This window comes from Zalophus californianus, chromosome 8 (assembly GCF_009762305.2).
Source record: "Zalophus californianus isolate mZalCal1 chromosome 8, mZalCal1.pri.v2, whole genome shotgun sequence".
Taxonomy (NCBI): Eukaryota; Metazoa; Chordata; class Mammalia; order Carnivora; family Otariidae; genus Zalophus; species Zalophus californianus.
Window position 1 is genome coordinate 201,620 of NC_045602.1, and position 144,179 is coordinate 345,798.

A 144,179-nucleotide genomic window follows, 5' to 3' on the forward strand; every position below is an offset into this window, starting at 1 on the left:
CTTGATTGGATCACTTGTTCTTTGGGTGTTGAGTTTAAGAAGTTCTTTATAGATTTTGGATACTAGCCCTTTATCTGATATGTCATTTGCAAATATCTTCTCCCATACTGTCAGTTGTCTTTTGGTTTTGTGGACTGTTTCTTTTGCTGTGCAAAAGCTTCTTATCTTGATGAAGTCCCAATAGTTCATTTTTGCCCTTGCTTCCCTTGCCTTTGGCGATGTTTCTAGGAAGAAGTTGCTGTGGCTGAGGTCAAAGAGTTTGCTGCCTGTGTTCTCCTTTAGGATTTTGATGGACTCCTGTCTCACATTTAGGTCTTTCAACCATTTGGAGTCTATGTTTGTGTGTGGTGTAAGGAAATGGTCCAGTTTCATTCTTCTGCATGTGGCTGTCCAATTTTCCCAACACCATTTGTTGACGAGACTGTCTTTTTTCCATTGGACATTCTTTCCTGCTTTGTCGAAGATTAATTGACCATAGAGTTGAGGGTTCATTTCTAGACTATCGATTCTGTTCCATTGATCTATGTGTCTGTTTTTGTGCCAGTATCATACTGTCTTGATGATGACAGCTTTGTAATAGAGCTGGAAGTCCGGATTTGTGATGCCGCCAGCTTTGCTTTTCTTTTTCAACATTCCGCTGGCTATTCGGGGTCTTTTCTGGTTCCATACAAATTTTAGGATTAGTTGTTCCATTTCTTTGGAAAAAAGTGGATGGTATTTTGATGGGGATTGCATTGAATGTGTAGATTGCTCTAGATAGCATTGACATCTTCACAATATTTGTTCTTCCAATCCATGATCATGGGACGTTTTTCCATTTCTTTGTGTCTTCTTCAATATCTTTCGTGAGTATTTTATAGTTTTCTGAGTACAGATTCTTTGCCTCTTTGGTTAGATTTATTCCTAGGTATCTTATGGTTTTGGGTGCAGTTGTAAATGGGATCAACTCCTTAATTTCTCTTTCTTCTGTCTTGTTGGTGTATAGGAATGCCACTGATTTCTGTGCTTTGATTTTATATCCTGCTACTTTACTGAATTCCTGTATGAGTTCTAGCAGTTTTGGTGTGGAGTCTTTTGGGTTTTCCACATAAAGTATCATATCATCTGCAAACAGTGAGAGTTTGACTTCTTTGCCAATTTGGATGCCTTTGATTTCTTTTTGTTGTCTGATTGCTGTGGCTAGGACTTCTAGTACTATGTTGAATAGCAGTGGTGATAGTGGACATCCCTGCCATGTTCCTGACCTTAGGGGGGAAGCTCTCAGTTTTTCCCCATTGAGAATGATATTTGCTGTGGGTTTTTCATAGATGGCTTTTATGATATTGAGGTATGTACCTTCTATCCCTATACTCTGAAGAGTTTTGATCAAGAAAGGATGCTATACTTTGTCAAATGCTTTTTCTGCATCTATTGAGAGGATCATATGGTTCTTGTTCTTTCTTTTATTAATGTATTGTATCACGTTGATTGATTTGCGGATGTTGAATCAAATTTGCAGCCCAGGGATAAATCCCACTTCGTTGTGGTGAATAATCCTTTTAATGTACTGTTGGTTCCTATTGGCTAGTATTTTGGTGAGAATTTTTGCATCCACGTTCATCAGGGATATTGGTCTCTAATTCTCCTTTTTGATGGAGTCTTTGTCTGGTTTGGGGATCAAGGTAATGGTGGCCTCATAAAATGAGTTTGGAAGTTTTCCTTCCATTTTTATTTTTTGGAACAGTTTCAGAAGAATAGGTATTAATTCTTCTTGAAATGTTTGGTAGAATTCCCCTGGGAAGCCATCTGACCCTGGGCTTTTGTTTGTTGGGAGATTTTTGATTACTGGTTCAATTTCCTTAATGGTTATAGGTCTGTTCAGGTTTTCTGTTTCTTCCTGGTTCAGTTTTGGTAATTGATACATCTCTAGGAATGCATCCATTTCTTCCAGATTATCTAATTTGCTGGCATATAGTTGCTCATGCTCAGATTTTTTTTCAGAATTGTTGAAAAGGCAGTCCTTTGGTCCAGGGAGCCCAGTGGGTTCTTAATATAATACAAGGAAAAGAATCCACACTGAAGATAAACAAAAAACCACAAGAATTTTGCTCCATCCATTCTCACTATATACAGAAATGACTGCAAATGGATCATAGACCTAAATGTAAAATCCCAAACTATAATGCTACAAGGAAACATTGGTTAAACTCTTTGAGGCTGAGGGTTTGGCAAAGACTTCTCAGATTCACAAAGGAAAAAAATGATGAAGAGGACTCCATAAAATTAAAACACTGCTCTCTAAAATACATTGTGAAGAGAATGAAAACATAAGCCACAGACCGAGAGAAAATGCTTATAAATCAGATATCTGGTTATTCCCAAAATATATAAAGAAATTCCATGACTCAATAGTAAAAAACAAACCAAAATTAAAATGAGGAAAAAATTGAATTGGAGAATTTACTAAGTATGATATATGAAGGGCAGATGAGCACATGTTGTACAACATGATTGGTCACTAGGGAAATAAAAATGGAATGGAAGCAATGACCCAGAACAGCAAACCTATCAGAGTGACTGAAATTGTGACCGGTGATGCCTGGTCAGCTGTGCTGGGAGCAGAGCCTGCACAGCCACCTCCAATCCTGGGTCCTAACTCAAAGAAGTAAAGGACATGCCCACGCAAAGCACTTGTACAAAAATGTCTATAGCACTTTTGTTTTGTTCTATTATAGCCAAAACCCAGGAAAGAATGTTTATGACAAAAGGGTAAAGACTGCGGTGCAGCCACACAGCGGAGTACCACTCAGCACCCACAATGAAGTAGAGTGAACTGCCGGTGGCTATATCTGAAAAGAAGTCACACTGACTACAGCGAGACAGAGCCAGAAGAGTTCATACTAATGATTCTCTTTATTACAAAAAACGCAAAAGTACTCCATCATGATTGAAAGCTGATGAGTGACTACCTGGGGAGGAGGGGTCAGAAAGGAGAGAAGGAGAGATGACAAAATCCACGGGAAGATGTGGAGGGATCTCACACCCTCCACAGGGTGCGCCGCTCTGGCCTCACCCCAGCTTCACTCCGCCACTCACCTGCTCCACACCCCAGCTTGGGGGTTTCTCTGACAGTCCACACCTGCTTGAAGTGCCCTTCCCCAAACACAGTGCGGGCTCTCTGAAGACCTTCCTTTGATTCTCCACAGTCCTTGCCAGAAGTTGATACACTGTAGTTGCACTTTTATATTTGTTAATCATGTGTATGTTTTATATTTGTTTATTTTAGATATATTTTTATTTATTTACATTATAAACATTTTACATTTTAAGCATATTCTTAACATTTTAATGTTTATTTTATTTACTGTGTGTCTTTCCTGAGAAGAATGAAGCTTCATGAAGAAGTTTCTTTATCCACTTTGTTTCCCCAGGGACACATGGTAGATACTAACTGAATATGTGCCAAGTGATGGAAAAATGAGTAAGTGAATAAGGACAAATGTGGTATGTCAGTAAACTCTAAGACATGCAGCAATGGAGAATATTCCAGGGTTTCTGATGCCATCAGTGAGCTGCCTGACCTCTCTGGACTTTCTATCCCCACTTTTTGTCATTTGAGAAAAAGAAATTCTGATACATTTAATCCAATATTTCCATGTCTCCTGTTATTTGCTGTTACTTGCAATAGCGAAATTATTTAAGCACAAATTTTCACCATTTCAGAAGGTGTTTCTTTGCAAAAGTGTCTGGGTGGTGAGCATGATGAGTGTCACAGGGCAAGTCATGCAGGGTCAGAAACAGCACCGAGGCAAAGGAAATCTGCCAAAGAAGGGCGGAGCCTAGAGAAAATACTAGAAGAGGAGGCAGGCGATAGGTTGTGAAGACAAATAGTGCCTTTCCCTCAAAGACCTGATGTAGGAGGTGGCTCCTCCCCCATGACCAAGCCGCGGTCTCTCTGCTCTGGTTTCACCCTACACTCGCCCGCTCTCCTGCTCTCACCGCATCTCGATGTCGCCTTTGCGGGGATGAACTACAGCGCTCACGGCTCCAACTTGGCTTGTCTCTTCTTAACTTCACTCAGGCGTTTCCATCTTCCTGATCTGCGTCTCTGCAGGTGTAACCAACCCCCCAAGGGCAAACCCTGGAGCAGTTTCCCAGACGCTGGGCCCTTGTTCCTGAGACCGGGTTGTTCCCTTTCAAACCAAGAAGCGCCCCCACCCCCCGCACCGCCTGCAGACTAGGCCTTGTGCTGGGGAGAGTGCCCGCAGGGACGGTGACCACAACGCGGAGCAGTCCCGCCGCGCCTGCGCCCTGGGCCTGCGAGGCAGCGCTGCTGGGATACAGGTGCGCGCTCCGCCCAAGAGCGGGTACCCGGGCAGGGGCCAGACAGAACTGATGACCCATGCTCGGTTGTGGAGGAGGAAACAGCAGGCCGTGCTCCGTCGTCCTCCTCCGTGCTGTGGTGGTCAGGTCTTGCGAGGTGAGGGAGTCGGAGACTGGGGATGGGGCCTCAAGACTGTCTGCTCGGAGGAGCTGGGACCTCGAAGCCTGCGGGATTTCCAGAGGAAATCCACCTGAGCTGTCAGGGCGCCAGAGGGGCCCCCGGCCTGGGGTCCGACAGACCAGGACGGGAATCAGTGTGCAAACTTGCAAGCCCAACCTCGCAGATCCGGCCTCTGTGTCCGCGAATGAGAACAGACTGCCTTCCCCGCAGCTCACAGCTCCCAGTGCTGGGACCGTGCCAAGGGTGGGGCAGGTGGAGGCACAGTGGTCCCAACCTGGTCCCCATCCCCATTCCTATCCCCGCCCCCGCCCCGCCCCCGCCCCGCCCCGGCCCCGCCCCGCCCGGCCCCGGCCCGGCCCACCGACCCCGCCCCCCCGGCCCCGGCCCCGCCCCGGCCCCGCCCCGCCCGCCCCGCCCCCGGCCCCGGCCCCGCCCCCATCCCTGCCATCCCCTTGCGTGGGAACAGGAGGCCTGGCTAGTCAAACAGATTTCTGTCTTTTAGAGAATTCCTGTTGTTAATAAATATTGACGACCAGTTGATTTATATCACACAGAGGACCCAGATCTGACCCATGAACAGTTTTCATTTTTTTCATACTTTTTCTTCCAAATAAAATGGAATCGTATCGACATACCGTTTGTATTCAGTTTTAAGTTCAGTGTTACAATATTTTTCCCAATTATCGATTATTCTTCCTCATTCTCATAGGTGAACGTGACTGTGTGGCAGTCACGTCTGAGGACCGCACGTGCCGGGTCTTGCTGGTCCTCGCCTGGGCACGCAGGGCACTCCGGGCTCCCCAGCTCTGGAACGGGACACCCGGAGGGACGGCGCTCATGCTCCCGGCCTGCCTCCCTCAGTGTCCTCGGGCCCCTGCGCCTCACCTGCGGCCAGGGACCCTGCTTCCAAGCGCACCCTCAAACCCGCCTGTTCCTCATCCTGCTGAGGGCTTTGGAGCCTGTGTTTCCTGCTCTCTCTACTGCACCATCCCCACTAGTATGGAAGCGTGCCTTCTCCTTCCCTCTGTCCCTCTTTGTCTGGGCTTCCTGTGCTGTAAGCTCCCCGAAGGCTGGTGTGACATCTATTGCCATGTCTGTGACCACACAGCACAGAGCAATGATCCTTAAAACCTTATCCCTAGCCCCAAATTCTTCCCACTTCTTTACAGGCCCCTACCCTGACATCCCAGATTTAAAGAGACCAATGGGGCCCTGGCTCTGCCCCTGTCCCTCACCAGGCCTGCCCACCTGAAGCGTCCCGGCAGCTGCCAAGGCCAAACCCAGGGGGACATCCTGCCTCCTGCCTCCCTCCTGCCCACAGCCTGAGTGCTGCTGAAACCGGCTCTCTCCTCTCCTCCCAGCCACACGTCATCACGCCTTGCTTAAAACGCTGCCAGGCTTCCCACTGTCCTGAGAAGGCAGGAGGGTGGGACTGACCCTGGGGCCAGCGGCCTTTCTGTAACACTCTCCCCTGCCCTGTGTGGGCCCTCCCATGGTGACACAGGAATCTGCTTCCCAACCTCACCCTTGTCAGCGAACTCGATGCCCACTGGTGCTTCTGCTCAGGAGGCCCTCCCTGCAGACCTCCCCAGTACCGCCCTCTCTTCCTTCTCCTCTTCTCACTGGAGTATCCTCACCTCAGAGGGACCTCCGAACCCCCTGAGCAGCACTCTTACCCCATCCAGGAACTCAGTTTTATTTTCTTTATAGCATTTCTCACTATCTAAAACTATTGTGGCTGTTGTTGTTTTATCTCTTAGGAAGTATGCTTCCCTCCATTAGGGTGACTCCATTCACCCAAGTATCCCCAGCACGCCAGATAATACCAAGAAAAGAGGTGCTCAGAGAAGTTTTTCCACTAACAAAGTGAGTCCTTCTTGATTTTTTTTTCCCATTTGACTTGTTGATGAGGGAAACTGCCAAAGAGCAAAGAAAAACCACCCACCCTGTTAACCCTGGGAGTCTTCCCCCACTTGCAGCTGTACTCAACCAAGGTTTTCCGGCCTGCTGAGGCTGCACAAACAGGAGCGAAGAGGAGCTCCTTCCAATGGAGGTGGCCCTGGCTGGTGTGAGCCTGTTTGAGCTGGAAGCCTCATTCCCACAGGGCTACACCGTCAAGTAGAGGGAGGGACCTGGAGGAAAGAAGTGTGGGAGGGACTCAGGCTTGCACACTTGTATTCCAGGGAGGTCTTGTGATCAGACCCAGAGGAAACAGCCCCGTGTGCATCTGTATGAGCTGGGCCATCTTCTGTACGCATGTGGCAACACACTTCGGAGCAGAATAAAATTGTTTCTTCCCTTTTCAATATATCTTACTCAAACTGTCAGTGCAAGTGAATGGTTGAAAAAGTTGGTTAGCCAGTGCATCTGGGATTCTTAAGTAACTGCTGATACTCTTTGAGCTAATATTCATGAGCTCTTTACTTAACTGAATACACATGAGTGCCAGACACTTGGCCTCTTTGCTCAGGCACTCCTCATAATCCTGCAAAGCAGGTATTTTCAAGAGACCCAGAGTGAAATTTTAAACTGTTGTAGTGAGTCATTTGCCAGGGAAGATGTGCGGTGGGCCAACACCCCAAGGTCCACTGTCTGCCCACAGACCATGTCAAAGGAAGTGAGGGATCTGGCCTAAGGCCAATATTCACAGTTCGAAGTTTTGGAAAAGGTAGCCATCTAATAAATTCCATGACAGATTTCAAATTTGCCTCAGTTTTAGGCGGAGTGATCTGACTTTTGGGTGGAAAATACGTCACTGTCCCAAGTTCCTGGATCAGCCGTTCTCACAGCAGGGAGGGGGATGGGCCACAGCCGGCTGCCCATTTGATCTGGCCTGTGGTCTCTGTTACCCGACTTGTTGCAGTTGGTTGCTTTGTTGGAGATGTTTTCAGGAAATCCTGTGGCCTCATTTTAACTTTCCTAGCAGCAGGAAGGTAAACTACATTTAAACAAAATTAAGACAGTCCTGCAAAAAGAATTGGCCCGGTGATACTGGGAAACATGTGGGAAGTAGTTGCTAACATTCATTACAATCTTTGTAAATGTTTGCAGCTCTGACAGACAGCGTGCAATTCGGTTTCAACAGTCCTAACCAACTGAGTGGGAACTTAGATTATTTTGGTAATCAAATAAGTAGCAAGTTGAGAATGCTGAAATTTAAGAGAGAGTAATGGGAAATGGGTGTTTTATACCACAGACGGCAAGTGAAAATTCAAAGTGTTTAGTGCCTCTAGGTTGTGTTTTTTTTTTTAAGTGTTTTTAATTCTAACTGAAACCTTCGGTAAAGTTTCCAAATTGTAGGTAATATTGAAGAAAAGCTCGTGAGCATTTTGGCTGAGAAAATGTTTCTACAAAAGTTGACTTTTAGTGAAGTCTAAAATGTAAAACATCTTCATGGTTGGAGGATTTGGTTTAATTCTTTTCAATATAGACTACAGATCAGAAGAGTGCTTTAGATTCTAGGTCTTTGTAAATGCATGGAAACCTTGGCACACTCTAATTTTCCTCTGTCTTCTCTCTGTTGTCTGCTCAGTTGAGAAATAGAAGCTCCTTCAATAACAGACCGCTGTGCTGGGCACTGTAAACAGACGGAGGGACAGCTCCTGGTCTCTCCACTAAAACACTTTGCAATAAGCAGTGTGGGTGATGTAATTAAAGTAGGTAGATGACAAATTAAAATATCCACAGTAATGATTAAGTGCCAAGATGTAAACTTAACATGAAATATGCAAGTTACACATGAGGGCTCTTTAAAAGATTCCTAAAAACAACAAAATTAAACTTGAACAAATGGAGAGATGTCCTTTGTCCTTGCTTTGGGCAACTGAGAATCATAAGGATACCAATTTTCCTTATGTCAATATATGAATTTAACACAATTCCACTAAAAATATATTAAGTCTCTTTTCTGGAGATAGTCAAGGTGATTGTCAAGTTCACATGTGGAAATAAACAGAAAGAACAGCCAGGGAAACCTGCAAAGAAAGCAGTGAGAAGAGCTGTTAGCACACTCGCATTTCAAACGTGCCCTCGCGTCTTGCCATCCAGTTAGTGTGCTGTGGGAGATGAGCACACAGACGGGTCTTTCCTGCACTTTAGACTGAGCATGTGTTTCTGAACTTCAGTACAGTGATTCTCTTTTTGCTGTGTCTAAGTTACTGTTCAATCTATTCTTTGTCTTCTTGGGTTATTTTCTTTTCAATTCCAAGTTTTCCATTTAGTTTTCTCCTATTATGTCAACTTTCTGCTGAAATTCTGCACCTTATCCTTTTTTTTTTTTTTTTTTTTTTGTGGTTTCAAGTTTTTATTTAAGTTCCAGTTAGTCAACATACGCTGTGGAATTAGTTTCAGGGACAGAATCTAGTGGTTGGTCACGTACATACCCCTGGTGCTCATCATAACAAGTGACCTCTTTCATCCCCATCACCCATCTCCCCTGTCCCCCACTACTCCCTCCAGCAACCCTCAGTTTACTTTCTTTAGTAAAGAGTCTATTTTATGGTTTTCCTCTCCCTTTCACCCCCTGTGTTCATCCGTGTTGTTTCCTAAATTCCACATATGAGTGAGATCATATGGTATTTGTTTTTCTCTGACTGACTTATTTTGCTTAGAATAATACCCTCTAGTTTCATCCACATCATTGCAAATGAAAAGATTTCATTCTTTTTTTATTACTAATATTCCATTGTATGTATATACCGTAATTTCTTTACCTTTACATCCTTGAATGTATACATCATAGATTGTTTATGATAATTCATTGGCAAATGAATACTGTATCATCTTTATAAGTTTAAAAATTTAAATTTTGTACGCTTACAAGTATGTAAGACAATAGCACATAGTGCCTGGGGGCACATACATACACAACAAAAACATAAAGCAATGTGTAGAACTAGTAATCCACAAGCTCAGGATGACGCTGACCTTTGAGGAAGAAGAGGACACTTGGTTTTATTTCTTGCTGGGTGACAATAATGCGGGTCTTTAGTCTGTTTTTCCATATCTTCAGAATTGCATCATAAAAAAGGTTAACGTGTGTATAATGTAAGGCTATCAAGAGAGCATAGTGGGACGGAAGCTGGAGAGGGTGGGCACTATTCTTAGGAGGATTGTTTTGGCTGCTGTGTTAAAGCAAGGAATCCCTACTGGGGACTGGTAGGAAAGTCTAGGGCTGAGCTGACAGTGGCCTAACTTATGGTGGGGATACAGGTGAGTTTGGTAGAAAGCAAGATAAAAAGAAGAGTCAAGAATGGCTCCTAAGTAACACTGTGGCTGAAGGGAATGGATGAAGGGAATATTCCCATTGACTAAGAAGGAATGTTGAGGGAGGGTCAGGCCTAGTAAAGGGGAAAGCAAGCGTTCAGTTTTGGACGAGTTAGGTTTGAGATGCTATTACCTGTCCAAACAAAGCCGTTAGAGATGAGTTTGGAGTTCAAGGAAGAAATTAGAGGGACTAAGATAACACAGGTAAGCTCCTGAATTTCCCTTCTCCCACAGGTGCACTAAACACATAACTACTTACAGAGGAATCCCTCTGAGAGAAATCCAGAAACTAATCCTCCACATTGGGTAACTAGGAAATATCCACATCAAAACAGGTAGGAAAGGCTGAGACACACTGTCACCATAAACCCTACTCCCTGGCACAACACCATACTATCAAGGGGAACCCCCAACTGCCAGTTTCTCCCTGAGGAGCAAAGGTTTTAGACCAAACATCGAATGCCCCGACTTTAAGGCTGCCATCCAAGGGATGAGTTGCCAAATCACTGAGCTCTAAAAGCCAGTGTGGCTTATGTTCATAAGGCTCACAGCACTGTAGCAAACCAAGAAGCAGTTCTGAATGGGAGCATGAACACTCACGGCATCTATTCCTTCCAGAGCTCGGCTCGGAGGGAGCATGCACAACACCCATCTCGCATGTTCTCCCATGCTCACCTTTCCCGGAAAAGACTTGACTGTATACTTTACAAGCTTCATCTAATTAGCACACACATAGGTGCTGGTTGTGATCCTCACTGGGGCCCTGAGGAGCCAGTGGACACTTACCCTGCTTGCTCCTTCTGGTTTATTCCAATAATAAAACCGAGCATTTCTTTGGAATACTGTTCATGCTTCAGGAACCCCAGCTTTCAAAGCTGCCATTCAAAGGATGGACCTCCAAGCCACCTACCTCAGATAGCCAGCAGGGCTTGCATTCAGGAGTCCCACAGGACTGCAGCAAACAAAGAAGCCGTTTTTAAATGGGCATAGACGCACCCTCCACCCCACACTAAACATCCAGGCTCAGTGCAGAGGGAGCAGGTAAAAATGCTCTAATCTCCCACTTTCTCCACAGAAAGAGATTAACTACATGCTTTCTCAATGCTGCCTAAGGGTCCAGCTTGCAATCAGCCTGCATCTAGGTGCTGACCGGGATCTTCCCTTCAGGAACACTAGTGGCTGTTGGCACATCTCCAACCACTGGAAGTCACTAACAACAAAGTAGGTAGTTTGGACAACCACAGAGTTTTGAGAGATGACCTGGAGCTCAGGTAACAAGGTTCAACTCCTACATGAGACCATCAAGACTGGGAGAGGGGGCTGTTTTATGTAATGTGCAGAAAACAACAGAGACAGGGAAGATGAAGAAGAGTCAGGGGAATATATTACAAAGAAAAGAACAAGATAAATCTCAGAAACTGAACGCAATAAAATGGAGATCTGTGATGTACCCAATAGAAAGTTCAAAATAACAGTTGTAAAGATGCCCACTGAAGGCAGGAGAGCAATGATGAACAAAGTGGAAATTTAAATAAAGAGATAGAAAATATAAGCAGACATAAGACAGAAATCACAGAATAGAAAAATGATGTGATGTGGGGTCCAGAAGTGAAGGGTCAAGAAAGAATTCTTGAGACATTTTCAGTGCAAAAAGGTGTTTTTATTATAGCACAGGGACAGGACCCATGGGCAGGAAGAACCACACTGAGATTGTGAGGAACAATTGATCACACACTTTTAAATTGGTGGGGTAGAGACAAAGGAACTTTTCAAAAGGATTTTCATATGTTAAAGAGGACTTAAAAGATCCTGGAGTTGTGGCTCTTGTCCAGCTAAGGCTGCTTTTTGCCTCTAGCAAAGCATTAACATTGAGACAGTTGTGAATTCTTTGAGGATTATCATACTCTGCTTGTCTCAACTATTTTTCAGTGGGCTGCAAGTTGTAAGGAAATTTAATTTTATCTATGTTTCATTTACCTTTGTTCTCCTCATCAAAGAATACGACAATTGAACTGAGAAATTCGATAGAGCGGTTCAATAGCTGACTACATGGAGCAGAATGAAGAATCAGCAAATTAGAGGGCAGGGCAATAGAAGTCATCCAGTCAGAAAAGTAGAGAGAAAAAGAATGAAAAAGAGTGAAGACAGATTAGGGACTTTTATGTGGGCCAACTGATGCATTAGAGTGGTCCCAGAGGAGAGAGAGGGAAAGCGGCAGAATACTTATTTAAACAAATAATGACTGAAAACATCCCTCACCTGAGGAAAGAAACAGACATCCAGAGAATACCAAAGAAGATGCATCTAAAGAGTCCTGCACTGAGAGACTTTATGTTAAATTTATAAGTCAAGCAGAGAAAATCAATTATACGGTTTCACTTATCTGTGGAACATAAGGAACAGCAGGGAGGACATTAGGAGAAGGAAGGGAAGAATGAAGGGGGGAAATTGGAGGGGGAGACGAACCGTGAGAGACTACGGACTCCGAGAAACAAACAGGGTTTTGGGGGGGTGGGTTAGCCCGGTGATGGGTATCAAGGAGGGCACGAACTGCGTGGAGCCCTGGGTGTTCTACGAAAACAGTGGATCGTGGATCACCACATCAAAAACTAATGATGTACTGTATGCTGACTAACATAACATAATAAAATTTTTAAAAAATGCCAGAAATTAAAGACAAGGACAGAATCTTAAAAGTAGCAAGAGAAAAGCAACTTGTTATGTAGAAGGGAAACCCCATAAGACTATCAGCAGACTTTCCAGCAGAGGTGTTGTAGGCCAGAAGGTCATTCTTGGGGTGATATATTCAAGGTGCTGACAGGAAAAACAAAAAACAAAACCCCCAAAACATAAAACACCTGCCAACCAAGAATACTCGACCTGTCAAAGCTGTCCTTCAGAACTGAAGGAGAGAGAACGAGCTTCCCCGACAAACAAAAGTGGAAGGGATTCATCACCACTAAAACAGCCTAACAGGAAATATTAAAGGGAGCTCTCAAGCTGAACTGAAAGGGCACTAATTAGTACGAGGGAAACAAGAAAGAATACAACTCTCTGGTAAAGGTAATTATATACTTAAATTCAGAATATTCTGATACTGTAATGGTGGTGGAAAAATCACATAACTCTAGTATAAATATTAAAAGAAAAGTATTAATAACTATACAATAGTTTAATGGGTATGCAATGTAAAAAGATGTAAATTGTGACATCAAAGACAAAACGGGGGGGTGTAAAAAAGCTTTTATATGCATTCAAAGTTGTTACCAGCTTAAAATTGACAGTTGTGACTCTAAGATGTTTTGTGTAAGCCTCATGGTAACCACAAACGAAAACCTACAGAAAATGCACAAAGACAAAGAGAAGAGAATCAAAGCATACTACCCATGATGGGGAACCATCCTAAAGGGGAGGCAAGAGAAGCGAAACGGAAGAATTACAAAACAGCCAGAAAACTGTGAACAAAGTGTTAGTAGTAGGTCCATAACATTTTAAAGTTTCTTCAATGTAAATGGACTAAATTCACCAATTGAAAGACATAAGGTGACTGAGTGGGCTTTAAAAGACCCAGGTGAGCTTCACTTCAGACGTAAGGACGCATGCAGACCAAGAGTGGAGGACTGGAAACCTAAAAAGCACGGGGTCACTATACTTATGTCACGCAGAATAGTCTTTAGGCTAAAAACTATAATGAGACAAAGAAGGTCAATACATAATGACAAAGGGGTGAAATGTTCAAGCAGATATAACAACTGTAAATATTTACGCACCCAACACCGGAGCACCTTACATATATAAAGCAGACATCGATGGACCTGAAGGGAGAAATAGACAGCAATTCAGTCATAGTGGGGGGAGGTGAGGCAGGGGATGGGGAACGTCAGTCCCCCACTTACAACAATGAAAGGATCATCCAGATGGAAAATCAGTGAGGAAACCCCGGACTTGGGTTACATGTCAGACCGGGTGAACCCACAAACACATGCAGAACATTCCATCTCATGGCAGCAGGATGCACGTTCTGCTCAAGTGCACATGCAACATTCTCCAGGACAGACCAGGCCACAAACCAAGTCTTAATAAATTTTAAAAGGCTGAAATCCTATCAAGAATCTTTTCTGAACACAATGGTACAACAGTATAAATCAATTACAAGAAAAAAAATTGGAAAATTCATCAATATGTGGAGATTAAACAACATGCACACATATGACCAGCCCACAGCTATCATCATATTCAACAGTGAAAATTTAAAAGCTTTTCCTCTGGATCAGGTACAAACAAGGATGCCCACTCTTGCCACTTGTACTCAACAGAGTAGTGGAAGTCTTATAAGGTCAATTAGGCAAGAAAAAAAAAGAAAAGGGGGTGAAGGGGAGTAAGAGATAGATGCTTCCAGTTAGGGAATGAATAAAGGGCAGCCACATCCGGAAGGGACAAGCACAGTTATCTCTGTTTGCATATGAAAACCTAAGTGTTCATTAACAGATGAATGGATAAAGAGACTGTGAAATATATACATAGAGAAGGAAATCCTGGAATTTGAGAAAATACAAATGAACTATTATCCTAAGTGAAATAAGTCAGTAAAAGACAAAACTGTATGATCTCACTTCTATGGGAATCTAAAAAAGCCAAACTCAGAAACAGAGAGTAGAGGGTGGTTACCAGGGGCTGGGTGTTGGGGGAAATTAAGAGATACTGGTCGAAGGCTACAAACTTCCAGGTATAAGAGGAACAAGTTCCAGGGTCTAATGTACAGCACGGTGACTACGTTTGATAATATTATGTTACATAATTGAGATTTGCTAAGAGAGTAGAACATTAGTGTTCTCACCAAAGAAAAAAAAGGGAAATATGTAAAAGGATGGATGTGTTCATTAACTCGGTGGGAACCCTTTCACAGTATATATGTGATCAAACCATCATTGTAATCCTTAAATATTTTACAATTGTATTTGTCAAGTATATATTAGTAAAGCCAAGAAGAAACAAGTTAGGCAGCCAATCACAGTGGTGGGTTTTAACCTTCAGGCCAACCACAGGGCCTCTTACTTTACACAAAGAAAGTGAGAAAAACAAAATCAAGACATTAACTTATCATTTAAAAAGCATTTATTTAGAGACAACTAGGCCATGTCAACATAAGTTGATTCTCCTACTTGAAATGAATAAACATAACCTCATGCAGAAGAAAAGTTCATGTCATCTTTGTTTAATGCAGAGAGGCTGAACTTTGCAACAGCATGTTTCTGCTACCAATATACACATATGTAATTTTTGAAGGAATAAAGATCATTTTTAAGGATTCATATTGTAGCTTGTCCCTACAACTAGAAGGGTTACATAATACCTTCCTTAAGCTGATTCCTTCTTCTCTAGTCACTTTGCAAGTAGAAGTACCTGAGTTGGTATTCATGCCCCTACCCTTAAGATTCTCAAATTAGAACAAGCAATTACCATATGCAGAGCCAATCACAGGTTTAGTGATGCTTGAAAATGAACACAAAAGGACTGTGACCATAGGAATTGGAGCATATTAACTTTAAATAGTATATGTGATAAAATTAGTACAAAGTATTTAAAGATATGTAAGTTAACCGTTTATAGAGAGAAAAAATCTTTTACATATTAGATAATAGTTTATAGAATAAAGAGCAGTATTTTAAAACTTATATTACACATTGCATAACTGGAGAGTAAATCCTGTCAGTTGAGAAATAAATGTTTTAAAATTCTCAAAGAAGAAAACTATATAACCTTTAATTCAAGGTAACATAGTTGGCTGGAAAAATGCCAGTTTGACCTCGAAGTCTCCCTTCCCACCAATCGAAATGTGAATCTGTTTGTGATATAACTGTGATTCTGTCTCCAGCGTGAAAATTCAAATCCCCTGGCTGCTGACCTTCAAAAGAATATAATGCAGTCACTTCTATGGGCAGGTTCAACTTGCCTAAAACAAACAAACAAAAGTATTTAAATTATTCACATTTTTAATGGGAAAACCTGGGAAGGTAAGATATAAATTAACTTTAGTACTTAATATTCTAATGTCTTAGAGATGTGGTCTGTGTGATTTTCATCATATTATTAGACTTATGTTCTTCTTCTTCAAAAAGAGAAAATGTTTGGTAATAATGTTTCCTAAATCCATACAAGTCAAACTGCATATTATTATATATTTAACTATGTATTTAGCAAATATTTGTGGTTATAATTGTTTGAATTTTGAATAACCTAGAACACTACAAGCTAACCCTGAACAATACAGGTGTGAACTGCACTTATACATGGATTTTTTTTTTGATAAACAGTATGATACTATAAATGTATTTCCTCCTTCTTTTCTTTTTTTTAAATTAATTAATTTATTTGACAGAGAGAGCATGAGAGAGCACAAGCAGGGGGAGCAGCAGAGGCAGAGGTAGAAGCTCGATGTAGGACTCGATCCCGGGACCTGAGCCAAAGGCAGATGCTTAACCGACTGAGCCACCGAGGTGCCCCTCTCCTTATTTTCTTAATAACATTTTCTTTTATCTAGCTTCATTTATTATAAGAATACAGCACATAATACATGTAACATCAAAATATGTGTTAACCTACTGTTTATGCTTTTGGTAAGGCTTTTGGTCTATGATAGGCTATTGGTAGTTACGTTTTGGGGGAATCAAAAGTTATACGTGGATTTTCAACTGCATGGGGTTTGGGGCCCCTAAACCCCCGTCCCACGTTGTTCAAAGGTCAACTGTATTTACATTTTTCCCCTTTTATTATAATGGTCATTATGGCTTTCATGAATTGTAGCTGTTAGAGAAAAACACATTTATGGTCACGATTGTATCATAAAAGATTTAATTGAAAAACCATGCTCCAGCATAGAGCTAGAGGGTATTATGCTAAGGGAAATAAGTCAGTCAGAGAAAGACAGATACCATATGATCTCACTCATAAGTGGAATTTAAGAAACAAAACAAATGTGCAAAGGAAGAAAAAAGAGAGACATACACACAAACCAAGAAACAGACCCAGACTCTGTTACCAGAGGGGACACAGTAGGAGGATGGGGGTTAAAGAGTACACTTATCATGATGAAAAATAAAATAAAATGTTAAACAAAACAGAACAAAAACCATGCTCTGTAGCCTTTGATTTTTAGGGTTCCAGCTCAGAAGAATTTTGCCGATTCATCAGCAGACATTTTTTCCATAGGCTTCATGGCTGTTTTCATTTCTGTGCTTACTTTATACTTTCTCTCAAAACAGAGATAAAACTCAAATTAGCACAAGAAGTACGTCTGCATATGCTTAATAAGAGTTTCAACACAATGTGTAGAATTTTCTGTATTGTATTAGGAAAAAAATATCTTGAGAATTGAGGAGTTAATATGAGTAAAAAATAGTAAATATTATAAACTCTATAACATCATAAGAAATATAAAAAATCAGATACTTTCTGTGTATTCAGCTACATGGAATTTTATCTTTGTTTCACATATTATGTGCACATATTAGGCAATTAGATGCTTGTTAAATACATCTTAGTGCAGGTACACTGAAAACATAAATAACCAAATTCTAAAAACCAGTTACTTATTTGAACCTATAATACTATAATAGTAAAAGATAAACCAAATTTGGCTTGTCAGTAAGAAATAAAAAGTCAAGACTTTAATTACACTACGTTGACCGGAACATGGAATTTGTAGTTCACACAAGATGGTGCTGCAGTTCTTTCTGTAAAAGCATGTGCCACGTGGTTCTTTGAGTTCTCCTCAAGAAATAACCCTAATAGCAACTAACAGAATTACATTCGAGGGATTCCTGGTATCATTACTTTTTTCTATCATACAGACATGTTCTGCCTGTTTTTATATCTTATACTACATTTACTTGTAGTCTATCAATTTCAAGGAAGAAGGTTAAAAGTATAACACAGAAGTGTAGAATTTTGATAACATCTGGATATCGTCAAAACCAGCTGAGTGACAGCCAACACATTAATGAGCACTCATCACCGTGTATGTGACAAGCAGCGGGCGTCCCGCACTGCGGCGGGACACACAGCAAGTCCTCCTGACAGGCCCCTTTCTTGTTAAATCAGAGGAATATAAGGTGATGTTAGATTCTGAGCATCATTTTCTCATCAATAATTATATTTATCACCTCCATACATAAAGCTCAACCTCTCTCAACCAAACTTAATTAATGAAAACCCTCAAGGAGCTCCTCCTCTCTCGTGTCTCCAGACACCTTGCATAATACAAAGAAGCAAGCAGAAGAGTCCCAGCGAATATCAGGGAATGTTCTGGAAGTCACAGCCACCTTGGCGGCCATACGCGTGTGCATCTGTAGCACCAGGTACAAAGGAAAATGCACGAGAGGGTGCTCGCAGTGATGACAGGTGCCAGCCCCTGCCGTGTGGTCAGCCTGTTCCTCGTCCCCAGCAAGCAGCTGCCGCCACCCCCGCATCACAGAACATCAAGCTCAGGTGGAAGTGTGAGGCACTTTGTCCAAGGAGCTGAGATCCGAACCTCAGAGTCACCACTGACCTCATGCCCCAAGGCCCTCTGCAGCCACACACGTATTAAATTGTGTTCAACAGACTGAACTTAGACTTATCAGGGCATTTCACTTTTGTCAGGCACATTTTCAAGGAGAATTAGCATATTCTTCTGCATCACTGAGTTATCCAGACTCTACAAATAATAAGAATGTTGGATGATGATCCTGGGTAACCACTGATAACTGAACTGGTTCTTGCTGGTTTTAGGAAAATATTTTGTGAAGAACAATTAGAGGAAGAAAGATATTATGAACTGAATGAAGGACAGAGAGGATCACAGACTTGGTTCAGTTCCTGCCCTTACCATTTAGGTGTCGTCCAGTTTCCTCTGAAATGTAGTTTCCAAATGAACTAAGGGTAAAGTGGTGGTGGGAAAGGGGGTGTAAGGACAGAGCAGGTGGTTTTGAGATGCAGAGAGAAGGCAGTGCTGTGGGGTTTGAGGAGGCTGGTATTCAACATCCCTCTTTCCCTCCACCCAAATTTTGAGCAGAGATGAGGCAAATGGGGAGGGGAATCATGGCTGGGAGAGCGAGGGGAGAATATGGGCCAGACAGGCAGACAGGGATGTGCCACAGAAGAGTCAGGAGTTTAAGCAGTTTCAGGGAAAATTCATCCCCAAGAGCACGAGGTGGCGAGCCAAGCCTGCATGAAGACTGGCACTCCCTGGAGGTAGCAGTCCACAGGCCACTCAATGCCATGCCCTACCTAGTTTTTTCTTCAAGTTCTTAAAGTTCTTCTTCACTGTAAATATTAGAGATACCTTGCATAAAGAAAAGTTTAATGCCCACAAAATAGCTTATTAAAAAAAAAAAAAAAAGGTGGGCCTTTTTCTTCCGGGAGGGAGGTTTGTCCTTCCAGAAGGAGAGCGCCCCCTGGGGACCCCAGAAACAGGCCCCACTGCCAACTAAAATATCTGGCATTCACAGAAGCCTTGCCTTCAAGTTTTATATTCCTGTGTTTAAGAAATATGGAGGCTCTTTGAAGCAATTAGCCATTTTCATCATCATATTCAACTTTAATTCAAATACAGGTTATTTTCTCTCCCAAATCAGGACTACACTTAACAGGAAGCAGCTGTCCCGAGGCTCCTAATTAGCAAGGCGGGGTCTATAGGGTGTCACGATTTTACTCCCAGTTGCCTTCTCCATGGAGTCTGCATAATGTAACCCATATGTAACCAACATATCCGGCCCTAGATGTGATTCAGGAAAGGAATCCAGTCTTTGGAAGGTCGTTGCAAGGCAAGCAGAAGAGAACAAACACATCTTTGGTTTTGTGTACATTTAATGTAGTGGTGAGTTGCATGGCTGACTTAATCTGGTACCCACATCCTCCTAGGTCAGGGGTGGGGTCTGTCACTTTGAGGACCATGTCCTTTGGAAGAGGGAGAGAATCATCGGTGAGTGAGGCAGATAAGGCCACTAGGTGATGTCACCAGAAAAGCAGTTCTCAAAAGGGAATGTCTGGAGCATTTGTGGTCCTTGCAACTGGGGAGGGAGTATTATTGGCATGGAGTGACTCTGTCCAGGGCATCCACGCAGCACAGGATGGCCCCCACCGTGGATGTGCCCACACTGTCACTGAAAATTACAGGGTGGATAGGCGGCGGGTGGTGAAGACTGACACAGGAGGGCACAGGCTGTTACAGAAAGGTACAGTAAACCAGGTTGTGCAGTTGCAAGGCTGTCTTGCTGAGAGGACCAAGTACCATGTAGTTGAGCTTCCAAAGGGTGCAGAACAAAAGTATATGCAATTTGGAGAATTTCTGCTTTGCCCAACAGCCCACGCAAAAGTGCAGCTGGTCAGTGGGTATGGGACAGGCTGAGAGCAAGCCCACAGGGGACTGGATGTCCTGGTAGGATGGGTTTTAACTTGAGGCTCGGGCCTGTGCCCTGTGCCTTTTCTCTGCAGCAATGCTCGGCCAGGATGTGAGAAAGTCCCTGGTAAGAATTTAATTGATTTCACAGCTGCTTTAAAAAAAAACACAATCATGTTAAGTAAGTTTTATTTTAAAAATAGACTTTAAATCTTTCTTTCTACTTGTTTCTTCAAACTCCCTTATATTTGGAGAAAGGACTAAAATAAATTAATATTATCCTAGTACCTACTGTGTGTACAACTTAACTTATCCTACCCTCAAATATATATATAAAAAAAAAGCAAACCTGACCAACTGACCAACCACGGGCAGGTAACTCTCCGTGGATCACACGGCTAGTGGTCAAAGTATTGAGTTCAAGTCAGATCCTGTTTCCAGAGCCCACACAGGTTGTGTTTCTTATAATTTCACACTGCCCTTAGTGCCTTTTAGGGGTATTACTAACATTTCCTAGGCAGCCAGCCTGCAGGTACATGCTCTAGAGAACGCTGAGAAAAGGAGCTGCAGTTCCCAAGTCACCACAGCCTCTGTTGTCCCCTGTCCCTCAGCGTCCCTGCTGTTGGCCCCTCTCCCTCAGCAACTCAGCTTGTCTGTTGACCTCAAATTTAAGAATCCATTTAATTGCAGGATACCTAAGTGTAGGTCTAATTCTAACAGAGTCTTTAAAAGACCACTATATAAAATTCTCCATGCTACTTGGGTATAGACATTTATATGTTAACCACTTTTGCTTCTGAAGGATGTGTTGCCAAAGGTCAAATTATGACAGTCTCAGTATCTCTACCATGGCTGTAAATCACATTCACAAAAGCAAAATACATTTTTAAAAGCCTCTAGTTTTCTCACTGTGCCTGGGACCACAGCACAGTTAAACCCAGGCCATCAGACTGCCTCTGAACGTAGGACTCTCTCCACCTGGGCTCCTGTGAGAACAGATGGCCAGAATTGGGCTCCACAAAATGGGAACCAGGCGGAAAGCAAAAGGAAAGTCAGAAACCCTAAACCATCAGGAAAAGGTTGACTTCTGTTTAAGGAACTCTGCTTAAGAGATATTTTTGAAATATCTTTATAAATTTTAAAAAGAAACGGGTACTTAGTGACCGTGACACTCTGTTTACATGAAACAAGTAATGCCCCCGGAGTTTCCTTACCAAGGATGGTTCTGTGATCCCAGTGACAAAAGATGATGTGAAAAAATAAACAGGCTATTTTACAACTGGTTAACCTTTGCCCTCATTTTGTGTCCCATTCACATTTCTAAATAATTGCTTAATTCTTTAAGGAACATTTTCTAAAGAATATTGAAGTAAGACAGGTTGAGGGACTATTTCATCATGGCAAATCCTAGTAAGTTTTATGAAGTAGTTCCCAATAATGGCAAAATATCTGAACATGAAAAATAAAAAAAATTCCTTAAAAATATAAAAATATTCACGGGGCTAAAACCCAGAAAAAATGTGATGATGATGAAGTTGTAATTCACAACGAACAAACCTTGTCATTCTATCATGACAAGATTTTAAAAAAGCCTGTGGTTTGGTCCTCGGATAAGCCCCCGGGAGTCAGCGGCACTTAGTCCCAAGCTGGGGTGCTCCCTGGCAGGTAACTGAGCATGTGCCTCTTACAGTTCCCCATTGCCCTCCTTATCTCAGATTAAAAGCAAGTAAGAGAGCAAAAGCATAGCATTTTTTAAATGAAGCACTTCTCAAAAGCATGTGCATATCCTATAAATCAAAGGAGTGCTGAGCACCTTCCCAGAGAGTTTTACAAACTGCCATATTAATTAGAAAGTTTGTGATTATAAGATGGATATGAATCATTTTTAACATATAGATATTTCATTTACCAACTCTCTCCTGATAGCTGGAAAGTTCAGGGTAGAGCTTATATTTGCTTCTGTTATCTGCAAAACAGAAAAAAAAGGGGGGGCATTTACAACACTTTATTAGCATATCGTATATAAAATAGCCAAAAATGCCAAATCTTGCTCTTGCAAAGCAGGTATTTTAAATCTCTAAGATTGATAGAAATACCATTATTTTGTCACACTTTAAATCAAGAGGAATGCCTGAATAAACCCAGAAAGTACACCGAACATAAGGCAGAGGGTAAATATCTGGTATCTATAGGATTTAAGCGCTGAAACTACAACTCATGACCTTGGAATTACACATTCATGGATAACACACATACATCTTTTTTTTCCAGAAGCAATCATAAGATACCTGAATTTTAAAAAAGTTTGTAGCCCCCAAGCCAGTGATTTTCAAACATCGCTCTTTGCTTAGCCCCTAAAGTAATTTTTAAACAGCATGTATTCACTTGTATATTTTTTAATTAATATCTAAAATTATTCAATATAAGCCTAAAAGTTGTAAAGGGAACACTTCGTAGCATATTTCAGTTTCAGTTATTTAAATTAAATAATTATATCTCTTTCTGGGATAACAGAACCTAAATATCACAGTATAAATATGAGTCATTATTATCTCTTTCTACGATAACAGAACCTAAATATCACAGTATAAATATGAGTCAGTATTATAACTATACTCTCCATCATGAGTTAAAGAAAAGCTTTTTTTCTAAAGTCAGAAATTATGTAATGTTCATTTTAACCTTCAAATCATATTTCCATTCCATTTGTCTCAAAGATTTTATACTAATGTGTTAATATTATATTTTTATGTAACAGTTTCTACAACAAAAATTTGTACATAAATTTATTTTTAAATGTTATTGGAAGTAAGCACAAGGCCCTATTAAATAATTTCTTGGGACGCCAGAGTGGCTCAGTCATTAAGCGTCTGCCTTCGGCTCAGGTCATGGTCCCAGGGTCCTGGGATCGCACCCCGCGTCGGGCTCCCTGCTCAGCAGAAGGTCTGCTTCTCCCTCTCTCTCTGCCTGCCTGTCTGCCGACTTGTGCTCTCTCTCTCTTTCTGTCAAATAAATAAATAAAATCTTTTAAAAAAATAAATAAATGTATAAATAAATAAATAATTTCTTATAGACTGAGTTATTATAGTAATCATTACTGATACACAACTGACCAAAATCTTAAATATATTATTAACATGTTAACTTATTAAAGATGAAAGCCAATTTTTATTTGAAATGCATCTCCATAGAAGGGTAAGACTTTCAGCTCATATACACAGGATGACTATTTCTTATTTCTACAATGACATAGGTTCAATGTATTTTAATATTCTTTTTTAAAGATATAGATGCTAGAAAAGCTGGTTCTTATAAAAACTAGAGAGGGCCAAAAGGATATATTTTACAGCAATGTAACAGAATTATTTTATATTCCTTCTGAGATGGAGGTAAAAAAAAATCACACTTATCTATAATTAAAACGACAATAATAAAATATTACTTTTATAACTTTTTGTTTTGGTGATAGATAGCTATGTGATTTTTAAAATAAGTAAAATATAATGATAATATTAACTACTATTGTTATTTTAAATCATATGACAATTCCATTATGCCTCTTTAGTTTTGTTGAAAGCAAAGAAACAGAAATCACTGGATCTACAAAAGTATCTGCTACTTATCAGAATCATTCACTAACTATATCAACATCTGTATTTCAAATTGGATCATTGTTCTTATATTTTGGAGACAATGTAGCATAGTATGATTCGGGATGATCTGGGGTTTTTCTTACTCAAGTGTGGGGGGAAAAAAAAAAAAAAAACATTAGGAAGGCTAGAAGACAGAGGGTAGCCCGCATGTCATGTTCGGATTGGAAGTAGCTTTCACAAAGGATGTCGCTGGGGGCTGGAGCTCTGGAGACTGGATATCCTGCACTCTGTGTCCACACACCCTGGGGCGTGTCTGAGTACCCCCTAAGGACAGAGGCACACCAACAAGAACGCTGTTGGCCTAAGAAATTTATGACACAAGAATATAGAAATAAACATTGGCAGCATGGGGAAGGGGGTATAAATATTCCAAAAGAATCTATTTTTAAAAACTGACTAGAAATAACAGATTTTGGATACTGATCAGATATAGGACAAAATACATGCAAATTAAGACTTTCTCAGCATAAAAATAAGCACTCTGCAGTAGAAATGGGAAAGTACAGGGCGCCTGGGTGGCTCAGTAAGTTAAACGTCTGCCTTCGGCTTGGCTCAGGCCATGATCTCAGGGTCCTGGGATCAAGTCCCACATCCTGCATCGGGCTCCCTGCTCAGCGGGGAATCTGCTTCCTCCTCTCCCTCTATCCCTCCCTGCTGCTGGCGCTCTCTCTGATGCTCTCTCTCTCAAATAAATAAATAAAAGAAAAAAAAGTTAAAATAAATGGGAAAGTACATTCCATTCACTGCAGCAAACCCAAATTATAAAGTACTTAGGAATAAATTTTAAAAAAAGGCACAGAAACTATGAAATCTTAGGAATGACAGAAAAATATCTTAACAAATGGAAAGCATAAAATGGAAAAATTATCATACAAATGCCAAATTAATTAATTTATACATGTAATATTATAATTAATATCCCAAATCATAGAATCAATACAAGTATATGATACTTTTTTTTAAAAGATTTTATTTATTTGACAGAGAGAGACACAGCGAGAGAGGGAACACAAGCAGGGGGAGCGGGAGTGGGAGAAGCAGGCTTCCCGCCGAGCAGGGAGCCCGTTGTGGGACTCGATCCCAGGACCCTGGGACCATGACCTGAGCCGAAGGCAAACGCTTAACGACTGAGCCACCCAGGCGCCCCTATGATACTCTTTTTTAGAGTTGCATATTGCATACAGTAGTCCCCCTTATCCGCAGTTTTGCTTTTCAGCCTCAGCTACCTGTGGTTATCCACAGCCCAAAAGTAGCTGACCCTCCTTCTGATTTATTGTCAGAAGGTCAATAATAGCCAAGGCCACAACAATGCCTGCATCCCTCACCCCCTTCATCTGGCCACGGAGGCATTTCATCACATCATTACAAGAAGTACAGTAAGATATTTTAAGAGGCAGGGGGGCCATGTTCATATGACTTTTATTACAGTATGTTGTTGTAATTGTTCTATTTTATTATTATTTATTGTTGTTAATCTCTTTTTGTGCCTAATTTATAAATTAAACTTTACCATAGGTCTGCATGTATAGGAAAAAAACATAGTTTATATAATGTTCCGTACTATCCATGGTTTCAGGTATCCACTGGGATCTTGGAACATCTCCCACCATGGATAAGGGGGGAACTACTGTGTATAAAAAACAAGACCAACAGACAAATGAGACATGTAGGAAAAAAAAAACTAATCCAAATGATAGACTAAGTGCTTCTACAAATGGAAAAGGCAACAAATACTCCAACAGAAAAAAATGGACCAATGAAATGAAGAGACTTTTCAGAAAAGATTAAATCTAAAACACCAGCAATTATATGAAGAAATCTTTAGGTCACTAACAGGGGCAAACACAATCTAATTAAGAAGGAGATAAAACCAACCCTCAGACATGCAAATACATCAAAACACTCTAACACTGATAGTAGCTGAGGAATATGCGTGGTGGGGAGTGTGCCAGTGGGAGCATTGTCGTGGGGAAAGGCTGAGGAGTCTCTGCAGTAGTAAAAACTTAAAATGTGATCTACCAAATCTGCTAACGTTTAAAAATATATCCTTTAACCTATCACATCCATTCCTGGTAGTTCTCTCCAAAAATAAATAAAAGTACCAGTATGTAGACACACCATTTGAGAAAGATGTAAATTATGGAGCTGGCTGGCATGGAAAAAAACTGAAATAAAGAAGTTAGTACCTATTAATAGGAGAGTGGCTGAACAAAATATGTTCATTTGTACCATGGAATATTAAAAAGCCATTCAAAAGAAGTAACTAGAGCTGTACCAGTTGATTCAGGGATTTCTATAAGGTGTTCAGCGAAACAAATAAGCAAAACTCACAAACAAGATAGAGTAAAACAGGGGGCGCCTGGGTGGCTCAGTTGGTTAAGTGACTGCCTTCGGCTCAGGTCATGATCCTGGAGTCCCGGGATCGAGTTCCACATCGGGCTCCCTGCTCAGCAGGGAGTCTGCTTCTCCCTCTGACCCTCTTCCCTCTCATGCTCTCTCTATCTCATTCTCTCTCTCAGATAAATAAAATCTTTAAAAAAAAAAAAGATAGAGTAAAACATGTACAATATGACAGCATTTTTGTAAGGCAACAAAATAACACATTTGTACATGTGCCTGTGTACAGGAATATACAAGAAAAATATATACGGAGAAAAATATAGACGTCTATACTGCATGTTGTCAGCATGTCAGGTTTCCTGGGATGAGAACAGGTGTAGGTGCCACATGGGTTAAGAGGAGAAATCTGAAAAGAGGAGCAACTCATAAAAGAAAATGCATTAAAAATTTACATGAACCATATATATGCATTTATATAAAATTGTATGTAAGGAAGATACGTAAAGAAATGAAAATTTAAGATGCAGTTTTCTAATGACAAACTTAGGAATAGGTGAGATTTAAATGAAAGGTTAAAAGTAGATACCCATTTTAAACTTTCCTTTTATTGAAACAAAAACTGGTATTCAAAACTTGGGATGAGAAAGATGGTATTCATGTGAAAAACAAAAACAAACAAATGGTAGGGACCTAACAGCAAATAAAACTCAAAAAGCCAAGGGAAAATGAGAGTGTTCATGAGAAGGTGTGGTGAGGAGAGCTGAGTGTGCAGAAATGTGCAAAGACCGGGGCGCCTGGGTGGCTCAGTCGGTGAAGCATCTGCCTTCGGCTCAGGTCATAATCCCGGGGTCCTGGGATCGAGCCCCACATCAGGCTCCTGGCTCAGCGGGAAGCCTGCTTCTCCCTCTCCCTCTGCCTCTCCCCCTGCTCATGCTCTCTCTCTCTGTGTGTCTCAAATGAATAAATAAAATCTTAAAAAAAAAAAAGGAAAAGAAAAAAAGTGTGCACAGACCAAAAGGTAAACCAATGAGGACACAGTCATTACTGTGCAAAGTGGGGAGGGCACCATGCGTCTCCACAAGAAAGGTTCAGAAGACAGGCGATCATAGTGGGAAACAGCAGCTCCAGGCTGATACAAGCAAGGGGCCTGGGGACCTAAGTTGATGTTGAGACGTGTAGGTTTTAGAACACGTGCTGAAGAGGAAAAAAAATCCCCAAAAAACAAATCTTCTGAGATTTTTCCATTGTTAAGTGAAAGGGGTTCCTTGAAGTTAAGATGAGTAGTTTTTTAATCTACACTGACCAGGGAGTGATATTAAGGGAACTGACATAAGATTTTTATATGTGCATCACACAAGATACCTATTTTCCTAGTGAGGACACTTCAGAAACATTATGTATTTTAAAACTTACACACAGGTCAAATTTTATGTAATCACTCAGATTTAAAATAAAAATAGATTCAGTGCCCACATCTTGTTACTCACTGGAAATGTGAGTGTGTGTAAATTAATCACCTGAACGTGAATCAGAAATAGACCATCCCTTTTGGAAGAAGAGTGCAGCATCCCAGGAGAGTAGGGTACAGGCTGAGTTACAGGGAATGTGAGCAATGAGGAAGAACAGGCCTAGTTCCTGAGCACCTTCCTGGGAGGGGTACTTTTGGGCAAGCCAGAGGCCTAGCCAGGAGCCAGTGTGAGGGCTGTAACCCCTATTTCATGCCCAGGTGAAGGGGGGTGGATGCAGAGCACGAAGGAGGGCCACCCCCTGCCCCGGAAGCACTTTGACACTTGTCCCCCTCCCAGACCTCCTCCCAGTAATGGCAGTTATTTTTCCACATGTGCTATCTTCCCTCCTAGACTGAAAGTTCTTCAAAGACAGGGTATAACTTGGACTCATCTTTGAACTCTCCCCAAAAGCCCCAGCACAGTGCTTGTGAGTAACAGTGGATTATTACAGGAAACATCACCTACTTGAACATATGGCTACATACTCCTACCCTCTGTGCCTGAAAAGCATGATTCCAAGGGTGGCTGTCCTATAAACGTGCAATGGAAAGAGGGGTAGAGGCCAAAACCTGGTGCTTCATAAATCTGGTCTACTTTACAACCACCTTATGAAATCCTGAGCTCCCAAGAACATATGGTAAACTTAATATTCAGAATATAAATCTATAAGTATACAAGAAAAATAGGCTTATTTTGTTCCCATTTCAAATCAGCAGGATAACTGTCTTTGGAAGAAATGACAAATAAATGAAAAAACTAAAGATAAATCTCTTTGTAAATTGGAGAAAGCATCTTCTGAATGAGAACAGAAGCTTTCACAAATTACAGCAATGAGAATTTGTCTTCTGTCTTTAGAAGAGGCTGAGCATTTATTTTTCTCTTCAACAACCATTGGTTCTTCTATTTGACACTAAAGTTTAACAATGTAGCTTGATTTCTTAACAATAATATCTAATAATTGCTTAATTATAATTGTATTTGAATTGCAACAGAATTATTTACTTTGGGAGCCAGAGTTCAGCAAGACTTGTGCAGATGACTGCTGTGGTCTTAACGATGGTTTCGGAGGTAATTCTTTAGCCTGGGAGGAACAAAAAAAAAATGCACATAATTTTAAAATACTTTTTTACCTTGGAGCATATAAGGCTTTTTTCTTCTAATGAATATATGTGGCAGAGTTTATCCTATGCACCTATTAACAAAGCACCCTACATGTGCATGTGCACTGCTGTGGGCCACAATTAATTGAACTGGATGCCACATGCAGAGGTTGAAGGGGGTGCTCTTCTGTAACGGGAAGCTTGCCTCATCCAGGCACCTCAGTCACTTGGTGGCTGGCTCAGCAAACCCCGGGAGGGCAGTGACAACTGAGGCTTTGTGTGTCCGTTTTCACGTTGTATCATGGGGATCAATCAGCTCCAAGAGGATGTCGTGGAGCTCGGAGCACAACATCCTTGACCTTCAAGGCCTCAGTATCAGCAGCCATTGTTAGTATCATTATTTAATGTTACCAAGTCATGTCCTTGGAGAGATGCAATTATGGAAAACGAACTATGTTTCCCCTTGAAATCTGTACAGATGACATATCAAAGTTATACAACATTTTCAAAAGAACTTTATGTAAATGAAATTATGGGGGACGTTTGGTGGTTATTGGGAACCTGATATCAAGGACAGAATATTCTATATAAAGAAAAGTCTTCTGACCGCTGAGAGAAATGTAAAAACCAGGCATTACAGTAGGCTTCCTCTGTTCCCTTGCTGCTTTTCTTGCATTGATTCGTTGACCTTCATTTTCATACTTTTCAGTAAAGGAATCAAGAATTTCATAAAGTTCTTCTGCTTGAGCAGGTCGTGGTATTTCTCCAAATAAAATGTCATAAGCTCGGATGTCTTGACAATAAAATCTAATAAGAAATACCAAATTAAGAGCATTTATAGATGTAGATCTTTTCTAGAGTTAAAAGTAGGACACACACCTGTGTGTAGGCATTTACTCACATCTAGTATTTCATATATACTATTTTTCAAACACTAACTACAAGCCATAACCCATGTTAAACCCCTAAATTCACTCCCCCAAGCTCATCTCTAGAGCCAATCACCATCAATTTTTTTTTGTTTTTTCAGATTTTCTCTAAGTACATATTACTTTATATTGAATCTTTAAATAAAGAAATATACAGTTAGAGTCAAATGCTGTGTTAAAAAAGATTATACAATGTTACTCTGAACTCTGAACAACTATGTGAATCTATGAAGTATTATGTTTCTCATCATACTTTCCTGAAATCAATTAAAATTATGTGGCTTGCACTTACTTCCGATTAGTTTCTTTCCTTTCAATCAAACAGCTGCCTTCTAACGATATGCCAGCAAAGAGTCCTCTGGATTTGCAGTATGTAAAGACAGCAGTGGGGCTTCTCAGGGCAACATTTCCTTCTAAATTCCTGCAAAATAGAAGGTTTGCATCCTGGAACCACGAGAGAATGGGCCCTAAGATCGTTAGTTGAGCAGCACCACACTTCTCACTCAAAAGAATGATCTTGTTCTCACTTCACTTGCTTTTATGTTTTACCTCCTGTTGTCCTGAGCTAGTTGTGCTTAGGGGGTTCCGGAGCAAGGACAGGGCATGGGGAAGGGCACATTATTTAAAACCATTATCAAAGGGTGTGATAATCATACCTTTCCAACTTTGTCTTCCTTTCTTAAAACAGGAATGTACCTTTTAAGATACCAAAGACTGTGGGTTCTTTTTACACTGAGCATTTTCATGGAATTTGGAAACCTTTTTGGATGACTGTATGGTCTGAGTTTTTGGTATTTCTACATTGCTCAAATGACCCAAAAATAGTCATTCATTAACAGAGAGGTAAAATGTACTATACATACTGTAAACATCACTCTAGTGAAACACTTTTATTTCAAATTTTCCATAATTTAGTTTGAAGAAAATCTTTTTTCTTTCTTGATCAATGCTGCCCTTTATCAGTTAATCAAATTGGACTTGGCTCCTTCAGAGCTTAAAGGTAAATTGTATGTTCCATTCCGGTAGATACAATGGCCTACATTTCTAAAGTATTTAGTTTCTTTTTGTGTGCTCTAGTTTCAAATTTTCTCATTTTATTACCCTGGGTGGGCTTTATAAATTTCTTATTTCCAAACAACCTCAAACCCTCTAGGACATATATAAATCATAAATCAGTTTCATTTCAATTCAAGCTTCCTCTTAGTGCAAACCTGTATAATTTTTAAACCATTACTATCCAACAGATGTTCAGAAAGTACTTTGCAGTACTCACCTTCCCAGGGGCCCAATTGCCACAGTAAAGTTCCCTCCAAGTGTCAGGTTACCACCTTTTGCAAAAGCTTCTACTGCTCTGTCATAATTCAAAATTATTACCAAATCTGATACCTGAAAATTTATTTAAAAATAATTATGTGTAAATGTCACTTAAAATATATGCTGATTAAAACTCAAATATATACCATATAATGTAGCAAGAATTTCAATGTAGACAGTGAAAGAATATGAAAGAAGAATCATTTTTATTTTGAGCTGAGGATGTAAGGAACAGATATTTCCACAGGTGAGTCAAGCAAACACCTCTGAGGATTCACTGTGCACCCTGCATATACTGTGGGGCTCTGGGCATACCCCCAATCTTCTCAGCAAGCTTGTAATGTAGGTAGTGACAGGGGTCTGGTGAGGCTAAGTGGCCTGTCCTAGTGATAGTCAGAATAGATACAACACAGGCCAGAAAGATTACAAGTACTCCCTTAGACTAAACACGTCAAGAAAGCCAAGCCAAAGACCATACGACTAGGAGTAAGGGCATAAGATCCAGGGTTCTCAGTGACATTTCCACACTGGAATCCCTGGCAAGGCCGTGTGTTTACCACTAATAAAGTGCACGCTGTCCCTTTCTTTTAGGTGCAGAAATTCAAAATATCAGAAGGAAGCTAGTTAACTATTAGTTAATGCCTCTTACTCAGTTAATTCTCTAAGTAAAAGCAAAAATTAGAATGTGGGAATAATGCTCAAGACATGCCAACATGGAAGAGGTGTTCACCACTGCTGTATACAAGTCCAGTGAGAGCCCAGAAATACGGAGAGCCCTCGGAGGATAGAGGCCTGAGCGTCAGTCCAGCTCCCTCCTAGGGAGCTGTGTGACCTCGTATTCTGACTACTTTTGGATCTCTCATCTTTTCATATGTGAAATCTGCAAAATAGGACCTACCTCACTCATCTATCTCAAGATCAAAGATGTGTGTGTCATGCATACCTAGAAAAGGAGAGGTGTACTGGTTGACGCTAAGAATTTGGGCTAAAAATCCAACTCTTTGGGTGTGAATTCTACTTCTGCCTCTTGCATATTGTGTGATCTTGGGCAAATGATTGAGCAGCTTGAAACCTTAGCTTGCTTCTCTGTTTTAAGGTGGGTATAATAATAGGAACCACATTTGTAAACAGACTCTGTATACATTTGTGCATAGACATACATATAAGGTTGTTTAAAGGATTAACTGAAATCATTTGTAAAACTTGGCATGTTTACCACAACTCAATAAAATATGCAAAGGCCAAGCAGACTGATGTTTAAAAGATTACTTAATTTATATAGTTCTTTAATGTTTTATAAGTGTTTTAAAATCAATGTTTTCATCTGACCCACAGAAGAATACTTACTACCAAAAGAGATTGCACTTGAAAAGACCTAATGGAGATCCAATACTAGTAGACTCTTTAAAAAATGTTTAATTTGAACCATTTTATGAAAAAAATACACTCAAGTTCCATAGGACAAACTAAATATACCAGCTAACTGACCCCTATGAAATATTTTACCCTGACTCATATCAACTGTTAATTCCATTTTATATATGGACAATTTCTGAAGATTGTGGTGTTGAATAATACAGAATTAGCACTTTTATGCAAAATTAAGTGATTTTGCCAATGATTATATGAGCTATATCTTATATACATTTTAGGTAATATATATAAAATTGCTTTGCATAATGCTTGGTATATACACGGGCAGAAAGTATAAATCTCCAGCCATGACCATGTAAATACCTGACTGATATTGTCCCCTTCTGCTTGGTACATCTTAGTATAATTAAATAAGGCAAAATTCTAAGAGTCATTAAAGAAAAAAGTAATCCTTTAATTTTATGTCTCATCTCAATTCAGTTCTCTCGAAATAAAAGTAAAATAATCCTGTGTTCTTTGGTGATATCGCAAATGAGAGAACCAGGTCAAAGCTCCACAGACAGTTTGAGGAGCAGGAGGGCCCCAGCAGCTCTTGGTTTGTTTCTATAGCTAAGAGTTACAGCAAAACAGATTCCCTGAAAGAAAACTGTCAAAAGACAAACACTGTAAAATAGACATTGAAAATTTGATAAGGTTTCTTAAGAAGTTTGTAATGAGATATAACTATAAATAAGATGCCAGTTCTGCATTTAAATTCAATTCTTACACAAAAGAATGAGGAAAGCACAACTACCTGCAGGAAAAGCTGGGGGAGGAATGTTAACCCCTGATAACCCCTGAGTAACAAACCTCAGCAAACAGGTACAGGGTAATGTAGCCAGGAGCCCCCCTCCCCCCAGAGGCCATAATCATTAGGAGCAAAGTTACAAAATGAAACAATGCAAAGCCAGCATTTGAAGTAATTGGAGGATCCGGATGTAACACAACAGGGTGTTGCCACAGGTGAAGATACACTATGTTAAACCAGGTATGCCCAGGATCTGAGCTCTGGCTTATTCAACAGCCCACTGTGGAGATACGCAGCTTTGCAATCAGCAAGCCATACGCGGCCAAGTACAGTCAGCCCGATTTGAAGCCTATCTGTTCTACAGTTGTGCTAAAGATGGAAACAGAGCAAAGCCTGAATGAGCAAAATTCTACTCTAAAATGAAAGAACACCGGTGTACGTTAGATAGTTGTAGGTGGGGATCTGTCCAGAAAATGAAATATATAGAATAAAATCTATTTCGTCAGTGGTGAAATAAGAACAGTAGGTAGTCTCTCAAGTTCTATGTAGTTAAGTTTCAGCTGCTTTTAGAGAGAATGGCAATTGTATGTTTATAGACTTACCTCAATTCCTATTTCAAATCCTCCACCAAGCCCAGCTATCCCAATGGCTGAAGGTGCAGACCATTCTAATAAAACCAAAGAAACAAACGTTACTCTAACATTAAAACCCCTTGACACACAAATATGAGAAGGAAAAATGCTACAGTGAGAATAAATAATGTTTCTTTTAAAAATAACGAGAGTTTGGTATTTCCCCTGTGTTTTTAATATTCTTTAGTAAGCATATATAATTTTTTAAAAAGATTTTATTTATTTGACAGAGAGAGACGCCACGAGAGAGGGAACACAAGCAGGGGGAGCGGGAGAGGGAGAAGCAGGCTTCCCGCAGAGCAGGGAGCCGGATGCAGGGCTTGATCCCAGGACCCCAGGATCATGACGTGAGCTGAAGGCAAATGCTTAATGACTGAGCCACCCAGGCGCCCTGAAGCATATATAATTTTTAAGTTAAAAATGTTTGAAAGGTATTAGATATTGAGGCTCACAGACTCACAAATCCATGTCCCCTAATCTTGGTCTATAAACATGCATAATATATCAAACGATTGAATCCTTACCTACTAAACACATAGCATTTGATCATTTCAACTCTCAACATTTACACAATATTTCACAAAATAATTGAGCTGTATAATTCCAGTTCTTAGTTACAATTTTATCATAGATACAAGAGAGCAAAAGCATTTAAAAAAGTTTACTATAATCATTTCTAAGGGTAACACAATAATAAACTGTTTCTGTTGTAAATTTCTAAGGGCAAAACTAGTCTTTTGTGCCTAGTAGAAGAACAAGAACTAGGCTATCAATTCAAGATTTTTAAGATTTTAACAAGATATATTTCCTTACATTTGAAAACTAAGTACAATAATTCCATTTGAATTAGGAAAAAAATTAATTTGATGGGGAAGGGTGGGTTAGTGTAGATAAAGTACTTTCTGAAAATGCTTGTTAGCTTCCTAACCCTAATTCTGTGTTCTAGATAACAGGATATTGCTTGAATATATTCAGAACTAATCTATCCAGGCTTAGGGGAGTTTTGATTACAGAAATTAGTGTCATATAATCCCAAAGTTGTTTTCCATTTCCTATGTTAGGAACTGTCCCTGTTTGAGGACTGCCCATCTGGCCAGGATCTGGGGAATATGCTGCTTCATTTGGGCAATTACTTCTGCAGCCAGAGCAGCTGGTACTCAGGAAGGCGGGAGAGAGAAATGTAGGGATTTGGCCCAGTAGAAAGGTGCCCCCTGAGGTTCTGAGAGACCGCAGAGATTGTCGGGCCTCTACCTTTGCAGATAGCCTCCCTGTCAACCACCAAGGGGAAGTTTTCACAGACACTGAAGAACCTTTGAATCTGCCTCGGCTTTGTCTGGTTATCCTGTGGGAACTCTGCTCATGAAAATGTGGGTAGTACTTGAGAAGAAGAGAAGTTTGTTGTTTTCATTTCGTAGGCAAGGACTGAACCATGAAGCGCTGGGCCACAGCTTCAGGGAGAGGCTCTAATTTACTGTGGGGACACATCCCAGGACACAGCGGACCTCACCACTGAGGTTCAGTGGCCACGTGCCCCACAAACACCCAGATGTATCTACTGTCATTGTCTTATGCTCTCTTCCAGAATAAAATTAAATTATCTACACTAAAAACATCTATTAAGAGAGAAATATGTTCAATTATATGAGTGAACTGAGAATGTTAAATTGGTATAAAAAGCATTATAGTTAGTTATGACACAACTACTTATGTTTTAAATATACTATAAATGTTGGTTAAATATTGGGAATTAAGGGAAATATATTTTGATTTTATCCCTGAAAAATCAAGTATTAGTCTTCACCCTAGAAAGTAAAACCAAATTGCATTGATCTTGATGTGCTTCCACCTTAGGTACAGGCTTTAAAGAAAAATTTCAGTTTTTATGGTTTCCTATGGGAATAGTAGAAAGATTACAGATGGGTCTGATTTTCTTATCAACTTCCATATAACAAAAGAAAAGTTATTCACGAAGCTGAAAAATAAGATTCATATTTAACATCAGAAATGCAAATATTGTCATGTTCAATAACTGCTCCATGGAAGAATTACAAATCGTACATAAGACAAAGCTAGATCTACCCCTCCAAGTCTTGTCTACTATTTTAAGAGGAGCAGAGAAACGGAAAGGCTCACTGTCCTTGTTGATGGGACATCCAGAGTGCACATTCCAGGATGACAACGTTAGGGGGCATGAGGAAACCTATCATGCTCCCTGCCCAATGTTTCCAAGATGAAAAAAAGCAACTTACTTCCGTCTGGAAGACGTGCCAACACGACCCCACTGCCTCCTCTAGCAGTTACCAGAAATCCAGCTTTTATCACAGATAAAATCGCAAGGCCCTTGGCTTTAGCAATTACATGGGCTGCAAAATTAAAGACAACGGGCAGGTGAACGTTTTTAGTGGACTTGCCTGAATAGATGAGCGTTAAGCAGATCAATACACACAAAACTCTGCTGGGCAGGATCGCAGGGTTCTCAGTTCCAGTCTTAACAGCACGTATGAGCCAAATAAAACTCGCTGACATAGCACACGGACCCAAGGCTGTCTACTCGGCCTCCTTCTTTGTGGTGTATTTCCAATGCTATGCATAACATACAAAGTGCTAAAAAATCCCTGCAACTGCTATAATAAATGAGGTATGTGGATGAGATTTTCTTTTTATTGACATCTACTAGCAGGACAGATAATTTGGAAATTTCAATTAACTGAGAATATAACTCATAAAAAACAAGTTATTGTTTTCAAAGTGATTAAGATCCATACGGAACTAAGTACTAAGGAGAAAGCTGACAAAAGACTGGCGTCCTGCAAACAGCAGAACTTTGACCTTAAAGCCGTATAGTCAGTTCACCTTTTATGAATATGAAAATTAGATTCAAATACAGAAAAAACAAGGGATTTTGCCACTTTAAAATATTAACTTTATAAAATCATCCATTCAAGTATTCAAGTAACACACAACTATTAGTGTACTGAGAATATAATTTATACAATATTGGTTCATTCACATTTTGGGGAAGTTCATTACATAAAATGAGCTACTAATATATGTGCCACCCCCAAACACTGCACCTCCCTTTTCTGTGGATTCATTCACACAACAGTATATCTTTCAAATAACAAGGGAAGCCTGAACATTGGAAGTTACTCTTGGTCCCCAACATCACTTTTAAGACTGTTAGATTTCTTGTCTTTTGTTAAATATTCCATCAAGAAAGTCAAACCAGACACTGTACTCAAACACACAGAAATGGTTTTCTGGAAGTCCCTAGAAAAACACTAAATTTCTGATATAATTATGCACATCACTTCAAAATTTTAGTTAATGATAGACTCTCAGCGATAACTCACCCAAGAGCAGGAAGTTAGCGTGCAGACATATGTGATGTTACTTGTAGTTAAGCGATGCACAGAAAACAAGGTTGGGCTTTTAGATTGCAGTCCACTAGCTGTGCCTTCATTTTGTATTTCAACAGGTTATAAGTATATTGTGATGAGGTTGAAAGCTCTACTGTATATTACATAGGTTTATTTTTACAACCACATTTTGGCAGAACATCTTCCTCTACCCTCACACTCCACTCTCAATGTGTGTACGGTCAGGATTGCCTCTATTTAGATAGAGCAAAAGTCGATGAGCATATTTTAAATGTCAGGTTTGTTTTTACAGATTTTCCACCCAAATTTGGGGACACTAAAATACCAATAATGCTTAAATAATTTGCGAATTAGCTTTTCATTTATAATATAGATGCACTGATTACAGATTCCCTGATGGAATTTTACTGCACAAAATCCATGAGAAATAATTCATACTCAGATGTTTCTATGTCAGGAGATACAATTTATCCATAAATTGGGCTAGTAGGATGTTGTGTATGCAGATGCTGATATGTATATCAAGAAATGTCTTCTATCTCCTGCTTCAGAATATTGCTACTGAAAATTCAGTTTTTCTGGTTGAATTTTCTTCAAGTCCTAAAGTAGTACTTATCAAACTGGTATGTGCATCCAGATCACTGGAGATCTTGTGAAAAATGCAGATTCTGACCACTGAGGCCTCAGTGGAGCCTCACTGCATTTCTAACAAGCCCCCAGGTGATGCCCAACTGCTGGTCGAGTCTGCACTTGGAGTAGCAAGGCTCTATGTAGCACGGTTTTCTTGATGGGAGTAGTGGACCAAAATAATAATAATAATTATAACAACAAATTAAATTTTTTTAACATTTAAAGGTCTGCTAAATAACTTTAAAAATCTGGCTTAAGAAATTAAACTAGTTTTAAAAAAAGAAGTTAAACTAGTTTTTGTAATGCAGGAACAGTTTCCCACGCCCATGATTAATTAAGAGGGAAAGTAGTCTGTAGCAGTGCCCAAGCCAGTTTGCATGTGAATCTGTGCCTCCTGGAAAGGAGGAGTACTCTTTGAACCACCCTATAGAAATAACTGGGAGTGGGAACAAACAGGTAGTGGTTCCCAAAAGCCCACCTCTAGACTCAGGGCTTTTGTGGTCCGCCTTGCATTAGAATTCCAGCCACTCTGCTCCAAGGGTCTGACTCAGCAGGTTTGGGGGGGAAATTAGGCACTGTATTTTAATGATCCAAGGAATATGATGCACAGCTGGGTTAGGAATTATTGATTAACGTCTTCTTCAACCACTATAAAATGTAAAAATCTTATCTCAAAAAAGAAAATCCAAAATTAAATTGGTTCATGAGATTAACTAGTAATTTTGCAAGATAAGCTTGCAAAGACCTCAGAAATGGAGGACAATAACAGGTGAGTTTGGGGAAAGCCAAGGTGGGCACTATGAAGGGTAAGCAGGGAAGGGAGCCTCCACAAAGGTAGAGGGCAAAGGGAGGTATGGGGGCCCCAGGAGACCATCCGGCATATCAGCCAGGAGGATAACGGAGCTCTGAGGGCTTGCTGCTCTCAGGGGGTGCTCTGCCTGAGCTCAAGGAGTACACCAAGTAACTTAGACAACAAAACAAATTTAGAAATGAGAGGTATATATTTTTTTTACCAGGAATGATCTTATCAGGTCCATTTCTGGAAGTTATTTCTGTGAATTCTCTTAGAATTTTAGCAGCCTTTTTTGCTTCCGATTTCAAATTGGAAGGTATAGGATTATTCACTGAAAGATTAAGAAAAGGAGATTTTAATGAAAAAATCTGGTAAATATGAGTTAGAAATTTACTATACTTTCATTTTTTCTCATGCACAATTGAGCATTAATCAATTGTATCCTTCTAGACAAAAGAAATGAACTGGAAATCCTCAAATTACTGTCTCATTTCTATTTTCCTGATAAATTCATTTTTTTAAAGATGTTATTTATTTGAGAGAGAGAGAGAGAGAGGGAACGAGCAGGGGGAGTGGGAGAGGGAGAAGCAGGCTTCCTGCGGAGCAGGGAGCCCGATGCAGGGCTCGATCCCAGGACCCCGGGACTACGACCCAAGGGCAAGGCAGACGCTTAACTGACTGAGCCACCCAGATGCCCCTGTTCTCTGTAATTCTTAACTCACCTCAGTACTAACTAAAAAACTTTAAAATTTAAAGAATTAACAAAAGATGTAACTTACAACTGTCTACAATAAAAAATATAAAATTTACTATATCTGGATATTTTTGTCAAAATATTGAACTATCTGTATAGATTATTCTTATTAGTAAAATTCTAAGAGACTCAGGAACTGAGTGATTACTCCCCTGTGTTTGTATAGCATTCTACCTTTCAGGCTGGCTTTGGTGTTCCCCAAGTCATGCAAGCATGACTTTATCCCCACAAAGGCACAGAAAACCCTCTCAGACCTGAGGTATGTGGGGATGGGTCGTCCCTTTCTCACAAGACAAAGGAATCCGAAGAGCCAAAGAGATCAAGAGGCTTCAACCTCACATCTGTTTCAGGCCCTCAAACGCATTTTTCATTTCAAAGATGATGTTTTCAGCTCCGAAAGTGCCATTTTGGGGGGTTCTTTCCATTTCTGTCCTCAATCGATTTATGTTGTTCTTTAAATACTTGAACATATTTTAAAAGATGCCTTTTTATCCTAGTTTGATAATTGCATCATCTCTGGCCTTTTGGGATCTGTTTTTGACAGATTTTTCTCCTAGTTATAGATTAGATTTTCCTGTTTCTGGCCATTTCTAGGAAAATTTAGTGGATGCTAGATATGGTTAATATTGCCCCACGCGTGGCTAGATTCTGTTGTCTTCTTTCGGGTTGGCGCCCTTTGTAGCAGGGAGTTACCTGCTTGTCAGCTCAGTCTTTCCCGGGCCTACTTCTGTGTTTAGCTCCGGTGCCTATATTTTTGACGTGAGCCCTACAATTATGGTGTGACTCTTTGGGTTCTCTCCCAGTGTCCTCAGGGGTTTAATGAGCTCTCTCCCCTTCGGATGGTGGGAACTACTTCCACCCAACCCCCACTGAACTGAAAACTATTCACTCATGGCTTCCTCATAGTGGTTCTTTGCTCCACCTTGGAAGTTTCACCTGTACACCTAGGGTTTGGCATTCGTCCAATGATTTGTGATCCCTTGCAGATTTCTTGAGCCCTCTCTTTAGGGAGGCTGCTTTGCAGAGTCCAGTTTCACTGGCTTCCCCAAAGCCTGTTGTCTCTTTCATGCAGTGAGAGCAGGAGCTGGGGTTGACTTCCTGGCCCTGCAGCCCCTGGACAGGCCTTCAGGCAGGAAAATGGGCAGTCTTGGGGTTCAGCTCACTTCTCCCTCTTCCCTGGGGTCCTAGACACACTCACCTGGCATCCAACATGTGAGAGCAGATACTCACTATATTTTGCCCAGTTTCTAGGGGTTTACAGTAAGTGGCAGTAAGTTTCTTTGTCATGAACCTCTCAGTGTGCTTTTATTTGTTGAGTAATGTTAAATATCTTTCCATTCCTGTCAAATCTTTCATATTGTTCTATGAGGGGGGTATTTCTCTTTCATATTGTTCTATGAGGGGGGTATTTCTCTGTTTCTTATTAATTTATAAAGTAAGGAAATTAGCCTTTTTCTAAGTCACAGATATTGATTTGCCATTTGTCATTTGTCTTTCGAATTTTCTTACGATTTTTTTTTTTTTTAAGATTTCATCCATTTATTTGACAGAGAGAGAACACAAGTAGGGGGAGCAGCAGAGGGAAGAGAGAAGCAGACTCCCCTCTGAGCAGGGAGCCCGATGCAGGGACTTGATCCCAGGACCCCGAGATCATGACCTGAGCCAAAGGCAGAAACTTAACGCACTGAGCCACCCAGGCGCCCCTTACGATGGTTTTTCTACTTTTGTCTTAATGAAATCAAGTTCATCTTCTCTTTTAAGTTTTACAAGTATCTCTAATCAAACAAAATGATTCACAAGTTCATATAGAAAAATAAACAAGCAAGAAAATATAGGGAAAAAGTAGGTAAAAGAAGAATGAGGGGGACAAGCTCTTCCAGAAGCCACAACATGCTATAAAGCCTCCATACTTGATAGTAGATGTGACTATAGGTAGAAAATCCAATTTTACAAAATAGAAAATTCAGATATTGACTCAAATACACAAAATAATTTAGTATATAATAAAGATAGCACCTTAAGCCATTGTAGAAAAGCTGTATTACACAATAAATAGTGATCTTTGAGGAAAAAATTCATCCACCGCTTCATGTTACACAGGGATAAACTCCAAATTCATCAACAATTTGAAATGCCAAAAATCAAACCATAAAAGAACCAGAAATTATGTGAGAATTGCTTTTCAAATTCATAGTGCAAAAGGCCCAAATATGACAAAAAAGTCTATATTTTTAAATGATCAGAAATTATGGCATAAGCATACTGTAAACAAAGAGGAAAAAGTATACATATGTAAATATTGAAGAAAAAAGCCACCCCTATTAATATCCACCAATACTACTGTCTGCATTTTAGTGTATGCGATTGATCCCTATTGCTAAATATGTAGATTATTTCCATTTTCAGCTTTTATAGATATGACTGTTGGCTGGCAATCATCTTTGGATAGAGTCTTAAGAGTTGGAATTGATAAATCAAAAAAACCCAAAATTTGTTTATTATATTACCAAATTGTCTCCTAAAAATACTACCCAAGTTTAACTGACTGAACCACCCAGGCACCCCAAAATACTACCCACATTTAGAACACTGGGTATTACCATAAAAAATTCCACTGTTACGGGTGACATTGGGAAAAGCAAAGTCCGTACATCAGAAAAACAGGATGACAAATTTTATTTGAATTTATCTGAATACCAGTGAATTTTTCTTTTGTTTGATTACATTTCCTGTTTTGCATATTTTCTGTTCACATTCTTTGTCTGTTTTTCTGGTGCCATACTCCTTATGTCTATGATTTTAATCATGTTGCAAGTCTATGTCTCTGCTTGCTTTTTAAAAAAAAAAATTATAATTTTTCAGCATTTGCTTTTATTTATATGGCAACATTTCTCTGGGCTTTCTACTGTTTCATCTTTCTATTACTGTGACTAAAGGCTTTGATTAAAAAAACAAACAAACAAAAACTAAATGAAAACAGCCACTATTCTATATTCTCTTCCAGAGCTTATATTTTACATTAACTATTTGGCCCATCTCAAACTTATATTGGTATAGGATATGAAGAACCTAGTATTTTTTACATACACAACATGATTTATTGAATAATCCACAGCACTTAATTAAAAATGTCACCTTCATGACAAAAGCAAGAAAAATATATTCATATGTGCATTCACATATTTAAAAATATATGGCAGAGATGACATGGTAGTTTAATAAATTATTCTGGGACAACTGGTCGTTCAAATAAAAACAAAATAAAATTAGATTATAATACCACATCATACACAAAAAATTTCAATAACTGAATGCCTTAATACTAAAGGCAAAATTTAGTACTTTTAGAATAAAAGTAATAGAAAATATCTTTATTATCTGGGCAATGAAGGAATGCCCTAAACAATGCACAACAATTACAGGAAACTACAGATATATTCATCTACATTAAAGTCAAGAAAAAGTTGTATCAACATACATTTGAAAATAAGAATATAAGTGACAGCCTGGAAGATATTTGTCATATGCATAAATGGCAGAGATCTAGGGTTCAGAATACAGAGAGATCTTTAAAAATCAATAAAAATACAAGAGGCACAACAGAAAACTGTGCAAAGTGTTCAATTAGTTAATTCACAGAAGACGAAAACTCTGTGGCTGGTAACCACCTGAAAAGTTGGACGTGCAAAGTAAGGCCAGAGAGTCCCCATTTCTCATCCCTTGGGTTGACGGGCATGTGAAGGCCTGCCAGTGCGAGCGCAGGTTGTGGTATAAAGGGGCGTCTCCTGTCTTTTGGAGGGGCAGAAGTCAGTGGAGGGCCCTAGCAAGGACAGGCAGACACGAGCAGTGCCTACAACCCACCTATCTTACTCCTAGGTGAAATCGCAGGTAAAGGTCCACAGGTGTGCTCACTGAGGCCTTGGTGAGTTGAGTGCTGGCCCCCAAATTCTCGTCCACCTGGCCCCTGAGAATGGGACCTTATGTGGAAAAAGGGTCCTTGCAGATGTAATTAAGGATTAAAGGTGAGATCATCCTTGGCTACCTGGGTGGGTGGACCCCAAATCTGATGATGAATTTCCTTCATTTAGGATTCAATAAGAAGACACAAAGGAGGGAAGACAATGTGGCCACAAGCCAAGGAGCATCTGCCACCCCCAGAAGCTCAGAGAGTCCAGGAGAAGGGTCCCCCACAAGCTTGGGAAGGGAGCGTGGCCCTGCTGACACCTTGAATAAATTTCTGTTCTTACGGGCCAGCCACTTTGTGGCAATGTGTTGACAGCGCTGGAAACCAACACAATGTGCGTAGAATGGTCACTGAGGCAGTGTTCCTAACAGCAAACCAGTAAGAACACATACAAATAAACACATTCAAAGAAGGAAACAAATTTTCCTCAAGAAGAGGATGAATAAATACGGTTTGGTGTAGCATTAAAACTGTATTCTCTAACCTCAAACAAACTCGATACACACACACCAACGTGGGAAAATGGGAATAACATAGAAAGGAAAAATAAGTTGCATAAAGATATATGGAGTATCCTACATTCATGTCAATGTTTTAAGGCATGAACAAAAGCAGGTATGTATATATTTTATAAAACTCATATATAAAATATAAAATTTATCTATAACAAAATACATATAATATTTATGTGTAAAATTTATATATAAAATATAAATCTATATAATCAAAGTGCAATGATATTTGATTTGGGGGTGGGGTGGTCCTGGGGAAGGCTTCTACAGGGGGCTTACTTGAGGTTTGTACTTTTCTTAGGATAGGTAGTGGGCTGTGCATGTAAATTATGTTATCCTCAGTAGTCCCTTGTGTGTCTGAAATATTATATAACAAAGATTGTTCAGCATAACTTGAATATTATGTAATTAAATATTTAATATATTAGTGGCACCTTATGACCCCTGCTGTAAAAATTTATATTATGGATAATGACTCTGTAAGTTGTCTATCATTTCAAATCTGACCTCTCAGGGCCAGCAACATTCGTTGCAAGAAGAGGCGTGGAAAAGTAAAAACTGTGTGCTTACCTTTTACACATTCCTGTGCACACACACAGCCTCCCCCTGTCCCGCACACATACACACAAATAGGCACAAACAAAATTCGAAGGACAGGGATTGGGTGAGAGGCTGCACACTAAATACTTAGTTGTTATGGGATGCATTTGTATAACATAGATACTTCTGGAATTTGAATTTTTAGGAGCTAATATAAAGTTACTCCTCATCTTTTCAGTCATGTAGTTATTCAAAAATGAAACTATCCCATCTTGATGATGGTACTGAGATACTGAAAGCCTGATACTCTCTTCATACTGCTCCTTTTACTGGTAATGGTTTCTTTTAAGCACAGAGATGAACCAGAAACATTTTCAGAAGCATGTAATTTTTATATAGGGAAGGAATCCTAAGACAGCCATTCAAAATTATGTCGATTTACTAGTAACCTTTAAATTTGTCCTGTTATTAATGCTTTGATTATACAGTTTGGATTTAGAAGGTCTCAGAAAAAATACAAACCAGAAAAATTCCAATTTCCATAGTTATAAAGACATTTGGGCTTTTAAAGTACATTTTATGGAGGAAGTTTTTAGCCATGACTCTAGGGGACACACTAATGACATTGTGTTTTGTTATTCCCCATGATCCAGAAAATACATATATGGTAAGGAGCATTTCCAATTTTCCAAATTTCCAGTACAGCATTGGTACAATTGATAGATTTTAGAAGCCATGATCAGTGAGCATATGCTGAGATAGGAGGGGCTTCGATTCCACTTTGGCTGCTAAGGAGAAGAGGAGGTGTGAGTCAGCAAACAGGAGCATAACTGGGAAACTGACTAACACAAATCTGTCTGCTCATAAGGTACATGCACTGATTGTAATTTCCATTATAACTACATGAGGCATTTGAGTTCTTAATTTCTGTTGCTACCTAAGATGAGGCACCATGACTTACCCTTCACAGGATGAATGAATTGCACGCAGAGGGTTTACTTTATAGGTTGTGCGGCTGGGACAGCTAGTTGCCCACCCATACGTGTGCTTCCAGGTTACCGTGCAGCACCGTCCCTGGGGGCAGCTGCCCAGAGAAGCTGACAGGACAGTTGAAAATGACATTTTCTCCACCTGTCGCCATCACAGCCCCAGGAGGGATGGAGAGAATATCCCTGGATCACCACCTGGGGAAAGCCGCCCACTACCCAACACCTACACTGGACTATATAGTATATGAAGGAGAAGTAATTCTTATTGTGTTAAGTGATTGAGATTTTGAGGCTTTTTACTGCAGGTAATATTACCCTAATTATTGCATTTTATTTATTTTTAAAAAAGATTTTATTTATTTATTTGACAGAGAGAGAGCACAAGCCAGGGGAGCAGCAGAGGGAGAGGGAGAAGCAGGCGCCCCACTGAGCAGGGAGCCCGATGCAGGGCTCGATCCCAGGACCCTGAGACCATGACCTGAGCTGAAGGCAGATGCTTCACCGACTGAGTCATGCAGGCACCCCCTAATTATTACATTTTAAAAATTATTTCTGATCTCTAAAGAAGAAAGATGGTGGAGAAGTATCTGCAATTTTCATTTTCTGACTTAAAGACTAGATTTGACTTGTTTTATATATATTCTAATCACTTAATTAGTTTGGAGGGATGGAAACATGGGTAAAAACACTTAAAAATATGATCATATATATGTTAACATTCTTATCTCTTTGATTACATAGTATTCATAATACACTATTTGCAAGTCCTTCTTAAAAAAGCAAAGCAGTGGTTTTGCCTTTCTATTAAATGGTAAAACATTTAAAAAGATGTACCTTCTCTATACCAATGACTCCTATTAGTGTACACCTTAAAAACAATTCAATGTTCTAGGGTCCTTCCTGTGCTCTCCTCTGGGTGCCCTCATTATGCTAACCTAGAGCAGGTGTACAGCCTGGGTCCACACAGGAGGTATAATGGGAACAGCAGGTTGTTAGGGTAGTCTGCTGTGAAAATTATTTGTTCTAGACAGCACCCAAGGCTGAGTGAGCCCTCAGCAAGGGCGGTTTGGAAGAGGTGCACAGTCCTTGGAGAGGGTGGTGGAGGGCCATGTTCCCCCAGGCTGGACCTGCTCAGGGGCTGGTGGGCCACACTCTGGGGTGTAGGCAGTCAGCAGCTGGTGGCATGGGCCTGTGGTTGGAGTCTGGGTGCTGGCAGGAGCTGTGGAGCTCTGGTTTCTGAGTAGAGGGGCCTCTCCTGGGTCTGAGGCTGGGTGGGCTCCACCCGTGTCCATGTGGCGAGACCACATGGCTGACCCCTGCCTGTCCCTCTTGCAATGTTTCTCCCACACCCACTACTGAGGAAGCTCATCACTGTGCCCGCTTGAAAGGAGTAACACTTTAAGGAATGCTGCTGCTGATCTCAGAGCCCACACTGAAGGGGCACCCTGGGAGGTGAGGGGCAGTAAATTGATAAGGGACTCCCCCAGGGGTTGGCCGACTGGCCCTGGGCCAAGTCCAGCTACCACCTATTCACCTATGGCCTGGGAGGTAAGACCAGTTTTTACATTTTTAATGGCTAAACAAACTAAATCAAAAGAATGATAATATTTTGTGTGAAAACACATTTTCAAAGATGTAACCAGTAAGATCACATCATAGACCACCATTAATAGCTGAACATTTGTGATATATTTTAATGATAAGAAACAGGAACTTTGAACCTCAAGTAGCAAAATGTTCTCCCATATAATCACATTTGTCTCATCACAAGACTTGTATTACAAAAAAAAAGAAGTTCTCAATTATTATTATATTTAAGTTTTATCAACTAAAAAAACTGTGGTTGTTGTTTTCTGTTTTGTCTACACATATCCTCAAATTTTGTTTCTTGGCCTGCAAAGCCTAATATATGTACCATCTGGCCCTTTAAGGAAAAACACTGCCAACCTCTGACCTCTTGAAATACAACTCATTCTTCAAGACCGATTTAAAATGCTGCTTCTAAGTGAAACCATTCTGCATCCGCCTTTGAATCAGGGGCCTGCGTTTGAGCGGGATTACAGCGGTGGGTCTACAAGGCGGCCTCCTGCCTCTGCGGCCTCAGGCACTGTCCCTTCCCGGCATGGGCTCGCAGGGACCAGCCGGCGCCCCTGGTCTCAGTGTTCTCACAAGGACCTGGCAGCCAGCCAGCCTGCAGGTGCGGCCCTGATCCACCTGCTGGAAAAAGGGAGGGGCACAGGCCAGACCCCTTCTCCGCCCCCTGCAGGGTTCTCTTGCCCCCCACGCCCTGCTCTCTCTCTCCTCCCCACCTGCAGCCTGGCCCAAAGATGACCAGTTCTTGTGCTGTCTATCCAAAGTCTCCTGACTGCTTTCTCCGTTTCTAGTCTTGAAGCCCTATGGTCATTTCTCCATAGAAATGCTCCACTTACGTAAGAGCTGAGGTAACAGTACCCCATCGCTTACATCCCTCAAAGGTTTTCCATCATATTTAGTCTGCACCGCGGCTGATATCCTGACTCTGTCTGTCACCATATACCTGTCTGCATCTGTACTATCCTATCTGCCAATCAATTATATGACCCTGTCTGTATCGGCAATGTCCATCTGTCCGTCTGCCTATCTATCATCATCTATATCCATCATCTATATCTATCATGTATCATGTATCATGTATCATCTATCTATCATCTATCAATCATCTACCAATCATCTACCAATCATCTATCAATCATCTCTCTTAGTCTTTCCTGTACATCTCCTTCACAACAAGGGAAGCACCAGGGGCAAGTACCTCAACTATTTTATTTTATTTACTGTAATATCTCCAGCTCATGCCATAACGACATAGAGGTAAGTGCCCAATATACATGTGTTAAATGAATAAAGTATTTGTGTGGCTTTTGGGAATTAGAGGTCAAATCCCTGTGAGGACTAGACAGAGTTCATTTAGAAGAAAATGTGCTGAGTAATAAAAATTTCTCTGCCTCTCAGACGTTATAATATTTCCCAGAACTTGCAAGAGAGGAGGACCAGAGGGAAGCAAGGGACAAGTTGATGGTGCAGCACCCTAAAGTAGTCCTTTCCAGGTCCTCTAAAGAAAGGGAGGGTGAAAACAGAGAAGGAAACCCAAGGAGGTCTGATTGCCATGAGACCAGCGCTACAGCCATGTGCATGCCCAGTGCCAACACGGCTCACCCCACAGAGTTCCTGTCAGCCCAGGAGGCACAGGAGGGCCAGCAGTTCTGCCCACAGGAGGAAACTGCGCTGTCCTCTTATCAGCCTGGACTGTCAGAGCCTTGTGAATGCAGCAAGCGGCAGCTTAGCAGCATCTCCAGGATTAGTGGTACCTGAAGACCAAAAGCAAATCTGAGTGGGCAGTGCTAGATCTGGCTTCTGGCACAGATGATGCTAGACCTGGCATCACCCTGAAACATGACTGCCTCCAGAGAGAATGAAGAGAGACAAATTTGATAGAAAACGAGGGCTCATGATACATGTTCACATTTTTGGCACTTGAGTTTGTGATTTGAGGCTCACATCCACCCAACTGTCTCTTCTTCCTACTTCCTTTGTGTTCTCAACTTTTTCTTTTTGCACCACTAAACTACAACACTTACAGGCCAGAAGCAGGACGTTTTCCTGATCTCTGTGCCCTGCAGTGCCTTGCGCATATGTCTAGATGCTCAATTCAACTTCCTGAATTGGATTAGCACACTGTGGCAGAGATGTATTCCTGCTCCTCCTGAATATCTCTGTCTTGTTTCAGAACCAGCACAGTTTGCCTCTTTCATTGATGCTGCCTCTGGAATGGGGCAGGTGACCCAAGTGTGCAAATCAGAACAAATCTTGTACCACAGCCGAGCTTCAAACCAAAGCTGACCCGTCAGCATCTCACCAAGTGCTGGTGTGGCGCTGCCAGAACTCCTCTCTCCCAGGCACTTCCGTTTGGACTTGCTACAAGATTTTGTCACCACAAGGGGAGAGCCTGAGAGCACAGCCACGCAGAAGGGCATTGGACAAGAGCTGCGGAGAGAATCTGGGCCTCTGCTGGCCATGCTGGAACCCAGGACTAGGCAACAGCTGAAGCCACAGCAGCTCCGGACTGCCCAGTGACTTGGACCAGCACACTTTCCCTTTCTGCTAAAGCCAATTTGGATCAGAGTTTCTGACACATGCAACTAAAACTTAGTAAATAGTACATAAATCTTACCCCCAGAAGACTTTCTGCTGTGAAGCCTATCAAGCAAGCAGAATTGAACCAGTCAAATAAGCAAATTCCACAGTTGAGAGCTGCTATTGCAAACATTCTGCTGTGGGGAAAGGTCGCAGCCTTTTTTGTAGACACGAGAAGGGGGCTATTGGACTTGGGAATTCAGATACAGCCTACAGTGCCTGTGCCCCACAAAGTGGGGTCCCTAAGCCCTGTGCACTGGGGGTTCACAAGCCTGCTCAGGGTCAGGATGCCTTCGTGTTCAGCTGAACTATACAAGACTCTAGATAATTTGTTTTAATAGTGCAGATTTTATTAAATTTCTGATAAAATCCTATTGCTTGGTCATAGTCATGTATAGTGAATTTCTCTGTTAGAACCAACAAATAATAACAATTTAGACATAAGCCTCAGTTCCTGTCCTCAGCATCAAATCCTGGCTCTTTTCCTCGGCTGTGCCATAAGAGATATAGAGAGCATGGTCTGGTCAGAATGTTGGCATCATTATATCACCGAAGTTATGAAGATACAGGTCATTACTAAAGAAGCCTTTTAAATTTTAAATCATGGTTGGCATCTGAACATTCAGATAAAAGTCTTGAGTCTCTTGAATGACAAGGCAAAGCAAATTCTCTAAAGATATTTGAGTTTCCTCCTGAGATGAAAGGTTGCCAAACCTCAAGCTAAGAAACTTAGCTTAAATTTTTCTTTAAAAAGTGATAAAAGCATTTGAAAATGTCCATACTAAGACAATTTTATTTCAAAAATACTGGGAAGAAAATTTTTACTTTGGAAACCTCAAAAGCTTGAAAGGAGCTTAAGCTGTGGAAATAATTTACATATTGACCATGGGCAATAAACTAGGGGCTGGGTCGCTGGGGCAAACTTGCCACCTGGGGAGAGAAACTGACCATGGATTAAGCACCCTGCACCCCATTACTCAAGGCCAGGGCTTCCCAAACTTTCCTTCATATCAACAAGCAGTAATATTTTCCTCAGTGGATGCTCAGCTATGAGAGAGGTACCTACAGGAAAAGTTTAGAAGTTTAGAAATGGTTTTCCAAATGTCCATTAATTAGATATTAACCAAATTATTAAGCCTTATAACTTACATGAAATAAAGGTTAATTCACTGAATTGATAAAACCCTAACCAAAATCAAAAGAACTAGAATGCTGCTAAGGAAATATATAGAATAGATAGATTAAATCTTAGTCAAAGTAGAAGAAACTTCATACATCTATGTAATTTTTTTAGGCGGCTTTGACATATTGCCCTTAGCTCAGAAGCTTTATTAGAACATTACTGTCTTGAACACCACTGCCCGACAACTACAGACATTGTTTCTTAAGTGGATTCTTATCTTTCTGTGGCCTTGGTTTAACTACTTCCTTTGACTCAAGGGGACAGAACTTGTCAGTTCCAGAAATCAAAACTGGTCTCTCTGGTCACATCAGCAGCCTTCATAGTCCAAACTTTAAATCAAATTGGCCATTTAAACCCCAAACATTAGTGTATTCTGTGCTTCTTTTCTCCTCCCCCTGACCCCAGGCTGCAGATGTGGGACAGCGAGTAGGGAGTGGTGAGAACTTAGCTTTCAGCATAAGGAGACCCTTGACCTAGACTCACTTTATCTTTTCTCAAACTAAAGAGGGATCCTGGCTCACAGCAGACTACACATGCCACTCTAGTCTGATCATTTGGTATAAAAAATGAACTCTTCCAAAGAAAACAGAAAATTCAGTGTGCTTAGGTTTTAAATTGCATAGGATCATGTGTTACCATGACACACTTGCAAACAAGGCAACAGGTAGAAGGACTTGTGACAGGCAGTCAGTAAAGCAGGACAGCCAGATTTCCCTCTGACCTATGAGGCACCACATCCTACTTTTTAGGTGGAATAAAAGCCTCAAATCACTCTTGATGAGCAAAGACTTGTTACTATTATTTTTTAATCTTACAGAAGATGAAGGTTAGTATTTTCTCATTTTACAGAAACTTTGTTTAAATAGAACATTAGCAAACCAAACAGCCAATTTTCCTTAATTTAAACAAGATGAACAGGATGGAAGTTATAATTTATTTTGATTATTCTAACCTCCAACATAGTAATTTGCAAACACTTCAGCAGTCAGGCACTGCACAGGTATTCCAAGAGCAGGCCCACACAAGGAAGTAAAGGGCTCCTGGGAGACCTGTCATTTCTCTGGAGTGCAGGTATACAGATCTTCTAACTTATTATTAATTAGGCATCTCCCACATCTCAATAAAAACATTCCTGAGAACAAGAATGCAGGAGAGGCATGTTCTGTAAGCAGAAGAAAACCTGAAAATCTTCTCTTCTACGGGTAGAACTTTCTGGACCCATCAGATTCTGACTCCCTGGGAGGCAGGGGGCCCTGTCTGTGTCATTCTTTCCAACTCAGCCCTGGCAGAGTTGGAAACATTTGTTGAAATGAAGTGAAAAGGATACGTTTCTGGCCAGCAGGTACATCTCCTTTCTTTGTGGTCACTCATCAGTTCATTGCACTTTCCTAACTTGTTTCAGTATGAAAGATCCACTGCAGCAAGGAGATCCACAGATGTCCTGTGCTCCCAGGGCCAGAACGGCCACCCCACCCACCTCTTCTTCTCTCAGAGACCTGTTTACTCCAAGTGGTTCCTCAAACAGCGTGGCTGGCCACAGGGAGGGCCAGGTGAGTGTGTGGAGGGCCTGGCACACTTCAGGAGAACCACCCAGCGCGCATCTTCCCGGCCTCCTGCCCCCATGAGTCAAGCGCACAGCACACCCACACCACCCTGACACAGCTCGAGTGTCATTTATTGAAACAAATTGGAACGGAAAAGGCAGTAACTAATAAGTGGCTTTTCAAACATTAGATAATTACAAATAACATAAAATGAATTGCAATAGTTAAAATTAAACGTTAGAGCTTTTCTGTGAACGGAAACGACCGTGGTCGAGTCCAGAGAGCTGGTTAATCTTTGACAGCCTGCGGGATGACGACAGCAAATCTCAAAGACACCCTCATTTCTCGCCCTCCTTCGCCAGCCAGTTACCCTCTCCAGCAAAACTTTTTCAAAGGGGAAGGGGGTGGAGGTGACCCCGATTCTGGGTGAGGCTCAGTGGCGTTGGCACCTATACTCACTTGTGACCCCGGAGCCTGGTCCTCTCCGGCGCCCCTCGAGCTGCGGACACCTACCCAGGAACAGGAAGGGCACTCTCCGCTTGGCCCCGCCTCCCAGGGCAGGGACGGGCCCCAACGAGGCGCACACCTGAGACAGGTAAGGGAGCAGGTAAACACCCCACTTTTGTCCAGTACAAAGTACCTACTTTATACATATTCTCTGGACAAAAACAACACAGCACTCGGGGTGGCAACTAGGGAAGGTCTGCTCTCGACCTTGTCAGTCCCAGGGTGGCTTCTAAAGCATCTCGTCTTAGAATTGGGACAACCTAGGCCGACGGCCCCTGTCCCAGACGGACGGTTGTGGGCGGCAGGGCGAGGCGGGGGTCTCGGGGTCCAGGGAGGTCCCCCTTGGTCCCGTGCGGACTCTGCTCACCCCCGATCGCGGGCCTCGCGTTTGAGCCGCGCGGCCCAGGTCTGGGGGCACGTGCATCTGACCCCCAGGAGGGAGAGGCCTAACCCTCGGTGCAGGACCGGCCCCTCAGGTGTCGGTCATAGTCCCCCGCACCCCCACCACGCGCTCCGGGAGCCCTCCCCCGCCCTCAGGTGACCTGAGTCCAGCCCCCCCCACCGGGAGCCTCCCTTTCCAGGTGACTCACGGCCCCGCCCCCACTCCGCCCCTCTCCTCGAAGCCCCTCCCCCTCCCGAGGCCCCTCCTCCGCCTCCTGACCCTTTGTCCCACCCCCACACCACCCCCTCCCCCGTGGCGCCCCTTCCGTCCTCTGGAGGACTGTGGCCCCCCTCCGCCTCAGTACTGCGCAGGCGCAAGGACCGGCGCTCGCCGCGGGGCTGGGCTAAGGCCGTACTGCGCAGGCGCGCGGGGCGGGACCCTTGAGGTGCGCATGTGTCGCGCAGGAAGCGTTGCGTCGCGCAGGAAACGTGCCGACGCGCTCAGTGGGCGCGTAGGTGTGCGCGCGGGAAGATGGCTGAGCAGGTGCCGAAGTCTGTGCTCTTCGTGTGTCTGGGTGAGACAGCGCTGATCTAGCCCCACTCTGGCTTTCCCGAACGGTCGGGGTGGGTCTCGTGCGTTTTGGGCTGCGCCGTTGGGCCAGGAACGGTGATCGGGAGGAGGCCGGGGTCAGGGAAACCGGAGGGTGGAATGGAGCGCCCCGGGCTCTTCCTCCGCGCCGCGCACTTGCTGGCCTGTTCTCCAAGCTGGGTTCCCTCACCAGCCCAGCCCGCTCTCCAAGCGAGGTTCTCTCTTACCTGCCCCGTTCTGCAAGCGGGGTCTGCTCTTACCCTGCTCGGTCCGATCCAAGCCGGGTACCGTCTCACCGCGTTTCCTATCCAAGCCGGCTTACCTGTCACCTCAGTCCGCTCACCTAGCGGTCCTCCCCTGCAGCACCGACACTGCAAACCAGGGTCCTTTGCATTGCACACGCCTAGCATCCCTGTTTCTCCTTCATCGAATAGACCCAACGCTGCTGGACTGATATACTCTCTTGGGGCCTCCTGATGCCCCCAGACCCATTACAACCCTGGTTTGCTGGCTCATTTTCTTTGCCCCTGCTTACAAATGGATGTAAGCTAAAGACAGATGGAGTGCAAGGATTCTGCATTTCTTGGCTATAAAAGCCGAACCAGGGAGACCGGATTCTCCAGGTGTCTGTAACCAGACTCATGTGCCAGTGTTCCAAATTAGAATTCACTTTCCCTGTAGTTGTCGGGATTCTTCTTTTGGAATAGCACCACAGGGTTGTATTTCTCAGTGTTTGCACCCTGTCTCCTTAACCTCCAAGAGAGGAAGGCCTAAATCATCAATAGTCCAGTTACTTAAAATCTTCTGATGAGTCTGCATTTCCTATGGACTAAAGATTCCCCTCCTTTCTATGCTGCCCCCTTCAAGAAGAGGATGGAAGTCTGCCCATCTGTTTCCGCTTCATCTCCATTACCTTTTCCTGCCCATGCCCTGTGATTTGCTGTCTCCCAGCAGTTCAGGTGCTTAATGCACCTTTGTGTGGTTGTTTCTGGGCACCCATATTGCATTTTCCCTGGAAAGACGTTCTGTAAGATTAGATCCAAATATTCTCTTTGCTTTTCCCTGATCCTCTAAGTGGAGGTCGTTTACTTATAACCCTTTGTAGACATCTTTCATTATATGAACTTTATTATAATTACTTGATAGCGTCGGGATCACATCTAGATTTAACCCTCTTGAGGGCAGTAACTGTGGCTTATTTTTCTCTCTTTCCAGCTTTAAGACAATATGTGACAATAACTAGGTATTTGCAGAATTGAATTTCTGTGGGGAAAAGTAAAAGGGCCACCTTGTTTCAGTTTGGTAGTGGGCATCATTTGGTGTTTAAGCTCTCCATGAAGGCTGACTCACGGAATCAACAAATTAAGATTAAAGGGCGGTTCAGTTCATGTTGGGCATCTAACAGGATTCCATTGCCTTGTTTATTTTACTTGGTGTTGTCGATTATGCTGACGTAATGCATCATGGTGGTTATTAACAGGGGATGTATACCTCTGTCCGTTTATCTTCCATACGATTTTTTTTTTTTTTTTTTAAGCAACTGCTATATTACCAGGCACTCTTCTGAGTGCTAGGGATATGATAGTGAGCAACAGACTAAGGTTCCTGCCTCTGCGGAGCTTACGTTCTGTCACCAACAACCAAGTACTTGGTTACTTAATAAGTTGGTGATGTGTTAAGAACTGTAGAGCAGGGAAGGGGGTGAGAGTGGAATACATTTTAAGTAGAGCAGTCAGGGATGGCCTTATCTATAAGGTGGCATTTGGGCAAAGACTTGAGAGTTGAGAAAGCAAGCCTGGGTCTTCCGGGGCTCAGAATAAAGTAGGTGAGCAGTTTTGAAATGAGAGTGCTGGTCCTGTTCATATTGGCAGGGAAACCACTGTGGCCTGGCCTAGAGACCCAGTAGCCTTTTTCAACCAGACTTTCATCTGTACCTGAACACGAAAGTAATTTTAGTGACTCTTTTCTCAATGCCACCATAAATAAATAACTAGAACTATTCTGGATGGGTAGGAAAGCTATTTCCTTACATAAAAATAAGCACTCTGGGGCAGGAGTCTGTGAACTCCTTACATAAAGAACCAGAAAGTAAGTATTTGGTGCTTTGCAAAAGCAGACCTAGACAATACATAAACAATAATGCTTGACTGTATCCCAGTATAACTTTATTTACGGACACTGCAGTCTGAATTCCATGTGGTTTTTCTTATGTCACAAGATGTTACTCTATTTTTGAGTTTTTTCAGCTGTTTATAAAGGTAAAAATTATTTTTGGTTTTGTCGGCTGTACACAAAGGTGGTGAGCCAATGGATCATAGTTTTCAGATGCTGTTTTAGGGTCTACGGAGGACATGTTTGGTGAGGCCATGTGAGGGCTTGGGCTTACTCTGAAGGAGATAAGCCACTGGAGGATGAAGCCATTGAGCAGAGGTGGGGCATTTATAAAGAAGTGTTCAGCTGCTGTGTTGAGATTAGACTGGGCAAGGGCGAGGCCCCAGGGGTGAGGCCAGGGGTGCAGAGGGGCATGTGCTGGATCAGAGAGAGTATCACTGCGGGGGGGGGCGTTGCTGAGTGGTCAGATTGTGGGCAGGTTTGAGGAGTCTATGAATGCCATTTCGCATGATAGCCTGTGTATACATAGAGCAGTAAGAACGGTATATTTTTGAAATGTAAAAAAATTCCTTCAAAGCATTTATTTGGGCTCTTTTCAGACTGAAGTGTAGAGAGGAGTGTCAGATGTTTTCTGTTGGTAAGGCTAATGGCAGGAAGGAACTGCACTCCTTATTTTGGCAAGATTATTGAAAGTATTCCATGTTTTTGGAGATAGACTGAATGGTTGAAGGCCCCTGTGCTTGTGCTGCAGCCAGGGTGGTGGAAATAACTATCAGTGGTGTCAGGTTACCTCTTCCCTACAGTTAACTGATACTTCTTGGTACTTCCTATGTGCTGCCCGTTGTGGGGGGTGCAGCCCAAGGTAAGAGACACAGTCCCTACCCTTGCAGAATTTCATTTTTTCCTTTTGTGAGTCTCAGTCCTTGAAGTACAGATACTGAGTAAGAGGACGTATCATGCTGCCTAATTTGGAAAAAACAAACTGAGACCTCACAGATTGAGCTTTTTCCTAAAGAAATCTGAAGATGACATTTTAAGTTTTTAGAACTTTTCCAAAGGTGGAACCTGAAGTACTGAAGATTCTAATGTGAGTAAAGAGTGACCCGTGCCTTAACTCAGCTCCGGTCTGTTCCTCGTGTTTTTTGTGTTGCCCTCTGTAGCCTGAGTCTCCACCTTTAATTCCAGGCTCTCCAGCCCTGCAGTTTTCCTAACTTGTGGGAAGGGTCTTTCTCTTCAGGCCCTTTTATAGTGCTGGGCTCCTGTGTCATAGACATGCAGAATATGTTTGTTGAACATTCTCTTCCCACTGGACCCACGAAGTCCACATCCTGGACACAGTTAAGGTTCCTGTAACCCAGACCCACCAGTGCATATTCATTGCTCCTTATTCATACAACCCCCTAATTTAAATGCCCATTAAAGTCCTCTTCCTAAGAGATCATTTCCAATCTTCCTTTTTTTCTGATAAGGAATTTTCTTATTATCTTATTTATGCTTTTAGCATAATTCCGTAGGATAATGGGCGTGTTTTGTTATTCCAGGAGGTCCTTACATAGTTCATGCATGGTGGGTGAGTCAGGGTGGGGTCTGTGAGCCACACATTGGGGATGGGGGAGCTGGATGGTTAGTTCAGCTACAGGCCCATTATTCCATCACTCATGCCTACTTAATGAAACTCAGTGAACCCTTGGCATTGGCGCTCTGGAGAGCATCCTGAATTGGTAATACTCTGAGTATTGTTCCAGATGGATGACGAGAGGGTGACACGTGTCAGAGGGCCAGAAAGCTTCAGGTTTGAAACTCTTCCAGATCTGCCTGTGCTTTCTAACTTTGGCTCTTTCTGCTTTGAATCTTTTTGTTATGATAAAACTATAATCCTAAGTCTAGCATTTTCCTGAGTTTTATGTGTTTGTCTACAGAATTATTGAATGTGTGGGGACTCCTCGATCTGTAGCCAGCCGCTCTGAATTAAGGGTGGCCCTGGGGAATCCCTGAACTTGCAGCCGATGTTGGAAGCTCTGGGCAGACTTGGTGACCTGGAGGGCAGCACCCTTAATTCAGCCGGCTGACTCCCAACAGACTGCACCCTGAAAGTTTGTGTTGAACTACTGTTAGGCCGAAATTTGTTTGTGTATTTTCTGAAACAGTATTCATCCTTATGTGCAATATACTTGAAAATACATATTTTTAACCCTGTTGTATTTCATTTTAAAAATAGGCTCATTGCAACCCACTTCATTGATTTTATGAGTTACTTCTGGGTCATTTATAACAGCCTGAAAAACAGTGATTTCAGTTGTAATTGATTTTCTTACATCTTGGTTATTTGTACTTTGAGTACTTGGACCGCTGGTGTCAGATCGTTGAGCTTGGGTTTGGTCACCTGTCTCCAGAGGTCCTACTGTGCATGCGTTGGTGGGGTGCTGACCTTGCTTTCCTTAGGGAGGTGCTGTTGCTGTGTGTCAGGTGGGTGAAGTGGTCTGGAATTCAGCATTTGCCCTAGCATCACACCTGATGCCCACTCTCTGCCTTCCCCTCTTTTTAAGGTAACATCTGTCGGTCACCCATTGCAGAAGCGGTTTTCAGAAAACTTGTAACTGATCAAAAGCTTTCAGATCACGTAAGTACCATTCTCTATCTTAAAGAGGCCAACCTGGCTGCCTTTGTGGCAGGAAATTGCGAAAAAATTCTTTCTTTCTCCTGCAGTGGAGGATAGACAGTGCAGCGACATCCACGTATGAAATAGGAAACCCTCCTGATTATCGAGGGCAGAGTTGCATGAAGAAGCATGGTGTCCCCATGAATCACACTGCCCGGCAGGTACTGTACTGGAGCTTGAAGGTGCACATGTGTGTTCTGTGTTGCAGTGGGTCATTGACAGCGGCGCTGTTTCTGACTGGAATGCGGGCCGGTCACCAGATCCAAGAGCTCTGAGCTGCCTCAGAAACCATGGCATTAACACAGCCCATAGAGCAAGACAGGTACAAGAGACCTCACTTACCTCTAACCCTGCAGCCCCACTTGGAACTGTGAGTTCAAGCAGCACACTAGCTAACGAGAGTTTACTCCGCTCTGCTTGCGTAGCCACAGGGTACCCGTCTCTTTCACTGCTGGTTCCACAGTTCTGAAAGGTGGGAATGATCTTGGAATTTACTTATTAAAATGCATTTATTTTTATTTCATTTATTTATTTATTAGACAAAAATACAAGAGAACAAATCTGTACCTTTATTTATTTACTTTTCATTAAGTTTAAATCCTTGAGGGGTACAGCATCACACAGATTCTGTGGCCAATGGCTTTAGCAGGAAGGTTGCTTCAGAATTTGGCACGAACCATGCCACTGTTTCATGAGCTCGAGTTACTTTTCCCCACATTACTCAGGTTTTGTTTGACTTGCCACCAGGAGTCACTGTGTCGTTCTTTGCTTGGCACACACAGGTACATCTCCTGCCTAGATAGAATTCAGCTTCATCTCAACCTTCAATTTTAAGAGCTGTGTGCTCCCTCTGGTTCTGGAGACTCCACTTATAGCCAGCAAAAATGGCCTTGGACCACAGCCTTCCAGACATAGTTGGTGCTTTAGGAGTCCTGTTCTGGCAGGCCTCCATAGGCTCCAAGATGGCGGAAAGAGAAAGGCTAAAATGCATTTATAATCACATAAGTGATACTGGTGAGAGCCCTGCCTAAGACCTGGAGACCTGAGTTATAATCTCCTTTTTCATTTCTGTCTGTGTGATTGAAACATTTATGTCCTGGTAACTAGTCTGCTTACGTTACAAGTTTATTGCTAGAATAAAGTTCTATAATATCTACAAAAATGTATTTTCAACAGTGAAGTGTCTTAGAAATATAGGATAGTACTGGTAATATTATGGATGCATATCCTGCATCCCAGCAGTTGGACTTCTGGGTTTAGATTCTGGGGTGCTGCACTGTAGAACATTCTGGGATAAGGCAGGTAACGCTGTATCTGCTTCATTCAGTGTGGAATAGCCACTAGCTGCTATTGTACATTTGAAATACGGCCAATGTGATGGAGGAACTGAAGATTATTTTTTAACTTACTTAAGTAGCTGCCTGGAACTAGTAAGCACCTCAGTGGGCTGCACGGTTCCAAGATTCATGCACAACCACTGGGGAGAGCGTGAGGGTTGTACCACCACAGCCTCAGTGAGACATCAGAGCTCAAGGGCAGGCATGTTCCATCACTAGGAGGATGCCGCAGGTGTGTGCTCTTTTGGCACCTTCCATAACCACAGGGGCTAGCTGCTAAAGAAATGTGCTTCATTTCTGATACAAAATGCTTCATATATTGTTATGCAAGGAAAGTGACTTTTATCACTATCATTATTTTATGGAGACTCAATTAGATGTTTAAAAATTCTGGCTGGGGTGCCTGGGTGACTCAGTCAGTTAAGCGTCCGATTCTTGATTTTGGCTCAGGTCATGATCTTAAGGCCATGAGATTGAGCCCCACATCAGGCTCCCCACTCAGCAGGAGTCTGCTTCTCTCCGTCATTCTCTCCCTCTGCCCCTTCTCTCGTTCACTCTCTCTCTAAAAGAAATAAATCTTTAAAAAAATTAAAAAAAAAAAAAAAAAACTTGGTTAAATCTTCTAACTTCTTTTGTATCCAACCTAACAAAATACGCAGGCTCTTTAGGCCAAACAAGGCTGTGGATTGGCATCAGAAACAATAGGCTATGTCCAGTGATGAGCTCTTGAGGCCTTTAGAATGAGAAGCTGCCAAATGTTTTGAAAATCAGTTATGAGATATATTACATATTTAGAAGTATGGCTGATATGTGAGAGCTGCAATTTAGTATTGGTGTTTGAACGAGAACTTTGTGTAAGACTGGACAAAGGCTCTAATCATTGGTATCTTAAACCATGTCTTTACTGAAAGCTTTTCAGATTGCTTACCATACAGCATTGTATTTTTATTTTTGATCATTCTCAATTTTTGTCCTCTCCGTTACCTTGTTAGGGAAGGGAGTAGTTGGTAAACCTGTTTTGCGCATGGAGAAACTGAGTTCTGGAGAGAAAATACATAACTTATCAAAGGTCACCAAGCTTCAAACTGGTAGACTGGGATTTGACCATAGGCTTATTTGTTTGATTTAATAAAAACATATACAGGTATGAGCCAGAAAGTTCACAAAAGTGCCACAGAAACACTGCTGATGTGTTAATGATGTCTCAGAAGCTAGTAATACACACGTTATTTTGGCTTAGATAAATTTACTCTGGAATCTGTGAACTTCTCATTCTGGCTATCAGCTGACTCTGTGTTAACAACTAACTATTTGAGTTAACTGCCTTAAGGCCTGACCTGTTCTTTTTTTTTTTTTTTAAAGATTTTATTTGACACGGAGAGAGCACAGGCAGGGGTGGGCAGCAGGCAGAGAGAGAGGGAGAAGCAGGCTCCCCACCGAGCAGGGAGCCCGATGTGGAGCTCGATCCCAGGACCTTGGGATCATGACCTGAGTGGAAGGCAGACACTCAGGCACCCCAAGGACTGACCTGTTCTTACAGCAAATTCTCATTGGACAGAATAGTACACATTTTTTAGATCATATGTCTTAATCTCTAGGATTTGGACACCTTGTCCATTTTTACTTTCTGTGTTTTAGAGAATGCAGATTTATTCTGAGTAGTGGTTCATGATTTCAAGCAGTCACACTTTCATGTTTTCTGGTTTTAAGATCGGATTATTTTTTGTACACAAGTATATAATTTGGGTAAAAATGAAGTATTTTAAATACATGTCTTAAAAAGCTAGAAACTTTTAATTTTTAAAGATCAGTTGATAATTGTTGATTTTAGAAGTAATATTCCCACACAATCTGTTTCTTTCCCTTTTTCTTTTTCCCTATTCCTTTTAGGAAACATTTCTCGATGATTTTTTTTTTTTATTTCAAAACACTGGTAAGATGTGTTTTATAAATTAGTATTGTTTTAGATCTCAACCCTTTAGCATCTTGTAATTGTTTACAGGCTTTCTTTTTTTTTTTAAGATTTTATTTATTTATTTGACAGAGAGGGAACACAAGCAGAGGGGAGCGTCAGGCAGTGAGAGAGGGAGAAGCAGTCTCCCCGCCGAGCAGGGAGCTCCACACGGGTCTTGACCCGAGCCGAAGGCAGACGCTTAACTGACTGAGCCACGCAGGTGCCCCTGCAGGCTTTCTCTTTAGCAGTTGTCAGAATGTGTAAGAGAACTATTGTGTTAATATTTCCAAAAGTCTGATTTTCCTAATACTTTCAAGCTGGGTTTAATAAATAAAATGTGTTTAGGGTGCTTCTTTTTTTTGGGGGGGTGTGATTGCACATTCGTTTAGTTCTGTGGAGATGTTCACTTTGTTATACATTTGTTCTTATCAGCAAACCTTTGACGCTTGCACAGGTAGTCAGTGGGTACTGGGGACCAGTGCTGCTCCCTCCACTCCAGCGGTCACTACGCAGATTCTTTCTACCTTTTTAACTTATGACCTCGGAATCCTATAGTGTGTGCTCTTTCTGTCAACTTCTCTCTGTGAGATTCTCCGTGGCCCGTCTTGTAGCGCTCACTCCGATGCTGCTTTCAATGCCGTGTTCCAGACATGCTGCAGTAGCTGTACCTGCTCTCCTCTGGGTGGGCGCTTGGGCTGTTTCTAGTTTGGGCTGAGTGCCCTGGTGAATTTGTATGTTTCTTCGGGGAATGCCTGCCTCTGTACAGTTCTGTTGGATGCACACCTGGGATTACTGGCGTGTCGGGGTTGGATGCACACCCAGGATCACACACAGTGTCGGGGTTGGATGCACACCCAGGATCACACACAGTGTCAGGGTTGGATGCACACCCAGGATCACACACAGTGTCAGGGTTGGATGCACACCCAGGATCACACACAGTGTCAGGGTTGGATGCACACCCAGGATCACACACACTGTCGGGGTTGGATGCACACTCAGGATCACACAGACTGTCAGGGTGGATGCACACCCAGGATCACACACACTGTCGGGGTTGGATGCACACTCAGGATCACACACACTGTCAGGGTTGGATGCACACCCAGGATCACACACACTGTCGGGGTTGGATGCACACCCAGGATCACACACACTGTCAGGGTTGGATGCACACCCAGGATCACATAGATTGTCAGGGTAGATGCACATCCAGGATCATACACAGTGTCAGGGTTGGATGCACACCCAGGATCACACACACTGTCGGGGTTGGATGCACACCCAGGATCACACACACTGTCGGGGTTGGATGCACACTCAGGATCACACACACAGTGTCAGGGTTGGATGCACACCCAGGATCACACACAGTGTCAGGGTTGGATGCACACCCAGGATCACACACAGTGTCAGGGTTGGATGCACACCCAGGATCACACACACTGTCGGGGTTGGATGCACACTCAGGATCACACACACAGTGTCAGGGTTGGATGCACACCCAGGATCACACACACTGTCGGGGTTGGATGCACACTCAGGATCACACACACTGTCAGGGTTGGATGCACACCCAGGATCACACACACTGTCGGGGTTGGATGCACACCCAGGATCACATAGATTGTCAGGGTACATGCACATCCAGGATCATACACAGTGTCAGGGTTGGATGCACACCCAGGATCACACACAGTGTCAGGGTTGGATGCACACCCAGGATCACATAGATTGTCAGGGTAGATGCACATCCAGGATCATACACAGTGTCAGGGTTGGATGCACACCCAGGATCACATAGATTGTCAGGGTAGATGCACATCCAGGATCATACACAGTGTCAGGGTTGGATGCACACCCAGGATCACACACAGTGTCGGGGTTGGATGCACACCCAGGATCACACACAGTGTCGGGGTTGGATGCACACCCAGGATCACACACAGTGTCGGGGTTGGATGCACACTCAGGATCACACACAGTGTCGGGGTTGGATGCACACTCAGGATCACACACAGTGTCGGGGTTGGATGCACACTCAGGATCACACACAGTGTCAGGGTAGATGCACACCCAGGATCACACACAGTGTCGGGGTTGGATGCACACTCAGGATCACACACAGTGTCAGGGTAGATGCACACCCAGGATCACACACAGTGTCAGGGTTGGATGCACACCCAGGATCACACACAGTGTCGGGGTTGGATGCACACCCAGGATCACACACACTGTCAGGGTGGATGCACACCCAGGATCACACACAGTGTCGGGGTTGGATGCACACCCAGGATCACACACAGTGTCGGGGTTGGATGCACACACAGGATCACACACAGTGTCAGGGTTGGATGCACACTCAGGATCACACACAGTGTCGGGGTTGGATGCACACCCAGGATCACACACAGTGTCGGGGTTGGATGCACACCCAGGATCACACACAGTGTCGGGGTTGGATGCACACCCAGGATCACACACACTGTCGGGGTTGGATGCACACTCAGGATCACACACAGTGTCCGGGTTGGATGCACACCCAGGATCACACACAGTGTCAGGGTTGGATGCACACTCAGGATCACACACAGTGTCAGGGTTGGATGCACACTCAGGATCACACACAGTGTCGGGGTTGGATGCACACCCAGGATCACACACAGTGTCGGGGTTGGATGCACACCCAGGATCACACACAGTGTCGGGGTTGGATGCACACCCAGGATCACACACAGTGTCGGGGTTGGATGCACACCCAGGATCACACACAGTGTCGGGGTTGGATGCACACCCAGGATCACACACAGTGTCGGGGTTGGATGCACACCCAGGATCACACACAGTGTCGGGGTTGGATGCACACCCAGGATCACACACACTGTCGGGGTTGGATGCACACCCAGGATCACACACAGTGTCCGGGTTGGATGCACACCCAGGATCACACACAGTGTCGGGGTTGGATGCACACCCAGGATCACACACAGTGTCGGGGTTGGATGCACACCCAGGATCACACACAGTGTCGGGGTTGGATGCACACCCAGGATCACACACAGTGTCGGGGTTGGATGCACACCCAGGATCACACACAGTGTCGGGGTTGGATGCACACCCAGGATCACACACAGTGTCGGGGTTGGATGCACACCCAGGATCACACACAGTGTCGGGGTTGGATGCACACCCAGGATCACACACAGTGTCGGGGTTGGATGCACACCCAGGATCACACACAGTGTCGGGGTTGGATGCACACCCAGGATCACACACAGTGTCGGGGTTGGATGCACACCCAGGATCACACACAGTGTCGGGGTTGGATGCACACCCAGGATCACACACAGTGTCGGGGTTGGATGCACACCCAGGATCACACACAGTGTCAGGGTTGGATGCACACCCAGGATCACACACACTGTTAGGGTGGATGCACACCCAGGATCACACACACCGTCAGTGTTGGATGCACACCCAGGATCACACACACTGTCAGGGTGGCTGCACACCCAGGATCACACACACTGTCAGTGTTGGATGCACACCCAGGATCACACAAGTGTCTGTGTTGGATGCACACTCTGGAGCACATGTGTCATGGTTGTTTAGCCTCATAAAACCGGTCAGTAATGTTCCCTTTCTCTGTTCTCTTAAGAAGTTTGTTGATTATTGATAGTGTTTCTGCTTTAATGATTTGGCAGGATTCATTGAATCAGTTGTTTCTGTTTCTTGAAATTGCCCTTAATTTTCCTCTGCTGTCTTTAGGTATTTCTTTTGAATTTTTTTTTTTCCCTCTCCAGCAGTTTTACTATGGTAGGCCAAAGTATGCTTCCTGAATTTGCACTTTGATGGTTTCCATCAGTTTTGGAAAATTCTATGTTGTTTTCTTTTTATATTTTCCTTCTCTGCATTCTCTCTTCAGAGATTCAACTTATCTGTAGTTTGAACATAAATTTCTTATGTTATCTTCTCCATTTTCCATCTTTTTCACCTGCTGGCCCTGGCTTTGTGAGGCTTGGACTATGTTGGACTGGTCCCCCGTCCTGGGCAGAGCCTTCCCAGATCCCCCACCTGAGAGCCGCTGGTGTGCAGTCCACAGGACCTGTCCTCTTGGATGCTGCTCCCTCACTGAGTAGCTGCAGCCTCCCCATGGCTTCTTAGTTTTTGCCCTGAGTAGTTTAAGAACTTAGCAAATGCTTTGAGAAGAAAGCTTGTGAGTGTCAGGCTCACTGCTTTCTGGGGTCTCTGTTCTGCTAGCCTTTATGTCTGGTTTTTCTCTCCAACCTATGAGGTTGCTGACTGGTCCATGATGCTTCTCTTTTCCAGCAGTGGCCCTTTGCCCAGGCTTCTCAGCATCTAGAGCAGGTGCTTGACCTTGGTACTGCTGACTCTGCATCTGGATGGTTCTTTGCTCTGGGGCCATCCTGTGCTGTACTGTGTTTGGCAGCATCCTTGGTCTCTACCCACTCGATGCTGGGGCACCCCTTTCCTCTCCATCATAGCAACGAAAGATGTCTCCAGACAGTGCCAACTGCCCCCCCTCTTTGAGAATCACTGTCCTCAAATTCTCAGTGTCTACAAGGTCAAAATTGTACACGAATAAAGGATCCATTCAAAGTATCAGACTGACCAGTGGACTTGAACAGAGTAATAAAAGTTTATGGATATTTTTCCTATTCTATATTGCAGGTAACCTTTAAGAAGCTACCACTTACTGAGTTTTGGTGTAGTGTCAAAGATTATCCATAATAATCTACAACGGCTGTTAAAATACTCCTTGTAAAGTACATACTTAGCAAGGCTGGCTTCACTTTATATACTTCGACTCAGACGGCACATTGCAGATCAGATAAAGAGGCAGAGATGAGAACCCTTCTGTCTTCCAGGAAGCAGACTTTAACAGAGATTTGCAGAAATGTAGAACAGGGCCACTCCTTACTGTTTCCATTTAGAAAGTATAGCTGTTTTTTTAATCTTTAAAAATGTTATAAAACAGATAATAAAGGTTTAAAACTTCTCAGTTTTGTTTTTTGTTCTTTTTGTTTTTTTTGTTTTTGGTAGCCTCCTCACCCAGTGTGGAGCCCGACACAGGGCTCAAGCTCACAACTGTGAGATCATGACCTGAGCCGAAATCAAGTCAGACGCTTAACTGACTGAGCCACCCAGGTGCCCCTAAAAGTTTTCAGTTTTAGTAGTGGTATTAAATATTTTATATTCAGTGGTAAATATTGCCATGTGTAACCCCGGGGGCCTCCTGGTGGGGTTCTGGCCTCACCAGGCCATGTCCTCACAGCAGCAAACTCACGGCTCTGCAGAAGTGCTTTGTTTGTGTGAGTATTTTCTCCTTTCTGGGGCAGAGGTGGTTTGGCACAGCTATTTCGTGCATTGTTGCAAAGTGTAAGTCCTTCACTCCACACTCTTTCTAAGATGTTAGTCATCGCTGTTGTTATTCTTTCTCAATCATTTTAATATCTAAACATCACATATGGTTTTTATAGATAGCTATCAATTCTAAGACTGTCTTTTGATCCATAATTGCAGTAATTCTAAAATTAAAAACAATGTTAATCCTAGCACATGTCTTGTGACCTGTTTTGGATAAACAGCTTTTATAGTATTGTTCTAATAGATTTTTTTTTTTTGAAATAAGCTGGTACCTTGGGAATGTTAACAAAATATAGTCATCAGCATGTGATGAACATGCTTTATTAAAAACTCATGCAAGTATTTACTAAGAACCGACAGTTAAATTTTTAACAGAATGAGGAATATGTTTATTATTTGTTTGTGACACTGATTATTACAAATAGTGTCACTCCTCTGTTAAATTAAAAAATTGAAGTACTCTGTTAAAAAAAGGGTTTCAATATCTTCTTTGTAGTTTCGTGGCACTCCTATATTTTAGATGATTTTTTTTTTAGTGGGAAAGGTTATTTTTGAAAAATTGCATTGTTAGAAATTATTTCCACCTTCATTATGTGGCCTATTTATGTTCCTTTCTTTCTAATTCTGCCATTATTTATAAAGGCAGAAATCATCAAATAATTTTCCCATTTACATTTTAATGGGCTTATATTGATAAATTCTGATGTCAGAAAACTGTTGGATCAGTAAAAATACTGAGTGGCCTCTTCTGTGTGGTGTTCAAATTGTGCATGCTCAGGGGAGAGAAGAGCCACGCGTCCAGGTCCTTGTGTGTTTCCTTCTTAGTGACGCTTCTGTGAACACCCTACTTAACATTTTATCTTCCTCTCTCCCCCACAACTCTTCACCTGGCTCTGCCTGGTTTTTATCTCTGCCGGCATGTTGCCCGCCCTGCATAGGGGGAAGGCCTCACAAGGACAGCCATCCATCTCTTTAGTTTGGTGTTTGTCACTGGAGTCTAGGATGTTACGTTCTTGCAGAATGAAAAATAGAGTAAAACAATGAAGGGACTTAAACATGTGACCTTTTAATACCTTAAGTGAATTATACTTTGTTACTAAGAAATTGCAGATAGACTATAAGCTTTGTGTTTATATATTCTGTTAGGATTGTTCCAAGGAACTTAATAAAATTCCTTTGCAGTACAATGTTACAAAATAGGTTAACTCTATTCTAACTTTAAATACCCTAAATTATTTAACTTAAGTGAGTAACAAATTCAAATATAGCAAATTTTTTTTTTGTACTGCTTTGGATCCTCCAGGCTTGATTGTTATAAATATAAACACTGTGTTTTTGACTTCTTATTTAATTTTAGGTTACCAAGGAAGACTTTGCCACATTTGATTATATACTGTGTATGGATGAAAGCAATCTGAGGTAATCACATTTTTTAAAGGGTATTTCTGTTCAACTCTCAGTTCAGTAATAGACCAATTGTTTGTTGTTGAAAATGATTTATTATCTTTTAAGTTTTAAAGGTAGTGATGGTCAGAACATGCAGAATGATCTGTTTAGAGTAGTAAGAAACCAGTGAGGAACTGAGAACTGTCTCCCAAGTGTATTTACACAGAGACACGCTTTCAGGTAAGGGAGAGCCTGGTTAGCAGGGTATAACCTGAAGACTGGCTGAGCCGTGAGCAGTTTCCTAGAAGGTGGGGTTGGTTTTACAGGAGAGCGATGCTTCCACTGCTGTAGCGATTCATGGGCCGTGTGGTGTTTTATTGTTTCTCACGTTATCCCCCCATTACTGCTGCCCCCAACCCCCAAAAAGGAAGATGGACAAAAAGGGAAACTTTACTCTCTGAATTGTTGATTGCGTTAATGGTTATAAAAACAAAACCAGACAGACTGGGGTATTAGGTAACAGTGGCCAACTATGCTGTGGCATGTATTGTGTGCTCTGCACACCAAAGCACTTAACCCTTGTTCTGCACCTTATCAGAGAGGCACAAGAGATTAAGTTACTTGCCCCAGTTCACAGATGAAGCAGATTGGTGTGGTAGAATTTTAGCCTAGGCTTTGTGAAACAGAGCCTGTTGTGTGTCTCACATGAACCATACTCACCACTGTGCCCTGTTGCCTTACACGGGAACATGCATTTGGGCAACAAGGAACTTTGTGGCATTTCTTGAGTGAGCTTTGTGTGTCTGGCACAGTGCCAGGCCCTGGGAAACAAGGTTAAGGAATTGTTGGTGCTGCCTACCCTTGAAGTATACAGTCTGGCATGGGCTACATGTATTAACCCAAAATTAACCCTGACAATATGATACCATGCAATCAAGCCCAGAACAAGTGAACACAATGTATTCTACAGATGCTGAAGCTACTGCAGGGTAAGTGACCCAAGAGAGTTGTAAGGCCAGGGCCCTGTGCCCCTTTGTCCTCCACCCAGTTTACTGTTTACTGTGCTGAGAAGCAAGACCTCAGCCCACCTGCTACCCCTCCGCACTCTGCCAGCACAGAGAAGGACCAGGACGTGCCCCCAGTATGACTGCAGGGATTTCTTCACTGAAATCAGTGCTAATTCACAAGGATTCCACGTGTTTTATGAATAGAAACTGTTTCTGCTTTTAATTGCCTTTGTAGGAGTGTGCAGATATGGTGCCCAGCTCTACTTCTGTTTTTATGAATCAGGAACATCACTAAAATATATACATGTTCTATTTCTGTCTTTCAGTTGTTGATTTGTTTAGTTCTCACTTTTCTCACAGGTATTATTGGCACTGGTGCTTTGTTCATTAACACAGTCTCCAGGTTGGGGGGGCGTCCAGAGCAGGGTCTCTGTGGAGAGCAGCAAGAGTCCATGCTTCAGCCCGGGCTGCTTTGGGGACACGTTCTGTTGCTCGGAGGCCTGGCCAGCCTTTCCGCCACACCAGTACAGTGTCTGACTCATCCTAGGTGCTCAGTGGGGCTTTGTCAACTAAATGGAGGAATGATCAAAATGCAGCTGAGGAACTTGCCGCTTTACTTGCTGCCACGTGAGCGCTGGGGGCGGAGGCGGCGAAGCTCGGTCAGAGTCTGGAGGAATAAGAGCAGGAGAAGGGGTTAAACAGGGAGTCTTGCTGCATGAAACGCTGTGTCCAGACACTTTGGGATGCGATCGGCAGCCCTTTGGGACTTGGTTCACGTGGCTTTTTGAGTTCCATTCTGCCACCTTTATTTAGTGTCTGAAATAGAAGCTTTTTGATTTAATTGTCTCAACATGTATTTCACAGGAGGATACATGATTATTTTCTGACTTAGGGATGCATATTTTGTGTAAAAGCGTTTGTGAGAATGTGCTGCCTTTGCAAACCCTCTTGCCGGCATCGGAAACCTGTGGCTCGGAGGGTTACACAGGTCTGCCACGGGTTTGGTTTCCTTTTTAAATCAGGTCACGCTTCCTGGGTTTTGATATGGATATTTCATAAAACCCTAGCAGATGTCCCTGTTTAACTTGAAACCATAGATCAGAAAACTAAGTTCATGTTTCAATTTTACAGAGACTTGAATAGAAAAAGTAATCAAATTAAAAACTGCAAAGCTAAAATTGAACTACTTGGGAGCTATGATCCACAAAATCAACTCATTATTGAAGACCCCTATTATGTAAGTACACCTCTCATTTCTGTCCTGATGCTGGTGTATAGCAGCCATGTGGGATGAGCCTGTGTATATGTCCTGCCATGTGCAGTAACAGATTAAGGTTCTAAGAGCATTTTGTTATGTAGGTTTTGTTATTTTTTCTTCCCCTGTGCTTTCAGGGGAATGAGTCCGACTTTGAGACTGTCTACCAGCAGTGTGTGAGGTGCTGCAGAGCCTTCCTGGAGAAGGCCCGCTAATGCCACGCCCGTTCTCCCCACAGCCCCCGGCTGGGCCCCACAGGCTCTGCTGTGAGGCCGCAACTGTTTCTTCAGTTGACCCTCGGTTTCTTACCTTAAATAATTGTAGATGGAAATCAGTTATTGTATCTGACAGACAAATAAATAAAAATGTTTCATCCAGACAGTTTATGGGGTACGCGAAGTGTTCTTAGACCCGCTGAAACTCCCACTTTGCCCCAGTTACAAAAATAGTGGAACAAACAAAATAGAACAGGCACCAGAGCATGAGGACATCCAGCGTCCCTTTCGGGCACATGAGTTCTGCCTCTTCCTCGAGTTTGCGGATGACCGATGGGGACCCTGTCCTCCGCTGTCTGCACAAGCCAGCCCCAGCAGCCCATCCATGGGAGCTCCCAGCCGAGACTCACCCTTGCTCACGGTGCACACTGTTTACATAGAAGAGTTAAGGTGTTAGTCTACAGAACCTTTCCGACCTGCTAGTTTATTTCATCAGGAAGTCAGCTTGATTCCATTCGAACCATTTTGCCTCTGGAAAGTTACAGGCAGAAAGAAGGACACTGTATGCTGGTTTATCTTATTGTCTGTTTGAGGAGCTTGTCTGCTTTTCAATGCCTATAGAACCCAATTGTCAAATACAGATCACCTTAGGTGGGAAAAAATAATTAAAAAGTCGGGGAAAGTTCTTTTATGTTGAGCTGCTTAAATATTGAGACATTAAGTATTGTTTCATCAGTGCTTAATTTATAGACAAGTATAGGTAATTTCTGTGCACTTGGAGGTAACTAATCTAAAATTCATATGGATATATGGCAGAAAAGATTGTTTTCCAAAATAAACTGGGGAAATTATAAAAATACAACTAAGAAGTCTGGTGTCCGCCTGCTTTTTTATTGATAAGTGAAGAAGAATTAGAAAACAATGCCTTTGTTGTCCCTTTCAGATGATCTGTGATGTTATATGTGCATATTTATCTTCAGCGTTAGGAAATAAAATGACAAAAGTAAGCACATTGCTTCCACTTCTTTGTGAAAGAAGTTTGAGGGCCCTGCAGCCATACAGGTCCTTGCCCGACCCAGCATCTGTGGAGTGTGGCAGTCTCCTCCTCGGAGCTGGCTCTCCAAGCTGGGCCTTCCTGGGTGGCATGGCTAGATGAGTGAGAGTTTGCTGTGCTCCCTGTCTTCACCGGGATTTACAGCTGGTGACCTGGAATCCTGGGAGGACCCCGAGTCATGGATCAGTCTTCATCCAGAGCCCGAGTGGACCCTTGCTCAGAAGTTAGGAGGAGTTTGGAGGAATAGCTGCCCCATCAGGGTGGCTGCTTCTGGGTGTTGTGGGGCTGCCCGTCCTCAGAACTTGAGGGTCCCGGCTGGGGGGTCAGGTGGGGCATCTAGTCCTGGAGGATGAGCATGGTGGCTTTGCCACCACCCCTTCAGGATGTGTGTCTGGCCCCCTGTGGTATTTCCCAAAGACAGTCTCCTGCCTGAAAACCCTTCCTCAGGCAAGTAGGAACCTTTAGAGCTTACATGGATTGAGAAATTGGTGATGGTGCTTTAAAAAGTAAAGAACTGAGCTGAAAAGATGAAGTAATTAGAAAATAGGACTAAGAGCACTTTAGAGTTACACTGCCCTAATCCTTCAGTAGTTGCTTAATAATCTCAAAGTATTTCCATACTCTGTTCCTTCGTGATCATGAATAAATCCCTATAGTTTGTTTTCCTTACTCTTTGCATCTGTATCTTAAATATGGACCTCAGACATGTCCTGGGAATCATTCTACTTTATCCTTATGGCTGTATCCAGACTAGAGGTCCTGTGAATAGAGAAACTCAGTGTTGAATTCACTTGTCATAAATTGGATGCAATCAGATTTGTTAAAAATATATAACCTGTAAAAATCAGAGCTGCTTAGAAGTCTTACCTCTTAGTTTTTTCATGATTACGAAGTCACACAGGAAAATACAGATGCAACCTTCTTTAAATATTCACCCCATATCAGGCTCTGTCTTAAGACATGCCACCGTTACATAGTAGTGTCTCCTTTTAAAAAGCGCCAATTTAATTGTCCCTTCCAAGAATTCATAGCCTTCATTATGCCTTTATATTCCATGACATTCTGCCAGTGTTAGGATCTCTTCATGGTTCTGTAAATCATGAATTCCCACCAGAGAGCTTGTTAGAAGTAAAGAGTCACTTTGAAGACTTAGTTATAACAAACATTTCGTTTATTATTTGTTTTATTTACAGTATTTACATATTGCACAATATCTGGATACTATCTTACATTTATGATAGAAAGAACAAATGAAATTAGCCTGGATATGTTCACAGACTTATACTCCACTGTCTCCAAAACATGACAAGTTTTTTTTTTGTTTTTTTTCTTCCATGTAGTTCCAAATAATGCTCTGGGAATTTAATTGTAAGAGTAACAAAAATATTAAATCATACCATATGCTATATGAAAATATAGTTGCAGATTCTATTTATGTTTCTAAAGAAATACTCTTTGAGATTTCACCTAATCAGGAGAATGAAATAGCTTTGTCTGTAATTTTATAGCACTACGCATCAAATGTGGAGCATTCGCCTTTTCCCCCAAAATCGTGAATGGCAAGTGTTACCGTCAGGTACGCTGATTAACTGAATATGTATCTGCCAACAGTGTCAACAACATACAAAACTCAAGTTAAAGGGTTTATGGAAGAGTCAGTCTGCAAAAATAAATCTCTTGTTCACAAGGGGACGTGTTCGTGAAGGTAGCAGGTTCTGTTCCCTGTTGATTTCCAAGGCACTTCTCATGGTTCGTGGGCTGTTGGTCCTTTGCAGCTCTGCTCACTGCTGAAAAACACATTTGGTTTCATAGAAAGTCACACTTTATTATCAATTCTAGGAGTATACATCAAATGATGTAACAATTTGTTTGAGAACACAAGGGATCACAGTCTGCATGTGTATATCTCTATGTTCCAAAAAGTGTAATCTATTTTATTGTGGAAATAACCAAGTTCTACAGTTGTTACAGGCCTACTGTGCTAAAGGAATGGAAACCATCACTGGTACAACTGAATGCTTACTAAAGTCTGAAGACCAGCCTATGGTCCTGATGTGTGATGTCAAGTCCTCTAATTTGGGCCACAGTGATTGACAGCCTGGCAGTCCTGAGAAACCGCTCATTGGCCCTTAAGCCTCCATCTGCACGAGCATTTGCGAAACTAAAAACCAAAAATAAACCCTTTTTTCTAGCACTCCCTGCAGTGTACCCGACCAATTGGTACACTGTTCATTAATTTTAAAAATAATGGTAAGCTCCAGGGTTGCTAAACTTAAGCTGCATTTTGTGGACTGAACTAGACACTTGTTACTCAAAACTCCATTTCTTTGGAAATATATTCCAGAGCTCAGGCTTCTAACTGAACTGAACTGCAGGTCTGGGTAATGAAGTGGTGTGTGAGAGGTCTCCAGTGTGTCTCTGTGAGGGAGAGTAGCTGGGAATCTAGTTTCTCTTTGGCTGGAGGTCAGTTAAAGAGACGGAGTGTGTAGCCTGAGTAGTTGTTTCAGTGGAGAGGACCACAGGGCATTTGGTCTTCCCTCCTGTAAGTAAACGGAAGTTGTCTTCCGAGGATGTGCCTGGTTCATCTCTGGAAATAGTGGTGTTTTAACTATGAAGGAATGCTTAATAAAATAACATTCCCATCTCCCCTAGCGTATCACCTTGAGAGACTTCTGAGAATCCATCCACTGCTTCAAAAAGAAGTCTTTTCTGTGTGCCATTTGGCAGTGGACTCAGATGGGCAGTGGAGTGGAGGTCAGGTTAGTGAATGGCATTTCTCAGCTTTGGCGCTAAAAGCCATGCTTTTACTTCCCCCACATAAAAAGTGCGGAACAAGTTTCTGTGAACCTGCAAGGATGTGGCTTCATAATCCTCCACTAAACCACATGTTGTTTCTCTCATTATCGGTGAGACTTAACGCCGGGGAGAAGCCGGTGCTGACGATGACATGGCTGTGCTTGCGTGGTCAGATGGCTGCGGGGGTTTGGCTCAGCCCCCTTGGCACCGTCTAGACCTTTATCAGCACAGGCTTTCCCCCAGCAAGCATGTCTGTGTGAAAGAACACGACTCCCGCATCCACACACACGAGACAAACAGGGAAACCACTGTGCACACAGCAGGTAATTGGGAACAACCATTGAGGACCTGAAGCATGTCTTATATGTGGGGGTAAACTTGGCCTCTGGCAGTGTCCATCACACACAAGACACACTGTAAATATACAATTAGGAAATTACCGTTTTGTGACCGAAATCCATGGCATTGGTGTCAGGAAAACAAAACCTTTCAGCCATCAGTATGGTGGATAGTTGGTGTTGGACATCAGCCCTCAAGAGGCCAAGGCTAAAAATTTAGTTCATAAACTCTCCATGTGCCTTTATATTTTACCATTGGAGGCTCTGGAAAAATAGCTGATAGAAACATAGAATAGCTATTCTTAGCTGTTCCTTATAAGCTTCCTGGCATAATGATAGATTCCAACTCAAACATTTGCCAGATACGTCTATAAAAGTTGCATGGATATGGTTAGTCATATACTCATTTATGAGTGTAAATGAATGAGTGAAAGCCTAAAAGTGAACAGGCATGGTTTTAGATATGTATCCTAATTTATGCACTAAGTCATGTGCTGAAATTAGTCCACTAATGGGTTGTGTTTCAAATTAACACACACTCTGCCAAGGGAGTCCTCATAGGAATAATTCACAGCAGCTGCCTGGGGCACTGTGTGCAGACTGGCAGGGGTACCTTTTATTGATAGCCAATATTTGTAGATATTTTAGTGTTATGTCAACCTCAGAGGAAGGCTACTTTAGCCAAAGAATGAGTATTTCTGGACTCCCATGAATTTTTCATGTCCCAAACGGGATTTGGGTCTTGGGTGGGTGTACCAGTGAATCTGGGGTCAGCTTACCTTATCCCTCCATGCACATTGGACTGACAGCCAGCCGGGTAAGCAGCCTGGCACATCTTTTGTAGTCTGTAGGGAAAATAAATTGTGGACCCTTGTCAGTGACATCAACTCCTTAAATATTTTTTAATATCAACTGCTACAGCCATTTATTTCTTTAATCTGAATTCCCTGGAAATGATGGGGAGACCGTCATCTGAAATCATGGGCTCTAAGTTGTTGACTTAATGATTTATGGTATTTGAGGGGCTTTCGTTTCACACGGCAAAAGATAAATAATGGGACTGGAGGCTGTGCAGGGAGGGGCAGATGCAGGATCTCCTGCCCATTTTCTTTTCCCAGTGGCTCTTCATGCTCATCGAAATGACTTTGGTTTTGTTCCCTAGCAGACAGTCTCCCGTGCCCTGTGTGACTTAACTTTCAGGGCACATGCAGGCTGGATCCCCACTTGGGTTGATCATACACAAAACCCTCTGCATAAAGATTTAAAGAAAGTGGGTCAACAAGTAACAGAGCAGAAAGACCTGGGTTGGATGGTGAAAGGAAGCAGTAAGCTAATTTCTGAGTACTGATGGATTTTCCTTGATATCTCACCTAATTATATTCCATAGGTGCTACCTCAGAGAAAACAAGTGGGGTTTGGTGATCATAACCATAAAGGAATTTACTTAGTTTGAAGTTCTGTGGAAAGCCACAGCAGTTTATAAATTACTAAAGTTTACTTCTCAAGAGTCTCAAAATCCTACTTAAAAATGGAAGAATTCATGCTCTTAACTGAAATTCTGAATGAATGAGTAAACTGACAACAATGAGTTTGCACAGTATGTCAGACAAGCAGCTAATCATACTCCTAAAAATGCAGCTCTTAAATATTTAGACGACATAATAATTTGTGTTCAAAGGAAAAAAAATGGCCTAACAGCTGGAAGCTGGGTCATCTGGATTCCTGGCATTTTTTTCCCTTTTCCCCAGTTGCACCAAATATTTTAGGATGCAGTTTTCCTAGATAGAGTATGTGTGGGTGCAGTGTTGTGTGAGTTTAAGGCAAATACTTCAATCTGTAGCACATCTAGAGACAGTGAAGTTGACCACCATCCCACCCAAGCTGCATGTTCAACCCTGACATAATATGGGGGTCTTTGAAGGTGGAGTCTTGGAGACTTCAGAGTTCTGCTCTTCTGAAGAGCTGCCCTTGGGACCACACTTTGAGTAAGAAAACTCTGGTTCCTTTCACTCCTGACCTCCCAGGATTCTAGTTTTCTTTCACAACAGCCTAAAGCAACACAGAAGTGGCCCAGCTTTGGCTCTCCACCCACCTCCATATGGGTAAAGTGTAAGTAGCCGCTTACCCAGTGCACACACCCGTGGGCTTCCACGTCTCCCAGGCCTGAGGGGAGCTGTGATAGACCCTGATGGCTACCTCCCATGATGGGTGAGCAGGGATCTGGGTGGCACGTAGCTGAGTTACTCTGAGCGAAAGGAGGCAGTGACTGCGGGCACATACGGTGTCCTGGGGAAGGGGTTGCAGAGTCGAGTGTGTGCTGTCTGTGTGTCAGGGCACAAGGAATTTAAGCATGTTTGTTTCCTCATACACATATGAAAACATTAGACCCGAAAGATCACTTTCAAATTTAGAATCTGTGATCCTATTACTGGAAGATGGCATTTAAAAATATAGACACATTTAAACAATAAAAATGTTCTCTGGCCCCTGGAATAATGAATAACTCTCAAACAGAAGGCGATTCCATTTCAGAGGAAGGAAGTGGGAGAGGGACATGCCAGGTTCATAGGGCATGGACCAGAGGGTGGACCAAAGCAGTGCTTGAAAAATAATCCGAGCTCTGTGGGACACATGTGCCACTTGCCGTGGCTGAGCCCAGAGCAGTGGTGAGAGCCTGAGGGCCTTAGCGCCCAGCACCCCAGCTCCCTGCAGAAGGTGATGCTCCCGGTCTTACTGGCCACCTTGGTCAATGCACCTGGACAAGGAGCTCCGCACATGGTAGCTGCAATTATTTGGGGCAACTTTGCTGCCTGAGCAGAAAAACTTCCACTTCATATGAAGTGGCTTATTTTTTTACTTTTCATTTTTTGAAGGCAGGGCAGGAAAGTCTGGCCTGGATAGTGTGGATATTCTAGAGTGTCTGAAAGCCGCTAGTAAGACACCTGGTGTGTCTGCACCACTTTCCTCCTGTGAGCCTCAAGTGAAATGAAAGCTATAGTCCCTACAAGAAAAATTGGTTTAGGGCTCTAACTGATGTCACTCTAGCTAGTAAGTCACTTGTCATCATTACATGTTTTGTGAGGAGCACCAGCAACCACTTTTGGGGGGATAAGATACATTTTGTTACAGATAGACAATCAGAATGCTATAGCTGAGAGCTAGACTGAGAGGGGAACTCTGCATTTCCGCATGAGTGAAGAGCAGCATCTAGTTAGGGTGGAGTGGCCCAGGTCCACAGATCCTTTCTACTCCAGAGCATCCTACTCCACGGGAGTCATTTTAGCAACTCACTCTTGAAGTTTGTCCTATTGAGTAGATACAAATACAGACTTCATGCCAGAATCCATAAACAAAACAAGAATGTGAATGGAAGAGTTCAGCCCATTCCAAGAGCTGATTAATTCTAGTGAATGGAAATAATTTTCCATTTGGCACTAGGTGCTACAGAATGCCGTCACCTTCTATGGTCTGGTCACCCTAACCCTTAACTCCACAGTTAAGAGGGAATATATTTTAGCAAAGAGGAGATTTAGGAGGAGGGTGGAAGGACATGAGAAACATCAACATGTGCTGGTCTTTCAAAAGCAATGAGGATACTGTCACTCACATGCAGGGATGGTGCAGTCTCTGGTGTTGTGGTAAAGTCTGTGAAAGTGTTTGCTGCACTTTGGACTGAAATAAAGAGGACCTGGAACATGGAAGAAGAAGCAGATTGTGAGGACTTGCAGGATGCCAGGAACTGGGCACAGGTGAAGGAATGAGGACACTTACCTGTAAGATGTTTTAGAAACTTGTCCTTCATCCTTAGATCTCGAGGAACAATTTCTGTTTGAAGGGAAAGAGGCTAATTATTGCATTGCTTGAAAGAAGCATTTGTTTCTACGTGTTCTCAGTGAATGTGGAAGAAAGTTATTGGAAACTCTTCATAAGCCATGTTACATTGCGCTAAATAAAACAGATTGGTTGTACATGATGGTTGTACATGACGTAATGTGAAGACTTGTAATCAGGATCACATTTTTCTTCAGATAAAGTATTAGCTATTCACAAAGCTTTAATATTATTTGTCTTGTCTCTGCCACTACTATAAAGACAGTGACGATAAAGTTATATAAGGGGGAAGAGTTGTGTGTGTGTGTGTGTGGACAGCTTCTGATACATAAATCACTTTTAGACATTTTCATTTTGGACAGCTTGGTAACGGAATACCACAAGCTCTGAGAGTTCTAGAATGAAAACCCAATCCTTCAAGCAAAAAAAAAAAATGTTATAAAACTTTTTTTCTAGGTATATATTTAGAAAAAGGATTAAATGCCTTCAAAACCACCTGTTATGAAGGCTGGTGTAAATGCATGGAAACAGACGTTTACCTGGGTAATAAGATTAAAGTAAAATTCCCAGGGAAAGACAGCTCTCAGTTTTTACTTGGGAATAGTAGTGTTCCCACTGACATTCTTTCTGATCCAGGTGTTGTTTTTGCCTTTTTACAGTCACCTGTAACCATTTTTCACTCACTTGTTTTGGAGAATGACTTTTGCTATGATTGCATGTGGTCGCACTTTGTTTCACCACAAATACTCCTCATCTGAGGAGGGAACATTTCCTACGAATCTTCTTCACTTGCAAGGCTTACGCATCTCCTGAATGTCAGTCTGTATGAAATTGACCTTATCACATTTGACCCAATTGTGTCATGAAAGCATTAAAAGCTTGCATGCTTTCTTTGGAAATTTCCCATGGGGCACCCACTCTGGGAAGGCTCTGCCATTGGCAGAGGGGGGTAAGGGGAGGGGGGTGGCCCTGAAACATTTCTGTCTCCGTTGAAAGTGCTTTGCTGAAAATATTTCCATTTCCTAAATAACAGATGACAGTTCTGTGCCAAAGCTCCCAACCTAGGTAATAACTCACGTGTCTTAGAAATGGAGTAGGGGTAGTTATACGCGAGGCATCATCACTTACCGACCTCCTATTTTCTTCTTAAAAAAAAAAATCTAGTTTTTTTCAAAAGATCGAAATGGTTTTATCTTGTTAAAATAGATACGATTTCTCAATTTCCAAGCACACACGAGTTCCGGTGTCTCCTGAGACTTGACGGATACGCAAACATGCTGGTGGTTCCCACTACACTGCACACACCCAGAGAAGCCTCGGAGGCAGGTCACTCGGTCCGCAAGCCCGAGGCAAGGGCACTCACCCACTCTCTGCTCCTCGGGATAAACCGGGTAGTCCGAGACCTCCCTGCGGCCCAGAGTGTAGTCGTGCTGGCCCAAGAGTTGCAGTCTCTTCGACTCGCCCGAATGGTACTTCTTGAGCTCCTGGAGGATCTCCACGATCAGCCGCAGCAGGGTCTGTCTGTTGGCCGCCTCCCGGGGCTCGGCGACCCCGGGCCCCGCCGCCCCCAGCACGAGCAGCAGCCCCAGGAGGAGGGGGCGCCCAGGCCCGCGCATCGTGCGCTTGCTCGGCCGGAGGGAGCTCGGCTCGCTGGAGGGAAAGGGTGTGGGGGAAACCGGGAATGAAAGTCGGCGGGTGGTGGCGGCGGAGAGGACTCAGCTCTTCAGCTGAGACCGCGGCCCCTCGCAACCCCCGGCCGATGAGGGGCCGGCGGCGGAGGCTCGACGCGGTGTCCCCGGGACCCGCGGAGGCCCCGCTAGGGTGATGCCGGGGGCATAGGCTCGGGCGCCGCCGCCCTCCTCAGCGCGCCTCCTCGCGCCCGCGTCCCGCCCCCGCGGCGGCCCTCCCAACTTTCCGAGCCATGGCATATCCGCCCGCACTTCGCAGCGCACGGCACCGGCACAACTTTCTTAACCTTTAAAGCCAAGCGGCGCTGCGGCGTCTACTGCGCCTGCCGGGCGGGCGCGCACCCACCCGTCCAGGAAGGCTGGAAGACGCAAGGACTGTCCTGCCCGCGGACCTATCGCTTCCCAACAGGGCACCGTTGCGCTCTCGGGTGAGTGGGGGCCGCGCGCCCCGCCCGAGCGGCTGCGCTCAAGTTTGCAGCAACGCCTTTGTGTGGTGGTCGCCCCCTCCTCCCGGCCGGGTGTCCCCAAAAGGCCTCCCGCCCCAGGACCCTCGCTCCAGCCGCCCGCAGTGCCAGGTTTTAGAAACCCGCGGCCCTCGGGGAGGGGAGGGTGCCCGGCCCACACCTGCCCGGCGCCGCCCGCGGGGCCACCTGCGCGTCGGAGCCCGGCCAGATTACCTGCCCCGGTGTCCCGGAGCCGCGCGCGTCCTTAGGCTTCTGTCCCGGTGTCTGTTCCCGCGTTCCGGAGCCGCCGCGCGCCCCGCTACTCCATGCCCCGCGGCGACCCGGCGTGCGGAGCGCACAGGACGCGCGGGGATGGAGACGCGGTGGCTCGGCCGCTCGGAGCGCTGGACGCGCGGCTGCCTGGGCTGCGCTCCGACCGCGGCCGCTTCTTATCCCTGCGCCCGCCGACGTCAGGCCGGTCCCCGAGGGCTCCGCGCGGGGCTTTAATTAGAAGCCGCTCAAGTGTTCGTACCCCTGTGCGGATCTTCGTCAGACACCCCCCCCCATCTCCTCCCATCTCTCCCTGCCCCCGTCTGTCTCCCCCTCTCCCCCGCTCCCTCTCCCTCTGCCCCATCCCCTCCCCTCCCCCATCTCCTCCTCCGTCATCTCCTCCCCCTCCCGTCCCTCGCCTCCCTCCCCTTCGTCTTCCCCTCCCCCTTCTCTCCCTCAGTCTGTTTCCCTCCGTTCCTGTCACTGTGACAGGATGAGAAGAAACGCCTTTACCAGGAACTCAGATCTGTTTTTGTCTAAATGTAGATCTTGGGCTATTAAAAAATGAGCTGCCTGATTGCCTCGACATTTAATAAGTCAATTAGAGTCTATCCTTTTTGGAGGAATCTTTCGGCGTGGCTGGGGGCCGCTCTCAGGACCCCAAGAGGTCTGCACCGCCCCACGGCCTGCAGCAGGAGGCCAGGTCCCTGAGGCCGGGCAGCCCCCAGGGCAGGGGCCTGGGTTCAGTGTGGGACACAGGCAACGCTCTAGTAACCTCGGGATGTACACAGTTACCTGGCAGGACACGTGGGAGCCCCTCCTCAACACGCATCCCCCCCACCCCACGCGGAAGGACGAACCGCAGCCCCTCCCGCAGGGGCCCGCGCGGCCCGCGCTCCCGGCTCTGGGGGCTGGTCGCTCGCTCCCCTTCCTCAGAAACGCCCGCAGGAGACCTCCTGGGGCACCTCCCTCCAGGCCTAGTCTTTCCGAAAGTTTTGGTTCTTTGGATACAGGCAGGCACATTTGTGAGGCTTCAACAGTTTATCGCCTGTAAATTTTTTTTCTTGTAAAATGTATTATCAATCAATGCGCGCTTTCCCATTTTATTGGCGCTTTCTGGGCAAGCGCTGGACACCCTCCAAGTCAGCGGTCTGACCGGGGAAGGCGTTCTCAGTACGGTACCAGAAGGGGGGGTGCGCGCAGGAATTAAAAGCCTCCACCCTTAACGGGACCAGCACCCAGGGCCCCCCGGGCAGAGGCGCTGCGGGCACGTGGCGCGGACCCCGAGCCAGGCCTGAAGGTCGCAGGGGCGGGAACCCCCAGGGCGGAGCTCTCTCTGTGCATCTCTTCGTCTGTGTCTCTCTGTCTCAGGCTCTGTCTCAGTCTCTCTGTCTCTGCTCTGTGTCTCTGTGTCTGCTCTGTCTCTGTGTCTCTCTGTGTCTGCTCTGTCTCTGCTCCGTGTCTCTGTCTATGCTCTGCCTCTGTGTCTCTCTGTCTCTGCTCTGTCTCTGTGTCTCTCTGTGTCTGCTCTGTCTCTGCTCCGTGTCTCTGTCTATGCTCTGTCTCTGTGTCTCTCTGTCTCAGGCTCTGTCTCAGTCTCTCTGTCTCTGCTCTGTGTCTCTGTCTCTGCTCTGTCTCTGTGTCTCTCTGTCTCAGGCTCTGTCTCAGTCTCTCTGTCTCTGCTCTGCCTCTGCTCTGTGTCTCTGTCTCTGTTTCTCTCTCTTTCTGCTGTCTCTCTGTCTCTGTGTTTCTCTGTGTCTCTCTGTCTCTGTGTCTCTCTCTGTCTCTGTCTCTGTCTCCCTTCACTAATTCTGTTTCCTCAGGAAAACAAAGTGTTTGTCAAAGTGAGGCTGGGGTAAATAGAATAGAGACAGAAGATACTAAACTGCGATCATCTAAATCCCACCCCCCACACACCTTTTGGGGGGATGTTTATACTCTGCTCTCTTTAAAAGGAAATGGTTATATTTCTCAGTGAGCACTTCTTTTGGCAGACAATATGACTAAGATGTGAATGTTTCTGTTAAGATATCCTCAAAAAAAAAAAGAAAAGGGAAAATTCTTATCAAACAGTTCTTAGGCAGATAAAGTAGGATTTTTTTTTTCCTTTTTCCGCTTCCCCTGAAGGAGGGGTGAGCTTCTGTTGCAGAAGCGCCGCCTAGTGACAAAAGCTTCCCTCTGTGGGCACTCAGCAGAGGCCCCGGGGTGGAGGAGCTTCCTTTCCACCCAATAGAAGGAGCACATGAAGCTTCTGTTGTAAAACATTTTGGTGTAAAACTGCTTTTGGAAAAAAATAAATATCGCTATAGTAAAAAAAGAAAACAAGAATTTAGCCTAATCATATATTATTTTAAGTTTACAAAGAGTCTCGTTTTAAATACTATTTTACAAAACCAGATGAAATCAATGAAGAGGATTAAGAGGTACAGCGTTCCTGTTGTAAAATAAGTAAGTCACAGGTATGAAAAGTACAACGTAGGAAATGCAGTCAATCATATTGTGATAATTTGTATGGTGACAGTAACTACACTTATGGTGAACATTTTCTAATGTATGCCATATTAAATCACTATGTTATACACCTGAAACTAATATTATATGTCAACTATACTTCAATTAAAAATAAAAAAAATTAATCTTTTAAGTTTAGGTTTTTCTAAAAAGTACCAATTAGGACTATTCCCCCCCTCCCCAAATTCTACCAACCAAGGAAGCCTTGCTACTAATTAATATTGTCCTTTTTTCTTTTGTGGTTTTTAATGGGACAGACAAATGGATTTTTTGAATGACTCTATTCTACCACCCAGTTGTATATGACAATACTTTAGCCCAACTCATCAGATACTTACATGCGTAAACAACAGCAAAAAAACTGGTGCGTGGTTGGTGTTTGGTTTCATGAGATCTGGCAGTTAGGGATCAGACCATCATGTTTTAATTCATTCATTTTTGCAAAGCTCTGTACTGAAATGATTCCAGGAGCCACTCATTCTGTATAAACCATTTTTACAGACTTTCTCAACTAAATAAAAAAGTGCACTGAATTATAATCTCTACTGAGCTGCTCAATTTATGGTATTGTCAGGAAGAACCCCTTGGAGTTCTCCAATCACCAGAAACATTCTGATTGGCTAAATTAATTGTCTGTGCTGGTTAAGGCAAAGCAAAGTATGTAAACTGGCTTAGGTGAAAATATAAAGTTATATTTGACAAATGGCTTAGGCTCTCCACTTCTTTCCAATAAAATGGGGTGGTTGAACTGGATGGTCTCTGAAGTCTGAAGCTGTATAATTCTGATTGTTACCAAAAAAGTCAGAAAACAAAAAATGCAGTATTCCTACAAAGAGCTGAAGATAATTCACTAGAAGAGTCACTATGAGTTTCATCATCTGTTTTCATGCAAGAAGAGGTGATCTATTCATCTTAAATAATTTAATTCCCTCCTTTGTAAGTGAACAACTTTCTACTATGAAGGGTCCAAAAGAGATAAGATAGTAACAGTTATATTTTAAGCATTATTGGCCAAAGTAACTTTTGCTAGATTTGATTTAGTTTTGTTTCCTTTTTGAGAAAACTATGTTAGATCATAGAAAGAAAACTAACAAGAGAGGGGAAAATTGTGTTTAACCCACTTTTGTTGTAGATCTATGTTGTAAGATGGGCAAGTTATTTTTTTAATTTATAAATAGTATAAAGTTCCAAAGTTTCAATTACAATTTTTCTCTCTTCCTGAAAAGGTATAAATTTTATTTGAGATGACTATTAACTACCTTCAAACACTTCTAAAATAGATATATATTAACTACATGTTTTTAAATGAATTATTATATTAGTTTAACCATTACGTTGATTATTTAACAATCTAACTAAGATCCTATTAGAGAGAAAAACTATTACCTTTCATAAAGGATAACTTTATGTGCTATAAAGAAATATCACTTAATATTTAACTTTCATCAGTTTTGTTATTGTTGCTGTCGATATATTATTAGTACACTGGGAATGTACTAGAAAGTATATAAAGCATTTAGGAAGACAAGATTTCTAACAGGACCAATCTTTCTGGTGTAAATGTAAACAATGTAATCTCTTATGAGTAATAATGTGTGCATGCTCTCTAGCAGTTTATTCCAGATGAATGAAATATAGCCTTCTACCAAATTCTTTCTCCCTTATGTAGAGGAAGCACATTATTGTAAGGATATATAGGTCATCCACCTCCTTTTCATTTTTTGATACATGCTTTTGCATCTGCAAAACCACACTGCAGTGCAAGTCCAGGAGAGATATGAGCCAAAGGCTATGTATGAAGGCTTGAGATGCTCTGTAACATGACTGATTTACTCCTGCTCAGTTTTCTTACCCCGTAGCCAAGAGAAAGAGGACTATTAATGGGTAGGCTTAAAGGGAGCATGGACTTCACTTTGTTCCCTGGAACTGGTTTAGTTATGAAATCCAGCTAGAGAAGAGGCCTTAAAGCTTAGTGACACTTGCCTGCCTCTTAAGGCTCCAATATCACAGGTTTTGTTTTGTTTTTGTTTAGATTTTTTAAATTATTGATTTGAGAGAGAGACAGAGAGAACATGAGTGGGGGGGAGGGGCAAAGGGAGAGGGAGAAGCAGACTCCCTGCTGAGCAGGGAGCCCATCATGGGGCCTCGATCTCAGGACCCTGAGAGCATGACCTGAGCTGAAACCAAGAGTTGGTCACTTAACCGACTGAGCCCCTCAGGCTCCCCAGCTCTGCCCTTTCTAAGAACCTGGAGGTCCACGCTGGGTCCTCTGCCTCTGGTCTGAGAGGGAGGCTGTAAGAGCCAAGGCTGGGGGAGGCGGCCTGTGTCACCTCTGCCTGCACTCCACTAGTCAGCTGAGGGCCCTCAGCAAGAATACAGGAAGGGTCAAATCAGTGTGACTAAGAGAAATATGCTTTCTTCAGAAACGAATACCTGTTATGATATTTTCTTTTCTGTTAAGCAATGTAGGAAGAAACAATTTCTAACCCCTGGCCAAGAGTCTGAGACACTGGCCCATCTCCTGCCAGTTAGGGTTAGGGAGAAGCATGTACAGCAGATGATTCCCATGTAGGAGAGGCTGTAGGCAAGGTGCTGTGTCCAAGACAGAGAGGCAGGATTGCAGTGCTGTCTTCCATTGAGTAACTCATCCTATTTCATCTTAGACACCAGATCTTGTGGAAATGCCTCCTGATCTCCCTATGCCTTGCATTCCACGCTTCTTCCTATCATGGCACCAACCTCACTGATTCAGTTTAGTTTCTGAACATATCCCGGTTTACTTTTCTGTGTCCTCCATTGGACTACCATATTTTTGTAATTAGGAGCTGCCTCTTGTTTATCATTATATCACCAATGGTTAGTATCATGTAGGGAACATTGTATATACAAAGTAAATAATTTTGAAAAAATGAATAAGCATACTATTTTTATGTATTTTTACTGACAGATGCTCATAAAGCATTACTTAAATATTTATTGGGTACTTCTTTTTTGAAAACCAATGTTTGTAGAATTACAAAGATAATTTGAGCGTGGATTATCCCTTTATAAGGTATATGATCATACAGTAAAGATATGACTGATACATTGTTAGTACCAAAAGATGACATCCAGTTGGAGCTGTCTCAGAAGATAGTTACAGGTAGTCTAGACTCTGTAGCAAAAGTGATATTTGTAGTGATGGGGGTTGTCATGTTGGGATGAGGCAGAGTATCCTAGACAGAGGGAAATACATATGCAGAGTCCAGGTGGGAACCTCAGAGCCAGTGAGTCTGTTTAGGAAGAAAAAATTGTATGGGGGGGATGGACATACTTTGGAGAGACAGTGTTACTGGTGCCCGCTTCCTTTCAGAAAAGCAGCATATAGAGTGAACATGAACGTGGCTGTGGATCACAGACATTGGCTAGAGGTCTTATTTCCACTCACTGGCCTTTGAACTTGGGCAAGGCAGTGTCTCTGAGCCCAGTTTCTTTATGCCCAGAAAGGAAATGACTTAGTAGTATTACCTCAGGGGCTTTGTGAATATTAAATACAATAATGTGTGCTAACCTTTTAGTACAGTGTGTTAAAAAAACTGATTGAAAAATTTTAACTATTACTAAATCTTTCATAGTGTATACTCTCATAAAGTCTTTCTTCTGTATTTCATAAATTCTTACTATATTTCATAAAAAGGAGCATTATCTATATCCTATAGAGTTTCTGGGGCAGCATGATTTTGTAACTCATTCAAAGCTACATAGAAAATCTGTAGTTAGAAAGGGGACTAAAATATTCTAAATTATTAAGTATCCACATACCCAGCGATCAGAGTAGTGAGATCTTAGAGCACTGAATGAAGACTCACTCCAGTGAGTAAGAACTCACATCAGTGAGTGATGATTTATGCCAGTGTGGGAGGGTTCCTGCTGGTAAGTGAGGGTTCATGCCAGTGAGTGAGGACTTATACCAGTGAATGGGGGTTCACACCAGTGTGAGGGCTCAGAGGTGCATGTGAGGGCTTACACCATGAATGAAGGCTCACCTTAGTGAGTGAGGGCTCACCCGTGAGTGAGGGTTCACCCCAGTGAGTGAGGGCTCATCCCAATAAGTGAGGACTTATACCAGTGAGTGGGGGTTCACACCAGCGTGAGGGCTCAGAGGTGTATGTGAGGGCTCACACCATGAGTGAGGGTTCACCTCAGTGAGTGAGGGTTCACCCCAGTGAGGGAGGGTTTACCCCAATGAGGGAGGTCTCACACCAGTGAGGGAAGGCTCACCCCAGTGAGTGAGGACTTACACCAATGAGTGGGGGTTCACACCAGTGTGAGGGCTCAGAGGTGCATATGAGGGCTTACACCATGAGTGAGGGTTCACCTCAGTGAGTGAGGCCTCATCCCAGTGAGTGAGGATTTACATCAGTGACTGGGGGTTCACACCAGTGTGAGGGCTCAGAGGTGCATATGAGGGCTTACACCATGAGTGAGGGTTCACCTCAGTGAGTGAGGGTTCATCCCAGTGAGGATTCACCCCAGTAAGAGGGGCTCACTCCAGTGAGTGAGGCCTCATCCCAGTGAGTGAGGATTTACATCAATAAGTGGGCATTCACAACATTGTGAGGGCTCAGAGTTGCATGTAAGGGCTCACACCATGAGTGAGGGCTCACCCCAGTGAGTGAGGGTTCACCCCAGTGAGTGAGGGTTCACCCCAATGAGGGAGGTCTCACACCAGTGAGGGAAGGCTCACCCCAGTGAGTGAGGACTTACACCAGTGAGTGGGGGTTCACACCAGTGTGAGGGCTCAGAGGTGCATGTGAGGGCTCACACCATGAGGCTTCACCTCAGTGAGTGAAGGTTCACCCCAGTGAGGGAGGGCTCACACCAGTGAGGGGGGCTCACTCCAGTGAGTGAGGCCTCATCCTAGTGAGTGAGGATTTACATCAGTGAGTGGGAGTTCACAACAATGTGAGGGCTCAGAGATGCATGTGAGGGCTCACACCATGAGTGAGGGCTCACCCCAGTGAGTGAGGGCTCACACCAGTGAGAGAAGGCTCACACCAGTGAATGAGGGCTCATCCCAGTGAGGAATTACATCAGTGAGTGGGGGTTCACAAGAGTGTGAGGGCGTGAGGGCTCAGAGGTGCGTGTAAGGGCTCACACTGTGAGTGAGGGTTCACCCCAGTGAGTAAGGCTCACCCCAGTGAGTGAGGCTCACCCCAGTGAGGGTTCACCCCAGTAAGAGGGTTCACCCCAGTGAGTGAGGGTTCACCCCAGTGAGTGAGGCTCACCCCAGTGAGGGTTCACCCCAGTGAGTGAGGGTTCACCCCAGTAAGAGGGTTCACCCCAGTGAAGGAGGGCTCACCCCAGTGAGGGAGGTCTCACCCGAGTAAGGAAGGGCTTACCCCAGTGAGAGGGCTGCTGCTAGAATGTGAGGCAACACACAAGTGAAGATAATATATAAGTACGTTTGGCTAGGGGTATGAATTCATAAGAGAGATCTATAGTTTGCTCAGCTCACCCTTACTTATAATCACGGAGACATCTGACTATGACACTCATGCTTCTTCTGATATTTTGGCCATTGTTCTAGTGTAATCCAATAGACAAAGGGGATTCGGGATACTCAGCACCCATCCAAAACAGGCCGATTCCTGGTTCTGACAGAACTTAGAGTTTCAACGGGCATCAAACAGAAACCGTTCTATCTTCCACCAAGGAGCGGAGAATTCATGCTGGGAACCCTTGATTCACTCACACGTTCAGCTGCCACTGTTCGCGCTCCTGGCTGTGCGGGCTGTAGAGTCGCGCTCCTGGCTGTGCGGGCTGTAGAGTCGCGCTCCGGGATGTGCGGGCTGTAGAGTCGCGCTCCTGGCTGTGCGGGCTGTAGAGTCGCGCTCCGGGATGTGCGGGCTGTAGAGTCGCGCTCCGGGATGTGCGGGCTGTAGAGTCGCGCTCCTGGCTGTGCGGGCTGTAGAGTCGCGCTCCTGGCTGTGCGGGCTGTAGAGTCGCGCTCCTGGCTGTGCGGGCTGTAGAGTCGCGCTCCGGGATGTGCGGGCTGTAGAGTCGCCCTCCTGGCTGTGCGGGCTGTAGAGTCGCGCTCCGGGCTGTGCGGGCTGTAGAGTCGCGCTCCGGGCTGTGCGGGCTGTAGAGTCGCGCTCCGGGCTGTGCGGGCTGTAGAGTCGCGCTCCGGGATGTGCGGGCTGTAGAGTCGCGCTCCTGGCTGTGCGGGCTGTAGAGTCGCGCTCCTGGCTGTGCGGGCTGTAGAGTCGCCCTCCTGGCTGTGCGGGCTGTAGAGTCGCGCTCCTGGCTGTGCGGGCTGTAGAGTCGCCCTCCTGGCTGTGCGGGCTGTAGAGTCGCGCTCCGGGATGTGCGGGCTGTAGAGTCGCGCTCCTGGCTGTGCGGGCTGTAGAGTCGCGCTCCTGGCTGTGCGGGCTGTAGAGTCGCGCTCCTGGCTGTGCGGGCTGTAGAGTCGCGCTCCGGGCTGTGCGGGCTGTAGAGTCGCGCTCCTGGCTGTGCGGGCTGTAGAGTCGCGCTCCGGGATGTGCGGGCTGTAGAGTCGCGCTCCTGGCTGTGCGGGCTGTAGAGTCGCGCTCCTGGCTGTGCGGGCTGTAGAGTCGCGCTCCTGGCTGTGCGGGCTGTAGAGTCGCGCTCCGGGATGTGCGGGCTGTAGAGTCGCCCTCCTGGCTGTGCGGGCTGTAGAGTCGCGCTCCTGGCTGTGCGGGCTGTAGAGTCGCGCTCCGGGCTGTGCGGGCTGTAGAGTCGCGCTCCGGGCTGTGCGGGCTGTAGAGTCGCGCTCCGGGCTGTGCGGGCTGTAGAGTCGCGCTCCTGGCTGTGCGGGCTGTAGAGTCGCGCTCCGGGATGTGCGGGCTGTAGAGTCGCGCTCCTGGCTGTGCGGGCTGTAGAGTCGCGCTCCTGGCTGTGCGGGCTGTAGAGTCGCGCTCCGGGCTGTGCGGGCTGTAGAGTCGCGCTCCTGGCTGTGCGGGCTGTAGAGTCGCGCTCCTGGCTGTGCGGGCTGTAGAGTCGCGCTCCTGGCTGTGCGGGCTGTAGAGTCGCGCTCCTGGGTGTGCGGGCTGTAGAGTCGCGCTCCGGGCTGTGCGGGCTGTAGAGTCGCGCTCCTGGGTGTGCGGGCTGTAGAGTCGCGCTCCGGGCTGTGCGGGCTGTAGAGTCGCGCTCCGGGATGTGCGGGCTGTAGAGTCGCGCTCCTGGCTGTGCGGGCTGTAGAGTCGCGCTCCGGGCTGTGCGGGCTGTAGAGTCGCGCTCCGGGCTGTGCGGGCTGTAGAGTCGCGCTCCGGGCTGTGCGGGCTGTAGAGTCGCGCTCCGGGCTGTGCGGGCTGTAGAGTCGCGCTCCGGGCTGTGCGGGCTGTAGAGTCGCGCTCCGGGCTGTGCGGGCTGTAGAGTCGCGCTCCTGGCTGTGCGGGCTGTAGAGTCGCGCTCCGGGCTGTGCGGGCTGTAGAGTCGCGCTCCGGGATGTGCGGGCTGTAGAGTCGCGCTCCTGGCTGTGCGGGCTGTAGAGTCGCGCTCCGGGCTGTGCGGGCTGTAGAGTCGCGCTCCTGGCTGTGCGGGCTGTAGAGTCGCGCTCCTGGCTGTGCGGGCTGTAGAGTCGCGCTCCTGGCTGTGCGGGCTGTAGAGTCGCGCTCCGGGCTGTGCGGGCTGTAGAGTCGCGCTCCGGGCTGTGCGGGCTGTAGAGTCGCGCTCCTGGCTGTGCGGGCTGTAGAGTCGCGCTCCGGGCTGTGCGGGCTGTAGAGTCGCGCTCCTGGCTGTGCGGGCTGTAGAGTCGCGCTCCGGGATGTGCGGGCTGTAGAGTCGCGCTCCGGGATGTGCGGGCTGTAGAGTCGCGCTCCGGGATGTGCGGGCTGTAGAGTCGCGCTCCTGGCTGTGCGGGCTGTAGAGTCGCGCTCCTGGCTGTGCGGGCTGTAGAGTCGCGCTCCTGGCTGTGCGGGCTGTAGAGTCGCGCTCCGGGATGTGCGGGCTGTAGAGTCGCGCTCCGGGCTGTGCGGGCTGTAGAGTCGCGCTCCGGGCTGTGCGGGCTGTAGAGTCGCGCTCCTGGCTGTGCGGGCTGTAGAGTCGCGCTCCGGGCTGTGCGGGCTGTAGAGGGAGGGTTTCTGCCTCTGAGACTCCATGGTGCTGCCTGTTGGTGAGCCCAGGGAGGGGGCAGTGCACGTGTGCTGAGCTGGATTGTGGTTGTTCAGGGATGGAGAGCGGAGTACGGAGGGAAAGGGTACTGCTGTGCAAACACGGCACACTGGCAACATCTGGGTGTCGGAGAGGACATGAGGAGAGAAGGAGCTGTCTTGAGTTCTTAGAACTCATGTCCTTGTGTGGATTTGAAATCTTTGTAACTGATGTGCTGTGGCACAACTTAGCTTACCTTCAGGTATTCAGAAAAGATCCATTTGGTACATGGATTTTCCCCCCCTGTCTATAAACAAATGACCAAAGTCATATGGCAATTACAATGTCTGTAATGGATCCTTTTCAAAGGCTTTAAAGATCTAAAGGCCAATAGGTTTTCACCCTCATCCTGCTGTGGACACATGATGTGCCTTCATTGGTTGTCCAGATTTTCCTTTATTTTTGAGGATTACTGAAAAACTGAATGTTGTGATTATGACTCTTGCTCTTATGTATATAATACAATGTGTTATATTGTTGTTACTTCACATGTAACCACTAGTACATATTTACAAAAGCACCCATTAAAAGATATCTGAGTAGGGATAAAAAGGGCCTATTCTAACAGTGTTTCGGCAAAAATTTAAACAATAGCTTGTACAGCAGGATTTTGGCAGATGGCAATGGGTGATTATTTTTTCCCCAGAGTAGGAACACTTGAGTTTGAGAAGAGATCCCATCTTTAAAAAGGGCACTTTATTTTTGTGTCCTTAAATTGCTATGACTTTACTAAGATCAAAATATATTTTAACTGCCTTGCACGTTTTATTTTTTCTTTCTTTCTTTCTTCTTCTTTTTTTTTATTTTTTTTTTTGAGAGGGATAGAGAAGGGGGGCATGGAGGGAGAGAGAGAATCTTAAGCAGATTCCATGCCCAGCACAGAGCCTGATGCAGGACTCAATCTGACCTGAGCTGAAATCAAGAGTCAGACGCCAATTGACTGAGCCACCCAGGCACCCTCTGCCTTGCACATTTTAATAATTGATATTATATTGTATTTATATTATAAAATAAAATCCAAAAAAATATAGCAGAAAGTAAGTACAGCTTTCATTATTCAGAATCTTGGATATTTGATGTTCTTCAGATAGGGCCCTTACTAAATGTTATCAAATGTTATCAATAACCATGATGTTAATGAGGATATAACCAATCTAATGAAGGTCTGGATTGAAATAGTCATTTCTGGAATAGATTGGTATCATTTTAAAGGCATTTCTAGTTGAAGTGTTAGCAATACACAGTTTCAAAGGATCTTTTTTGCTAAAATTAACAGATAGATGCTAAAGTGGTTGGCAGTTCTTACTTCCTATGACTGTGTTATTACTCAAGTCCTGATGAACATTTCTAACAAGGAGTTTCATGGACACATCACAATATGAAGAAATTCCATTTTTATTGTCAACACGCTGAAATCACAGAGTGATGGAATATAGTGGATATAAATTTAAATCAATCCCAAAGCTTTCACTGGGACCAGCTGTTTTCTAATATAATTTGTATGTACAAGAAGTAAAAGAGCTCTTTACATTTTTGACTTTTATTTGAACCCTTACATTTAGCAGGTTTGTGAAAGAATAGTCCCATATGTAGAGGGTTGGTAATTATAATTTCCTCCATCTTTTAAAATGCATTTAATTTTGATAAACTGAGATATACTATAGCAATATCTACTCTACAAAAGGCAAAAACATTTAGATGAAAAATAAAAAATGGAATCAATCATTCAGATGCTTCCAAATGTTTGGCATCTGCAGAAATTCCATCTGAATGACTGGCTCAATTTTTTAAAAGTATTTTTGCAGAGCTGACCCCAAGAATATGCTTGTAATTACTAATGTATATTCCTGAGAATATGGGTGAAATTTAAGTTGAAATGAATCTTAAAGATGCTAAGGATGTTTGTTATTTAAAGAATCTGTGGTTAATTTGTATTTAAAGCAAATAAGCACTTCATAAGGAAAATTCATTTTTTTCCTTCATTTTTGGTAAATTTAAATTTATGTCACTGTAGAGATGGAATTTAAAATACTTGTGGATATTTTAGAATTATTTTGATTATTTATTTTCATTTTTATAATAGTTATTTTAAAACTAATATTAAAGTTATAATAAAGCTGCATAAGAACATTGTGATATTTGTAGATGAACAACGATGTTGTGTTTATTGCTGTGGAATCCTGCATTTCCAACCCTCATTACCACCAAGCAGACTCTAGCTAAACTAGAGCTAGGATTTTGGGGAGTGAGGGCAAGAGGTTTTGGAAAAATATGTAGAAGTCTACTGTAACTATTTTATGTTGCTCAAGAAAGATGTATCCTTCCCATCATCATCATCATCACTTTCTATAAAATCTTCTCTAAAGGAGAGACTACTTCTACATTATGTACACGTTCTCTATGCATATACTGTTCTTCCCCAAAAATGTTGACTTATATCAGATCAAATAAACGAGTCTCGAAGAGATCTAAACCAACACACACACACACACACACACACACACACACACACACACACACACACACACACACCCTGATGCTGTTTACCTTCTGCATGGGGCTTAGGGACTGCTCACCTCTTAAATTCCACTCCTGCATGTGGTGGCGGCTGCCAACTGCTAGTGAGGCCATTTGGGACCTTGCTTCCCCAAAATCATGGGCCAGCTTGGCACCCTCTGGGAACTGTTAGAAATGCAAAGTACAGACCCCCGACCCCACTCACCTAGAGATTCCAAGTCTGCACTTTACTAAGATCTTGTTCCTATTAAAGTTAGAAGCACTGACTTACATAATTTTAAATACCTTAGACAATGTTAAATAATGTCCATTGATTTCTAGGTATGGTAAAGATCCTCACCAACTCTCCTCGCCTCTGTCCAATGCAAATGTAGTATTTCTTTGTTTTTTCCTTCTCCGTTGGTTCCCCTGGAAATTCCACAACACACACAGCTTAATCTTACCTTCAGTACAGATAGTATCACCTGACCTTTCACCCTATACACATTTTATTCCCTTCAGTCCCCTCCCACTTCTGCATCTGGGCCTCTACTTTTTATTTTCAAGGTTGACAAGTCAAACCACCAATGAGAATATCATGTTTGGGCTCTAGCTGACCTAGTTGAGAATGAATGATTTAGAGATGATTTTTATAATAAGTTACAGAAAACTCAAAAGTAGCTTAGAAGTGTCTGTGGAAATACACACACACATAGTGTCATGATATGTTCACACATGCGTTCACAGCCCCCCCCCAAGTTAGGGTGCTAGCTTCAAGGGTTCGTCGGTGGCTGAAGGACCAGCACCTCTGTCATTCCTTTGGAGATTTCGTCATGGTCACAAGGTTGGCTGCCTCAGACTGAGGGTTTTTTCTCCCTATGATCAGGTGGAGAGAGTCTTTTGTACGACTGGGGTTCATTGTGAGCTTTAGTGCTGTTCTTCTTCCTCCTCTGCCAATGCACTTTGGGTATGCTGAGAGGGCGGTGAGTTTTATCTTTTAAGCTAATGGGTTAGTGGAGTGGCTGAGCTGTATGGTCCTCAGGAGGATTTTGACTGAAAGCCATATGCAGGTGAGAATTTGGTAAAGTATTGAAGAGGAATGCATACGGGTGCCTGGTGGTCAATAGGGGACACTATGCTAGATGCAGCTATTTACTTACTCTCTTACTCATCATTAGAATAAGGAGGGAAGAGTTTGATGGTATGATTATTTCCCAAGTTATGGACAGGTTATAGGGAAAGCACATGGCTATTGCAGTCCCAGGGGCTTCTCCCGCCTCCGGACCCAAAAGGCTGAAGGTGAGAACAATGAGGAGGGTATGACCTTTGGTGGGAGGCAAATCACCTTGAGGGGACTTCACAGGGAAGGAGCAGAGGGACGGTAACCCACCCAACCCTCCTTCCTTCCGATGTTCTGTTGGGCTTCCCACTGGCTGGACCTCGCCAGAAGCTGGAAGGAAGGGATCAGGAGTCCACTGGAGCAGACCCAGGGAGAAAAGTTTGCAGAGCCTATGGGAAGGTCACAAAGAAGCTGTTGGGTGCACCTGCCTCATGCATATTCTCCTGTGCCTCTTACTAACTGACACCAGCTGTGAGCAGCTACACACATTATTTCTGATGCTCCAAGAACAAGCCAAGTTGAAGCCATTAAAGGACAAGTGAAGTCCAGGACATCGGAAGCAGAAGACCAGTGGGACCTTGGTGGTGCTGTGGGCTTGCTATTTGAGTGGTGGGTGCACAACCATGCTTGTTTATGCAAAAACGCTTCCCCAGCCACTGGCCTTCCTGGTCCATGCAACCAGGCTTAGCCCTATCATAGATTAATGTGTCAGTAAACCAACCTGCCTGCCCGTCAATGAACTGTGGTGACCTGGGGCTGCTACTGTGAATAGGAATCTGGGTTATTCCCCATATAGATGACAGTTTACTCCTGCCTTTTATGTCTTTCATCGAGAACTGAGGCATCTCCATTTTCAGACATGTCTGCATGTGAAAATCTTCCTTTGTTACTCTTGATTTTGAGTGACTTGATCAATCATAGAATGTAGCATTGAACTAGTGCCCATGTTTCAAGTGCTCCAAGGAGCTCCATGATTTACAGGGAAGTCTGCATCTTCTGATATTAGGTCCCTAACCCTTGCTTAATTTAGAACAACTCTGCTTTCATTTTTAAATTGGGCTTCTGCTTAATTTTACACTTAGCAAAAATTTAGAAGTTTCACTGCTTCATAAAAGTTGAAAATTACTGATCTATTCTCATGCTCTCCCTTTGCAGGCTTTATTCGGAGAGGTTAAGTTTCTTAAGATCACACACCTTATTAAGTAGCAGAATCGAGGCCAAGATTCAAGGCATTTGATGTGTGCTTCTGTACCCCTTCCACTAGGCTCCATAGTTTCTTTTGCTAATTTTTAAAGGTAACTGTGTAAATAGGCTTATTTTATAAAAAGAACAAGAATTGGATATCTGAGTGGTTAACAGTGTTCCTGGGGGACCAAATGCATAAAAGATGGATGAGGGGCCGTGCCTCCCATGGAAGTCGCACAAGGCAAAGGTGACACCCCAAGCCACTCTGGATGAGCTGTCCCTGGCCTCACTGGGGCTCTGGGGACCCAGCCTCATGAGCAAATTTGCCCAAGGCCCCCGTGCTTACTGGAGGTCAGTTGTCACTGATATTCAGTGAAATGAATGAATTTTCAAGCTGAGGTTGCCTGGGAAATCTCAGTGCCCATTGTTGGCCAACAAAAATTAATCTGTCTTACATGTATTTGGTATTTTATCTTAGTTTATTTCTTAGTGTAATTTATGAAAAATGCTTTGGTCCTGTGTGGCCCAGTCCTACCCAGACAGAGTAAGTGATCAGGTGAGAATCTGTGCTGTGAATTGTCAAGATAAATTTATTCAACAAGTATTTCAGCCATGATGTTACCTGTTTTTAAAGCAGGGTACTCTGATCCCTTAGACTCCCTTTGTTGCTATGGTAACCACTCTATTAATTTATCCTCCCTGTTAGATGGAGCTTTAATTAGCATTCAATTTCAGTCTTTCTGCTGGCCATGAGGCTTCAGTCTGGGGTTTTATAGCCAGCCATCCCCCTGCTTAGCATTTTTCCCTTCCTGAATCCTTTTTTTTTTTTTTTTTAACAGATAAACAGTTATTGTGCTATGTGAATGGCTAACTTTCACTAATAATATATCTAAAAGTACAGTATGATACAGTATTTCTTTTTGCTTTTCACTGTAAAAGAAAAACACAACTTGTGTTTATATAGAATAAATCAGGATTCTCCTTCCTGCTCTACTTGCCTCCTAAATAGTTTGGAGAGTCCCTGATTGTTTTGACACATTTCATATAAACTGAGAGGCAGATACAGCTCTTTTGCTCTCTGGCTCTGGCTCTCTCTCTGTTGCTCTCTCTAGTATAAACTCCTGAATCTTTAGTACATTTTTAAATAAAACACAGCTCCTTTATTTTGCCTAAGGGTTTCTACTGAAAGCTTCTTGCTTATCCAGAGATCAGTATTTTTCCTTGGCAGGCAGTCACTCAGAGTCTGATTGGAAATCCATGTTGAATGAGATTGACCATTTGATTGAAGAATATGTCTTTGATGTAAAAGATTTTCCTCTACTAGAGGCTAAAACGTCTCCTTAAATAATTCCATAAAAATATCAAAATAATAAAATGAAAAGTGCATTAATTACTTTAAGCTAATAGTTGTCTTGCTATAATTCCATGGGTTTGACGAAGCGAAGTGATTCCCTGGGGAGCATGATGGTACTCACTGGTCTAGGCATGAGGCGTTGCTATACTTCCCAGTTTACTGCAGATAGTCGGTAGTTACAGAAAGCAATTTGTTCTCAACAAAAATGTTAACCTCCTTCCCCAAAATGAGAGAATGGAATGCTTTTCTTAAAGTGGATCAGAAATGGCCAATGTTAGTCTTAAGAATTGATCTGCTAGGTACACATCAGCAGTATCAGTGTCGGTTCAAGTGTGGAACTCTCGAGCCTGTGATGTAAAATCTCTACCTAGACAATGAGTTGCATGACTATATTAAGGACTACATATGTAAACTATGACCTCTGTATTCTCAAGTGACTGCCTTCCTGAGTTCTCAGTGCTGCATGGCCTCACTGATTGGTTAGCCTCTGTGCTTACATACTTTTAATTCAATGCTCATAGTTATTAATCACCTCAAGTTATTACAAACATGAAAGTAAATATGGCTCCAAAAAGATATTTTTTAAAAATTCTTTACATTTTTATCGAAGTTCTAACCACCCCAAACTGTTCAGCTTTATTTCCTTCAATTCTGCTGAGGGAATGGCCAGTCTTGTTGGGAAAGGGATACCTTTTGCCATAACTTAGTAACAAATAGTTACTATAATTTATTGGGATGATTTTTTTTCTTAACTTTCCCTAACACACATGTAATATTATGGCTGGTGACTGGCTGTTTGATGATGCATTTCTGGCTGTGAATATGGATGAAATTCTACTAGAGAACTAGGTTCCTTGTAAGAAAGCAGTGATTGAGGTGTTGAAAGTGTTTCAATGGTACGATGTGGCTCATGATCTCTGCAAAGTGGGGAAAATTTAACTGGATGTAATTTTAGATTCCTGTGGCAGATCTTTACTGCTTGTTGTTGTGGGGCATCTTGGAACCCCTCCCTCCGTCTCCTGCATGTCAGTGAGACCCCAAAGACCCACCTGGGGAGGGCAGGTGAGACACTTCCTGCTTGTAGTGTTACCTTTTAAAGGAGCCTGCTTGATGCACAGCTTAGAGCCTGAGTCTGGCTGCCTTGGAGATACTTCTACAATTTTATACATTTTGATGAGTTACTTTTCTGTTTCAACTAATTACAGTCTATTCTCTTGTTTGTAAACAGGAACAAAGAATGGTATTTTTTAATGTAAAGCAGTTAACAAGTATTTATAGAATGCCTTTTACACAGAACATAGGAACTTATGAAAATGTGCTCTGAAAACCATTAGTGTCAGATAAATGGGCTTGGACAGGGACCGACTGAAGGTCTGAGCAGAGAAATTCCCCTTTACCCTCTCCTGCCTCATCCCCAGCTTGCAGCCGCGCGCAGGTTCCTGTGCAGAACCGGCGGCTCTTCTATCAAGGAAAGGGATGAGGCATGCGGCGGAACAGGAGCAGGAAGTGGAGGCGTCAGCTCCATCCTGAAGTCTACCTCCTTTTGGCATGTAAGTCACTGCCTTCATCTGACAGCCCTGAATAGAGGACAAAGCTGCCTGTGGCCAGGGAACCTGGGCTTCCACTAAGCCAGTCTGGCTCTGTGACTAATGCGGGACGCGTACCTAGATTCAGAGAATGAATACAAAGTGTTGCAGCAAGACAATGATTATGTAGGTCTGGCTATAACAGGTCAGGGAAGGGACCTCTCAGCGGAGGAGGCCTGGTTCCCTGGCCCCATGAGGGGCTGAAGCCCACCGTGCTTCCACGGCCCCGAACACTCACAGGTGTGGGCTGCAAGCCAGCAGCCGCTCTAAGCTAGAGACAGACGCTTCTTTACTCAACAGACATTTATTGAGTGCCCTGTTCTGGGGGCTGGAAATATAGCAATGAATCAATGGAGCTCGCATGCTAGTGAGAGGAGAATGGTGATAAACAGGTAAATAAAATAACGTGTCAGATGATGAAATGCTGTGAGCACAGAAACGGAGGCGTGTATGCAATTTGATGGGGTCACGGGGTCTCCCATGCTGTAGGTGTTGTGATTATCCGAACTCAGAGACACGGAAATCCAGTCCTGGAGCCTTAACGACAGAACCGAAACTCGACCCTGTGAGTCCAACAGGAGCTTTAGCACGTGAGAATACCAAATGACACAATATGCAGTGACTTCGTCGAGGAAGATTTCTCGGAGAGGGGATGGGACACACAGTCATGCTGTGTTGCCCCTGGATCTGGAAGCGAGTTTTTGTGTGGAGACGATTTGCGCTAAGTCAGCTCACGGACGTCCCATGGCTCTGGCATCCACACCCTCAGCTGCATCACTTTTCTGACCAGAGGACAACACAGATCTTTTGTGCTTGTAAAACATCTGGAATTGAATCCTGGTGGAAAGAACATACATTTAGGCCATATTCAGTATGGGGTTTGTCAGCCAGTCAGCTGTTTGAGCCTGTGCTGGTCCTAGGAGAGCTTTTACTGAAAGTAGCCTTTCGTGAGGTTCAAAAATAACTAAGGATCCAACACTTAAATGAGTCTGGAGCAAACAGAAAGATTACAAAGTAATGCTGAGGCCCAGGGTCAGGAGGAGGAAGACAGCACGTTTCTGTTCATCTGGGCAGGAGCCCTGAGTGACCCCCTACCTCCTCCGTCACCAGGTTCAGGGGAGTGAGCCTTCCGGCTGGGATTTCACTAGGCTGTAGCCAGGCTGGACCCTGCTTCTCCCTCAACTTCTCTGCTCACCCTGAGGGGTGTCCAGAGGCATGGTCTGCTGGCTGGAGAGGGCCACACGTATTCCCAGCTTCGGTGGCACGTGTCTGTTCCTCGGACTGAAAACACAGCGAGGGGCTAGCCTGCAGCCTAGGAGCCAGCCTCGCAGGAGCAGGACACCCTGGCCCCTTCTGCTGCTTCTCTGATACTTCAGCTGCTGATGCTGCCCCAGGATGTCACTTCGGTTTCAGTTTTCAGCTTTAATTCCTAAGTGCATTTGTTTAAATTTGCCTAATTTTTCCTCTTGTGTTTTATGAAAAGATTGTCTTTGAATTGAGGGGAGGAGAAAGAAGGACAAATAGTTATTTTTGCACATAAAACTAAGGTCATCCAGTGCCCTCAGTAGTGAGCTTTATTGTAAGTTTCTGCCCCAAGTAGCTTGTGTGGGTGCAGCCGTCACATGGCAGAAGATGATGCCCTTCTGCTCCCGCTGGACTTACTGAGACGGTAGGAGCTCTGCTTCCCAGGTCAGTAATCCCCGAAGAGTGGGGCAACTCTTTGGGGTGTGCTGGGGCAGGTCAAAAACATCAGAGCACATCTCTGTACATGTTTCTGGCTCAGCACACCTCACCTGCAGGTGTGGGTGCGCTTACAAAGGACAGTGCTTCAGTTCGGCCGTGCACATGTAGATCCTCAGGCAAGTGCCCACAGCTTGGGGTTGCTTGGTGAAAACATCGGATGAGAGCCTGCCGGTTTTTCATTCTAGACTGTGAGCATGTTAAAAGCAAGAATATATCTGTTTTGTTTTCTATAGACTACTCCATGTTTAACTGAATATTTGAACATAGGAGAACTCCATAAATGTTTCTGAGTGATTGAATCAATCAATACCTTTCCTCAGTTTAACCACAAAGAGTGAAAATTTTAAGACTTTTAATTCTTTTCAAATCAAAACCACTTACAGAGGTGATATTGAAAGTGCTATCTTGATTTAATAAAAATGGCTATTTAAATAAAGTCATGATGGTTATCACAGAAAGGTTGTTCAAATTGGCCTAATTAATCAAAATAGCAGTTAGTACTTGAAGAGGAAGCCTGGGACTGGGAGCAAGTGCTTATCCAAACGATGCTGTACGCTCCGATTTTTATATTTGTCACGGGGTACCAGACAACGTACCCTGCACCAACACTGAATGGATGCTGAGCATCTAGATTATGGCTTATACTTTCAGTATTACCTAATAGAGTTTAAATGGATTTTTGGCTCATTGCTGAGCAGATATTTATAGAGTGGGAATGGTTAGTGCTCAAGGAATAGGTCCCTTTACCACTCACTCTAGTCTGAGAGTATCATAGGAAACTTAAATCCAGATTGGCTGAGGAAAGCCTGGATGTTCTTCTTTTTTTTTTTTTTTTGAAAGAGAGACAGAGACAGAGATCAAGAGCAGGGTGGGAGGGGCAGAGGGAGGGAGAGAATCTCAGGCAGACTCCATGCCCAGCGCAGAGCCTGAGACTGGGCTTAATCCCAGGACCCTGAGATCATGACCTGAGCCAAAATCCAGAGTTGGACACTTAACCAACTGAGCCGCCCAGGCGCCCCAAGCCCTGGATGTTCTTGAACCAGCCATCTTGGGTCTGAAAAGATTGAAAGAATAGCGAACAGTGAATGCGTTCAGCTGAGCACATCTCTTAAGTGTGGTGGGATGGAGCCAGAGCGTGAGGGGGAGACAAGATCCATGTTCTCAGAGCTGGCTGGTCTCAGGTGCGGGCAGCAGAGGCGGCAGGGGTCGCCACACTGAGGCCCAGGTGTGGGTCCCAGGGCCACGAATTAGCTTCTGACCCTGACCAGCAGCTTGCCCTCTTTGGCCTCTGTGCCTCTCAAGAAAGTGAAATTGGAACATCTCTTAGGACCCACGCAACAGTGCGGGCTGATGACTCACCACTCACTCATGTAAATGGCATTTTTCACTTTTCAACTAAATGACCTTCTGTTGTAGTCAGACCTGTCAGCCCCCACGAGAGGGGAGGGTTCGAGGCTTTAATTTATTGACCTCTTTTCTGTGATGGAACAGAAGCGGGTCTGTTGCTGTCAGCCCTGCTGTAGGGGGCCCCGGGGGCCATTCCGACGGTCAATCCGGACTCCCGCCCGTCCGGTGGGGACATCCAGGCCTGGGTGTGCACGTGGGAAGGGGAGAAGGGCCTGTGTGGGGGGTGCTGGGCCTGCGCCGCCTTCTGCTCCCCGACTTGACAGGGCGACACCCAGCATCCCCGAGGCACCTCTGCTCAGCCTCCATCCCATGTACTGGGCTGAGAGCTGCCCTGAGGAATGTTTACTGAGTCGGGGGCTGCAGTGAACCACGTGGGATTGGCACCTGAACCTGGGTCAGTGCAGGGGAACTTGTCTTTGTCATTCTGGCAAAATATTTTCTTATCTTTATGAAAAAAAAATTCTTTCTGGCTTTTTATCCTCTAAGATTCAAGTTTCCTACTGCTTTGCAACTTGTCAGCTTTGTTTTAGAAGAGATAAGCCCCCAGGTTGGAATCTAAGTCATGGCTGTAAGAGCGATAATCTGAGGAGAAAAGGGCTGAGAAACCTAAGTTTTATATTGTTTTCAGAGAAGAATAGAACCAGATACCTGTAGAATCTGCTGTCAGCCAGGAGAAGGAGCCTGCTTCCGGGAGCAGGTATAACGCAGGACGGGCCCTCCCTGACTTTCCAAGTTGCAGTGTCCTGTTAGGCACACTCCCCCGGTTTGCTGGCCCTGGGGGAAATCAGTGTGAATGCAGGTGGCCAATAGTAAGGGTGGGGTGGCCCCGTGCCTGGCACTCTTCTATGTCCATGTTTGACCCATGCTGGTTAGACAAGTCTTGTGTCATGCAAGCCTCCTGTTAATAACAGAAGATGTCGGTTGATTGTGTTCAGGTACAGGGACCAGGGCACTGCACCAAGACATGGGTTGATTGTGTGCAGGTACAGGGACCAGGTGCTGCACCAAGACATGGGTTGATTGTGTGCAGGTACGCAGACCAGGCACTGCATGACTAAAGGGCTTTCTTTTCTGGCACAAAAATGGGAGTCTAATGTCCTTAGCCACCAAATGCAAAATTCAAAAAGAAATTTGAGCTTTTCATCAAAAAGATATTTTCAGCCTCCATTCATCTTGCTTGTTCCTTTTTCTTAACTCACCTGGTACCCAAATAAAAGCAAAATTCCACCATCATTCTGTGTGGAGGGCCATGGCCACTTGCTTGACATCTGGCCAAATTACTTATGCATTGCCGCTAATAGAATTTTTCATCTGCCCCATGGTGGCTTAGCAAGTGACAGAAAAAGCACCAGGATATAAACAGCCTGCACTGTGTTTGCAGAGAGGTTGGAGAAAGGCCAGCCCCACCTGATGCCCCGACATAGCGTCTCTTGATTTGACCCAGCATAATTCAGGCTCTTCATACTTACTCTCCTTTTGGACACATGCAATCAATACAGAACGAGCTAGTTATGAAAGAGTGATTAAAGTCTGGGATTTTGTTTTAGATTGGACTTAGACTGTTCTCCAGGGACACTAAGCATCTAACCAAAGGCAGGAAAGGTTGCCCACTTTGTCTGTTTCAGAAATTCTCCACCTCGAAGTGAAGGAGAGATCTCAGAGTAATAAATGTTTAAATTTTTAAAAAAGTAGAATCCAGGTGGGAAATCCTGATTCCCATTATTCAGGCCAGGGCACAGTACTGAGGGTGCGGCTGCTACTGGATTTGGGGGCCCGTGAGCAGACTAGCAGGAAGATGTGGGACAGAGTACTTGGGCTGCTTTGGGGACATGGGGCTGGGTGCCGGTGGATAGGGGGTGAGGAGTTCTTACCACACCATGTGGTATCTTGTGAATTCCATACCACGGGCATTTTTTTTTAAAGTTTGATTCATTTTTTTTTTTAAATAAAAGTAAGAAAAAGGGATCTACAGACTCTTGAGTAATAGGAATCCCCCTTTTCTATAAACTTGGGCAGCTTTCTCTTTTGCCACTTGTAGAATATATAAAAGAAAGACAACAGAAGTAGAATATGATTGTTTCAATTTCCTGTTTCTCTGCTCAAACGTCCTTTGTCCTGTGGGTCTGGTGGGGGGATGTATATCTCTGGTCCTAGGACAAGCAGTCATCTTTGGACTTCATTCAGTGACACGAACGACTGTACCTTCTGTCTCCCTTTGTTCATCGCTGGCTGTTTTCCTAGGTGGGGCGTCACACTGGGATTCGTGCTTTGGCCACCAAGAGCCACACTTAGCGTACCTAGGGGCCCTGTTGGCAGTGTGAAGTGGATACCATCTGCTTGTTTATAGGTTCCAACTGGTGAATGCTGATCATTTGGGACTATTTTTGGACACACCTTTTTTCAAAAGTAAATCTGGTGTGAAATTTCCATGTTTAAAATGTCAGAATCCACCAGCTTTTATAGTTAGACTCTCAGGCTACAGATGAGGTGAGATCCAGCCACTGAGACCGTTTAACATGTGGCTCCTACTATTGAAGTTCAGGTCAGGAACCACACACGGTGCTGAGAAAGGCCAGAGCAGGAGGTCTGGAAGAGCAAAGCTCTGAACCTCTTCCATATGCTTGGGATCGTCTCTCCATGTCTCTCTGACAGTGAATTTCAGATGTTTCTTCATTTTATGGAGACATCACAGGGAGAATCCTGCAGTGCACACAGCAGCTCCCAGCCTCTGTGGATGCAATCCAATCTCACCAACCTTGTGCTTGATGCTGGGCTTGGGGACCACCATAGAGGCTGAGGGATTCCCCTCAGGGACACAGCCTCTGGAGCCTATAGGACTCATGCACACCTGGAATCGCCCGTCACTGAAGCTTTAGGTGAGGGATATCATGGGTTATATAACGGATACTTTCAGTAGAACATCTTACATTCATATACAATTTTTATTTTTATTTATTTAATTTATTTTTAAAAAATATTTTATTTATTTATTTGACAGAGAGAGACACAGCGAGAGCAGGAACACAAGCAGGGGGAGTGGGAGAGGGAGAAGCAGGCTTCCCGCGGAGCAGGGAGCGACGCTTAACGACTGAGCCACCCAGGTGCCCCCCATATACAACTTTTATTTTTATTTTATTTTATTTTATTTTTTAGATTATTTATTTATTTATTTGAGAGAGAGAATGAGAGACAGAGAGCACGAGACGGGGGAGGGTCCGAGGGAGAAGCAGGCTCCCTGCTGAGCAGGAAGCCTGATGTGGGACTCGATCCCAGGACTCCAGGATCATGACCTGAGCCGAAGGCAGTCGCTTAACCATCTGAGCCACCCAGACGCCCACAGATACAATTTTTAAACAGATAAAATAAAAGATGTTTTATAGAAGCTTCATTCTAGTAATACATGCAAATACTTATATCATTTCCAAAGGAGAGTGTGTTCTCCTTCATGTGCAGGTTGTCGGACCTTCTTTTGTGTGGTAGTAGTATGACTTGGTTTGTCCATGATCACAGACAAGCATGGTGGAAAGTCCTAGCTTTGCTGCTAACGAACAACATGGGCAATTCTTGACCTCCACACGTATGAGTTGGAAATGTTCATACATGTCCCGACCCCAGGAAAGTCCAGAGAAAAGGGCAGCTGTGATGTGTGGGGTCACTCCTCTCCCTACTCATTTCTGAGGGGTTTATGTCCCCAGGTCAAAGAGGCCATGAACACAAGGGCGTGAAGTGCATGCCCCCTGGGGACAGAGGAGGGAGTGAGGGTGGGGATGGCGAGATGGGGGTGTGGGGTCAGTGTCCTAAAGGAGCCTGGTCAGGAGTCTGGCTGTGCGACCTTGAGCAAGTTTTAAGTTCCCAGTTTCTTCAGCTATAAAACAGCAGTGACACCCCCTAACACATAGGGTTATTGTGAGCATGTGTTAGCTCATAAATGAAACATGATTTACATAGTGTCTGATAGAAGGAGGGCAATTAGTGGCGATTTATCCCCTTTTTCAACAAAACTCAGAGTGGTGTTTCTCAAAAGGCAAAAAACTGCTTCCAAAAAATTTAAAAATATATTAAGCATCTAAAATAGTATGAATTTTTAGATACTACAACAGATTGACTTTGGATTTGAAATAATAAGATTAATATAAAAGGTGTCCCTTTAAAAGGGGGAAACAGTTCCATCACACCGTTGTTCCCCTGCAGGAGCAGGCAGCTGCACACTGGGATCCACATCCAGCTGATCTGGGGGGAGGTAGTAGCCCATTGGAGAACTGACCGTTGTCAACACCATCTTAGAAAGCTGAACTGGTCTGTACAGAGTTGTGGTTGATCCAGAATGCTCTGGGTCCTGAGCCACAGCATAGAAAAGAAGAAGAGTTTAGCATCCGATGCCTGAGTTTTGGATCCCAAGAAACAAAGAAGAGTAACATGTGGCTACTTTGGGATATGGGGGGAAAGGATGAGAATCTCAAGGTGGAGGGAACTGCTTTAGGAGCCTATTTTGAAGGGGTTTATCAGCCCTGGGAAGATGTGTCTCTGGCTATGGGACCATGAAGAATCAGCTTGATGTGTTATGGAAGAGAATATTCGACTGTCTCCTCTGGGCCAAGCCTGCCCGTCACCTGGCACTTCCACTGGCCCCCAGGGGATGCGCTCAGAGTTCCCCACATTGGACACTTCATCGGGATCCCCTGATGTTTTGTCACTGGCCACTGTGGGACTTTACTTTTTCAGATCATAGCACCAGGGGCCTTGTAGGCTGATTCTATGAGTTTCAGCTAGAATTCTCAGGTTATTTTCAACAAATGGTCAGTGCTTCATGGAAGAACCTCTAAGGCAGTTTCTTGGTTGAGTGTTCTGGTGACAGTGACGGCATCTCATAGCTCTTTCAGTTATGAAGCTGCACTGAATTGTTTGGTTGGAAAAGGCAGTCAGACCTCTGTCTTACCATGTGGTGCCAGGCTCTGGTTCCTCCCAGGCGCCTCCCATGCCCCAAGGCAGGATATAAGCAACAGTGTTTGAGAAGAGAAACCTTTAGAGCAATAAGGGAACCTTAAAACCTCTAGTCTATTCATTTTGAACTAGGGTTTTTTTTAGAGTACCAGGGATATTCAGAGTTTTTGGTGGAGGTAGGAGCAGACCGGCCTGACCTTCAGAGCTCTTGCGTCTTGGTGTAGGTCTGGGGCTAGCGCAGTACGCTGTTTCTAGTCTTGAACCAGGAGTGCAGTGCTGGTATGAGGAAGCCACCTGACTTGAGAACTTTGTGGGGATTTGTGTGAAGGATGAAGTGTTTTTGTTTCTGTCCTCTGCATTTCTCAGGGACCACATTTGTCTATTATGTCACCTGTCACTCTAGATCTTAAAAGGAAATGGAGGAAGAGAGAGGTGTTCTGAGAAGGGTGAGCCATGTGAGCGAGAGGGAGTGGGAGAGAGCACGTGGGAACCCTGACAGCTCAGCTTAGAGGAGAGTGTGCCACTGGGAGGCTCTTCCGCTTTAAATTAAGCTTTTGTTTTCTTTGTGGTATTAGTTGTTGCCTAAGCATGAGTTCTTATGCTCTCCAAGAGTTCTGCAGCTTGGCCTTTTGTTCCTAGAACAAGACTTTAAAAATGGTGTGAACTGACTCTACTTATCTAAGGGAAATTGTGACTACCTTCAGTCCTTGTGTGCATGTCTCCAGACTTTCCAGGGCTACATAAATAATGAGAACCTTCATGACAGAATCTATGAAGGTAAATATGAGAAACAATCTTTGGTTGCTAACTCTGGCTTAAGTCCTAGAGTTTCATGGTTATGCCCAACAGCTCTCATGAGTAGGAGGTGGATGGGGCACAGAGTTCTTCCTAGAGGCAAGCTGGCTGGCAGAGGTTGCTCATAGGCCTCCATCAACTCCTCCACCTCTGTCTTACAACACACAACTCAATGTTTCCAGATGTTCTGAGTTTCATGGTTTATGGATTCAGGACCTAGAAGCCAGAAATCTTGTTTTCCACACCCTTGGGATGCCTCCTGCTGAAATTGGAACTTGGAGTTTCTAACTATGTCAGGTCCCAGACAACAATTCTATGGCTCAGGTGAGGAGTGACAATGGCATGTGTTGCCCACCTTGGCTCTGTCTATCCTGATGTTGTTTTAGAAGGTCCTGTGAACACATTATTGAAGTGGTAAGTTTTGAACTCTCATGACTCAAAAGACAAACCATATCTAGAGTTTATATAGAGTTCCCATAAATAAAACATTGTGTTTTGAGAATGTAAGGGCATGAAAACAGAGTTTAGCCAAAAGCAGTACCTAATATTCTAGTCTCCTGGGTTGTTTGTTAGGAACCCTGATTTTTATATTAGAAAATAATTTAGGGCTCTAAAACATTACCAAATTGAATTTTTCATTTATTTTTTTATTTATACATGAAGTGTTAAAAGTATTTATGTGTAAAATCTTCTTGTTCCATACAGTAATAAGTAAGGGCATGGGAATTCCTACAGATATCAGTAACATGACCACAATTTAGTGCCCCCCTCACAGGCTGTGGCAAAGTTTGGATTCATATCCTGACTCAGCTGTATGATGGAAGTGAGCTTCAGGGTTAATTTTTTTCATTAGTGGTACATATTGATGATGGTGTGCCCATGAGATATATACAAAAACTTGTTACATTTAAGATATTTGTGGATTAATGACCAATAATGTTTTTGATGGGTCTCACTCTTTTCCTCCTATAGTTTTATTCTCTGCTAAAGAACCTTAGGACAACCATATTTAAATATACAGATATTCCTATATATTTTTATTTTTAGCACCATTAATTTTTCACAGGGACATTATAACCTCTACCTATATACTGATTCAGTAATAGCATTCAAAAACAAACATTGGTGATATTTTTGGCTGCTTAGAGAAGGTACTATAATTTATGGATTGTTGGAGATCTTTATTTTTGAAAGAAGGTGGGAGAAGTCAAGGATGGGTAAATGTATTTTAAAAGTAGGGCTCCTAATGATTAAAATGAAAGTTTAGGTGGGTGATTTGGGATGACCTGAGAAAACATGTCATTTTTGGAAGAGGAGAAGAGATCTTAGAAGTTGAACATATTCAAATGAAATAATTCAGTGAATAAAACTTAGCAGAAGTTTTGTTTTTTGTTTATTCTATTTTGTTGTGTTTTGCCAGAAGTGGGCTTAACAGATTTTCTATAGATATATAACATGAGAAAGGTGTCAAGCAAAGAGACAAATGGACTAACTTAGAAATGGGATGATGAGACAAATGTATGATTAGAGCAGCCAATTAAGTAAACAGTGGTCAGTGAGATAGTATATCAGTTAGTTTTGGCTGTGTAACAAATGGCCTCAAAACTTAGTAGTTAAAACAATAACCATTTTCTTTAGCTCACTATTCTGTGGGTTACTGGGTGGTTCTTCTGGTCTTCGGTAGTTCAACTGATGTCTGAAGGGCCGTCATTCATCTGTGGACAGATGACAGGTCTACTGGTGGCCAAGGGCTAGCTGATGTTAAGCTGAAGTTCTTTAGCTCTTCTCTATCTAGTTTTTCATTTATCAGGATTGCTTAGCCTCATTAACATGACAGACTTAGGGTTCCAAGATGTGAATCTAACCATATTAGTAATTACATTAAATGTAAATGGGCCGAATATTCCAATTAAAATGCAGAGATTGTCTAAATAGACTAAATAGAAAATAAGACTTTCTATGGGCTGCCTGAGATTTTAAATATAAAAAATAGGTGGAAAGTAAAAAGATGGAAAAGGATATACTATGCAATGAATATAGGAAAGCTGATGTGGTTACCTACCAGACAATGTAGACTTAAAGACAGGATGGTTACCAGAGATAAAGAGGAACATTTTACAATAATAAAATGGTCAGTTTTTCAGAAAGCTGTAAGTATCATTATGTGGAGGTATCTAAATACCTCAAAAGAGCCTCAAAATGTGTGAAAAGAAAACAGATAGAATGAAAGGGAGAAATACACAACTCTAAAATCACAGCTGGTGATTTTCAACACCCCTTTCTTGGTAATTGATAGAACAACTAGAAAAAAATCCAGTGAGGATAGGGAAATTTGAACAATGCTGTCAACTAACTTGATTCAGTTTACTTTTTTTTTCGATTTACTTTTATAGAACACTCCACACAACAACTAGGGAGTATATACATCCTTTTCAAGTGCAGCTGAAATATTCACCAAGATAGACCATATGCTGGGTCATAAAATAAATCTCAGTACTCTTTGAAAGTCTGAAACCTTACAGTTTCTGTTCTATGATCAAAATAGAATCAAAATGAAAAATCAACTACAAAAAATAGAAAAGTCTTCAAATGCTTAAAAAATAATCAAAACTTCTAAATAATTCAGGGGTAAGAGATGAAGACACTAGGAAAATTGGAAAATATTTTAACTTTATGAAAATGACTACAATAATAGCATTTAGAGGGAAATTTAATGATGCTTCTAATGATGATATTAGAAAAGGACAATAGTTTAAACTTTCCCTGTGTTTCCACATGAGAAACTAGAAAAAGGGAAGTAAACTAAAACCAAATAAATAGGATGAAAGAAATTAATAAAGAACTGAAATAAGTAAAGTAGAAAAAGACAAACAATAAAGATAAAATACTGTAAGTTGGTTCTTTATAAAGAATAATAAAATGGATAAATCTGTAGTGAGACTAATCAAGAAGAATAAAAACAGAAAATATTAGAATGGAAGAGGCAATATCACTGTAATTTTTATACAGTTTAGAATGAGTATAAGGGAATATTATAAACAAAGTTATTCCAATAAATTTGATAACTTAGATGAATTCCAATAAATTTGATAACTTTGACAAACTTACCAAAAATGACACAAAAATAAATAGAAAATTTAAATAGCCATATGTCTAATTTAAAATTTGAACTTTTGTATTGAATATTATTAAAAAACCTTACCACAGAGATAAATTTGAGCCCAAATGGTGAATTCTAGAATGATGGAAGAAATAATCTTACAAAAATTACAAAAATAGGAGATGGAGGAATACTTTCCCACTGATTTTATTCACACAGCCCACACAGACCTGATACCAAAACATGATAAAAAGAAGGATAGTATAACATTGCCAAGTAGGATATATTTCAGAAATCCAAAGGTTAATTTAACATTTGAAAAATCCATCAATATAAAACAACATGTTAACAAAATAAAGAAAAAACTATATGATAATTTTGATAAATGCAGAAAAATATTTGACAAAATTAAACATTTATTTGTGATAAAAAATATTTTTAGCAAATGCAAACAAAAAAATAAAAAAGGAACTTCTTCAATCTGACAAAGGGCATCTATGAAAATCCTACAGATCACTTAATGGTAAAATATTGAAGGCTTCTCCCCTAAAGTCATGAGCAAGGCAAGGATGTTCTTTCTGACCACTTAAATTAAACATTGCATCAGAGTAGCTAACCAATGCAATCAAACAAGAAAAAGAAATAAAAAGGCATATGAATTGGAAAAGAAGAAAGAAAACTGTATTTATTTACATATGGCACAATTTTTTATGCAAATAATTCTAAGGGATATACAAAATAACTACTAGAAATAGTAAGTGGATTTAGCAAGGCCATAAAATACAAAGTAAGTATAAAAATTAGTTGTATATTTAATTCTGTATACTGGCATCAAGCAAGTGGAAAATGAAATAAAACTTAATTTATAACAGAATTAAGATGGAATATAAAACATTTAGAAGCATATTTCATAAAAATGGGAAAGAATTTTCAGGAAATTAACAAGTATTTAAATAAATGGAGGCAAATACTACTGTCATTAATTTAGAGATTCATTTTGTTAAGAATTCAAATACCCAAAAATTATTATTTAGATTCAACACACTCCAACCAAAATACTAACAGGCTGTTTTTATAAAAATTTATAATTTAATCCTAAAATTTATATGGAAATGCAAAGGGCCTGGAATAGCCCAAATACTTTTGATTATGAAGAAGAAAGAGGAGGAGTCATCTTACCTAATTGCAAGACTTACTAAAAATCCACAGTAATAAAGACAGTGTGGTATAAACAATTACATCAGTGCAACAACAGGTAGATGGCTCAGAAATAGACACCCATGTAGATGATAAATTGATTTTTGACAAATTTCTAAAGAAACTAAATGGAGAAAGGGTGTTTTTTAAAAATGATATTGGAACAACAGAATAAACACAAGGAGATAACTAATCACTTCTATCCCTACCTCTCATTATGCATATAAGTAAATTATGGTTCATATACCAGAAAAAAACTAAAGTTACCCTTGAAGAAAACATGGGAGAATATTCTGGAACCTTTGCGTAGGCAAAGATTTCTTAAAGAGAAAAAAACAAGCATTAGCCCATTAAGAACAAATTGGAAAATCAGGCTGCATCAAAATTTTAAAATCTTTAAAACGTATTATTAAGAAAATAAAAAGGCAAGTCATAGAATGGGAAAAGATATTCATAATACATATATATGTATTGTAAGTAGACTTATAAACAATATATAAACAACTCAAATGAATCAATAAAAAATAACCAAATAAAGATGATTCAATGACTCATGCTGACGTTCTACTAAAGAAGATATACATATACACAATAGAAACATGCAAAGGTGCTAAAAAAATTGTTAGATATCAGGGAATGTAAATTAATATCAGAATGTGGTATTACAATTTGCTAAAATCAAAAATTTATTTATTTTTTTAAAGATTCTATTTATATATTTGAGAGAGAGACACAGCGAGAGAGGGAACACAAGAGGGGGAGTGGGAGAGGGAGAAGCAGGCTTCCTGCTGAGTAGGGAGCCTGACTCAGGGTTCCATCCTAGGACCCTGGGATCATGACCTGAGCCAAAGGCAGACACTTAACTGACTGAGCCACCCAGGTGCCTGGCTAAAATCAAAAAATTAAACAGCCAATTGTGGAGGTGGCAGTTGGGGAGCAACGTAAACCTTCAAATGTTGCCAAGGGAGTGAGAAATGGCTTGATCACTTTGGAAAACTTTTGGCAGGTTCTTATAGGGTAAAAATATACCTGCTATATGACTTAGTGGTACCATTCTGGTATTTACTCAAGATGTATGAAAAAAGTCTGTCCACAAAAAGGCTTGCTCAAGAATGTCTGTAGGAGCTTCTCTCATGACCCCAAAGGCTATAAGCAATCCAAATACCCACTAGTAGGAAAATAGATTTTAAAAAATATGATACAATCATACTGTAGCTACTACTCAGCAATAAAAAAGGAATGACAGTGATTCACAGAGCAGCATAGATAAGTCCTAGAACCCTATGTTGGCTAAAGGACACATGCACAGGAGAGTGTGTGTTGCCTTACTCCCTTCACAAGAAAGGGTAAGAATGGAAAATCCCTGTTGATAGAAACCAGAATAGTGGTTGCCTGTGGGGGTTAGTGTCCATCCCTGTAAGAATGATAGAACTTTCTGCGCAATAGAAATGTTTTTATATCTTGACTGGTGTGGTGCATTGAAATGGTGGCCCCCAAAGATATCCAAGTCCCAATCCCTGGGCCTGTGTGTGTTATTTTATATGGAACGGGGACTTTGCAGATGTGATCAAGTTGGTGATCTTGAAATATGGAGACCATTCTGGATCAGTGTGTCCTACAAGAGGTGGGCACAGGGAGGTCTGAAGACAGAAGAGTAGCAGACGAGGTCCTAGAGGAAGGGGAAAAATGTGGTGGGAGGCAGGGCCATGAGCTGCAGATGAGGACAGCCTCCAGAAGCTGGAAAAGGCATGGAATGAGACTCTGCTCCAGGGCCTTTGGAGGGAGCAAGGCCCTGCCAACACCTTGACTCTGGCCCAGTGAAGCTCATTTTGGATTTCTGACTGCTGGTCTATGAGAAAATAAATGTGCACTGGTTTACCCACCAAGTCTGGTAACTTGCTGCAGCAGAATCAGGAAAATAATGCACTGGCATGGTGGTTTGTGACTGTGTATTCATCAAAATATCAAAATGCACCCCTAGCAAAACTGTGAAAACAATACAACAGTCAGTGGTTGTCAGAGGCCGGGTGCAGCGAGAGGAATGAATAGGTGGAGCACAGAGCATTCTTAGGGCAGTAAAATACTCTGCACGATGCCATAGTGTTGGATACACATCACTATATGTTTGTCCAAACCCACAGAATGAACAACACCACGTCTGAACCGTAATGGAAACTCTAAACTCTGGGTGATGTTGATGTCTCTGCATGGGTTCATCCCTGGTAACAGATGTGTCTTCTGGTGGGGGTGTTGACTATGGGGGAGGCTGTGCATGGGGGGGGGGGCATGGGGTGAATGAGAACCCTCTAGGCCTCCCTCCCAGTTTTTCTGTGAACCTAAAACTGTTCTAAAAATAAAGTCTTTTGGCGCCTGGTGGCTCAGTTGGTTAAGCCACTGCCTTCGGCTCAGGTCATGATCCTGGAGTCCTGGGATTGAGTCCCGCATCGGGCTCCCTGCTCAGCAGGGAGTCTGCTTCTCCCTCTGACCCTCTTCCCTCTCGTGCTCTCTATCTCTCATTCTCTCTCTCTCTCAAATAAATAAATAAAATATTAAAAAATAAAAATAAAACAAAATAAAAATAAAGTCTTTTAAAAATGTACCCTTAAGATCTGTGAATTTGATTGTATGAAAATTTTACCTCAATTTAAAAAACCTTCAAAAACAATAATAAAAATAGAAAAAAGAAATCTATTCCATGCTTAGACACAAAAATATACACACACACAAAATGGGAGTTCATATTTGATGTGCTCTTCTGGAGGAGATTCAAATATATTTTTTTGTGTGATTCTTATTCTTTTACGTAAAAGATTCCTCAACAGAACCTGTCAAATCTCTAAATTGTTCCTTTAAATTAATGCAACACAGTCATTTTTCCAGACACCTCTGAGCTACTAGTTTTGATCCCACTCTCCATTAACTGGTGAACCCTCTGTCCCCAATAAACTGGGGAGACACCTCGGTTCTGCCTCATCCCCTCTCCCACTGAACCTGCCCACTGCCCCTCCTTCATTCCATTGTGGTCCAAGTCCACCACATCTCTCTTTAGATTGAGAAGAAGCAGAGGAAAATGATAGCAAGGTCAAGGAAGAGACTGCATACCTGGGGAAGGGCAGTTTCCTTCAGAGAGGGACATGGGGCGAGGACTGAGCTATAAGCCCAGGACTGAAAAATGCAAAGGGAAAGGAGATATATCAGGACCACATGCTTGCAAAGAATGTCCTGAAAAAGATGTTTCTTCCTGTCATTAAATAGGGAATGAACTATACATGCATCAGTGGTGAGGAGGCTCCAGGGAGCTGACTAGAGCATCCTGAATGCAGCCAGGAACCCCCATTGCAGGGGTGCACAGAGGTTCACAGTGTTGCCTGGAGAAGGACGGGGTGCACAGAGGCACACACTGTTGCCTGGAGGACAGGGGCACACAGAGGTACTCGGTGGTGCCCAGAGGGCCAAGATGCACAGCAAGAAGGTGCCAAGGGATAAGCTGATGGGTAGGCAATTTGCAGAGCAAGAAAGAAAGATGAACATACAACACCCAAAGCTCTGTTAGGTACATTTCACCCTGGTACACTCACTGTGGGTGAAAATAAAGGGGTTGCCTGTACCTGAGTCAATGTGGAGACAGGACACCAAGAGGTCACAGCAAAGGTGAGACATCCAGCCACATGCAGAGGGTCCCTGTCTGGGGAGATGCTGGTGGGTAGGGTATGTCCACAGAACCTGCCCCTCAGGTGTGCCCTCCCTCTTCTCAGCCCATAGGCTTCTCTTGTGGGGGTGGCCCCTTTCTCTTTCATTCACAATTCGCAGTAATTGTCCTTGTCTACATTTCCAAATTTAATAAGAAGAGGTTTAAAATAGTCTCTGAACAGTGAAAACTAGAAAGGACTATAAAAGGTTAAAAATAACTTTGAACATGTTTAAAAATATAATTGCTTTGGATACACAATCTGTGGCTCTCATCTGGCTCTGTTAAATGCCAGCACTTTTGTACTTCAGAGCTGACATCCCTCCATTGACTCTAACTGAACGAAAGGCAAGAGTGTTTTTTGCCAATCTTGAGTCAAAATGATCACCAGATAACACGATTTTGCTGCCTGTTCCACACTTAGAGTACACCTCCAGACCATTATTACAAAACCCCTCATGTCTTTGTGTTCTTTGTGCATGTTGAGTTTTAAGTAAAATTAAGCCATTTCTTATTTTTTTTCCCCTGAAGCAGGCCAAGCATCTAAATCTTCCTGTTGGCAGCATCTTCCTGCAGGTGCTGCCTGGGCTCTCTGGGCAGGCTGGTGTGAGTGCCCAGGACTTGAAAGGGTAGGCAAAGTCCAGGTCTCCCATTCCTGGAGGTGCCAGCCTTCTCTGAGATGTTTAATGCCATCATGTTCCCATCCCTCTCCCACTACACCCATTCTCTTTACAGAGGTTAAACTTGCAAATTTGCCTTCTTTAGCAAGAAAGGCTGCAGGCTATGTCACATTATACTGTGTGGAACATTGATGCAGCTTTACCTGGACAGGTAGCCTTGGTGGAAGTCATTGCATCAGGTTTAACGACAGGCTGCCTATCTTTCAGGCACCTTCACTCCAAGGAGGATGAAAGTAAGCAGGTGTATGTTCCCCTAGCTAGCCTTAGAAATGCCCTGAGAGAAACAACATTCCTAGAACTCAGAGCCCTTTAGCAACCAGAACAAAATCCAAGTGCAACCTCTGAATGGGGTTAGGTTGGGTCCACTGCAGGGATGATGAGTGGCATGGAATGGGTGTTCTATGTTTAATACTTGGTCTATGTTTAATACATAGTCTTTTAACTATGAAAGAAAAACAGTGATTACCAGGCATATCACCAGGAAAGATAGAGAACAAATAGACAACAAGCAAATACACGAATTTGAAGACAGCAAGCAAAAGAAAACAAAATAATCAATACCATCTTGAGGGAGGTTAGGGATGGTATCAGAGCCCCCAGTGAGAACAAGTATTACACAGAGTCATTCAGACGACAACAGTGAACACTTAGATAAGCATACATATATATGTAATACATATGTAGTATATATAACACATGTAAAATTTATGTGTATTTGTATGTTTATATGTATATATATAACATAACATAATTATATATGACATAACATATAAAATGTTAACTCAGTAAAAGAGCTGGAAAGTATTGTTGAGGAAATCATCTTTGGAAGCTAGAACTAAAAGACAAAGAGATGGGCAATTATTATCTCTAGAAACAACCAAATCTTCTTTTAAAAAAAGATCCATAGTTTATTGTATGTCTTATGTCAATTGAATTTGCAGTCACAAAAATGTGAATACTAAATATTGATTTGGCCTGAGGTACAAGGTAGATATTTGAGGAAGATGGGGAGTTCGTGTTGGAGTCTGGAGTTGGAAATGGGGCCAGTGCCGATGGTGCAGTAGTGGGAATGCAATAGAACATGCCTAATCTGAAAATTTCAAAAGTATACATTCAAACTTGTGATACAGAGATGTGGAATCACTGTGCATTGGTGTGAGCTGAAAGGGAAAATAATGTTGCCTTTGTGCCTGAATAACCTTGATAAAAATGAAGAGTAAAACTAACAATTAATGAAGACAAGACATAGATGCTCATGATAGAGCTGCTAGAATCTGTATGTGAGGGCTATTTCACCATTGCTCTCAGGAACACTGGACAGCACTTCAGCACTGTTCTTAGGGGCCGTTTAAACAGCAAAATCTCCAAGAAAAACACAAAAAATGCAGAGATTTGACACTACATGAGCTGTAAATAGTACACTGTTCCATGACATTAGCTGAAACAAGAAGGCAGAGGGCAGCCTTGATCTCAGCTTTGAACATGGGCCTCAAGCAGCTCAGACTTCTTGCTTCTCTGTGCTTATCTTCAAGTAGCCCTGCAGCAAGTGCTGATGTATGGACTTCAGGTTACAAGTATTCTGGTGAGTGGGTGAATTCACGAATGCTTTGTAATAAGTTTTAAAATTAGGAAGTGTGAGTCCTCCTACCTTTTCTTTTTCAAGATGGTTTTGGCTATTTTGGGGTTCCTTAAAATTTCATATGAATTTCAGAATCACCTTTTCCATTTCTGCAAAGAAGTGTCATTAGAATTTGTAAAGGGATTGCCCAAATCCATAGATCTCTTGCCATATTCATAATATTGAGTGTTCTAGTCCATGAACGTGGGATGTCTTTCCATTCATTGAAGTCTTCTTTGATTTCTTTCAGCAATGTTTTGTAGTTTCAGTGTCCAATTATTTTATTTCCTTGGTTCAGTTTCTTTCCAAATATTTTATTCTTTTGGACTCTATTGTAAATGGAATTGCTTTCTTATTTCCTTTCAGATTATTTAATGCTGGTGTATAAAAACACAGCTGATTTTTTGTGTTGACCTTGCACCCTGCAACTTTGCTGGATTTCTTTATTTGCTCTAATAATTAGTTTGTTTTTTATGTGGATTCTACAGGATTTTCCATATTTAGAATCATGTCATCTGCAAACAGATATAGTTTTACCTCTTTCTTTCTAATTTGAATGCCTTTTATTTCTTTTTCTTGCCTGATTGTGCTGGCTAGGACTTCCAGTACTACCTGGCATAGCATTGTGAAAGTGGGCATCCTTTTTGTTCCTGATTTTAGAGGGAAAGATTTGGTCTTTCACTAACAAATGTGATGCTACCTGTGGGTTTTTCAATTGCCCTCTATCATGTTAAAGATGTTCTCCTCCATTCCTAGTTTGCTGAGTATTTTTAAATGAAGAAGTCGTGTTGAATTTTATCAAATGCTTTTTCTGTGTCTATTGAGATGATCATGTGGCTGTGTGTTGTTTTCTTCATTTTACCAATGTGGTGTATTACATGACTGATTTTCTTATATTGAACTGTCCTTGTATTGCTGGGATAAATCCTACTTTGTATAATCCTTGCATGATGTATAATCCTTTTAATGTGCTATTGGATTCAGCATGCTGAAAGGCAATGCTACTCAGTAAAAATGTTCACACCTTTGTTGTATCACTTAGCTTGAGCTTTATTTGATGAGTCCAGGTCAAGATCAAAAACTGTAGTTACCTTAACTTTTGTTAATAACTGTTGGTTTCACCTTTGCTAGTTGGACATTTCAGAGAAGTGGAAATTAATCATATTAAGGTCAGCATACAAAAAGTAGATTTCTGTTTCTAGGAGTTTTTTCAGTTCTATAATAGATTATTAACTATGCCTAGTCAACAAGTCTGTGATCCTGCATGGAATTCATACCAAATTTATCCAAGTTTTAAAATAACTATAGTAAAACATATGTCTTGTTATAATTCATATTTAAAACATAGGAACGTATGAAATCTGATTTCATACAACATCAGTATCTCCTTTTTTCTTTTTACCAATAGTGATTTGTAATCAAATTTAGTTTTGAAATGTTTTTCTCTAGATAAATATTTCCTAAGGATTATTGTGTTTTTGTGTGGTACGTATTAAAGGCATAATTCATTGACTCCTGCATTTTCTCTATAATATTGCCTCCAGCTAATGAATTAATTTTCTTTTTGGTGTTAGTTTTTATTTTTCATTTGAATTACAAAAGTAGTAATTTCCTATAGTTATGCTTTTGTCAAAAATGCTATAATTCTTGAGATAGTTGTTATGTTTTTCCAAGATGTTCTTTAAAAACTCATGATACATATGTATGAAGTTATATCCATTTTTTAAAAAGTTCATATCTTTCTTCTCTCCTCATTTGCTTTTGAAGATATTAGAGGGTAAGATTCTTATTTCACATTTAAAAAATGATCTCCTCCATTAAAAGATAAAAATCCAAGACTTTTAAATTTCCTTTTATTTTAGATAATCATCAATAAAAATGATTTATTATAGTATATTTGCTATTAAAATAATTTTCATAATTAAAATTAAATATATATTTATATCAAGTCTATTTTTAACCCCCTACTTTTGGTATTAGCACAATGTATTACAATTACTGTCACATCTTTAAGAGTGTGGGCTCCATCAGGCCAGGGGCTGATCCTCTTGATCTCTGTGTCAGTGGCCTCTGCTAGTGCAGAGCTTGGCATGGGCTAGTCCCGTCCTTCCTCCTGTTGATCCTTCTCCTTCTGGTCACTTTTCCTTGATTCTTGGTTTGTTTGTTTGTTTGTTTGTTTGTTTGTTTTTCTTCATTTCTCTTATTTTTCCCTTCTTCCTTCCAAATACTTTCCTTTTCACAGTATCCATGCACTCCTTATACAGTATTTTGCAAAAAACAAAACCAAACCAAACAAAAAAACCATAATTGAGAATATAATGGGTGCCCTTTGATAATTCTGATTTGTTACCAGAAGAAAATTTGATGCTGCTTTACCTTTCTGATTGCATCCCTCTTAGGTTGACTATTACTTGTTTTGACAATTGAAGTATCACTGGTTTGGTATTAGAAGACAATAAAGGCAGCTATACCCAAGAGAGCACTTAGGACAGAATGGGCACCCTCAAACAGAACGTACTTTCAGTAATTCTGCAGTTTTTCTAGAAGTGAGTCACGGCCAGCAGCAGCATATTTTGTCCAGGACATCTCCTTTGGTCACTAGGACTCTGTGTGATGCACGCTTGACCTTCATGAGCTGCTCAGTGCTTGGGAGATCTCCCTCTTCTCCATCAAGTTGCTTCTTCGAAAAGGAAGTTCCAAGAATCCACACCTCAGTGTCAGAGGTTGCACTGGCACCTGGAGGTGACTGGGTGTCAGACTCTGTAGGACTGCTCCCCACCCCCCTCACTCCACTCACTTTCTCTAAGGGCTCAGGCTTGATTAGCTTCGTTATTTTGTCAGATGCAATTTACCAAAGTCATAAAAAAACACGCCACCCATATGTCTTTTGAAACAAGATTAAATTCCTTCATGAAAATATACTCTGCAACATGAGATCTATAGTTGTGGAAATAAGTATCCAGATTTCATCACTATATCTAAGCAGGGAAGAATCTTTTTCCAAGCCTGGCTGAAAGAGAGAAATTATCTGATTAATCAGGGATATAATAATTCTTTTTGAAGAGTAGATTTTATTTGAACTCTAACAGGACAGTAGAGGGTGGAACAAGGAAAGAAGCACAGAAGGGAGGCCAGTGGCTGAAGTTACCAGCTAGTCTTCATCACTGGTCAGTTTCTAAAGAATTTAAATATATTAAAACACAGGGAACACAAATTATAGTACATAATTTAATCTTGCCTTGGTGATTCAGAAACAATTCAGCATCTTGCTTCAGGGTTAGTATTATGAATATCTGTGGACATTGCATAGTTCTGTGCTCGAGAAATTTGCTTTATCAACATTGACGGATATAACCCAGGAGACTTCATCTAAAACCCCAGTATCAGCCAACGTGTTTATTTAAAATCTAACCCTTCAGTGGTCAAAAGGTGCCAAATTCCAGTTATAAAATAAGTAATTCGTGGAGATGTAATGTACAGTAGAGTGACCATGGTTAATAACACTGTACTGTATATTTTAAAGTTGCTAAGAGAGCAGATCTTAAAAGTTCTCATCACAAGAAAAGATCTATAACTGTGTGGTGATGGATGGTAACTATACTTATTGGAGGGATCATTTTGCAATACATGCATCTAAATAATTATGTTGTCCATCTGGAACTAATACAATGTTGTATGTCAATTATACCTAAATAAATAAAATAATGTTAGAGATTTGTCTTTCTATTACGCTTAATGCTTTAATTCATGTTACTTATTGGAAAACACTCATCATGTGAAAAATATTTGTATGTGTCTTGAGTCTGTTTTTAGCACGATCTCTTTATGTATTCATCAGTTGCTGTACCATTGTAATACTTTATTAATTATTAAAACTTAAAATAAATTTTAATGTCATTTATACAAGTGGCAACTTATTGTACTTTGTTTTTAAAATTAATTTTTCTCTATTTGTTTCTGTAAATGAGTTTAGATTTGTTCTGTCAGGTTATATGGGAAGAATTAATGTCTTTCCAATATTTTGTTTTAATTCGAGACCTATCTCTTTATTTATCCAGGTCTTTTAGAGTTTTCCCCATCAACAAATGACAGATTTACCATATAGGTCCTCTACATTTATGAATGTGCATTCTTAGGTCCTTTATATATATTTTTTCTTTTAAAGATTTTTTATTTATTTTTTAACAGTGAGAGAGGGAACACAAGCAGAGAGCGTGGGAGAGGGAGAAGCAGGCTTCCTGCTGAGCAGGGAGCCCGACGTAGGACTCCATCCCAGGACCCTGGGATCATGACCTGAGCCGAAGGCAGACGCTTAACGACTGAGCCACCCAGGTGCCCGGTCCTTTATATTTTTTGTTGCTGTTGTAAAAAGAATCTTTTCCATCATATTTTTTGATACCAGCACTGAGATTTTTCACATTTACTTGTGTCTGATCACCTTATTTCATTACTAATTTCCAATAGGCTCCCTTGGGCTTCGCAGGTAAATAGTCTCATGATCTACAAGCTGCACTAATTTGGTCTCCTGTTTTTCCATGTTTGCTTCTTTCTTCTTTGTTTTGTCTTTTTTTTTTTTAATTAATTAATTTATTTATTTGAGGGGGAGAGAGAGAGAGAGCACTGGGGAGGGGCAGAGGGAGAGAGAGAGAGAGACTCTCAAGCAGACTCCCTGCTGAGTGCGGAGCCCAACGTGGGGCTCAATCTCACAAGCCCGAGAGCATGACCTGAGCTGAAACCAAGAGTTGGACGCTTAACCGACTGAGCCACCCAAATGCCCCTTCTTTGTTTTGTTTTATTGAATCAGGTAGAATATCCAGAACAAGGAAATCAATGACAAGTGGTCAAAAGTAGTGGATGTAGACCAGTTCAATCCCAGCTCTACTGTTCACGTCTGAGTGACTTTCTCCAAGTCATGTCCCTGTGAAGGTGTCCATTAAACTGGGGAAATAAAATCATCTTCATGGGTCAGTGCAAGGATTGGAGATAATTTTTGTCATTACCTTGGGTCAGAGGCCAGAATATACATTTCATTGTAGTTATTGTTTATACTAAATAATTGTGATAATATTGGGCATCCTTGTTTATTCTTGATTTTAAGAAAAAACATCCTTGCTTATTCATTTTTTAAGAATGAATTTCTTGTATTAGTCTGACATTAAGGTTTTTGATGATTGTTTGCAACTGATTTGTTTTAAAGCCAAGTTTGGTATAAACAGAAGATTTTTTTCCCCATAAATAAATGCTGGATTTTATTATAAGGTGGTTTTATGATTTCTAGAAATAATATTTTTCTTTGACCAAGGGGTGTGATGAATTCTGATAATGCATATATTAGTATTAAACTATCCTTGCATTTTTGATATAAATACTACCTGGTCAAAATGTATAATTATGTTAGATTAGTAAATACATAATATATAAGGTTTATGTTTCTAGGATGAAAAATACTCTTCATAACTGTGTTTCTAATGTGATTTTGCATTTTCTTTTATTTATTGAATACTCTCAGAAAATAATTATTTTATTGTTTATTTTTAAAGATTAACATTTGAATTTTATAATTCATTATATTTCTGTCCTCTGATTCTTTATTTTTGTTTTATTGTTCAGACTGCTGTCCTTATTTTCCACAGAATTTGTTAATTGCATGCTTGCTTTATTTCCACTTCTTAAAACAACTAATAATAAAACACTATTTACCCATATTTTAGATGCTATTTTTTGACTGTATAATTATACTACTGGCTATTTGTATTAAAATCATTTTAGCCTGTGTTCCCTAGTTGTCACATTCAATTTGACAACATCTTATTCTTATAATCTATGTTTAAAAATAGGAGTCACTTTATGGCACATTGTACTCGTCTGTCCCATGGCCCTCACAAAATACCATGGATTTGGTGGCCTGCACATAGATGCACATAGACGTGCATGTTCTCTTAAGAGGTCCTGGAGGCTGGAAGGCTATCAGGGCATGGATGGGGTTGGTTTTTGGTGAGCTGTGTTTTCTGTGAGCTGTGTCCTCCTGGGTCTTCCCTCTGTGAGTGCTTCCTTGGGGTTCTTCCTATTCTTGTAAGAACACCAGTCCTCTGGGAGTAGGACCATACCCTGTGACCTCGTTTGACCTTCATGAAAAGTCCACAAGGCCTCTCCAGTTACAGTCATGTTGGCGGTTAGGGCTTTAGCCTATGGATTTGAAGGGTGCACAGTTCCACCCATAACATAAGTCGCTATATTTCACATTCTATATTTTGTGATTGAAACATATTTTTGATATCTGAGTCTATTTCTGTAAACAGATTTCTTTAGGCACGTCTATGTTTAATTGGTTTCAATACTTACTGGTATTTTTCCATTCTTGAACTCTTTGCTTGGATTCCTTTCGTGCTGGATTGGAATTACTCTCCAGGGAGATTTTTCAAGAAGCTTCACGAGTGGGATTGTTTTGAACTCTGCTATTTCTTTTTTTTTTTTTTATTGTTATGTTAATCACCATATATTACATCATTAGTTTTTGGTGCAGTGTTCCATGATTCATTGTTTGTTCATAACACCCAGTGCTCCATGCAGAACGTGCCCTCCTCAATACCCATCACCAGGCTAACCCATCCCCCTACCCCCCTCCCCTCTAGAACCCTCAGTTTGTTTTTCAGAGTCCATCATCTCTCATGGTTCGTCTCCCCCTCTGACATACTCCCCTTTTCTTCCTCTCCTGTTATCTTCTTCTTTTTCTTTTTTCTTAAAATATGATGCATTATTTGTTTCAGAAGTACAGATCTGTGATTCAACAGTCTTGCACAATTCACAGCGCTCACCGTAGCACATACCCTCCCCAATATCTATCACCCAGCCACCCCATCCCTCCCACCCCCAACCACTCCAGTAACACTCAGTTTGTTTCCTGAGATTAAGAATTCCTCATATCAGTGAGGTCATGTGATACATGTCTTTCTCTGATTGACTTATTTCACTCAGCATAACACCCTCCAGTTCCATCCACGTCGTTGCAAATGGCAAGATCTCATTCCTTTTGATGGCTGCATAATATTCCATTGTGTATATATACCACTTCTTCTTTATCCATTCATCTGTCGATGGGCATCTTGGCTCTTTCCACAGTTTGGCTATGGTGGACATTGCTGCTATAAACATTGGGGTACACGTACCCCTTCGGGTCCCTACATTTGTATCTTTGTGGTAAATACCCAGTAGTGCAATTGCTGGATCGAACGGTAGCTCTAATGTCAACTGTTTGAGGAACCTCCATACTGTTTTCCAGAGGGGTTGCACCAGCTTGCATTCCCACCAACAGTGTAGGAGGGTTCCCCTTTCTCCACATCCCCGCCAACATCTGTCGTTCCCTGACTTGTTAATTTTAGCCATTCTGACGGGTGTGAGGTGGTATCTCATTGAGGTTTTGATTTGGATTTCCCTGATGCCAAGCGATGTTGAGCACTTTTTCATGTGCCTGTTGGCCATTTGGATGTCTTCTTTGGAGAAATGTCTGTTCATGTCTTCTGCCCATTTCTTGATTGGATTATTTGTTCTTTGGGTGTTGAGTTTGATAAGTTCTTTATAGATTTTGGATACTAGCCCTTTATCTGATATGTCATTTGCAAATATTTTCTCCCATTCTGTCGGTTGTCTTTTGGTTTTGTGGACTGTTTCTTTTGCTGTGCAGAAGCTTTTTATCTTGATGAAATCCCAATAGTTCATTTTTGCCCTGGCTTCCCGTGCCTTTGGCGATGTTTCTAGGAAGAAGTTGCTGCGGCTAAGGTCGAAAAGGTTGCTACCTATGTTCTCCTTTAGGATTTGGATGGACTCCTGTCTCACGTTTAGGTCTTTCAACCATTTGGAGTCTATTTTTGTGTGTGGTGTAAGGAAATGGTCCAGTTTCATTCTTCTGCATGTGGCTGTCCAATTTTCCCAACACCATTTGTTGAAGAGACTGTCTTTTTGCCATTGGACATTCTTTCCTGCTTTGTCAAAAATAAGTTGACCATAGAGTTGAGGGTCCATTTCTGGGCTCTCAATTCTGTTCCATTGATCTATGTGTCTGTTTTTGTGCCAGTACCATACTGTCTTGATGATGACAGCTTTGTAATAGAGCTGGAAGTCTGGAATTGTGATGCCGCCAACTTTGCTTTTCTTTTTCAGTATTCCTCTGGCTATTCTGGGTCTCTTCTGGTTCCATACAAATTTTAGGATTATTTGTTCCATTTCTTTGAAAAAAGTGGATGGTATTTTGATGGGGATTGCATTGAATGTGTAGATTGCTCTAGGTAGCATTGACATCTTCACAATGTTGATTCTCCCAATCCATGAGCATGGAACGTTTTTCCATTTCTTTGTGTCTTCTTCAATTTCTTTCAGGAGTATTTTATAGTTTTCTGAGTACAGATCCTTTGCCTCTTTGGTTAGATTTATTCCTAGGTATCTAATCGTTTTGGGTGCAATTGTAAATGGGATAGACTCCTTGATTTGTCTCTCTTCTGTCTTGTTGTTGGTGTATAGGAATGCCACTGATTTCTGTGCATTGTTTTTATATCCTGCTACTTTACTGAATTCCTGTATGAGTTCTAGCAGTTTTGGGGTGGAGTCTTTTGGGTTTTCCACATACAGTATCATATCATCTGCAAAGAGTGAGAGTTTGACTTCCTCTTTGCCGATTTGGATGCCTTTGATTTCTTTTTGTTGTCTGATTGCTGTGGCTAGGACTTCTAATACTATGTTGAATAGCAGTGGTGAGAGTGGACATCCCTGCCCCTTTCCTGACCTTAGGGGAAAAGCTCTCAGCCTTTCCCCATTGAGAATGATATTCGCTGTAGGTTTTTCATAGATGGCTTTTATGATATTGAGGTATGTACCCTCTATCCCTATACTCTGAAGAGTTTTGATCAAGAAAGGATGTTGTACTTTGTCAAATGCTTTTTCTGCATCTATTGAGAGGATCATATGATTCTTGTTCTTTCTTTTGTTAATGTATTGTATCACGTTGATTGATTTGCGGATGTTGAACCAGCCTTGCAGCCCAGGAATAAATCCCACTTGGTCATGGTGAATAATCCTTTTAATGTACTGTTGGATCCTATTGGCTAGTATTTTGGTGAGAATTTTTGCATCCATGTTCATCAAGGATATTGGTCTGTAATTCTCTTTTTTGATGGGGTCTTTGTCTGGTTTTGGGATCAAGGTAATGCTGGCCTCATAAAATGAGTTTGGAAGTTTCCCTTCCATTTCTATTTTTTGGAACAGTTTCAGGAGAATAGGTATTAATTCTTCTTGAAAGGTCTGATAGAATTCCCCTGGGAAGCCATCTGGCCCTGGGCTTTTGTTTCTTGGGAGATTTTTGATGGCTGTTTCAATTTCCTTAGTGGTTATAGGTCTGTTCAGGTTTTCTATTTCTTCCTGGTTCAATTTTGGTAGTTGATACATCTCTAGGAATGCACCCATTTCTTCCAGGTTATCTAATTTGCTGGCATAGAGTTGCTCATAATATGTTCTTATAATTGTTTGTATTTCTTTGGTGTTGCTTGTGATCTCTCCTCTTTCATTCATGATTTTGTTGATTTGGGTCATTTCTCTTTTCTTTTTGATCAGTCTGGCCAGGGGTTTATCAATCTTGTTAATTCTTTCAAAGAACCAGCTCCTAGTTTCGTTGATCTGTTCTACTGTTCTTTTGGTTTCTAGTTCATTGATTTCTGCTCTGATCTTTATGATTTCTCTTCTCCTGCTGGGTTTAGGCTTTCTTTGCTGTTCTTTCTCCAGCTCCTTTAGGTGTAGGGTTAGGTTGTGTATTTGAGACCTTTCTTGTTTCTTGAGAAAGGCTTGTATTGCTATATACTTTCCTCTCAGGACTGCCTTTGCTGTATCCCAAAGATTTTGAACAGTTGTGTTTTCATTTTCATTGGTTTCCATGAATTTTTTTAATTCTTCTTTAATTTCTTGGTTGACCCATTCATTCTTTAGTAGGATGCTCTTTAGCCTCCATGTATTTGAGTTCTTTCCGACTTTCCTCTTGTGGTTGAGTTCTAGTTTCAAAGCATTGTGGTCTGAAAATATGCAGGGAATGATCCCAATCTTTGGGTACCGATTGAGACCTGATTTGTGACCTAGGATGTGATCAATTCTGGAGAATGTTCCATGGGCACTAGAGAAGAATGTGTATTCCGTTGCTTTGGGATGGAATGTTCTGAATATGTCTGTGAAGTCCATTTGGTCCAGTGTGTCATTTAAAGTCTTTATTTCCTTGTTGATCTTTTGCTTAGATGATCTGTCCATTTCAGTCAGGGGGGTGTTAAAGTCCCCCACTATTATTGTATTGTTGTCAATGTGTTTCTTTGCTTTTGTTATTAATTGCCTTATATAATTGGCTGCTCCCATGTTCGGGGCATAGATATTTACAATTGTTAGATCTTCTTGTTGGATAGACCCTTTAAGTAGGATATAGTGTCCTTCCTCATCTCTTATTACAGTCTTTGTTTTAAAATCTAGTTTGTCTGATATAAGGATTGCCACCCCAGCTTTCTTTTGGTGTCCATTAGCATGGTAAATGGTTTTCCACCCCCTCACTTTCAATCTGGGGGTGTCTTTGGGTGTAAAATGAGTCTCTTGCAGACAGCATATTGATGGGTCTTGTTTTTTAATCCAATCTGATAGCCTATGTCTTTTGATTGGGGCATTTAGCCCATTTACATTCAGGGTAACTATTGAAAGGTATGAATTTAGTGCCATTGTATTACCTGTAAGGTGACTGTTAACTGTCTGTTGTCTGTGTTCGTTTCTGCTCTTTGCTGTTTTTAGGTTCTCTCTTTGCTTAGAGGACCCCTCTCAATATTTTGAACTCTGCTATTTCTATTTATTAGATCAAACATACCTTGATGATTAAAACATCATGTAGTCATGTGTCCTCTTTCAAACATTGGTAGGCCTTATTCCATTACATTTTGACATTTAAGCTTTAAGAGGAAAATTATATTTTGGTTGCTGAGTAGGCAAATTCGCTCTCATCCTATTTCTAATAAAACTTAAGTTCTTTCTTTATTCTTGTTGTCCACACAACAATATCTGTCGTCATTATTGGTTGATTTTTTTTTTTTTTTTTGGTCTGGAATGACTACGTTTGCTGCTTTTCAGCTCAGGAAAGTGTCTTATATACTTTTTTCTATTGTGCTTCTATATCCCTGAAATCTTTCTTTGTATCACCAGAGATCTTTATAAAGTTCCTCTATTTTCTGTTCTCCATAAATACCCACTTCACTCCCATGACTTTCTTCTTCTTCATATTCTAGAGCACTGCGCAGTCTTCCCTTCACATCTCCGAGTGTGTTTATGGATGATTATTCAACTCTTGCTAGCAGTTCCCTGCATACACTGTTTCCAAGATTCTTCTCTGCCCTTTTACAGAGCTTTTCTGTGACAATTGTACCTCCCTGGGGTCAAACTACTGTGGCCGACTCAGCCCAACCCTCCCGCTTTAACAACCAATTTCCTGAAAACACCAAGTTTTGCTTGAGATGGCTGCTTCTGAAGAGCCCAAGAAATCCTGTGTGGACAAGGAAGCCGGCAGCATCTGGCAGCCATGAGAGCCCTGTAAAGACCCTAGAATGACGGACGGGCAGCAGTTTCTGGATGGTACTGCATCTGCATTCCTAATCTGGGGGAGGTTTTCTAAGCACTTTCAAGTTTCTGTTCTTGTGGAGGGGGTCCTCAGTCATTTAAAGCCATGCCTGGGCACACTGTTTTACTCAGGCTTCCTCTATTATACAGTAAGAAAAGATTCTGCTCAAGTCAGACTTATGTGGTAAGTCCGTCTCAGCCTTGGGTGTTGTGCATTTTCAGTGTCTCCTCTTCACGGCTTGGTGGGGAGGAGGGAGATATGTGGGGATGGTGGAGAGGTGTTGTAGCTGCATTCAGATTTTCCCCTGAAATTTTCCATCCTGCTTCTGCTCACCGTGTCTCTCCACACCCCTCTTAACTTGCTGAGGGGCAGGACAATTTGGGGGAGGAAGATAAGGAGGTTCTGTCAAAACTCTGTTTATATTTAGCACAGCATGCTGATATGTGATTACTTGCCAAATCTCAGTTTATATGACTGAACTTAAACCCTTTAAATATTTTAGTGCGTAGAGATTTTAGTGTGTAGAAACAGTGACATTTTTAATTTCCAAGGATATGAGAAAGACTTTTGCTGCATTCCACTAAAATTTTAGGAGTCTAGACAAAGTGCTTCAGTTGTTCCAATTTTAGAAGTCTAAAATTTGGGTTTATTTGATAATCCAGAAAGATGATGTGAATTTCCATAGATTATGCAAATAGATGTATCTGTGTGACATTTGGCAAATATATTAACATCTCTGGACTTTGTTGAAATCTTAGATATAGGTTGCTGCCATTGATTTATTCACATGGGTGTAGTTCAGCTCCCTGGTAGACAGGTACTGGAGTAGTTCGCTAACCGTCTGCCACAGTGAATGGTCTTTTTACTGTTCCTACAGGCATATATTATGCTCACTTTTGTGGGTTCAAGGGAGGGTAAGTGGGGGGCTTCTTTCCAAAGCCATGTGTCCTGTGGACATTCCATGTACACTAGGGGTTCCCACCCATGGGTGATTTTTGCACTGACATTTTGGTCGTCACACCTCAGGGGAGGGTGTTGGCATCTAGCAGGTGGAGGCCAAGGATGCTGCTGACATCCTACAATGCACAGGATGGCCCCCACAATAAAGAACTATCCAGTCCAAAATGTCAATAGTGCCAAGACAGAGAAACTTAGACACGTACTGTTGTACTGTGATGTGGCTCCTCCTGCCTTTGACGATGTTAGTTGTCTGTCATTTCATACCACAACTGATGTCTTTGAATTCATCCTTGATGTAGCCACAAAGCTTCACTAAGCCTGAAGACACTTTCATTTTTAAAGTACATATATTTTTTGCCTACAAATGCTCAAAGCACATATAATAAAAGTGCTTCAGTTGTTCCAAAAAAGAATGCTGTATTTGTTCCAAAATCTAAATACTGCACTTGAAAGAGATTTTAAATCCATATGGTCCACATGGAAAGGCTCTTTCATGAATACTTGTTGGCTTGGGACATTACCAACATCATATTTCAAATGACAATATTCCCAAGAATCTTAAAGAATAGTATAATTAGAATCATAGAAATTTTGAGCTGGAATGAGTTTTAAGGCCCATCCAAAATTTGAGATGTTCAGCCAGATTCCAGCACTCCAGCCAGTGTCTCCAACACTTTAGATATGACATCTGAGGCCCAAAGAGGTGAGCCTTAATGACCCCCGGGGGGCAGAGCAGGCTCCCTGGCTCCTGCTCCAGCAGGTCACCTTCATCTACAGTGAGCTACTTCTTCTGCTCAGTGGTTGGTGAGACACACACTTAATGAAGGAGCCTCATTTCTACCTCTTTCTACAACAATACACATTATCTTTTTTACATAATATCTCAAGTATAAATATAAAAGAGTGACTGTTGAGAAGAGAGAATTTCACAGCAGATGCAGTAAAATTTGAAACATGGCTCACTACTCTAAGGATTTACATAAGTTACCTAAACCCTGTCCCTGATTTTGCTTTCATTAAGCATTCATTGCGAGTGTCATGTTCACCAGGCACTGTGCTAGAGCAAGCAATTGTAAGATGAGAAACAAGCACTTTCCTGACCTGGTGGGGCTCACAGTTTGGTGTATGGCAACTGCATGGAATAAAAACCCGATAGGACACCTATGTTTAATATTTCAACAGGGTTTCATTTGACTTATTTAACTATTGTGTATTTCTGTACATGTTATTAAATCTGTAATTATTCTAGATTATCTGTTGCATACCTGGGCCAGTGGCAGGCACTGGATATACAGCTGGAACACGTCAGAGTTTGGCGTCTGCTCCTTAAGCATTTACAATCTCATGATAGAGGAAGAAGCTGAAGAAGCAGGCAGAGGTCAAGGTACAGTAGTGAATTGTGATAAAAGTGATTGGGGATATCCAGGAAGCTAGCAGAGGCACTGCTGGGCTGACCAGTTGGCTGAGTGGTCAAGGATGGCCTTTCTGAGGAAGCAGCACTGGAAGGATGAATACAGGTTATTCGGGCAGAGGGGGTCAAAGGGCCACTCCAAGCAGAAGAAATGGTGTATCTGCTGTTTTTGCTGCCAGAAAATAGAAGGTATTCCTTCACTCTGCCATCAATGAACACACTGACTTAACCAAATTCCTCAGCAAATCACAGTATTCCCAGAGGATGGGCTGATTAATGTGGTGTAGTGATAAGAAGCAAAGGTTTTGGGGTCAGCTGACCTGGGTTCCAACCCTGTCTGTGATTTGTTACCAGAAGGACCATGGGTGTGATTGACTCCCTAAGCTCTTAGCATGAGTGATGCCAGAAGATGGAATGCCCTTCCTCCTTGTGTCCCTGGGCTCAGCTCCTAACCAATTTCCGTCTTCCCTCAAAGTCATCTTCCCCTTGAGGCTTGGCCCTTGTATTTTGAATTGCAGCCCTTCATTAGCCCAGTAAATCCTGGGTTTATATAAAGGTTATCCTTTCCTTAGTTTACCTTTCTCAGCATACCAATTACCTGTAATTCTACACATTTTCTTTGTTTATTATATGTCTGCTCCACTAGAATTAATCTTTGTGAAACCAGCGGTTTTCATTTGCTTTTTTTATTCACTGCTAAATCCAGTGCTTAGAAAAGTAGCCGATATATCAGACATAGAAGAGATACTTGTTAAAAGCATAAATCTCACAGGCCTCTTTAGAATCTTAGAGATAATGCATGCAAAGACTTTAGTATACTACCTGGAAGAGAGTAAGTGCACAAAAATGGCAAACATTTTTGTATTTTAATATAAAAATTGTGTTTAAATTGAAAAATGTTAACAATGCTTCCCTTTAAGATTTTTTTTTTTAAGTGAGGACTTTCTGGACAGTCTTTTCAACAAATTGTGTTGGGAAAACTGGATATCCACATGCAAGAGAATGAAGTTGGATCCTTACCTCACACCATATACAAACATTAACTCAAAATAGATCAGAAATCCATCAAAATTAATCAAAAATTAATTTAATAAAAAATTAACTCAAAAAGACCTAAATGTAATAACTATAAAACCCTTAGAATAAAACAGAGTGAAGCTTCATGATATTGTATTTTCAGTGATTTCTTGGATATTATACAAAAAACAGAGGCAGAAAAAGGAAAATATATAAATTCAACTTCATTAAAATTAAAAACTTTTGTGCATCAAAGGACAGTACCAACAGGATGAAAAGACAACCCACACAGTGGGAGAAAATATTTGCAAATCATATACCTGATAATAGATTAGTATCTGGGATATAGAAAGAATTGCTACAGCTCAACAGCAGTAATAAAACCAAACAAACCAATTAAAAAATGGGCAAAAGACTTGAGTAAATGTTTCTCCAAAGAAGCTATACAGATAGCCAATAAACACATGAAAAGATTCTCAAAAATGTTAACTGTTAGGGAAATTCAAATCAAAGCCACAATGAGATACTCCTCCATACCCATTAGGATGGCTCTTACTAAACAAACAGAGAATAGCAATAGTTGACAAGGGTTCAGAGAAATCAAAGCCTTTGTGCTATTGTTGGGAATGTAAAATGGAAAACAGTGTGGAGTTTCCTTAAAAAATTAGATGCAGAATTATCCTATGATCAAGTAATTCTACTTCTGGGTATACACCCTAAAGAACTGAAAGCAGAGACTCAAACAGATATTTGCACACCATTTTCATGGCAATATTATTCACAATAGTTAAAATGTGGAAACAGTGCAAATGTTCATCAATGTGTAGATGGATAAACACAGTGTGATACATAAGTACAATGGGATAATATCAGTCTTTAAAAGGAAGGAAACTCTGACACCTGCTACAACATGGATGGACCTTGAGGAAGTTATGCTCTGTGATATAAGCCAGTCCCAGGAGGACATAGTGCACAATTCCACTTAACTGAGGTACCTATAATAGTCAAAGCCATAGAGACAGAGAGTAAAATGGTGGCTGCAAAATAGAATAGGGGCTGGGCGGAGGAAGAACGGGGAGTTAGCATTTAATGCACTCAGAGTTTCAGTTTGAGAACGTGAGAAAGTTCTGGGGGTGGGGGGTGGGGATGGTTGCACCACAGCATGGATGTACTAATGCCCGTGAACAGTACACAGACAAATGGTGAAAATGTTTGTTATGTTATATATTTACCACAGTAAAAATGAGGACTTTCTAACAAATACTATCAATAATTCTAAAGATATTTTCAACATTGCACAATTTGCATAATTCATATTTTCAAGGTTGTAATATATAATGTTGTGACATCAGATATTTTGGCATCTTTTTCCTTATGTTTACCTCCTGTATTTATTTTCCTATAAAATAATCCAAAGCTTTAGAAAATTTGCCACTTTGGAAGAATCAACTTTAGACTCTCCTAACACAAACTATTGGATATATTAAAAGAAATTGAATATAATAATGGCAGTGGGGGAGTAGAGACGGATGAGAGTATTTTCACCTCTACCAGGTGCCTATTTTAGGTTGTGTTGTTGAATTCCCATGATCACCCCATGTGGCAGATGCTACTTTGCCAAATGTTAGAGAACCAGTGATCAAGAAAGATGAATGCATTTGCCAAGGTTGAGACACATAGACATGCTGGAGACTTCTTCTTTTTTAACTTTTGGGATATTAACATTTTATAACCTCCATATTCAGATATCAGAGTCTGTTCATTCACGACCCTTTCTTTTTTACTGACTTAATCATTTAAATGAAGTGTACTGAGCTCCTTGCCTGCCAGGCTCTGGGGGGTTTGGTATAAACCATCCCAGTTTCGTCCTATAGGAGCTGAGGCCAGGAGTTTGCAGAGCATTGAAGCAGGTGATTCCTTCTTACAGTACAATTCCTGCTATCCGCTGGGAAACACAGTTTCAGTTTTAAAATGATGGCTTTTGTTGGACAAAATTCATTGAAATTCATTGGTCTAGAGTGTAATTTGTCAAATGAATTCCTAATTTACCTTAGTTGATAATTCTAATTTATGATTCCGTGCTTTTCCCCTTAAGGGAATGAAGAGAGAAACTTCTGTCATGATGGAACTGTTAAATATTTTGTTTCTACTATACCACACTGCCTGTATTCCTATCCAGGTTTTGAAAACTGCTATTTGTCAAGCAAGAATAGAGATAGAACATTGGGATTACAGAAGGTAGGCTGAGATGCTGCTTACTTTAGAATTCACCTTTAAACAGTGCAAATATTAGCAACAGCATCTTAGAAGATTAACTCAGCGACTCCCTTAGCTCCAAACTGATGGAAATACATACAGGAGATACCATGGGACTGCAGAACTGAAGTTGAGTGGCTGACTTCCCAGCTGAGCAGACAAGACTCACGTAGAACCGCAGAGATGGGGAGGAAGGCCAGCCCAGGGGAGCGTTGCTGTGAAGTCGCTGGGACTCCAAGCGCTCAGCTCACTTCAGAGTAGACCTGGCAGTGCAAGAGCATCATACGGTGAGCACCACTGAATACGAAACACATGAGTTGTGTTGCAGTTTGTGTGCTTATCATGAAAAATGCTATATAATTACAGATTTATTCATTTAAATTTTGTAGTTTCTCTTCACATTTTGGAGCCATTGTTTTTTAACCTTAGAGTAGTTCTGGGGACAACTATGCCTACCGGATAAAATGACCTTGACCTGAAGAAAAGGCTAAGTCTTCTACAAGGTCACCCAGTTGACTAGTGGCACAGTGCCTGGGCACCTGCTGATGCCAACAGATGAGCACAACCCCTGTGAGCACAGCTGTGATATCAATGGCTAATGGGCATTTATTGGCCCCATCGATACAGTACACATTGTAGCAAACCTCATTCTGAGCTCTGATCAATAAGATTGTCATCTTAATTAATCATGGACACAGGATACAAACAGAAAGTGAGGATCCTCAGTTTACAGAGAGAGAGAGGGGGAGAGGAAATGTAATTCACCAACAGGGTCTTCAGTGGCGTCTTATTCACTGCCTGGCATGAAAAAACCCTGATGAGTCCAAAGAAGATTTGCAGTCTCATAAATTGCACAGGGCTTGTCCTAGAACAGAAGTGTGAGAGGTGATCCCAGACCTTACACAGGTGAGGACATCCAGAAAGAGAGGTGGCTCCTCTGGGACTGGGGCTAACCTGGGGCCACCTTCACTCCCTCACAGAGCTTGCAATATTTTCTTGCTTGTTTTTTTATTTCTGTTATGTCACGAAAGAAGGTATGTTCAAACTTCATTGAATGTGTTCCTGTATAAAGGTGTCAGTACACGGGCCCCCAGTGTTGGAGCTCATGTTCATATTTGAGGGATTGAGAAATGTAAGGAGAATTGCCAAATCACAGAAGTTAAGAAAAGATCTAATTTGGCATTTTGAGCAACACTGGGAGTTCAGTATCTGAGCAAAGTCTGAAGACATGAGCCAAATGCCCTTCAACAGACGAATCGATAAAGAAAATGTGGTCCATATATACAATGGAATATTACTCAGCCATCAGAAAGGACGAATACCCAACTTTTAAATCAACATGGATGGGACTGGAGGAGATTATGCTCAGTGAAATAAGTCAGCAGAGGAAGTCAATTATCATATGGTTTCACTTATTTGTGGCACATAAGGAACAGCAGGGAGGACATTAGGAGAAGGAAGGGAAGAATGAAGGGGGGGAAATCGGAGGGGGAGACAAACCATGAGAGACTATGGACTCTGAGGAACAAACTGAGGGTTCTAGAGGGGAGGGGGTGGGGTTAACCTGGTGCTGGGCATTGAGGAGGGCACGTGCTGCGTGGAGCACTAGGTGTTATATGAAACAACGAATCGTGGATCACCACGTCAAAAACTAATGATATAATGTGATAAACATAATAAAATTAAATTAAATTTTTACAAAAAGCCTGAAGACATGGAACAAAAGCAGGATCTCAGGCAGAGGCCATGCTGTCATGAGCCTGACCTCCTGTAAATAAAACCAAAAACCTGGTCTTCTGTGTGACTCCGACAGGTTCCCTGGAGCGTGCCTCCATGGACAGTAAAGTACTCCTGGAATGCATCGTGTGGGCTAGCAGGAGCAAAGCTCAGAGTTGAAAGATTTCCCTGGACTTTCTCTTACACAAGTGTGGAATCCAGAAAACGTGTTTTCTCTTTGTTGAGCATAACGAGACCCTGTTAGTTGCAGAGAAGATACTGTCGAGCACCAGTTTACCGATGTGACGTGGAATCCAGGGTCTGGGGATGTGCTGTGAAGCATGGGGTAACATTACAATGATTACTTGAAATCTTAGGTATCACATTGAAGTGTGTACGCATTCCATCCCTTATTTCAGAATGTCACAGCTCTTTAAAAATACAAACACAGTAATTTGCCCCCCGATTACTTTCCTTTAAGTAATCAGAGAGGGAGACAAATCATGAGAGACTCTTAATTATAGGAAACAAACTGAGGGTTGCTGGAGGTGAGATGGGTGGGGGGGATGAGATAATTGGGTGATGGGCATTAAGGAGGGCACATGATGTGAGAACCCTGCACGTTATATGCAACTGATGAATTATTGAAACTAAGGATGTACTATATCTTGCTAATTAAATTTAAATAAAAAAGGTTATCAAACTCAAAGTCATCATTAAGATTTATTATAATCCTTTTTAACAAATAAATGATGTATTTGTTCTAAAAAATAATTTGCCCCCAATATCTTTGAGTAAAAGTGAGATTCCAAGAAGATATAATCAGCAGTCTCAGAATTGGGGTCCCTTCAGCCACACTGTTCACCAAAGGGTCTACAAACCCAGACCCACAGACTGTGCACACAGGCGTCAGCCCCTATGAGAAGAACAGATATACCTTTCCCCCTTCTCTTCTCTACTCCTGCCCACAGGCCTTCAGCTCTGGACCAAGGCCCAGGTAGACTCTAAAGATGGTATTTGTCTAGCACGCCAGCCGATCCCAGGGAAGGAGGAGAGGGTGATGGGCAGCGCTGGAGGTGGACAGACACCACACATCCTTTCTGGAATTCTTTATGCACTCTGCACTCTGCCTTCCACAGTCTCCATGGATCCAAGTTGGTAGACTTCTGCCCACATCTTTCATCCGAGGGAAAAACACAGGCAGCGGGAAACTTAGACCAAATCCTATGAACGAGATACAGACGAAACTAGACGAGTGTTTCAGGGCTTGCATGTGGTTAGTCCAGCTTACAAGAGGGAATATTTTAACGCCCTGATGTCCGGTCCCCAACAAGTAAAAAAGCATGCATTTTCTTGGCTGTCCCCTTTCTGTGCGTTACTCTGAAGAAAGGTGCAAATATTTATTCTATTTACCTCTTTCCTTCTCCTTCCATTTCTTCCTGCTTGATCAGTGTTGGTTGCTGAAGAATGGGAGCGGTGGCTCTGTGACTCCTAACAGGAAGAAAGGTGAGCCAATGGATTCGTAACATTCCTGTCACCTCATCGCCTGGGACTTGGAGCCTCTTCCTCAGGCTCAGCCACTGTCCAAGGACTCCACAAGGCAGAAGAGACACTCCAAAGTGCAAATGCTGTAATTTCTCATGGAGCCCAGCAGTACCTTTGGGGGTAAATCTGGCTTGCAGACACATTTTGCTTGGCCCTCACCATTAAAAAGTAAGCTAACAGTAAAGTTTACATAAAAAGCTCTGTCACCAGCTTGCTTTGCAAGGAGGAAGATCTGGTTGTTCTGGACCTCTGGCTGCCCTGGTGTGTGAGAGCTAACTCCCAGAGCTGGTGCCTTTTCAATCCTGCCTCTCTGCAGCTGGTCAGCATCTGGCATGAGGCAGTACATTTGGATTCACCCGTTGGGATTGGAGTGTGCGTGCCATCCAGTTCAGACCCAGCCGTCTGGTGAGCTTTCATCTGTGGAGAGAACAGATGCGTTCAGCAAGCACATGCATACGATTTCCCATACTGAGATTTTATTTTTCTTTCAGATTGACCGTGATGATTGCCGGGACGCGGGAAGAGGGGCTGGGTGGGCAGACAGAAGAGGCTCACGGTGCCCCCACCGCTGACCCTCTGCACTGCTGTTCCTCTGTTCCACGCTGGAACATCAGACACAGAATAAACAAAAAGAAGTGACAAGGCAAAGGTGAGTCACAGTCAGAGAATAAGCATTTTAGAAATATAAAATTCATAAAATGATTAACTATACAAAAGAATGTTATTTTAAAGATAAATATGGTAACATAAATTTCAAAAATAAAAATAAGAATCAATAGCAATTGGAAAAGTAGATATTTAGTAATTAAAATAAACAATATAAAATATGAAAACAGAAACAAACAAATAGGAATTTTATTTAACACTAAAAATGCTAAAGTAGTGTCAAAAACACAGAGTTGAATATTATGAAGTTCATACTTTGGGCATCAAACGTGGTCAAATATCAGCAATTTCCTATGGCTCAACTGCGTGCATACCACCATCACTCTGACAGTGCTCCTCCGCCGCTGGAGAAACAGCCGCGTGGGCCCCTCCTCTCTCCAGCCAGCCCTGCTGCCCTCGCCATGCGCCAGGTGCGCTGCCCCGCGCGCTGCCCCCGCGCACCATCCCCGCACCAGCGCCGGGACTCAGCCTCTGCAGCCAGTGGAGGTCTAACCTCGGTTCTTTGAGAATCTTTGGGTGCGGCGCACACAGGACTCACACTTCCCTCTTCCTAATCCTGATTGGTTCTCATCGCGTGATTTGGGCACATTGCTACGGAAATACCCTCTTCCCATTAGGAGGTATCCCTCAGGTCCAGGTTCCCCTGTAACAGCAAAGACCCACACCAGCAGTGACGTAGGCAGCAAGGACGCTTCCCACGGAGGAGAGCCAGAAGCGGGCAGCCATGGGCTGAGGCCGGGACCGCGCGGTTTTCTGCTTCTTCATTCCGCCTTTCCTACTGCAGTTCCATCCTCAAGATCACAAGATGGCTGCCAACCCTGGCCATTGCGTCTGCGGCCAGGCAGGAGGAAGAAAGAGGGAGGGGCGGCAAATGGTCTTGACTAGCCTCCTGTCATCTGTCAAGAAGCCTTACTGCTATTCCCTCCGAAATCCTTCCATCTGAGGTCTCACTGACCAAAGACTAACGAAGTAGCCATCTTGGATGCGAGGGAGGCTGGAGAATATGGTTCCTGGGCTGGGCTGGTTTCCAGAGGCTCTGGCTGGTGAACTGTGAGACTCGGTCAGTGCAGAGTCTGTGGTGCATGCTCCAAATGGGGTGATTCCAGCTACATACATGGCCTAGTGACCCAGGAAAATAAATTTCAGCTTTTCAAAATCAAGATGAAATAGATGGGAAAATGACTGTTTTCACACATCAAATTACTACTTTGATGAACATTGGTTTACAGATACAGAGAGCAAATTTAATGATGACCATAGAAAATACATGTTAAAACATGATTCCTAAGATTCTCAGCTTTGCGGCACTCTGAAAGATGTCTTTTTTGACTTCATTCAAAACAGTGATTGGACATATACCCGGAGATGTTTTCTTCAGGTTATGGGGTGCATCATTGGGTGACTACTGTTTGAGGGGGCCTCATCCTAGGTCTCAAAGGTGTCAGCATTCCCCGTGATTGCAGACCTCTGCCACTGTTTGGAGTAAAATTATTAGTTTTCAGAGAGTCACCAGTGGGGTTGACTATCTGAGTTCAGGTTTGACTCTTCTCTTAAAAATTAATACAAATTAAATACAGAATAATGTGCCGTCATGACACAGTAGAAAGAACGCAGGTTTTGGCATTGCATAGATGTGGGTTCAAATCCTGGCCTCACCCCTTCCTAGCTTCATTACATTAGATGATTTGCTTGACTTCTTCATGCTGGGTCTCTTCCCTGAGCAGATTGGGTAACTGAGGCAGAGGTGGGTGGCCAGGAGAGAAAGGGGCTGGAGGTGGTCTGAGAGTGGAGTCAGGCCCACCAGTATGTCTTGTTGAAGAAGTAGTTGGTGAGATTTTTGCTTTCATTGCACACCCTTAAGAAGTAGAACCTGGGATGCTGTTTTGTAACAGAGTGTCTTCCTCCCGCAAGATCTGGAGCAATGTGGAGAGTACTTTTCAGAGTGAGTGTGGAATTTACCATCTCTTTACAATTGTCGACCTACCAGTTACCAGGGCATAGACAATTTTTACATCAAGCCAGTTAGATGGCATATGCATGTGTGTACACATGGCATTAAGTTTGATTATTTTTGACAAATAGCTTATTTGCTTTATTACTTATTTCCCATAGTGACTAATGCAGATTTGCAGGGACGTCTGCAAAGCCCAAGACTCCCTCACCCGCTCCTCTTCTTACCTTTGCTCATTATTCTTATGTTCCTGGCGCATTAGGGACACTATCAACTAAATGAAACAGGTGCATTTCTAGAATTAACCCCAGAGACTCACGGCCACCACTGAAGTAGAAGACGGGAAATGTGGGCATAGGCACGAGCATGCTGAGGACAGGAGGAAAGGTCAAGGCCCAGGAGAGCCCCTCTCGGACTGTGAACCGCACTGAGTCGTGCTTTAGTTACTCTGGGTTTCGAGATTGCCTCTTTTTAGAGTGTTGACAAAGAAAATAAACACCATACTTAGGTAAGAGGAACAAACACATGCGCTTAAAACAAACTAGAGGCAGAGACATGTTTCATATGAAAGACGAGGCACGTGGCACGTGGTTTAGCCTCTGATGCTTCTGAACCCAAGAAAACCAGATTTGATAAAAGTGCATAAACCTAAGGCAAAAAAAAATCAGAGGTGACAACAGATAAGAGAGTGTTAACAAAAGTTTCAGTTTGTGGGGACCGTGGTATCTGAGGAGGTTTAGAGACAAGTGACCACAGACTGGGAAGAGAAGAAGCAGTTAGGGCACCAGGGTCTCAGAGGGCTCAGACTTGCTGAGTGTTTGTGTCATTGGCAGATAATCGTCAGAGCCCCGCAGGGCCCCAACCCCACAGGGCTAGGGTGGAAACAACCTTCTGCCCTCCTCACAGGAGCCCAAGGCCACTCTCTGGGGAAGCTAAACAGCTTCTGGGCTTGGAGCCCCCAGGACACACAAGGGCAGGGATGCCGTGGAGGAAACAGGGACCTCTCCTCATTTCCTCCCAAGGATGCTTGTTGTCAGGCTTTTAACATCTGAGCAGGAAGTTCGAGGATCACTCTCCAAACAAGGAAAAACCTTGAGACATTTGGTGTAGTTTACCTAATGATCTGGCTCCTTGTCACTCTCCATTTTACACCATCATTTCACAAGCTACACATATAGTTTTCAAACAACTTTATTTCTATTTTTTTAAGATTTTATTTATTTATTTGAGAGAGAGAATGAGATGGAGAGAGCATGAGAGGGGGGAGGGTCAGAGGGAGAAGCAGACTCCCTGCTGAGCAGGGAGCCTGATGCGGGCCTCGATTCCAGGACTCCAGGATCATGACCTGAGCCGAAGGCGGTCGCTTAACCAACTGAGCCACCCAGGCACCCAGAGCTTTATTTCTAAATAACAGCAGTTTCCCAAAGGAAATGGACACCCAAAAGAAAAAGATGAGATGAAAGATTGAGAAAAATACACACAGAGAAAGAAAGATAATAAACGTGGAGAAGACAGAGCCGTGAAAGGCAGAAGGAAAGCTATGCTCACCAGACGCGGGGCGCTCGGTCCCTGGCTGCTGGCAGCTCTGACCCCTGCTTGTCTTTGAGGCTTTCACGACAACTCCTTGCTTGCTTTTGTTGGAAATACTGTCTGAAGATCTCAGTGTTGCTGTCAGGTCAGCTGTCTGCTCTTATGTTGGATTTGGAGAGACTCAAAGACTCTGCCAATGTTGCTGGCATTTTTCCAGAACCCTCAGGTCAGAAGAAACTTCAAAACAAACAAAATAAAACTATAATTATTATCCTCAGAGAGATAAGAGAATTCATTGTATTCAAAAGGGAGTTACTCAGAGAAGACCTCTGAAACATGAAACAAAGAAGATAGCAGAAATGAGTAATATAGAAGCATTGCAGTGAAAATTGAAGAAATTTTCCAGAAAGTAGAGAAAAGAACAGGGACTTAGAAAATTAGTAAAAAACAAGCATGACGTTGAGATTCTTGCATTGACTAAATGTTTGTGTACCTTCAAA

The 144,179-nt window shown here is 42.6% G+C and overlaps 3 protein-coding genes across 13 annotated transcripts; 1 reads left to right on the top strand and 2 right to left on the bottom strand.

The window, feature by feature from the left end:
• Positions 1-7,726: 7,726 nt before the first annotated feature.
• SH3YL1 (SH3 and SYLF domain containing 1) lies at positions 7,727-53,247 on the bottom strand. 8 transcript variants are annotated; one of them, XM_027622661.2, is made up of 12 exons: positions 53,100-53,232; positions 52,685-52,811; positions 38,787-38,897; positions 36,013-36,126; positions 33,734-33,798; positions 30,930-31,042; positions 29,949-30,077; positions 29,366-29,534; positions 28,630-28,708; positions 22,036-22,092; positions 15,654-15,701; positions 7,728-8,457 (listed from the first exon to the last, which is right to left on the bottom strand). In XM_027622661.2, exons 1-12 carry the CDS (start codon positions 53,154-53,156, stop codon positions 8,378-8,380), a joined length of 1,149 nt encoding a protein of 382 aa, XP_027478462.1. In that variant the 5' UTR covers positions 53,157-53,232; the 3' UTR covers positions 7,728-8,377. The 8 variants fall into 8 exon arrangements, with proteins under 8 accessions (XP_027478463.1, XP_027478462.1, XP_027478458.1 ...); XM_027622662.2 differs by lacking the exon at positions 15,654-15,701 and having other exon boundaries at positions 7,727-8,457; XM_027622657.1 differs by lacking the exon at positions 7,728-8,457 and having other exon boundaries at positions 14,860-15,701; positions 53,100-53,229.
• A 311-nt stretch (positions 53,248-53,558) lies between these two features.
• Positions 53,559-72,028, top strand: ACP1 (acid phosphatase 1). Of its 3 annotated transcripts, none has more exons than XM_027622665.2 (6): positions 53,559-53,688; positions 58,361-58,434; positions 58,682-58,795; positions 68,510-68,571; positions 70,677-70,782; positions 70,938-72,028. In XM_027622665.2, the coding sequence occupies exons 1-6, from the start codon at positions 53,646-53,648 to the stop codon at positions 71,013-71,015; spliced, it is 477 nt and encodes a 158-aa protein (XP_027478466.1). In that variant the 5' UTR covers positions 53,559-53,645; the 3' UTR covers positions 71,016-72,028. The 3 variants fall into 3 exon arrangements, 2 of the variants coding, with proteins under 2 accessions (XP_027478466.1, XP_027478465.1); XM_027622664.2 differs by lacking the exon at positions 58,682-58,795 and adding an exon at positions 58,521-58,634 and having other exon boundaries at positions 70,938-72,019; XR_003524726.1 differs by lacking the exon at positions 70,938-72,028 and having other exon boundaries at positions 58,521-58,795; positions 70,677-70,750.
• A 1,202-nt stretch (positions 72,029-73,230) lies between these two features.
• On the bottom strand, positions 73,231-81,531 carry ALKAL2 (ALK and LTK ligand 2). 2 transcript variants are annotated; one of them, XM_027624062.1, is made up of 6 exons: positions 81,400-81,531; positions 80,398-80,684; positions 78,975-79,028; positions 78,811-78,891; positions 75,983-76,048; positions 73,231-73,853 (listed from the first exon to the last, which is right to left on the bottom strand). In XM_027624062.1, the coding sequence occupies exons 2-5, from the start codon at positions 80,648-80,650 to the stop codon at positions 75,984-75,986; spliced, it is 453 nt and encodes a 150-aa protein (XP_027479863.1). In that variant the 5' UTR covers positions 80,651-80,684; positions 81,400-81,531; the 3' UTR covers positions 73,231-73,853; position 75,983. The 2 variants fall into 2 exon arrangements, with proteins under 2 accessions (XP_027479863.1, XP_027479862.1); XM_027624061.1 differs by having other exon boundaries at positions 73,231-73,856.
• Between the last annotated feature and the right edge of the window lie 62,648 nt (positions 81,532-144,179).

Excerpts from the sequence above, each read along its gene's own strand:
- ACP1 (XM_027622665.2), top strand. The coding sequence starts at position 53,646 with ATGGCTGAGCAGGTGCCGAAGTCTGTGCTCTTCGTGTGTCTGG. Across the intron at positions 53,689-58,360 it reads TGTGCTCTTCGTGTGTCTGG|GTAACATCTGTCGGTCACCC; the intron begins GTGAGACAGCGC and ends CCTCTTTTTAAG. Across the intron at positions 58,435-58,681 it reads ATCAAAAGCTTTCAGATCAC|TGGGTCATTGACAGCGGCGC; the intron begins GTAAGTACCATT and ends TCTGTGTTGCAG.
- ALKAL2 (XM_027624062.1), bottom strand. The coding sequence starts at position 80,650 with ATGCGCGGGCCTGGGCGCCCCCTCCTCCTGGGGCTGCTGCTCGTGCTG. Across the intron at positions 79,029-80,397 it reads TCCCGAGGAGCAGAGAGTGG|AAATTGTTCCTCGAGATCTA; the intron begins GTGAGTGCCCTT and ends CCCTTCAAACAG. Across the intron at positions 76,049-78,810 it reads AGACTGCACCATCCCTGCAT|ACTACAAAAGATGTGCCAGG; the intron begins GTGAGTGACAGT and ends TTTTCCCTACAG.
- SH3YL1 (XM_027622654.2), bottom strand. The coding sequence starts at position 53,156 with ATGCACGTGCCCCCAGACCTGGGCCGCGCGGCTCAAACGCGAGGCCCG. Across the intron at positions 52,812-53,099 it reads CGCGAGGCCCGCGATCGGGG|GTGTGCGCCTCGTTGGGGCC; the intron begins GTGAGCAGAGTC and ends TACCTGTCTCAG. Across the intron at positions 22,093-28,629 it reads GCTGAACTCTGGCTCCCAAA|ATAACAGAAGCAAATATAAG; the intron begins GTAAATAATTCT and ends TCTGTTTTGCAG.